The sequence below is a fragment of the Mustela putorius genome, unplaced genomic scaffold (assembly GCF_011764305.1).
Source record: "Mustela putorius furo isolate JIRA1106 unplaced genomic scaffold, ASM1176430v1.1 tig00000275_pilon_pilon_pilon, whole genome shotgun sequence".
Classification (NCBI taxonomy): Eukaryota; Metazoa; Chordata; class Mammalia; order Carnivora; family Mustelidae; genus Mustela; species Mustela putorius.
Window position 1 is genome coordinate 11,536,811 of NW_025421341.1, and position 144,179 is coordinate 11,680,989.

Consider the following 144,179-nt stretch of genomic DNA (forward strand, 5'->3'; position numbering starts at 1 on the left):
TTGTCCAGATTTTCATTTTTGGATTATATCCATTAATAGTATTTGGTTTCGGGGAGCCTGGGTGGCTCAGTTGGCTAAGAGTCTAACTCTTGATTTTGGTTCAGCTCATGATCTCAGGGTGGCGAGATGGAACCCCACTTCTGGCTCTGTGCTGGGCATGGAGCCTGCCTAAGATTCTCTTCCTCTCCCTCTCCCTCTGCCTCTCTCCCCATGAACTCCTGTGCAGGCACCCTCTCTCTCTCTTTAAGAAAAAAAAAAATAGTATTTGCTTTCATTAATCTGTAACACTGCATCAAAATCATTACAATACTGAAACATACGGAGTCTTCCAAAACACACCAACTCTTCCAAAATGGAGCTATCTTAAAATAAAATGTGCTTTTCATGTTACCCAACTATTAGAAAAACCAAGTCCTAGGCAAGTAAATTGCTTATAGTTACATAGACTAACCCAATTCTACAGGGAAATAGCTCCAGGTGTATTGTCATATTTTTGTTGTTGTTGTTAACTATGGACTTTTTAGATTTCATCGGTTTACCACTAATGTCCTTTTTCCACTCCAGACACTCAGTCTTTCCTTCTCTTTATGACCTCAACCTTTTAAAAGAGTACTGGTCAGTCATTTTGTAAAGTATCTCCCAATTTGGGTTTCATTTGGGTTTTCTCATGATTAGATGATGTAATGTAGTTTTGGCAAGAAAATCTCAGACACAATGTGTCCTTTTCAGAGCATCCTATCGGGGCATGATATTGAGATGTGTTATGGCTAGTTGTATAATTTTCTTCCGCCACTGGAGTAAATCACCCTAGACCCATTTATTATTTTTCCATTTCTCGAGGTGAGAAGTCCAGGCAAAGGGTGGCTGGGCTCTCTGCTCAGGGTCTCCCAAGGGTGAAATCAGGGTGTTGGCTGGGCTGCATTCAGATTTGGATCTTGTAGTCCTCTTGTTGGTTCACTTGGGCTGTTGGCAAAATTCAGTTTCTTGGTTATAGGGCAGAACTGTTTCCTGACTGTCTGGCAGCCAGGGATCACTCTCATCTCCTACAGGTTCCTCTCCAGTTCTAACTGATGGCACTTCCATCTGTAAGGGCAGGTAAACCTCCTAGATAGTCCCTCTCATACGTCGAGTCTCTGATTTCCAGGCCCAGGTGTAAAAGGCCCTTATGGGACATCGGGGTGGTCTAGTCAGGTAAGCATCTGCCTTCAGTTCAGGTTATGAACCCAGGGTCCTGGGATTGAGTCTCACACCAGGCTCCTTGCTCAGCAGAAGCCTGCGCAGGGAGCTTGCTTCTCCCTCTTCCTGCTGCTCCCCCTGTCTGTGCTCTCCCTCTCTCTGTCAAATAAATAAAATCTTAAAACAAAACAAAACAAAACAAAGGTAAGGAGGATGGAAGGAGTGAACAGGAATCTTAGAATTTTGCTTGCCACACTAGTGATTATTAATTTTGATTACTTGGTTAAGCTGGTGTCTTCAGGGTTTCTCCACTGCAGAGTTACTATATTTCCACTTAAATTGCGAAGTATCCTGGGAGACATACTTTGAACTATGCAAATAGTCTGCTTCTCCTCCAACTTTCCCATATTAATTTTTTTTTAAGTTTTATTTATTTGTTTGTTTATTTATTGACGAGAGTGAGCATGAGTGGTGGGGAGGGGTAGAGGGAGAGGAAGAAGCAGACTCCCCGCTGAGCAGGGAGCCAGACTGGGGCTCGATCCCAGGACCCTGAGATCTTGACCTGAGCTAAAGGCAGGCATTTTACCGACTGAACCACCCAGGCACCCCTTTCCCATATTGACTTTAACATTCTTCAGTGGAATCATCCATTCTCCTCCGTGTATGTATGTATTTATGTATTAATTTATTTCTTCGTGGCCTCATGAGAATACATATTTTATTTGAGGGGTTATAATCCATCATTATTTTGTTGTTCAACTTGTTCCAGCTTTAGCCATTGGTAGCCTTTTCAGATTAGTGTCTGTGCCCTTTTGACATGCCCCCCCAACCCTTGAGCACTTAACTTCTTCACTTTCTAATACCAAAAGAAGCTGTGGATTCATCTTATCTTTTTTCCTGCCCCAAACCCAAATAAATCGCTTTTCCAAGGATAACTCCAGTTGTAACCCAAGAGAAGTAGAGGTAAAGTTGCATTCATATTGACTTCAGATTAGGGCCTCCATAGGTTTGGTGCAGATTAATGAACGTATTAATCGAAATTTGCTTCCAAACAAAGTACTACAAATTTAGTGACTCAACACAGTTTATTATGTTACTACAGCTCTGCAGGTCAGAAGTCCGAAAGGGGTTTTACTGGCTGAAATTAAGCCATCAGCAGGGTTGCATTCGTCTGGAGGCTCCAGGGGATAAATTTCCCTTGTCTTTTCCAGCTTCTAGAAGCTACTACCTGTGTACCTTGACTTGGCTGATCCCTCCTACATCTTTAAAACCAGCGGGCGCAGTGTCTCCTAATCTCCTCTGACTCTGGTCCTCCCGCCTCGCTCTTATTAGGACACTGCTGATTACATTGTCCCCACCCAGATAATCCAGAATAATCTCCCCAACTCAAGATCCTTAACTTAATCCTATCTACAAAATCTGTTTTGCCATGTTGGGTAATGTGTTCAGGGAATTAAGACATGGACATATTTGAGGGCTACTATGTGGTCCACCACATGAATATATTTAGACTAATATATACGGATTCGTGGGACAACCAGTCCACATTAATCAGGCAAAAGGGGGGAAAAAAAGCATACAAACACACACACACATTTTTTTTTAAGAGAGGGAGAGAGAGAGAATCTCAATCAAGCTCCATACCCAGGGCGGAACCAACACCCCAGGTATCCAGCACGGGGCTTGATCTCACAACCCCGAGACCGTGACCTGAGCTGAAATCAAGAGTCAGATGCTTAACTGACTGAGCCACCCAGGAGCCCCAAGGGAAATATCTTTTATTTTTCTAAATTTTTTTTAAGATTTATTTACTGGACAGAGAGAGACCACAAGTAGGCAGAGAGGCCAGCGGGGCGGGGGTGAGGGGGTCGGAACAGGCTCCCTGTGGAGCAGAGAGCCTGATGCAGGACTCGATCCCAGGACCCTGAGATCATGACCTGAGCCAAAGGTAGAAGCTTTTTTTTTTTTTTTTTTAAAGATTTTATTTATTTACTTGACAGACAGAGATCACAAGTAGGCAGAGAAACAGGCAGAGGGAGAGGAGGAAGCAGGCTCCCTGCTGAGCAGAGAACCCGATGCGGGGCTCGATCCCAGGACCCTGGGATCATGACCCGAGCCGAAGGCAGAGGCTTTAACCCACTGAGCCACCCAGGTGCCCCCAAAGGTAGAAGCTTTAACCCACTGAGTCACCCAGGCGCCCTGGGAAATAGCTTTTTTTTTTTTTTGCCCATATGTTAATAATGATTTTATTTAACTTGTTATTAATGAGGGAACTTAGTAGGTTTTTTTAAATTTTTTTTTATTTTTTATAAACATATGATGTATTATTAGCCCCAGGGTACAGGTCTGTGAATCGCCAGGTTTACACACTTCACAGCACTCACCATAGCACATACCCTCGCCAATGTCCATAACCCCACCCCCTCTCCCTACCTCCCCTTCCCCTCCCCGCCCCAACCCTCAGTTTGTTTTGTGAGATTAAGAGTCTCTTATGGTTTGTCTCTTTTCCTATCCCAGGGAAATATCTTTTTAATACCAGATCCCTTTTTACTTTTTCTTCATAGCACAGTAAGTCACCTTTTTCTTATTTTATTTTAAGATTTTATTTATTTACTTGACAGAGAGAGACACAGTGAGAGGGAACACAAGCAGGGGGAACAGGAGAGGGAGAAGCAGGCCTCCCGCTGAGCAGAGAGCTGTATGCAGGGCTCGATCCCAGAACCCCTGGGATCGGAGCTAAAGGCAGATGCTTAATGACCCAGCCACCCAGGTGCCCCAGTAAGTCACCTTTTTAAAAATTGTAGTATGTTTGCAAATTTGTCTAACTCCTTCATAAAAATAAATGTCAGCAATCTTCCATTGGTAGGACATTGGTTTTGATTTGTCCTCCAGCAGGAGTGAAGAACTCCTGATCTATCTATCCTGTGGATCTATCTGTGTATCCGCCTCCTTCCTTTGTCACCAAGAGCGCAGAATTTTACAGGATCATACCCAGTTGTACAAGCAGTGATTATAATTTCCCGTGACACATTACTCTACGGACCAAAGAGCTCAGTTTATATAAACTGTAGGTACTTTGCTGGTTGGGAATTACTTTGCTGGAGCTAAATGAAAAAAATTAAATATTCTCTTCATACTCTCAGCTGTATCTGTGAATTTACTTTTTATTCATTTATTTATTGAGCAAATGTTTGAATACCTAACTGTGCAAGATACTGCAATAGATATTGGTGATGACTGTTACTGGGCTTGAAATAAATTAGGATTCAAAAGAGGGTTTTTGTTTTTGTTTGTTTTTTTTTTTTTTTTTTGGACATTGCTTTTAGTAGCTAAACCTCAGGGAGTACTTCGAGTATCTAATACTTATAAACTTATTTTCTCTCTGAAAGCATATTTCTTTTTTTTTCTTTTTTTTTTTTTTTAAGATTATTTATTTATTTATTTGACAGACAGAGATCACAAGTAGGCAGAGAGGCAGGCAGAGAGAGAGGGAAAGCAGGCTCCCCACTGCGCAGAGAGCCCGATGCAGGGCTGGATCACAGGGCTCGATCCCGGGGCTCCGGGATCATGACCCGAGCCGAAGGCAGAGGCTTTAACCCACTGAGCCACCCAGGTGCCCCCTGGAAGCATATTTCTAAAGCCAAGCTTTTCCCATTCTTAATATTTTCAACTGACTAGAAATAAAATTTTTGATGTACAATATGATGTGGAAAAAGCCATAATGCTTTCTATTGTAGTACTAAACTGTAGATTGGTTGCATACAAAATCACAGGTTTCTGGGTACACATTTTATTTTTTTTTTAAGATTTTATTTATTTATTTGTCATAGAGAGAGAAGCGAGAGCAAGCACAGGCAGACAGAGTGGCAGGCAGAGGCAGAGGGAGAAGGAGAAGCAGGCTCCCTGCCAAGCAAGGAGCCCGATGTGGGACTCGATCCCAGGACGCTGGGATCATGACCTGAGCCGAAGGCAGCTGCTTAACCAACTGAGCCACCCAGACGTCCCCACATTTTATTTTTAAGTCATCTCTACACCCAGTGTGGGGCTTAAACTCACAACTTCAGGATCAAGTTGGATGCTCTATGAACTGAGCCAGCCAGGCAGCCCAGGGTATACATTTTCTCTCTTTCTTTTTAAAGGTGGAAATAACAATAACTAACACTTACTGAGCACTTTATTCATGCTTAGTGCTTTACACATGCTATTAGTTAACTCTGTGAGGCAAGTGTTACTATTCTCCCCATTTCATTTTTTTTTTTTGATGTTGTTTTGTTTTTGTTTTTTAATAAACATATAATGTATTTTTATCCCCAGGGGTACAGGTCTGTGAATCACCAGGTTTACACACTTCACAGCACTCACCAAAGCACATACCCTCCCCAATGTCCATAACCCCGCCCCCTTCTCTCAACCCCCCTCCCCCCAGCAACCCTCAGTTTGTTTTGTGAGATTAAGAGTCACTTATGGTTTGTCTCCCTCCCAATCCCATCTTGTTTCATTGATTTTTCTCCTGCCCCCCTATCCCCTCATGATGCATCTCCACCTCCTCATATCAGGGAGATCATATGATAATTGTCTTTCTCTGATTGACTTATTTCGCTCAGCATAATACCCTCTAGTTCCATCCACGTCGTCGCAATTGGCATCATTTCTTTTGATGGTTGCATATTATCCCCATTTCAACTGGTAATAATTATAGAGATGACATAGCTGGTAGGTGGTAGAGTCAGGATTTAAATCTGGGGAATTGATTCCAGAACTTTCTCCCTTAACACACAAAGCAGCGTGTACATTGTCACATGGTGTTGCCACTCAGTAAATAGTGTTGGATATAATGATTGCCCCAATCCTTCTCATAGCTTGATCATTTTTCCCAAATTTGGAATATAGTTAAAAAATTATAATCTCGGGGCGCCTGGATGGCTCAGTGGGTTAAAGCCTTTGCCTTCAGCTCAGGTCATGTTCCCAGGGTCCTGGGATCAAGCCCTGCATTAGGCTCTCTGCTCAGCTGGGAGCCTACTTCCCTTCCTCTCTCTCTGCCTGCCTCTCTGCCTGTTTGTGATCTCTGTCTGTCAAACAAATAAATAAAATCTTTTAAAAAATTATTATCTCAATGGATTGTAATACGCACAGTGAACAGAACTTTTAGGAACAGCCTCAACGATGCAAAGACAGTAAATCAAAGTCCTGTTGGGTGCACATACATTAACTAGAACCTGGGATCTCACCAGCTTAAGTTCATCACTGAGTTCATTGTCTCTTTTATAGCATGACTCAGAAACAGTGTATCTCCCAGCACGGTTGCTCAGAGTCAAATAGAACTATATACTAGTATCTGGCGATTGCCCCTTGCCACTGGCGATTACTTTCCCGTAACTGAGGAGGACTGCTGTCGATTTAAGTATTTGTTATGATTTGAATGTTTGTGTCCCTTCAAAATTCATATGTTGACATCCTCACACCCAATGTGATGATTTTAGGAGGTAGGGCCTTTGGGAGGTGCTTTATAGGAGGATGGGGCTTTTCATGAATGGGATGAATGCTTCTATGACAGCAAGAGACAGCAGTGTGCAACCTAGAAAGGGCCTTCACCAGACCTGACCACGCTGGCACCCTGACCGTGGATTTCCAGGCTCTGGAGTTGTCAAAAACAAATTCATTTATTAGCTCCCCAGTCTGTGGTATTTTGTGATAGCAACCCAAATGGACTGAAACAACATTATTTTTCCAGTTCTTGGAAGAATCCTGAAAGGAAACTCTTCACTAAGTAAATTTCGGCTGTTGACAAATTCTTAAAAATATATACTATTCATACCTAATCAGAAAGAATGTTTTTGGGGCACCTGGATAGCTCATTCTTTAAGCCTGCCTTTGGCTTGGGTCGTGATCCCAGCGTCCTGGGATCGAGTCCCGCACTGGGCTCGCTGCTCAGTGAGAGGCCTGCTTCTCCTTCTCCCACTGCCCCTGCTTGTGTTCCCTCTCTTGCTGTGTCTCTCTCTGTCAAATTAATAAATAAAATATTTTAAATTAAAAAAAGGATGGGGCGCCTGGGTGGCTCAGTGGGTTAAAGCCTCTGCTTTCGGCTCGGGTCATGATCCCAGGGTCTTGGGATCGAGACCCGCGTCGGGCTCTCTACTTGGCGGGGAGCCTGCTTCCTCCTCTCTCTCTCTCTCTCTCTCTCTGCCTGCTTCTCTGCCTACTTGTGATCTCTGTCTGTCAAATAAATAAATATTTTTTTTTTAAAAAGAATGTTTTTCACGTTTATGTTATTTGTACATTTGACTGTGTACATGTGTCATTCACAGAAATGTGTAGTTATTCTATTCCAGGACACCCAAGAATAAAACATATGCATATATTTTTTAATATTTTATTTATTTGCCAGAGAGAGGGAGTTCCCACAAGCAGGGGAGCAGCAGGCAGAGGGAGAAGCAGTCTCCCCACTGAGCAGGGAGCCTGATGTGAGGCTTGATCCTGACTCTGGGATCATGACCTGAGCCAAAGGCAGGCACTTAATGACCAAGCCACCCAGGTGACCAAGACTCAAATATTTTCATGTTGAAATTTGTAGATATTTCTCAATCAAGTTTACAAAACATATAAATCTAGGGGCACCTGTCTGGCTGAGTCAGTAGAGCATGTGACTCTAGATCTCAGGGTCATGAGTTTGAGTCCCATTTGGGTGCAGAGATTACTTAAAAAACAACAACATCAAGGGCGAAAAAAAAATATATATATATGGAGAAAAATGGATTTAATTTATATCCACATTTGTGCAAGTCTGAAATACAGGTATATTCAACAAGAAGGAACATTATTCAAGATAATTGAAAGTTTTAGGTGTACCTGGGTGGCTCAGTGGGTTAAAGCCTCTGCCTTCTGCTCAGATCATGATCCCAGGGTCCTGGGATCGAGCCCCACATCGGGCTCTCTGCTCAGCAGGGAGCCTGCTTCCCCCTCTCTCTCTGCCTGCCTCTCTGCCTACTTGTGGTCTCTGTCTGTCAAATAAGTAAATAAAATCTTTAAAAAAAAAAAAGATAATTGAAAGTTTTAGAAGATGAAATTTATGAAATGTGACTTACATAGTCCGATAAAATGTACATAGTCTAAAATATAATTTGGAAGTTTTTGTCAGCAAATATATGACTACATGACTAATTTCTACTAAACTGCTAATCGCTTGGAAGTGATTCAGAAATACCAATGTCTACCAATAATTTTAAAGAAATAGAAGATAGTATCTGAAAGGACCAATAAATTATACAGCATTAGGGCTACTAATCAATAAGTGGATTATTTTCTACATTTCTGTATTTTCCAAATTAGTAGAGAGGCAGTTACTCAGCATATGACAAACTAGATAACTTCGGACTCTGCTCTGCATGACTTGCTTATTAGTTTACCCAAGATCAAATTTTAAGACCTTAAGCCATGTTATGAACATAGTTCTAAAGAAGACATAGATATTCATTATTTAGGGGAAAGACAAAGTGCAAAAAATTATCTTTCTCGGGGGGCGTCTGGGTGGCTCAGTCGGTTCAGCGTCTGCCTTCGGCTTGGGTCATGATCCCAGGATCCTGGGGTAGAGTCCTTTGGCTCCTATGCTGCAAGGAATCTGCTTCTCCCTCTGCCTCTGCACCTGTCCCTGCTCATGCTTGCTTTCTCTCTCTCTCTCTCTCTCTCTCTCTCAAATAAATAAATACAACCTTTAATTAAAAAAAAAAAAAAAGAATTAGCTAAATTCAAATCCCATCTCCACAATTTACTCGCTGTGTGATCCTAAAGAAATTACCCCACTGTGCTTTTGGTTTGCCCATCTGTAATGCGGAGCTAATAGCGGAATTTATTTCACTGGGCTGTGATACTTAGAACTGCGCCTAATCCATGATGTAGGCTCAGTATATTTTAGTTATCGTTATTGATAGGGGATTGGGATACATTTTGGCAGAGGTGCACAGTGGAACACTAGGTAACTATTTTAAACAGAGCACTCTGTGTACTCTACTTACCCAGAAAGCAATCTCTGCCAACTCAGTGTCTCCTTCCCTCGGGCACCCAAGACAAAATTTGGCTAAACTTAACTTGGCGAAACTTGGTGCATATATATTGAAGGAAAAAGAGCAAATTCTCTGAATTCTGGTAGAAAACGCATTTAGGGGTCTTGGGGAAGGAAGGTAAAAGGCTTTGGAGCATCTGGAGTGCGAGAGTGGAGGAGGATGGCCAACACTTCTGATGTATTAGCTTTGTGAGTGCGTTCAGGGAAGGAACGATGGCCCCAATGGGGAACAGATCTGGTATCTTTTTGGTTACTAACTGCATCCATGTGCTTTCCTGCATCACACAGACAATAATTTCTCAACCATTTATTGTGTGTAATCCTGCTGAGTCAGAGAGTGAGTCAATGCAGCTCTCTGGGAGAGAGGTACTCCCACAGGGACAGGAATGACCTCTTCTGGGCAAATGGGCCAATCTAGGAAAACCTTGCCCAGTGTCCTAATCATAGTATCTTGGAGCCCGGAAAAAATTACTTGTTATTCCCAAGGATGAGCAGTTGACTTGATCTACTCAACCCTGAGTATCAGACCTAATAACTTGAGTTAACATCAGAATGTTCAAATATATAGAGCATGGGGCACCGGGGTGGCTCAGTCTTCCACTCGGGTCATGAATCCAGCCAGGGTCCTGGGATGGAGCCCCACATCAGGCTCCCTGCTTGGTGGGGAACCTGCCTCTCCCTCTCCCTCTGCAGCTCCCCTGTTTATGTTCTCTTTCGCAAATAAATAAAATCTTAAAATATATAGAGAGGTAGAACAGGTTGGGTACTGCCCCGGGAATAAAATTGAATCGGCATAGCCCTTGCCTAGTAGCCTTAATCATAAAGCTACTAAGGATATTAGGAGGTGGCTGTTAAAAGCATACAAGCTCCTAATAATCTCTTTGGTGGTTCACCTAGCAGAAAGGTTTCCTACCGTCTTAGAGTGTTTTTCATTTTCCTTCTTAAAACTGCTTTTCTTGTACAGGTAATGAATTAAACCATAAAATATGAATGGAAGAACAAATTCCAATCAGAACGTTCACAGTGGAATAAGGTATGGATTCTCAAGACTCAAATATATTATTAAAAATGGTTAGGCAGGGGCGCCTGGGTGGCTCAGTGGGTTAAGCCACCGCCTTCGGCTCAGGTCATGATCTTAGGGTCCTGGGATCGAGTCCCGCATCGGGCTCTCTGCTCGGCGGGGAGCCTGCTTCCTCCTCTCTCTCTCTGCCTGCCTCTCTGCCTACTTGTGATCTCTCTCTTTGTCAAAGAAATAAATAAATAAATCTTTTTTTTAAAAAAAATGGTTAGGCATCTCTTTTTTGGCCATCAATTGATTGATACATGGCACCACACGTTCCTAAAACAATTCCCGATTATTGTCCTAATACCCCAGCTTTGAATGAGAATTGTCCTAGTTTTGCCGAAGGGCAATGCGCTGAGTCACAGCGAAGAAAAGGTCGAATCCATGGGAGGACAAGGATAAATTCGAACTGGTAGAAAATGTACCTCAGGAATGTGTGGAAATGCTGTGAGAGGGAAACACTAGGTAGAGCTCTAGAGAGAGACAGTGAAAGGAGTCAGGAGCACATCTCCTCTTCTGTGGAACAAAAGGTTTCGAGAGATGGACACACGCATTTGGCCAGGAAGGGGGGTAAACACGAGGAGGGCATAGGTCACAGAATGAGGACCCACACAGGAGTTACTGAGGAATAATCGCCATTTCCCAAGGGAATGCTGCTGCCCAGGGACACACTACCCTTCCCTCCTCATTCCCTCTGGGTTTGCAGGTACAAAACGAGCCCCATCCCATGACGGGGTGTGGCTGTTTCATTCCTGCTACTAAGCAAACAATACATTTCCACTTCATGCTTTATGGGAATTGTAGTTTGGGGTTTGGGGAGCTATATAGGAAGGAAGGCATATGTTATCCTATTATTTAACTTTATCGGGGCGCCTGGGTGGCTCAGTGGGTTAAAGCCTCTGTCTTCAGTTCGGGTCATGATCTCAGGGTCCTGGGTTCGAGCCCCGAATCGGGCTCTCTGCTCAGCGGGGAGCCTGCTTCCTCCTCTCTCTCTGCCTGCCTCTCTGCCTACTTGTGATCTCTGTCTGTCAAATAAATAAATAAAATCTTAAAAAAAAAAACAAAAACAAATCTTTATCTACATAATGTTGTACCTCAGACAAAGACCAGGTTGCTTCTAGTCTTTGATTTTTTTTTAAGGTTTTTATTTATTTATTTGACATAGTGAGAGAGAGAGAGAGAGAGAGCAGGGGCAGCAGCACGCAGAGGAAGAGGGAGAAGCAGACCCTCCACTGAGCAAGGAGCCCAACACAAGGAGCAATCCCAGGACCCTGGGATCACCACCCAAGCCACAGACAGACAGACGCTCAACCGACTGAACCATCCAAGCACCCCTACGTTGCTTCTAGTCCTAAAAAAGAAACATAAACAGGCCAAATAAATAAATAAATAAATAAAATTGCGGCCTTTATTCTCCTTGACAGGGGCAATTGAGATTAATGAAATTTAGTCACGCTTCATTGCTCCCTTTAGGCTTTCAACATTATCCCAGGACTTTCCAGCAGCAAAGTGGATGCTGCTGTTCTAGAGCAATGGGACAAGGTCACCCTACCCCTAGGAACATGAGGAAAATCCCAAAATCTTGGAAGAGTTTAAAGATCCCAGTTGGCTCAGTTCCTGTCCAAGTTTTCCCTTGTGAAAAAACAAACAAACCCAAAACCTTACTTTTTTTTTTTTTTAAGGTTTTATCTATTTATTTGTCAGAGAGCATGAGCACAAGCAGGGGGAGCAGCAGGCAGAGGGAGAAACAGGCTCCTGGCTGAGCAGGGAGCCTGATGTGAGGTTCAATCCCAGGACCCTGTGACCATGACCTGAGCTGACGGCAGACACTTAACTGACTGAGCCACCCAGGTGTGCCCCAAACCTTTCTTTTTTTAATTCAGAAAAAGAAAACATATTAATAATGTACAGTATATTGTTTGACAGGGAGGTTACTTATCCTGCTGAATAATATATTAAATTTTATAAAGCAGAAATGGAATGGAAGACCTTGGAGAACTAGTTTGGGTCCCACTATGGTACTCAAACTATGATACTACATATGTTCCTTGAGGAACACTACTTTGTTAGGACCTAGTAGTTACCCAATCTATAGCAATCCAAGCTGGACAATCTGTAAGCAACCTACCAGAGACTCATTCCTCCTGTAAACAGCTTTAATCCCACAAAGACATTTCATTTCCATATGCCAGGGTGCTTGAGTTATATTTAAAAGTTTAAAGAATTTGAGCCTGAAGGAAGGGCTTCAGCTCTATCCTATATATGATAAGGGACTTAGCAACTCTATTCTGGATACAAAAGCAGTGGAGCTGTGTATGCGACAATTAGAAAATAGCTGCCGATTAACTGGTATATTATAGAAACTTCAGCGGAGCTGCCTGAGTGGCTCAGTCAGTTAAGCCTCCAACTCTTGATTTCAGCTCAGGTCATGATATCAGAGTTGTGAGATCGAGCCCCAAGTTGGACTCCATCCTGGGTGTGGAGGCTGCTTGGGATTTTCTTTCTCCCTCTCCCTCTGCCCCGCTCTCTCTCAAAAACAAACAAAATATATAGAGATATATATTCTCTCTCCCTCCCCATCAACCCTGTGCTCTCTCATTCTTGCTCTCCTTCCCCCTCTCTAAAAAATAGTGTGTGGGGGCGCCTGGGTGGCTCAGTGGGTTAAGCCGCTGCCTTCGGCTCAGGTCATGATCTCAGAGTCCTGGGATCGAGTCCCGCATTGGGCTCTCTGCTCAGCAGAGAGCCTGCTTCCCTCTCTCTCTCTCTGCCTGCCTCTCCATCTACTTGTGATTTCTCTCTGTCAAATAAATAAATAAAATCTTTAAAAAAAAAATAGTGTGTGTGTATATATGTATATAATATATTTACATATAATATTATATTTACATATAATAATAATTTTAAAAATAAATCAATAAAAAAATTTTATAGTTGTTAATGGTCTCTCTTCTTTTCTCTCTGTGTCTCCTTCTTCGTCGCTGTGGTACAGATAAAGGGCCTGTGGCAGAAACTAATTGTCCCCCAGTATCTACGCTTGCAGTGGTTTTAATTCTCTGACACTCCTCCCATGGGATGTAGGTTTTCTCCCCTTGAATCTGGGTGGGCCCTGGCCAGACTGACTTGACCAGTAAAGGATAACACAAGTGAAGCTTTATAACTTCCAAGGTTAAGTATTAAAAACCTTCCTCGCCCTGAGCACTCTGCAAGCACCATTGTCCTGAGACTGTCCTGTGGAATAGGCCACAAGCAGATGCTCTGGAAGACAGTCCCCTCTGAGCCAGTCTTTCTATCATTCCAGCCCAGGAGCCAAACGGGAGAGCGAAGATGCTATCTGGGAACTGGGTCTTGCCACTGACAGCTGCTCCAGGCCGCAGCTGTCTGAGTCAGCCTCCAGGACCGCAGCCATCCAGCTGGGGTTCTGGCCTCCCAGAGATGACTCACTCCCGTCTCTGCTGTGTCCTTTCTGTATCTTGAATCATCTCCTGAGTGTAATAAGACGGTTGCTGTTTTACACCATTACGTTTGGGGTTAGTTTCTTACACAGCAAAAACAAAACTAGAGCACTTCTCTTAGAATCTCTGTTTCGGTTAGTTGGGTAGATGACTATGTGACTAGAAGGTCCATTTCCCAGCTTCCTCTCTTGCAGGTGAGTGTGGCTGTAATTCTTACCTATGATATTCGAGTGGAAGTGACGTCATTTCCGAGTCATGTCAATACAATGTTTAGAGCTTGTTCCCTCTTTCCTCTGGCTCACGAACGTCTTGCTGGCCGAGACGGTGATATTTGGAGCAGCTCTCTAGGATACATAGATGTTCTGGATGGTGATCACGGATTGGATTCCCCAGGTAGCGGACTCTGAGAAGAGTGTAATGTACATTTATTAATGAGTTCCCTGGAGGTCGACACTGTAAGGGAGGGAAAGAAAGCAGGAATGAGCAGAGGGAAAGCTAATCTGCGATTGCAGCCCCGACGACAATCTCAGCCAACCTCACAGAGAGCTTAGAGCTCAGACAGTCTTCCAGAGCTGTCGCCCAGTGGGTCTAGAAGGTCAGGTCTATGTATTCCCACATGGGTCAGGCATTGTATGCGGGCCATCCTACCACATGCTTTTGCTGTTATAGTTATCTATTATTACAGAACAAAATAACCCAAAACCTAGTGGCTAAAAGCAACAAACACTTAGCATCTCGGTCTCTGTGTGTCGGGAATCTAGAAGTGTACGGGTTTGAGTCATCTCAACGGAACTGGGGTCAAAGGAGTCAGCTCACTCATATGGTCGCTGGGAGGTAGTCCTCTTCCTTAGCACCTGGCCCTTTTCCGAGGCTGCTTATGTGTCCTCACAACATCCCAGGTGGTGATCCGAGAGGGAGAGAATCTGAGAACGTCCAAGATGGAAGCCAATCTTAAAAAACCCAGTAGGGACATCCCTAATGATTACAAGTGAACCAGTAAATCCAGCCCACACTCCAAGAGAGGGGATTACATAAGGGCAGGAGTACCAGCGGGCAACCATCACGCGGGCCATCTTAGAGGCTGCCTACCACGCGTAACATACACAGAATTTTGTATCCTGCTATATTTAGTTTTCATCAGCCTATATATTTTGGTTTGCCACATAGTCTTCATTTAAACAATGTGTTTAAAAATTATAAAAGCAAAATATTCTTGCTGTGAAAACTCAAATGTTCAAATGATAGAGGTATAAAATCCTGTTCTTTATCCTCACTTTAGCTGAACTACCCAGAGGTCACATTTTTTTTTTCTGCTGAACTTCTTTTTACCTATAGGTAAACATATATATAGGTACAGATACGTATTATTGCCGCTTAATGTTCTTAATGGGGGCGCCTGGGTGGCTTGGTTGGTTGGACATCTGCCTTTGGCTCAGGTCATGATCCCAGAGCCCCGGGATGGAGCCCTAGCAGGAGTTGGCTTCTTCCTCTCCCTCTCCTTCTGCCTGCTGCTTTCCCTGCTTGTGCTCTCTCACTCTAATAAATAAAATCTTTTTAAAAAATTAAAGTTCTTGGGTGCCTGGGTGGCTCAGTGGGTTAAGCCGCTGCCTTCGGCTCAGGTCATGATCCCGGGGTCCTGGGATCGAGTCCCGCATCGGGCTCTCTGCTCAGCAGGGAGCCTGCTTCCCTCTCTCTCTCTCTGCCTGCCTCTCTGTCTACGTGTAATCTCTGTCTGTCAAATAAACAAATAAAATCTTAAAAAAAAAAAAAATTAAAGTTCTTAATGTATCTTGCAGTTCTTTCCATAACAGCAAGTGGAGATCTAGCTCAGGCTTTCAACCATGTGTATATTTTATACCAAAAATATTTTATGTCCTCCATTGAGGGACATTTAATTTTTTTTCATTTTATTTGATGACCAATGTGAATGTGCATTCTACTTAAGTCTTTGCAAATTCCTGCTGGTAATCTTTGCGGTAAATTCCTGGAAGTGGAATTGTTTGGTCTAAGAAATGAGCATTTAAAATTTTGATGGGGGTGCCTGGGTGGCTCAGTGGGTTAGAGCCTCTGCCTTCGGCTCAGGTCATGATCCCAGGATCCTTGGATCGAGCCCCACATCGGGCTCTCTGCTCGGCAGGGAGCCTGCTTCCTCCTCTCTCTCTCTGCCTGCCTCTCTGCCTACTTGTGATCTCTGTCAAATGAATAAATAAAATTTTAATGGGGTGGCACCTGGCTGGCTCAGTCACTGCAGCATGGGACTCTTGATCTCAGGACCGAGTTCGAGCCCCATGTTGGGTGTAGAGATTATTTAAAAATAAAATCTTTAAAAATGTTTTTGGGACATGTGGGTGGCTCATTCGGTTGAGAGGCCAACTCTTGATTTCAGCTCAGGTCATGATCTTGGGCTCCTGAGATCAAGCCCAGCGTTGGGTTCTGTGCTCTGCAGGGAGTCTGCTTGAGGATTCCTTCTCTCCCTCTGCCTCTCCCCCTCGCACTCTGTCAAAAAAAACAAAAACAAAAACAAAAAACCTTAAAAAATAAATAAGAATAAAGTTTTGATGGATATCATACAGTGTATGAGTTTATCTGTTTCTCCAGATAATGACTAACCCTGGGTATTACCAAGCTTTAAAATTTTGTCAGGTTCAGTCATGGCCACCACTCTATTATGTATACCTGTATTCAAATGTTGACATTACTATAATTGACGTTTACAGGATCTTTTACTACACTGTTATCTTCTTGAGGACACAAACCGAAGTGCATTTCTCCTAGTATTATAGTTGGCACGCAGTACTCTGCAAATGTTTCATAAATCTCAAAGCTGAATTTAAGGCTTTGAGATGTCACTGAACCAGGAGTCAGAAGAGCTGGTTCAACCCAAAAAACCTGCCCCTAATTTTTCTCTAATTCTCTCTGGCTTCCATTTCCACAACTACAAAATGTACATGTAACACTAGATTTCTTGGGGCACCCGGCTACCTTAGTCAGTACAATGACTTTTTTTTTTTTTTTTAAACATTTTATTTATTTGAGAGAGAGAGAGACCGCGAAAAAGAGAACACAAGCAGAGCGAGTGGGAGAGGGAGCAGCAGGCTTCCTGCTTAGCAGGGAGCCTGTTGTGGGGCTCCATCCCAGGACCCTGGGACCATGACCCAAGCTGAAAGCAGATGCCCAACGAATGAGCCACCCATGCGCCCCGAGTATCTGGCTCTTGATCTCAGTTCAGGTCTTGATCTCAGGGTTATGAGTTCAAGCCTCATGTGGGGCTCCAACAGCACAGAGCCTACTTAACAAACAAAACAAAAAATACAAACAAACTAGGTTTCTTTCTACAGTCCTTTCAGACCTCAAATTATATGCTTCTAAGGACATTAATTTTTTAAATTATTTTTATTAACATATAATGTATTACTTGCCCCAGGGGTACAGGTCTGTGAATCGTCAGGCTTACACACTTCACAGCACTCACCGTATCACATACCCTCCCCAACGTCCATTACCCCACCCCCCTCTCCCTACCACCCCCCATGCCTGGCAACCCTGTTTGTTTTGTGAGATTAAGAGTCTCTTATGGTTTGTCTCCCTCCTGATCCCATATTGTTTCATTTTTTCCTTCCCTAGCCCCCAATCCTCCCACTCTGCCTCTCAAATTCCTCGTATTAGGGAGATCATATAATTGTCTTTGTCTTTCTCTGATTGACTTATTTCGCTCAGGATAATACCCTCTAGTTCCATCCACATTGTTGCAAATGGCAAGATTTCATTTCTTTTGATGGCTGCATAGTATTCCATTGTGTATATATACCACATCTTCTTTATCCATTCATCTGTTGATGGACATCTAGGCTCTTTCCATAGTTTGGCTATTGTGGACATTGCTGCTATAAACACTTGGTTGTACATGCCCTGTGAAGGACATTAATGTTTTTCATCTTTACATACCACATAAAAATTCAATACTGTAAACTAATCACTAGTCCTAAACCACACACTCACCATTTTTCAGTACCAACATATGCTTTCCAGTGTAGGTTATTTTCCAAATATTAAGATATCAAAGATTTTGAATGTCATAGGCAAATCAATCTTTAGAATTTTTCAGTAGTAAAATCTACAAACACTTCCAAGTAAAAGGTATTTGGTTTCAAGATCCTTATTCTCTTAGAATCTGGACCTGAGTTCTAGTCATAGTTTTCTCATTGTCTCTTGGGGCTAAATTAAACAAGCAAGCTAATTGAAGTACAATGCAATTACTAAGATATTTTAAAGTCTCCGTTATTAAAAAATTATTAGGGAGTTATCAGCTACCTTCTTCATTATTAAATGGTGGCCATATATACATACACAACTTTTTGTTCAAATAGATCTTTATCAGGTTATTTTCCTTAGAACCCAAGAGACTCAGTAAATCTTCCTACAACCAGTAAAAGTGCCATCAAAATAAGCACAGAATTCTGCTTAATAAATTTTCACAGCTTTGGTGGATGTACATATATATAGTAGCAGTGTTTTGTTGATTAGGTTGACCTTGAATAAGTTATTAACTCCTTGGAGCCTTAAGAAAGGAATGCATTTCATTTAGAAAATTAAAAGCTGGAGGTTTTATTAGGCATGACTTTCCCTCACAACCATAGTTTGAGTTTTTTTTACTTCATTCATTTAGAATGGGGACTTTTAATTTTAAGATCAAGAACTCCCTTGGGGGTACCTCCCTTGTTCAGTCAGTAGAGTGACTGCTGAGCTCTTCTGAGTTTGAGCCCCATGTTGGGTACAGAGCTTAGTTTAAAAAAACAGTAACAAAACTCCCATGGATGGTTCCCTGCAACCCCCTGAACGTTAGAAAAATTTTGAATACACATTTCCCTATAATGATGGTCTCGTTCCTGAGCACATAGAACACGTACTGTGTCAGGATGTAAGCTAAGAGTTTCACAGGTTTTCTGACCTAATCCTCGTAATAACAGTATGGGGTAGAGGTAAATACAATTATTCTATTTGAAGATTATTGAAGAAATAATCTTCACATTTTTCTTAGTAACCTTTCCAAAGTTCTGACCCGGCAAGAAGTGGTGTTTAAATAACTCAGCAACAAACAATAACAAATGACTGTATACTGGGTATTACTAAGAGGGCATCATACTTTTTATTAATGTATTTGTTATAATACAACTCATAATAAAATTGGGAAGCATTTTGTATAGAGCTTAGGTTTTAAAATCTTCTTGCACATCTACTCAATTTTCATAGCTGTCCGAGAGGTTTCTATTTGAGGCAACATGGGACAATCAAATATCTCTGATTAAACTCCCTTGCCTTTGTCTCTAACGCTGCGTGCAGCTTTAGGCAAATTACTTGGTATTTCTTAGGTCTCAATACCTATTGTTTGCAGGGTTTTTGTGAAAATTAGACATAATGTACTTAAAACTTTAGTGATACCTATTTAGGTCCGCGTTAAATGAGAGGGCATTTCCACATTGCCTTCTTCACCCAAAGGAACCTGGCCCTTGAGCTCTGTAACTTTCTCATTGTTTCATTACTTAGAATGAGAATTCTATCAGCCAGGTTATTCTCACCTTTATGTATTTTTCTTCTATTTGGGGGCTCTTCTTCAGAAAGCTTTTTTTCCCCCCTAGAAACCACCTTTAATGTTTATGTTCACAATAACCTTAATATTTAGTTTTATAGGATTAATAAGTGCTTCATTAGACTTTCATGTTTATTTTATGTAAAAACCAGCCAATTTTACTGAGCACTACTTAACCCAGACAAGGTATTCTTTATAGAACTATAAGTTCAACACACGTTGCTTAGATGGCAGCCCAAAGATTCTGAACCATCTTGGTCATATAATCACCTTTTCTCCATTTGAACACAATATTCCCTCACCAACAGGCCTATGAAGTCTACACACATTCACTGAAAATTACCATGTAGAATACAAAACTGGCAGCATATGGCCCCTTGAGGTCAGCTATGGTGCTAAGGGGTAAAGAAAGTAGAGGGGACAGAAAGTTTGTACTGAATTCAAAGAAAGAATTTGTACAATTTCAGGCAACTTAGAATTTTAAGTACTTTAAGCAAAATATACTTCATAATGTATCTCTAATGAAAAAATAAACAGTTTGGAGAAAATTTACAGGTGACAATCTGTACAATTTATCTTTTTGAAGATAAAGCATCAAAGACATACTACTATTTGAAAAATCTTATTGTATCAAGAATATCACATCCTATAATTGGGCTAAGTCTTTAGGGAAAGCAAGAATAAGAGTTATAGAACAAAAGGATTAGGATTCTGACCATAGCTTTTGAAAAACATTTAATATGGCTTTAAATTATCTCCTGATTAATTATAAGATTTTACCTCCATTTTGTTTTGACAACTGAAAATTATAAAAGCTGTTAGTTTTGTCTTCTATTACTGGAGTAATTTAGTGGACCTAAAAATTGCAGATGGTTAATATAATGAATATGGAATATCAACAAAGACCTACATTATATCCCTTAACTCCATCACTCCAGTGGTGCGGGTGTGATAATCTCTTATACAAAGAATTTCACATAAATCACCGTGACATATGAACAGATTCAAGAGAAAACATGAAGATGTACTATCCATTAACCTTCTCATTGCTAATTCTTAGAAATAACAACCCAAGATCTGTATTAATGGAGGGAATTATGTGTAGCAGGTAAGAACAATGAGCTTTGGAGTCAGAGAGAACCACACCAGAGTCCTTAACTATTTTTCTGTGACCTTGGGCAAGCTACCAAATATCCTCAGGCTTCAGTGTCTTCGTCTGTAAAATGAGATAGCGCTACCTCACAGAGTTGTAGCAAGGACACAACAAGATAATGCATGTACAACCAGAGTGCTCAGCACATAGAAAAAGCTGAATAATCATTACCTATCATTATTATGATTATTATTCGTTATAGCTGTCCAAGATACATATCTGATGTGTGATTATGTTACACATATTTTTTTCTATTTACCCAGCTTGACAGAATGCTCAAATCCCTCCTTGAGCACTAGAAGCCAGTGGGTTCTGATGGAAGCTCTTCTTCTTTCATCCATTTTTACAAACATAAATATCAATGAAAATAAACAAAAACTCTTATTTTAAGAATTTTCTTTTTATGTGTCACAAAGATTGCCAATACTTTTATGTGAAAGAGCATCTGTATACACTGTTTATTGAACAATTTAACGATGTTTACACACAATACATATATGTCTTGGAAACCTCAAAGTTCACTGATAACTGCAGCATCATTTTTCAAATAAGCAAGGTACAACCTTGAGTATTACACCATTCAGATTATTTTTTAAAGAGATAAACCTGTAGGAGATCACTCCAACATACTGTCCATTAATTATCTGTAAGAAAATGGGGCTCCTGCAGAAGTTTCAGCATATGGATGGTTCCTCTACCGCCTGGGCACCCTCCGTGACAGCTTTGACACATTTGGCCATTGTCTGTGAGGCTCTGCTAATTGAGTCTGAAAGATATTAAGAAAATGTGCATTATTTAAAAAATATTTTATTTATTTATTTGACAGTGAGAGATCACAAGTAGGCAGAGAGGCGGGCAGAGAGAGAGGAAGGGAAGCAGGCTACCGGCTGAGCAGAAAGCCCGATGTAGGGCTTGATCCCAGGACCCTGAGATCATGACCTGAACCGAAGGTAACGGCTTAACCCACTGAGCCACCCAGGTGCCCCGAAAATGTGCATTTTGATAGCACAATTTTTATTTTTATTTATTTATTTATTTATTTATTTATTTATTTAAAGATTTTATTTATTTATTTGACAGACAGAAATCACAATTAGGCAGAGAGGCAGGCAGAGAGAGAGAGAGGAAGGGAAGCAGGCTCCCTGCTGAGCAGAGAGCCTGATGCGGGGCTTGATCCCAGGACCCTGAGATCATGACCTGAGCCGAAGGCAGAGGCTTTAACCCACTGAGCCACCCAGGTGCCCCGATAGCACAATTTTTAAATAAGCACACAGTATAACTTTCTTGTTACACGTATTCAGGAACAACAAAAGACTGTAAAATTCTATGTCAACGGTATCTAATGTGAGAACAACACATCTAGAAAATATGCTTCTATGCTAAATGGTTTTAGTAAGTACTCCTAGGAATGATTAAATAATTATATACAGCTCTACAATATGCCAGTATATAACCATTACAATTATTATAGAGAAGTACTAAAGATAGGACAAATATGCACACTGATACAGTTACATAATATATTCTCATATAATTCCTAATTATAAAATAGTATGTGTACTATAATCCACTGAATCTAAGGGTGCCTGGGTGGCCCAGTCGGCTCAGGTCATGATCCCCAGGTCCTAGAATCTAGCCCCATGTTGGGCTCCCTGCTCAGTAGGGAGTCTGCTTCTCCCTCTGCTTCTGCCCTTTCTCCCCACTCCTATATGTGCGTGAATGTACTCTCTAACTCTCAAATAAAATCTTTAAAAAAATAACAACAAAAAAATAAAATCCACTGAATTCAGTGAATTTTATGGTGTGTAAATGGTATTCCTTTTTTTTAAAAAATAGAGAGAGAGAGAGATCACAAGTAGACAGAGAGGCAGACAGAGAGAAAAGGGGAAGCAGGCTCCCTGCTGAGGTCTTGATCCCAGGACCCTGAGATCATGACCTGAGCCGAAGGCAGAGGCTTTAACCCACTGAGCCACCCCAGGCGACCCTGTAAATGGTATTTCAATGAAGCTGTCAACCCCTCCCCCCCCAATAAATAAATAATCATATTTTTTTAAAAAATATACACGTTATATTCCTATATGACAAAATGTTAAGAAAATAAAAGAAGTTATTTCTGGATAAGGGGATCATAGTAACTATTTTTTCCTCGTTGGGCTTAGGTATGTATTCTACAACAAACAAGTTTTATAACATAACTAAAAAAAACCCCCAAATAATCTTAGATTAATAAGCTTAAAAAATTTTTAAATATACCATCTGCTTTCAGATAGAATTTTAAAATCATCTGTCAACCAGCTCAGAACACAGATGTTATATATCAACTGTTATATCACATTATAGCAAATGCAAGATCTTCAGTAAACAAGTTTCAGTAAGTCCACATTCCTTAAAAGCATCCCTAACAATGTCCATCAGAAGCACTCTTTAACATACTTCACATTTAAGTGTTTTGATGTTTCTACTGTAATTCTCAGAAAAACCTTCACAGCTGTCACTTAAAAAAAATTCTCCCTAAATTGCTATATGATGACTTTATACACAACAGTAAATTTTATACTAAAAATCTGATGACATTTCAGAAAGAAAAGAAATTCAGAGTCAAATCAGAAAATATAAATTGCAAAATAAAATCTTTAAAAAAAAAAAAGAAAAGAAAATATAAATTACATTACTTCTGATGTTTCAAAGTCTTCAAAAATTAAATAGAAAATATCAAATATTCTCATAAGCAGGTTGGAATCATAATGCTAAATTAGGTGATCTTATTCTCTCCCTCCCTTATATCTGGCGTCAACGCTAACACACGCATACCTGTCATGTAGAAGTCTTTTATTGTTAGCTGAGGTGGAACAAGCGGATCAGCAAGAAGTTGCTGGTTCACTAGCTGCAAAAAAAGGATTATGAGGTCAATAATGTAACTGAAAACTAACATCAGAGAATATGCTAGTATGAAAACTGAACACAGGCAAATTTTTACCTTGGAGAGCTCATTTGCTTGTTGGAAATAATTGGCTCCTTCGACATCATCATATCGGACAAGATTAGGAGAGACTTCTTCCAGTCTGTTCCTTACTTGATCCAGAGTATCATATGGAAGAGTCATACCTGCAATCTATAAATATGAGGTCCTCAGAATCGACATAAAGCTTTAGTACTTGAAAAAATTCAAATCATACGTTAAGTGCTACTACCCTGAAATAATGTGCTACTGTAAGTTCTATTGGTACCCATCTGCATGTACATTAAGTGATTAAGTGGAAAACACAACTGTCAAAAATTCTAATTCATAAGGAACTGTCAGTACATTAGTAATTTCTCTTCAGAAATTAGATTTAGTATGAAATAAATGAATAAAGAGATAATGCTATGCTGGGACGCCTGGGTGGCTCAGTTGGTTGGACGACTGCCTTCGGCTCAGGTCATGATCCTGGAGTCCCGGGATCGAGTCCCGCATCGGACTCCCAGCTCCATGCGGAGTCTGCTTCTCTCTCTGACCTTCTCCTCACTCATGCTCTCTCTCACTGTCTCTCTCTCAAGTAAATAAATAAAATATTTAAAAAAAAAAAAAAAAAGAGATAATGCTATGCTAAATCTGAATGTTTTTGCTAACCCAATATTGATCATATACAAAGTTTACAGAAAACTATATATTATTTTAAATCTCGTGCTTTTTTTTAATAATAAAAGAGTTAAAATAAGTGTTTTTAGGAAAAATACAAGCCAAAAATAAAACCACCAATATCTAACACCTATTTTCTGAATACATTTGTCTTAAAGAGGTTACTCAAATTACCTCTGCACATTAGAGGTATGTGCATCTTCCCTGACTCTGAAAATCATTTCAACAAGCTAACAAGGCAAACATCCCATTAGCAGCATCACTTAGAACAAATACCTCAGAGAGGGCTCTTAGAATTTTCCAGTCTTCTCTTGCCAAGCCAGGAGGTGTCACTGCTACTTTAGTCTGCTGGGCTCGGCCCTCAGTATTGACATAAGTAGCTGACTTCTCTGTGTAAGCAGCGCCTGGGAGAATAACATCAGCTATTGGAGCGCCGACGTCACCATGATGTCCTGAGAAAAGATGGAAAATGGCAAACTATATTTTAGCGAAAAAGTGATTAGGTTTCATACATGAACATCGGATATCCTTTTTATTTTTTTTTAAAGATTTTATTTATTTATTTGACAGAGAGAAATCACAAGTAGATGGAGAGGCAGGCAGAGAGAGAGGGAAGCAGGTTCCCTGCTGAGCAGAGAGCCCGATGCGGGACTCGATCCCAGGACTCTGAGATCATGACCTGAGCCGAAGGCAGCGGCTTAACCCACTGAGCCACCCAGGCGCCCCCGGATATCCTTTTTAAATCCCATTAAGAATACAAAAGTGTTGGGGTGGCTCAGGCGTCAAGTGTCTTCCTTTGGCTCAGGTCATGATCCCGGGGTCTTGGGATGGAGCCCTGCGTCAGGCTCCCTGCTCTGCAGAGCGGGGAGCCTGCTTCTCCCTCTCCCACTCCCCTTGCCCGTGTTCCCTCCCTCTCTGTCAAAAAAAAAAAAAAAGACTTACAAAAGTGTTTACAAAATTGTAACATATAGAACATAAAAAAAAATTTTGTAATAAAAAGCCCACCGTACCCACAATTTTACTCCCTTCCCAAAGAAAATTACTGATAAGCATTTGCTATCTTCACAGAATTTTTTTTTTTTTAAGAGAGAGAGACACAGTGGGAGAAGGAACACAAGCAGGTGAAGTGGGAAAGGGAGTAGCAAAGGGAGTAGCAGGCTCCCCGCTGAGCAGGGAGCCGGATGCAGGGCTTGGGCTCCATCCCAGGACCCTGGGATCATGACCTAAGCTGAAGGCAGAATCTTAATGACTGAGCCACCCAGATGCCCCCCAGATTATCTTTTGTAAATACAGAAATATGTATAATATCATACAAACATGTATCATGGGCAACTAGGTATATTATTTCTCTTGCTGATTACAAAGTGGAAATGCTCAGATGTATGTTAGAGAAATTCAGTAAAAGAGACTGAAATGGTGGAGGAACAAAAAATGTGGAACAGGAATGACAGTGGTAATCCCGAAAAAAACATAAATAGGATATTATAGAAAACAGTATAATGAAAGGCAGAGATAGTATAATGAAAATTTTAATAGTTTAACAAAACTGTTAGAAGGAAAAGAAAACCTTGAGTTGGATGAAAGAAAGAGCATATATGAAGTCTAATCTCATTTGTATACATTTTCATATATAACAGAAAAATATATGAAGCATACATTTCCAAAACCATCATCAATGATTATTTCTGGAGAGGACTAGGAACCGGATGCAAATTATGCATTTTGCTTTAACTTTATCACACAAAAAGGTACAAAATATTATATAATGCTCTTTATGTGCCACAGCAATAAAAAGCCTATTACAAATTTATGGTGTTTGTATAAAATGAAGTGGAGAGTTATGTAATACTTTTCTCTGTAAAATATCCAGGAATATTCTGGACTCCATTTATTCTAAGGAAATTTGATTATATTTACAATGAGTGAGAGTTCAAGAAAAGGAGTCAAACACAAAACACCCGGAGAAGTACTATCAAATATATTTTTCTTCTTTTTTTCTTTAAAAGATTTTTTATTTATTTGTTTTTTTTTTTTTTTTTTTTTTTTTTTTTTTTTAAAGATTTTTATTTATTTATTTGACAGAGAGAAATCACAAGTAGCAGAGAGGCAGGCAGAGAGAGAGAGAGAGGGAAGCAGGCTCTCCGCTGAGCAGAGAGCCCGATGCGGGACTCGATCCCAGGACTCTGAGATCACGACCTGAGCCGAAGGCAGCGGCTTAACCCACTGAGCCACCCAGGCGCCCAAGATTTTTTATTTATTTGACAGACAGAGATCACAAGTAGGCAGAGAGGCAGGCAGGGAGAGAGGGAGAAGCAGGCTCCCTGCTAAGCAGAGAGCCTGACGCAAGGCTCGATCCCAGGACCCTGGGATCAGGACCTGACCCAAAGGCAGAAACTTTAACCCACTGAGCCACCCAGGTACCCTGCATTCATTATTTTATTTTATTTTATTTATTTATTTATTTTTAAAAGATTTTATTTATTTATTTGACAGAGAGAAATCACAAGTAGATGAAGAGGCAGGCAGAGAGAGAGAGAGGGAAGCAGGCTCCCTGCTGAGCAGAGAGCCCGATGCGGGACTCGATCCCAGGACTCTGAGATCATGACCCAAGCCGAAGGCAGCGGCTTAACCCACTGAGCCACCCAGGCGCCCTGCATTCATTATTTTAAAACTTTCTACCATTTATGTAAAAGTGCTTTCCTCTGATTATATAATAATGCCAAATAGTCTTTGAAAAGTTGAATGTGTGTGTGTGTGTGTGTGTGTGTGTGTGTGTGTGTGTGTATAGCTCCTGAATGGAAAATATTCATTTGACTAAATGTATTGCCATACAGTTTCTAATCTACACAATGTAGGATTCTTTGCTGTGTGTGTGTGTGTGTGTGTGTGTGTGTGTGTATGTGTGTGTGTAACTCCTGATCTACACAATGTAGGATTCTTTGCTGTGTGTGTGTGTGTGTGTGTGTGTGTAACTCCTGAATGGAAAATATTCATTTGACTAAATGTATTGCCATACAGTTTCTAATCTACACAATGTAGGATTCTTTTCTGTTTCTAGTGTCACAGATGCTACTTACCTTGATAAATAATGAAACAATCCTTTGGCAAATCCTGTCGAGTGATACAACCTCCATCTGCTCCCAGGAGAAACAGCACTTTGGGAGGGTTCTTGCGAATTGCTTCCACCCCAGGTTTATAGCCAAGGTCCAAAGCAGCTACTTGGCTTGCAATCCTGTAAAACAATTACGGATTTTTAGCACACCTGCAGTGTTATTGTTATAAAAAAATTAAATGTGACCCTTGAAATGACACTTAATCCCTTTTCTATTCAGTGCTGACAAAGACCTTACCTCATCTTCTTAACCCATTTTAAAATAGATGTCAAAACCAAAATAGCAGTATTTGAGTTTTAAGGGTGGGAAACAAAGAAAGAAGATGTGCAGAACACGGTCTTCATGAAATATTTACTTATTTGTTATTTATTATTTGGGGGGGAGGAGCAAAGGGACAGGGTGAGAGAGAATCCTAAGCAGGCTGCATGCCCAGCATAGAGCCTGACGCAGGGCTCAATCTCATGACCATGACATTATGACCTGAGCCAAAATCAAGAGTCAGATGCTTAACCAACTAAGCCACTCAGACACTTCACTTCATAAGATAATGGTTAATGGAGTAATTCTGGAAACTTTATGCCAATTGAAATTGTCCTAAATTGATTCTTACAGCAAGATATAAAATACAAGGCAAAAACAGTTATTAGAGCAAAGTCATATGATTTTGAAAACCAAAAGGGAGAAATTAAAACGCTGGTCATAAAACTGTAATTTGAAGAAAAGAGTAAAATTAGTACATACGTGTTCTATGAGCATATATTACTCTTCTAAGTAGAAAATAATCCTTTAAAATGAGGTCTGGAGGCATCTAGTGCCTTAGTCAGTTAAGCGTCTCCCTTTGACTCAGGTCATGATCCTGGTGTTCTGGAATTGAGCCCTGCATCAGGCTCCCTGCTCAGTGGGGGTCTGCTTCTCACTCTGCCCTTCAGCCCACTCATGCTCGCTATCTCTCTCTCTCTCTCTCTATCTCAAATAAATAAGTAAAATCTTAAGAAAAATAAAAATAAGGGGTGCCTGGGTGGCTCAGTGGGTTAAAGCCTCTGCCTTCGGCTCAGGTCATGATCTCAGGGTCCCGGGATCAAGCCCCGCATCAGGCTCTCTGCTCAGCAGGGAGCCTGCTTCCCTTCCTCTCTCTCTCTGCCTGCCTCTCTGCCTACATGTGATTTCGGTCTGTCAAATAAATAAATAAAATCTTAAAAAAAAATTTAAAAAGGAGTCTGGAATAACTATACTCTTAACTGGGAGCCTGGTGCAGTTTGCTATTGCTAACTTTCTAGAAATAGCCATTCTGAGGACCTACTGTATATAAAGCAAGTTGGTGTTTTACCTATTTGTTTTTTTTTTTTTTTTAAAGATTTTATTTATTTATTTGACAGAGAGAAATCACAAGCAGGCAGAGAGGCAGGCAGAGAGAGAGAGAGGAGGAAGCAGGCTCCCTGCTGAGCAGAGAGCCCGATGCGGGACTCGATCCCAGGACCCTGAGATCATGACCTGAGCCGAAGGCAGCGGCTTAACCACTGAGCCACCCAGGCGCCCGGTGTTTTACCTATTTGTTAGGAGAAAAGAGCAGGTCAAACCAACTCCTACTAGATGCTGTTACTCTGTCAAACTCTGGATAACATCAAAAGCATAAAATGCTTTTTTTAAAAAAGTAACAACATAGATTTATATAAAGAAAACTGCAAAACAACTTTGAAAGAAATTAAAGAACTTACTAAATGGAAAGACATCCCAAGTTCACGGATGAGAGGACTTAATACTGTTACGATGGCAATACTCCCCAACTGAGCTTACAAATTCAGTATGATCCCATCAAAAATCACAGATGAATAGTTTACAGAAATGGACAAGCTGATCCTAGAATTCATATGGAATGCGAAGAACCCAGAATAGCCAAACCTATCATTTAACAGTGAACAAAACTGGAGGACTCATACTTCCCAATTTCAAAACAAATCCCTCTGCCCCAGTGGTTTTTTTCCCTTAATTTCCCTCAGTTTAAGTCTTGACATGTCTCTCTCAAAGATCTGTGCAGAGACTCACATTAACTTATAAAACAGTCCACCTCATCCTAGAAAACAAATTGAGTATGCTTAAGTCTGCCTTTACAATAAAAGGTATGTCCTGGGGCATCTGGATGGCTCAGTTCATTGAGTGTTGACTCTTGGTTTCATCTCAGGTCATGATCTCAGGTTTGTGGGATCGAGCCCCAGGTCAGGCTATGCTCTCAGCGCGGAGTCTGCTTATCGCTCTCCCTCTGCTTCTCCCCCTGCTCACACACCCTCTCTCTCTCTCTCAAGTAAATGAATAAATAAAATCTTTAAAAAAAGGGGCACCTGGGTGGCTCAGTGGGTTAAAGCCTCTGCCTTCAGCTCAGGTGATGGTCCCAGTATTCTGGGATCGAGCCCCCAAGCGGGTTCTCTGCTCACTGGGAAGCCTGCTTCCCACCCCCCAGCCAGCCTCTCTGCCTACTTGTGATCTCTGTCAAATAAATAAATAAAACCTTTAAAAAAAAAAAAGTCCTAATAAACTAACATGAACTTTCATAAAAAAGAAATCTTGTAAGAATGAAATGGCAAACAAGGCTAATAAACTAAAAATTGTAACAATGTCATGCTCTCCAGAAAGAAAACTCACAAAATGATGGAACATAGTTTAAGAAATTTTCACTAAACCCAGAAAAAAAAGATATGAGAAAAATTATGAGAGAAGAGCCAAAAGTCTGAAGGCCTATCAACGCATAACAAAACAAGTTTCTGCATGAGAGCAAAGAACTAAGTAAAAGTAAAGCAATAACCTTTTCTGAGCTTAAAAGAAAAAAAAAAAAATCAAAACATTTCAATTTGATAATGGAGAGTATCTATGATATTCCCAGGTAAAAGTAATGACATCTGAGTGTCACCTACTTAAAATCTGACAGAATTTTAAATTTTAACACCAAAAATAAGAACCCAAAGGGTGAGCAGGCTGACATTGACACATATACAAAGTCAGGTCATCCTCAGTGACAGAACTGAGAATACATTAGATCCTCTCTAAAATAGCGAATGAAAATGGGGCACTTGGGTAGCTTAGTCGTCAAGTGTCTGCCTTCAGCTCAGGTCACAGATGCGAAAGTGAACTAAAAATACATAAAAATTGTGGCTAGAAAGAATCCAGAGGCGATCAATGCAAATAAACTCTACCTAAAAACTATAAAGTTTTAAAAAATGTTTTACATAACGATCTATAAGGCCAAGTTAAACCAATCAAAGAGAAACCTAACACCAAAACTGAAATTAATGTTTAAGAATTTATTCAAGGGCACCTGGGTGGCTCAGTGGTTAAGTGTCTGCCTTTGACTCAGGTCATGACCCCAGGGTTCTGGGACCAAGTCCTGCATTAGGCTTCCTGCTCAGTGGGGAGTTTGCCTCTTCCTCTGCCCCTGCCCCCACTTGTGCTCTTTCTCTCTCAAATAAATAAAATCTTAAAAAAAAAAAAAAATGTATTCGGGGTACCTGGGTGGCTCAATTGTTAAGCGTCCGCCTTTGGCTCAGGACGGAGCCCCCATCAGGCTCCCTGCTCAGCAGGAGGCCTGCTTCTCCCTCTCCCACTCCGGTTTGTGTTCCCTCTCTCACTGTCTCTGTCAAATAAATAAATAAAATCTTTAAAAAAAAGGTATTCAAATACTTGTAAATTTAAAAAATTTGCCTATCACATTTAAAAGTACTTAGCCTCAATCCTTAAATCTGAAAAATAATACTTTTTAAAAAAGATTTTATTTATTTGAGAGAGAGAGGTGGGGAAAGAGGCAGAGGGAGAGGGAGAAACAGACTTTCTACTGAGCAGGGAGCCTAATGAGGGGCTTGATCCCAGGACCCTGGGATCATAACCTGAGCTGAAAGCAGACGCTTAAATGACTGTGCTACCCAGGCACCTCCATAAAAATAATTCTAAAGGTAGAAAGGATTACGGGAAATGGAAAAACTTATTTACTAAGGTAAAACTGTTACAACATTTCTTTTTTTCTTTTTTTTTAAAGATTTTACTTGTTATGGGGTTATGAGCATTGGGGAGGGTATATGCTATGGTGAGTGCTGTGAAGTGTGCAAGCCTGATGATTCACAGATCTGTACCTCTGGGGCTAATAATACATTCTGTTAATAAAAAATAGAAAATTAAAAAAAAAACTTTTTTAAGATTTTATTTGTTAGAGAGATAGAGAAAGAGAAACAAGCAGGGAGCAGCAGGCAGAGGGAGAAACGGGCTCCCCACGAAGCAGGGAGTCCAATGGAGGCCTCAGTCCCAGGACCCGAGGATCATGACCTAAGCCGAAGGCAGATGCTTAACAGACTGAGCCACCCAAGCATCCCTGTTCCATTTCTAAAACAAGTTGGAAATATGCACGGAGAGCCTCAGAAAATGTTTATTCTGTTTATCTTAAGAGCTCTACTTTTAAAAAGCCACTGTAAGAAAATAATCTAAAGTTCATTAAGTATTTGTGTATCATTGCATTACTTATACTTTATAGACTAGTATCAATTTACATGTTAACAAGAATGAAATGACTAAAAAGCTGTACATATTCATGATACTAAATTGCCATTGAAGTTTATATTTATATGAAATTTCTAATTACAAGAAGAAATTTTATCTGGTAATGAAAATTGATAAAAACAGGATAGAAAACTGTTTACATAGTATGATTTCAACTATATAAGAGTATTTACAGAGGAAAAAAAGAACCAGAAGGAAGTAGCAACAGTAATTATCTGTAATTTGTAGAAGAATTTCCATTTCCATATTTTCTTCTCTTTCCAACTTCCTAAAATGAATGTGTGTGTATATATATACATATATACATATATGTATATATATATTTTTTAAAGAGAAGTATACACAGGGGTTGGTGGGAAGGGCAGAAGGAGGGGGAGAAAGAGCTCAAGCAGGCTCCACACCCAGCATGTAGCACAAGTGGGGTTCAATCTCATGACCCCTAAGATCACTGACCTGAGCCAAAATCAAGAGTCAGACAATTGGGCGCCTGGGTGGCTCAGTGGGTTAAGCCGCTGCCTTCGGCTCAGGTCATGATCTCAGGGTCCTGGGATCGAGGCCCGCATCGGGCTCTCTGCTCAGCGGGGAGCCTGCTTCCCTCTCTCTCTCTCTGCCTGCCTCTCCATCTACTTGTGATTTCTCTCTGTCAAATAAATAAATAAAATCTTTAAAAAAAAAAAAAAAAAAAAAAAAAAAAAAGAGTCAGACAATTAACCAAGTGAGCCACCCAGATGCTCCAATTTTATTATTAATATGGTCAGAAAAAAACTTTCCTTACATTGAATTCTCATGTTAGCTTATATTTTTATCATTCAGTCAGAGGCCTTCTTGCAATTTTTGAACCAAGTGTACCTTAATACAATACAATACAATATAGATTTTCAAGATTTTCTCAGCACTATCCCAAGTATTTTATTTTATTTTTTTAAAGATTTTATTTATTTATTTGAGAGAGAGGGAGAGAACATGAGCAGGGGGAAAGGCAGAGGAAGGAACAGATTCCCTGTCGAGCAGGGAGCCGGACACAGGCTCTATCCCAGAACCCCGGGATCATGACCAACTGAGCCACCCAGGCACCCCTCAAATATTTTAAATATTATCATCTTCGGTTCTTCTCACACAGAAAATAAAGGTATTTCTCACATCTACTACTGAGACATTGCTAAATACTAAGATGTTTGTATATCTAAATGTGACAGTATAACAGTAACACATGTACACGAAATTACTTGAATCTTACAGTATATAGAACAATTACTCAACATACCTATGAAGGATATTCATAACTTTCCAATCACCAGAAACACCACTACTTGTCCGAATCTTTTGAGCAATGTTGGAAACAGCTGCAAGCATTGCTGCGCCATCATTTCTCTGGAGTGCAGAACTGCCTAAAACCACCATTGGTTTTTTAGCTTCATGTAACACCTATTTAAAAATAGAACTTCAATTAAAAATTTTTAAAAATTTGCATCTATAATATGTTGTCCCAAGTTTTAGTTTTAATGCAGAATATCTTTGATTTTTAAAAGTCAACATTTAGACATATATACAACCAGATTTAACTTAAAAAAACACCTCGCCAATGCTACTATGAAATGGCTAAATGAGTTATCAGATCAAATAGATTTTCTAAAAGTAAGTACTGGGAATGAAAGCCTTTCCCAAATATCCTTTGGTCAGAATGATTATGGGTATGTTCCAGAGAAACTGGGCAATGTCCCTACAGAGATTGAGTTGGTACTTTCTAACAGAAAAAGCCACATTCGACTATCATGTCTATAGTCTTCTACCTACTCACCATGCTGTAGACAAGGAGGAACAGGTAGAGAAAGCAATTAGCACTAGCATTGTAACAGAGAATACCTAAAACTTTTAGGGCTCTGCTTTAAATCATAATAACTTCTGAATGCCAAAACCGGAGGGGAGTGCATCCCAAAATCAGAGGAAACTACATTATTTAGTGGAGATTGGAAAAATTAAAAGTAAAGAGGAATTCTTTACCTCGATAAAGAATTTTTTACTTCAATATTCTTCGATAATAACTGGCCCAAATCAAAGAATCCACCTGAGAGTTATGCCTACACACTACAGAGGAGAGTAAACGTCCCTACACACTACAGAGGAGAGTAAACGTCCTCCTAGGGAATTTCCCAAGAAAATGTGAAGAGTTCAGAAAAATGGTTTTCTTTCTTTCTTTATAAAACATTTTATTTATTTATTTGACACAGAGAGAGAGAGAGAGAGAGAGAGAGCGAGCGCACAAGCAGGGGGAAAGGCAGAGGGAGAGGGAGAAGCAGGCGCTCAACTAAGCAGAGAGCCCCACGCAGGGCTCAATCCCAGGACTCTGGGATCATGACCGGGGCCAAAGGCAGATGCTTAACCAACATGGCCACCTAGGCGCCCCTTGTTAGGAGTTCTTAATGAAGAGACCACCACTTACTAACTGAAAATACATTTAGGGGTGCCTGGGTGGCTCAGTGGGTTAAAGCGCCTGCCTTGGACTCAGGTCATGATACCAGAGTCCTGGGATCGAACCCCATATCGGGCTCTCTGCCCAGCAGGGAGCCTACTTCCACCTCTCCTCTCTCTGCCTGCCTCTCTGCCTACTTGTGATCTCTGCCTGTCAAATAAATAAATAAAATCTTAATAAAAAAAGAAAATACATTTAAATCTAGTATAGAAAAAAACTCCCAAAAAACACCAATCATTTTCTAGGGCATGGAGATGGGAAGAATTAGAAAAGAATACTTTTCATTAAGTTTTTTTTTTTTTCTATTTTTAATCACTGCAATGAAAATGTTTTCCTCTTCAAGACAAAGGAACTGAGCTTAGCTATTTTGTACCACATGATTACACCTAAGGCCACACCACCTTGGAACCATAAGGAGGAGCTCACTCAAACACACGGGAGCAAAGACACTGAAGGAGTAAAGCAGTAAGGAATATCCTTCCTAGATGACATCCTTGGACATTTATCAAACCACCTACCCTCCAAAACTGTTATGTGAAGAATAGAAACCTCTTACATTTTTGAAATAATCAGCATTCCACCACATAGGCACAAAATACTAAAATAAAAAGAATCTTGAATTTTCACAGTGAAAGGTGTACCATGTCCCATAAAAAAGTGACAGAACCCACCACCATTAAGACATATTCTGAAGTTATTAAATTTCAAAGATAAAGAAGCTAGTAAAAAGGTTCAAAAAAGTATCTAGATAGTAAAAAAAAAAAAAATCAGGCCAGGGTTGGGAGAAAATATGACTGACATTAGGCTTCTCCACAGTAACAAAAAAGCAGTGTCTATAAAGTTCAGAGAGGAAAAAAGTGTGACTCTATAACTTTGTATCTGCCAAGGCTCTCTTCAGGAATAAAACGGACATTTTCAAGCAAGAAAGAAATTAAGGAACAGTGTACTTATAAGCTCCTTTGGAAAAGTAAAATAAAAACCTATAAATACCAGACAGCAACGAAGTAAATGTAAATAAAGTACTCGGTAATGAAACTGTCATTAAAAGGACTGGTGAAATTTGAAGAATAACTCTTTTTTTTTTTTTTTTTTTTAAAGATTTTATTTATTTATTTGACAGACAGAGATGACAAGTAGGCAGAGAGGCAGGCAGAGAGAGAGAGAAAGGGAAGCAGGCTCCCTGTGGAGCAGAGAGCCCGATGCGGGGCTCGATCCCAGGACGCTGAGATCATGACCTGAGCCAAAGGCAGCGGCTTAACCCACTGAGCCACCCAGGCGCCCCAAGAATAACTCTTGTAGTAAGAAAGATTTCCTTTAACTTCAGATTCCTTCAGTTTCACTTCAGCTTGGAGGGTCTTGAACTCACGACCCTGAAATCATGACCTGAGCTAAGATTAAGAGTCGGACACTTAAGGGATTGAGCCACCCAGGCACCCCTTATATCAATTTCTTTTCCGATAATTTCAAGTAAAATTAAATTCTGGTACATAAAAATAGCACATATAATAAGATCTCATTTTTGTCTGCCTATCTATTCATCCATCTTGCTCTATATATGAAGAGAGAAATGATTATGGTGTTTCATCAATATTTGTTTGGGGGCACCTGGATGGTTCAGTTGGTTAAGCCTCTGCCTTCCGCTCAGGTCATGATCCCAGGACCTGGGATTAAGCCCCTGCACTGAGGTCCGTGCTCTGCAGGGAGTCTGCTTCTCCCTCTGTCTATATGCCCCTCCCCCTGCTTGTGCGCATACTCCGTCAAATAAATAAAATCTTTAATAAAGTAAAAAATAAATTCTTGTTTGGGTTGGTGGAACCTGGGGTAATGTTCTACGTTTTTCCATTTTTCTTTTATTTATGTATTTGAGAGAGAGCGAGATTAAGAGAATGAGTGGGAGGATGAGCCCAGGGAGAAGCAGAGTCCCCGATGAGCAGGGAGCCCGACACAGGACTCGATCCCCGGACCCTGAAATCATGACCTGAGCTGAAGGCAGATGGTCAACCAACTGAGTCACCCAGGCGCCGGCCCCCCATTTTTCTTCTCTAAAGTGGTGTAATTTTTAACAGTAATCATATATTATTATGACAAAAACAGTAACTCTTAAAAATTAAGTAATACTTAGGGGTGCCTGGGTGGCTCAGTGGGTTAAGCCTCTGCCTTCAGCTCAGGTCATGATCTCAGGGTTCTGGGATCAAGTCCTACATCAGGCTCTCTGCTTGGCAGGGAGCCTGCTTCCTCCTCCTCCTCTCTCTCTCTGCCTACTTGTGATCTTTCTCTGTCAAATAAATAAATGAAATTAAAAAAAAAATTAAAAAAATAATAATACTTAAAAATCAACAAAAGTGGATACATATCACTTGAGAGCACCTGGCTGAATGGATGGCTACCGAAAGCAATGTCTTGAAGAACTTTGGGAGAATCTCCCAGATGGTCATATCTATAAGTGAGATCCACTGCGCTGCCAATAAGGGCCACTTTTAAGTCATTGTGAAGCCAGCTGAAATAAAAACAACAAAGATTTTAGAGTTAAATTACTAAATTAGCATAGCCACCAGTCTTAACAATGTAGCCTAGAGGCTACATCTATTTATGTTACAAATATTAAAGCACAAAGCAGTCACAGAACATTTGGCCTTCACATACATAATTTATTGTGTACCTTTCAAAATAACACTGTTGTAAAAATGCACACCAAGGTAAGTCAGTGAATTAATTTGCTGTGTAAGAATGCCAACCCTAAGCAAGCTGCAAAAACTTTAATTTTAGAATAAATGATGCGTAATTTTTATCTTACCATATTTACATAGCAGAGTCAATTATCTCCTAATTATCCATTAAGGTGATTTAAATATAGTTAATGAAAATAAACTACATCATTCAAATTTATTCTCTTTTCCAGGGAAGTAAGGATCCAGCTCTTCTAAAACTAGATACAAACATGGTGACTATATATTCTATTTGAGACAGTGCAGGTTTTCATCTGCCTCCTGTGGCATTAACAATTCCCCCTCTCACTCTCAACAGTGTCATAGTATAGATAATAAATTATACCAGCCTGTTCATATGTGTCTAAGATATGAAAAGATGTAGCTATTCTACATCTGCCCCTACTCTTCAAAGAAATGTTAAAAAAGAAAACTGAGGAGAAATGACACTAACTGCAGTATATGACTTGAGACTGAATCCTGAGCAGGAAAAAAAGTTATAGACAAAATTATGGAAAAACTGGTGCATCTTGAGTTACTTCAAAATAAGAGGACGAAGTATTAAGATCAGCAGCGGGGGAGGGAGGGAATGGACCTGCTAGACACTGCACTCCAATTATCTTTTGGAGTCTCATTCCCACTAACACTATTAGGAATTAGCTATTTTTTAGACTTAAATTATTATATAAAATTTTTAAAACCCTGAATATTACTACTAACCTCTTTCGAATTCTAGCATTAAACAGTGGTGCCTCAAAACGTGGATTTGTACCAACCAGAAGGACAAGATCTGCCTCTTCCACACCAGCAATTGTAGTATTAAGAAGATAGTTGGAACGCAAATCTGTGCTAGAAATACAAAATTAAAAATGCAGGTTTACTTCAAAACTAATACATAATGAAAATCCAGGCAATATTTTCATGTCATCAAGCCCATGGTATTCCCAGACAAAACAATTCCTATGAAGTATTTCCAAATTACATCTAAGTTTCAGATATATTTTTTTGTAAGATTTATTTATGTGAGAGAGGGAGAGAGAAACCATGTGCATGTGAGCAGGGGGAGGGGCAAGGGAGAGTGAGACAAGTACATTCCCTGCTAAGTGGGGAAGCCTACTCATGGCTCCATCCCAGGACCCTGAGATCATGACCTGAGCCGAAATCAAGAGCTGGATGCTTAACCAACTGAGCGACCCAGGCACCATTCAGATACTTATTGATAACTGGGATTCTCCAATAGTTCCTGGGTTGACTTTGGTCTCTGTGTGAAAAGAAACTGATGGGTAGGGGCGCCTGGGTGGCTCAGTGGGTTAAGCCGCTGCCTTCGGCTCAGGTCATGATCTCGGGGTCCTGGGATCGAGTCCCGCATCGGGCTCTCTGCTCAGCGGGGAGCCTGCTTCCTTCTCTCTCTCTCTGCCTGCCTCTCCGGCTACTTGTGATTTCTCTCTGTCAAATAAATAAATAAAATCTTTAAGAAAAAAAAAAAAAAGAAACTGATGGGTATGATGGAAAATCCAAGCTGTCAGTCATCACTTACTGATGCCACAGACGTACTTATTAATTTAAATTTTTAAAAATTAAAAAAAAAAAGATTTTATTTATTTGACAGAGATCACATGTAGGCAAAGAGGCAGGCAGAGAGAGAGGGAGGAGGAAGCAGGCTCCCTGCTGAGCGGACAGCCCGATGTGGGGCTCGATCCCAGGGCCCTGGGATCATGACCTGAGCCGGAAGGCAGAGGCTTTAACCCACTGAGCCACCCAGGCGCCCCCTATTTACTTATTTATTTAAGTAAACTCTATCACCAATGTGGGATCGAATTTATGACCCCAAGATTAAGAGTCACCCACTCTACCAATTGAGCCGGCCAGGAGCACCAGATTTAATGGTTTATACACAACTTTATAACCACAACAAAGCAGGCCTCGATGCTGGCTTCGTAGTTCTCACCCAGCTCCTGCAGTGGGGAAGACCTCTTCCGTGCACAGGGTGTCAGAGTCCACCCTATTAAGCAAATCTTTGAGAGCTACCAGGGCTTCAGCATCCACCAAGCCACCTGCAATTGCTGCCACATCATTGCCTTGAAAACTCTGCAACTGGAAATGCATAAAAAGGGTATCACCAAAAACATCTATTCAGCAAAGACCACTATTCAGAAAACAAAACAACAGTCATTTTAAAGTATTAAAAAAGCAACAAACTTTAGACTAGAAAGGCTTACACTAACTATTAATCTAGAAGTGACAAACAAAGGTGTCTGTGAGGCCCAATAATAATACCAGGCTTGGCGGGTATAATAATACCGCCAGCGTGGAGGGAAGGTATTTGTTTTAAACTAGAAACAAAGGGGGCTCATGATGAGGTTTGGAGGATGAAGACTGAATTACAGCTAAATTTGACTTCTTCCAAAGTATCTACTACTCCCTCAAGCCCTTTGTGTACATTTCTCTGACTAGAAAGCCACTCCCCCATCTTTGCTCTGGCAAGTCTGCATTCATTCTTAGACTTTGCCTAAATGACCTTATATATTATATAGGAAGGCATCCCTGATATGCTAGCCTGGTTGGGCACCCCTCCCATGTGCTCTCTCGTATACCATTTCCTGCACAACTACCTGAGCACATGACACCTGACTGACTACAGGTCTTTCCCTACTACAAGACTGTGGGAAGTAGGGACCATGAGTTAGCGGTCTCGACATCCCTACCTCCAGCGTGACTATCTAGCATACGGTTCTTAATATATGTTTGTTAAATGAAAGGCAATCATGACAAGAAAAAATGAAGAGACACACATTCCCCACTTTGCTACAAAGATGTTCCTTGAAAATCACAAATACTATTTATTCTAAACTTCAATTTTTTACCATTCCAGCTACACGAGAGAGTGCATCCTCCCAGGAGGTATAGGTTAAAAGCCCCTTTTCATTTCTGACCATCGGCTCCGTAAGTCTTTGACGTTTTAGCCCATCATAGGCAAATCTAAATAACAGAAATTACACCATTTGTGGAATCCTGCTGAAGAGGCAACTAGTTTTCAAGTTTAAAAATCTAAAAAAAATGCTATTTAAACACTGTACCAGTTATAGTGTCAAAGAGACTGATGAACACTTGGATACAAATAATTATCCCGGTTTTTGGAAGATGAATAAATATTTTATGAACATCATCCAAAACTAAAACATCATCTAAAGAGTTTGAGTTCTTGTAAGCTGTTTTCAGCTAACTGAAATTACAACACAAAAAAATCTGATAGCTGAAGAAGCAAAGTCATTTTTATTTATAAAACCTGAATACTTTTAGATATTTTATCAAAATTATGATGTACAAGCTCTAACTTACATGAGCTTTTCTCTAATGAACAAATTAGAATAGATTAAGTACCTTAATCCACTTCAAAATTGCAGGATGGGTATTTGTCAGTTAATATGAAAGCCAGCGATATACCTAGACTACTGTTAATTTTCTCCAATTCTCCATATTAACAGTCTAGATTTTTCAATAGTCTATATTTATTAACTAATTTGCAAGTATAAAAACTATTTTAAAATTAAAATTACCATAAAATATACTTCAACTCAAGTGCAAATGTTAAGGAAAACAATGCCGCATATACCTGGTTTTATCAGAGATCCACTCTTCATTGATGTCCTCGTGCATCCTTGGCAAAATCCTCATCACCTCTCCTGTCCTTGTGCTTACCACAATATTACTTCCAACTGCATCCATGACATCAATGGATTCCGTCTTTCTGAGAAAATAAGCAGATGTATTTACTATGCTGATTTTCTGCTATCTGATATATCCAAAACAAAAAATTTTACAATGACTTGCCTTTCTGAATTTCTAAAAATAATGGCACCCAGAGAAATTGCAATAAAATAAAAATATCCTCATATCTGTCTACTTCACACAAATTCCTACTGTAAAAATAAAGCTTTAGGGACACCTAGGCGTCTGACTGTTGATTTCGACTCAGGTCATGACCTCAAGGTAGCGAGATCAAGCCCTGTGTGGCGTGCAAAGTCTGCCCTCCCTATGCTCCTCCCCGCAACTGCACATGCATGAGATTGCAAGCTCTCTCCATAAATAAAATCTTAAAACATAAATAAAGCTTTAGAGACTGTTAACTAATATAAAAGCCAATGGTAAGGGTTCTAAGTGGCCAAATCTGGGAAATATGATTATCAAAATAAATAGCAAGAAGGTAAGATTTCTGGTTATGGCTGATTAAAAAAGACTGACAAATCCTCCCCTCAAAAAAGCAAAAATAAAGTTGGACAAAATTAGCAAAGATAACCACTTTGGAAATCTAACAAAAAGGGACACACCATCACAAGAAGCTTTTATGCAGGGAAAAACTACTGAACTTCAAGTAAAAAGGCTGGAAATCAGTGGTGATGTGAATTGGGGCCTGTTCTCATCCCCTTCCCCACCACCTTGAACAGGTTCTGCAAGGCTGAGGTAAGCTGTGGAGATGGAAGCTTCTCTGCCTGCATTATGGGAGTCTCAGAAGAAAAACAGAAAAATCTCTACTTACGTCATCTCAGCTATGCACTGTGCCTTATCACCCAAATCCTTTTTATACATATATATATGGTTTAAAACCTAGAACTGTAAAAAACTCCCATATATTCTGGTGGAAGTTTAAAAATGGGAGGGCAATTTAATGATATGTTTCTAGAACCTTAAAAATACACCTGGGGTGCCTGGGTGGCTCAGTGGGTTAAAGCCTCTGAGCCTCAGCTCAGGTCATGGTCCCAGGGTCCTGGGATGGAGCCCCACATCGGGCTCTCTGCTCAGCAGGGAGCCCGATTCCTCCTCTTTCTCTGCCTGCCTCTCTGCCTACTTGTTATCTCTCTCTCTGTGTCAAATAAATAAATAAAATCTTAAAAAATAATAATAATAAAAAAATAAAAACCCTCAAACTTATTGCAACTACCTACTCCATTTCCCGGTTTAGTAAGAAGATTCAGATATACAAGAAAAAAATTCATTTGTAACAATTTTTTAAAAATATTTTATTATTAATTCACTTGAGAGACAGAGAGAGAGAGAGAGAGAAAGAAAGTGTATAAGCTGGGGGGAGAGGGAGAGAATCTGAAGTGGACTCTTGTGCTGAGCACAGAGCTATATGTGGGGCTTGATTTCATGACTCAGATCATGACCTGAGCCAAAACCAAGAGTTAGATACTTAAGTGACTGAGCTACCTCAGGCATCCCAATAACAATTTATATCACAGGTTTACAACTATACAGAAACAAACTAAATGCCTGATAATAGGAACTAACAAAATAAAGTATGATATATCCACATGGTTGAAAACTTAATATACAATGAGAGGAGATTATAAATCTTAAAAAATCAAGACAATTTTACTCTTTGGAAATACAAGTGACTAAAATAATTATATGGTTAAGTACTTTGGAATTAATTTCCAAGAAAATTGTAATTAATTTGCACAGGTTCATCCTATCCTTTAATCTATCTTACTTTCCAGTAAGAGGATTTAACTTAAAGCAAATACCTAAAAACTTAGCAGACCAAAACAATTAGAATACAGCAAGAACACGAATCTTCAATTTTTTTCAACAGCAGTCAACTAAAGGACAGAAAACAAACTGTCAAAAAACACAACAATGTATACCTTGTTTCCCAAGGGCGGGCAGTAAAAGCATAGGGCTTAGAGGTCAGGGCACCTACAGGGCAGATATCAATAATATTTCCAGAGAGCTCAGACATGAACATCTTTTCAACATATGTGCCAACTTGCATATCATTTCCTCTGCCTGTTGTTCCCAAATCATCTACTCCTGCAATTTCACTTGCAAACCTGCAAGATAAAAATGTACTGTCAAATGGTCAAATCCAGCAAAATTATCTCCTTTCCTAACTACGCTCACAAAGAAATAATTATTTTCAAAACACTAAAAAGACATGAATATATTTTCAATGGTGAACATAGTCCTTGAATAAAGAGTTCAATAAATGTTCGCTTGTAAGTTAATTGCAATGTAACACACATACAGAAAATGACACAAATCATGTGTAGCTCAATAAGTTATCACAGAGTTAATGCTTATAGATTTTGATTTGTAAATTCAGCAGAAGCTGATATTCACTAAAAGTGAAAAATTTCATTTTATTGGTTTGTGCAGACAACGATAAAAACATCCCTTTCCTATAACCAAAAAAAGTTGCCCTTTCTTCCAGTGTTGTTATTCCACCAAATTTGTGAGTATTAGGTAAGTATGTGAATGATATTCCAGAAGAGAGGAGGAAAAAATTACCTGATGCAGCGAGTACACTGTATACATCTAGTCATGATGGTCTTTACTAATGGCCCAATGTTCTTGTCCTCCACAGCCCGTTTCCCTTCTAAAAATCGGCTCCTATCACTTCCGAACATCATGGACTGGTCCTTAAGTAGATTAGGAAAATTAGTTTAATGCTGCTAGTAAAATTAAAACTTGAAGCAGCCAAAAACGATTTATGAAGTTAGACTACATACCTGCAGATCACATTCACCTCCCTGGTCACAAATAGGACAGTCCAGTGGGTGATTTGCTAGCAAGAACTCCATCACACCTTCTCTGTATGGATAATTTTAATATATAAAACGATATAAATTTTTGGCACTCAAAATGGTTTGGAAATAGGCTATCTAGATAACCTCCAGAGATGTATCCTTTCACAGAGCATTAATTTTACACTTATTATCAGAAATGCCAATGCAACCATCATTCTAGTATTAGACACATGATCTAAAAAAATGTTTATAGAAATCTATGAATAAAATATCATTATAGAATCTAGAAAATTGTAACTTTTAACAATACAAAATTACCAAAAATTGCTAAATGATCTTCAGAAAACATTCACATTCAAAACAAAAACAAACACACAAATAAATGCACAGCAAAAAACAAGTAACAGTGCCTGTACAGTATAGTAATATGTTACTGAAATAATCTCAGTTCAGTAAGCCCCAGATTCACTATTCATCACAAGTTACTGAAAAAGAGCTTTTAGTGCTAATTCCATTCTAGGCTCAAAACCATAAACACCTGACTTCACCTCCTCAATGTGTACTTACTTCCACTGCTCCCCTGAGCTGAACATGCCAACTTTTTCAGAGCTTGCTACTGAGTTCCTCATCTAGGAGTGGTCTAAATACTGAAATGAGCAATTTTCTGCTCTAAGAAAAGTTACTATGCTAAGTAGCACTAAAGTACCTGGCTTTCTTTGATTTCTCTGAGTTTGTCAGGATATTCCAACCTTTCATTACTGGCATGGCACAAGCAGCTACAACCTGCAATTTCAATGGAAAAATCTTTCAGTTCTCGTATTTATAAGCAACCCAACATATGAAAAGATCAAGTCATCCATCTAAAGAGAAACAAAGTACAGTATTTTTTAAGACATAATTTTCCAGTTTTCATATTCACAATATGATAACCTGACTCTTTCTCTTAGAAAAAAATAAGATATCATACTTCTAAATTCTATTCTCATAGTTAAAGCAACTTTAGACTCTGAAACAGAACATCAAATAACTGTCTTGATTAGCATGCACTACTGAATTAAAACTATATGAGGAAAAATGAATTAAACTGAAAGTGAACCTCTTCATTACAATCCTCCTCTAGTGAAAATGGAACAGCAGAAGAGCTTTCAACATGATGCTTGGCAATTCCGCATCCTAGCTGTGTGTCTTATCACGTGGAAATACTGTTAGGTGTAAGAAGTCACCTTTAATTTCCAAATCTATTACATTTATATAGTGCTTGCATTTATAAAGCACTTTCATCAATGCTTTTCCAGTTTTGAAATGAACAGACTTAACTGCACACAAAAAAATAAATTTCTAGAAACAATTAAACAGGGCTAGGTTTCTCCACTACAGTAATGATTCTAAATAAAGTTTGCTGCAAGATTTAAAGTTTTCTACCTTCTACAGCATGGTGTGGAATTTTAGGTATCAAGTACCTTAGGAGCTTTCTCAATTTCAACCAGGCACATCCTGCAGTTTCCAGCAACAGACAATCTTTCATGATAACAGAACCGAGGGATCTGCATGCCAACCTTCTCACAAGCCTAGAAGACAAAGTAAACATTTTTTTGTATTAGGACAACCTAACCTCATCCCTTTCTTGCCTAAAACACAGAAGAAGAAAAAAGTCATCCCCACCTACCTTATTACACCTATCTATAAATATCTATACCTTCCTTCATTCTTACTCCAATCCTGAACAGATTTCCCTCCTTCTTTGTTCTTGATTACTACCCCTATCTACTCTTGAGCTGCTTAAGAATCCTCAGCATACCTATACCTTATGTGGAAGAAACGAAATGAACCAACGTCTCAGACTGTGCTGAAGGTTTGACTCCCCCTTTCCATTCTGAACTGCTGACTACAAAGACACTCCTTCAAACTCTGTCCCAGTGGTTTCATACTGGGATTTCTTCTTTGCTTGGGTCTCCCCCTTTGGATTAGACTTCAACTCACACTGTCTAGTTGGCTATGATCTGCTTCTATATTGGCTCCATATTCCCTCCCTAGGACTCATACTCCCACTGTCATTGACACTCTCCTCAGTTCCCATTTACCTACTAAGGGGGATTAGCCCAGCTCTCCTAGTTATCACTCTTTCCTCTTAAGGCCTACAAACCTATTCAAATTTCCCCTGGAGTTAGTTCTTCCATCTTCAGCCCTTACCTTAAAGCAGTTTCCTCAAATGCCAATGTTTCAACTACTTAGCAAAAATGCACTGAGTCTTCCTGTGTGCTAGATACAGAGGGTATAGGAAGTAACAAGCAAGATCTGGTCCCAACCTTTATATGAGCCCACATTCCAGATGATGATTCTATCTAAACCCTCACGTGTAGCCCTGGAGTCCACCACTCCTCTAAGCTTTAGACTTAAATAGGCATGCACATGTGTATGCTCTATAGATAGCTAAAATTCAACCTATTTCTGTCTCCTATGATACATCCCCAAATAAGCTAACAAAGCCAGAAACTACAAAAATTTCCCTGCTCTTCACTGTTCCCAAAGGCCTGTATCTTACTCTCCCTGAATCTATCCTCTTACTTTCATTCCCATTGCTACTATCTATTTTAGGCCTTTCATTTTCTGCTCTACTAATGCAACATACTTCTTCCTTTGTCTCTCACACTAGTCCTGTTATTCTCCAAACCAGCATCCTCTATAGTCACTGTCACACTGCTTAACTGCCATGCAAACCGCTGACAGGTCAAACTCTAAGCTCTGCAGCATGACACATATCTTCTTTCATGACTGGACCTCTCTATCAGAGTAATATGAGATCCTGTTATCTTCTACATATACCTTCTGTCCCAACAATACCAACCATTTGAAGCTTTTGTCCAAATATAAACACTTACTTAGCCTTTAAAATCTCCTCAGGGATCATCTGAGATACCCCTAACATCTCTTTCTATCACCTCCTGTACCTGGCAAAAATACTCTCCACCGCATGTCTGTGCTTGGCAGATAGACTAGAAATGACTGCTAACATGAATAAAGAGCATTTCAGCTTTCGATAACTCGCAGATGGAATGAAGCATCACTTCTCCATGACCAACTCTGTTAGTTCTGAAGGAATCTGGAAAAATTACATATTCCAGGCATAAATTCAAGAACAGACTACCTTTCATTTACCTGCTTTATAGGACACATTCTTGGAAATATTACTAAAAATTGATAAGTTACATGAAGTGAAAAGCATCAAGCAGGTTCACAACAAAGATTACCTTTTTCCCAAACTTACCCATATTAATTTATAATTTATATTTGGTAACTTCAAATTTCTAGTAGGTATTTACTTGGAAAACAGAAGTCAAACAATTTACTATACTAAGAAAGTCAGAAACAGATAAATGATAGCTCACTTTGAAATGCCAAGATTTTAAATCCAATTTATTTTCATATAATTTTACTATCTATAGTTCTTTTATGAGCATTTATCAAGGAATCTTAAAATTTTTAGAAGTAGATAAATGGTATAAAGGGAGCAAATTGACAGTCCTTAAAAACCAGAACATATGCAAAAATAAAGAATTAGAACATATACCTACTTGGAGGACGGTAGTTCCTGGTTCCACCATAACAGACTGACCATCAACAAATACTTCAATTAAGTTGCTTGCTGCTGTGGCAGTTGTTCGAACTGACCATGAAAAATATTGAGATGAGAAATAAATTAACAGTTAAATTTATTATAGCAAAGGATAGTGGATTAACTCTAACCTACAAGCCTAAATATTTTCCTCATTTTATACTATTCCCCTCTACTTCTCTAGATGCAAACCTATGAAATAAAGAATTAGACAAAAGCTTTTCCAATCCTGAATACCAGCTAGAATATGGCTATCCACTTTTAGTGGTAGTTTAACTTGAAACTTAATACCACTAAAAATATGTTCATGGAAATACCATTTTTCAAAAGCAGCATAACTGATTTTTCCATTCTGGCACTGATAGGCAGTTCCTACTACTTTCTATTTCATGACACCTTCTATAAACTATTTAGTTGTATTTTAAAAATTACTCTAGGGGTGCCTGGGTGGCTTAGTCAGTTAAGTGGCCTACTCTTGGATTTTAGCTCAGGTCATGATCTCAGGATTGTGAGATCGACCCCTGTGTCAGGCTTCCTGCTCAGTGGGGAGTCTACTTCAAATTCTTTCCCTTTGCCCCTCACCCTGCTTGTGTGCTCTTTCTCTCTAAAATATATAAATAAATCTTAAAATCATTTTATTCGACTAGGATCATTTATTTCTATTTTTCTTAAATTACAGTTTAGGGTCTTTCAAGAAACATTCCATAAACCAATGAATTTACAGAGATAAAAGGCTAGTACCCACAAGTGCAAAAAAAAAAAAAATACTCACCACATCCTTTGGAAGACTTATTAGAAAGGCCTACTAAGGCCCTTCTTAGAGGTATCCTTAACATATTGCTAAGAATAAAACAAAGAAGAGTTATATTATCATAGGAAAAAATAAAACCCTAATCACAAACTTTTTGGTAATAGTTCATAGGTTTTAAACACTTCACAAACATTATTACATTGAACATTCATGAGCCCTGATTTTTCCCCTCAAATTCTAGAGATGAGAATACCCAGTCTCAGGAGATAACTGAGTACAATCAATTGCCCAAGTACAATCCCAAAGAGCTAAGAAGGAGTGGCTAGTGTAAAAATCTATGTAAAGGGCAGTTCTGTGTTGTTTCTAACTATCAACAGATGACCAAATATAAAACACTATGGAGTAAAATAAACTCAAAGAACAACAGTGAACTTAGCATTAATACTCTGTAAAATGACGTCTACCTTCCTGCCTTCGTTTCCTGCCAATACTCACTCTAACTTTCTATGTGCTATGCAGTGATCTCCTAAATGCTCCTGAGATTCTGAGCTGGCTCACAAGTTCAAGCCTTTTAAGCATCTGGAGTGCCATTTTCTGTGCTTAGTACATTTATCTTGCGGATTTGCAATTATATGTCTGTTCTACCCTCACCGAATTATGAACTGCTTAAATTTTTCCATCTTTAGGGCCTATTTCCAAGGCTGGTACATAGTCAGCTCTAAAACAGTGGTTTTCGACCAGGGACAGTTTTGCTTCCCATGGAACACGTGTCAACATTTGGACACTGCTGTCACAACTGGGGGAAAGCTACTGGCCTCTACTCGGTAGAGGCCAGGGTTCTGTTAAACATCCTACAATGCACAGGACAGTCTCCTATAATAAACATTTGCTAAATTACTAAAAGAAATGGCAGTGAATTACATAAATAACACCAATTAAAGATATACACAAGCAAAGAGAAAAGCTATCTGAACTTTTAGAGTTTTTATCCATTCACTTGGTCATAAGATCTAAGCACTGAGCTTTTTGTCTATTCACTCGATCAAATGGACTAAGCATCTGAATTATAATTTTTCACTTAGAAAGTCTAAAAAAAGGAAATTATGGGATCAGAATGTCTCAACATAATGACTTTCAAAGGCAGAAAGTGGAAGACAGTCCATACACCTAAGATTTAAGTATGAAGTTTCAGTTACCTATTACAGAAGAGGTATAACAGAAAATGTCATTAAATCAGACTTTAGTTAATTCATAACTTTCATTAATTCAGAACTTGTGATTCTAAATTTGCAGACATGAAGTCTATTAACCACAAGTGAGTGATTTTTGGTAAATTGAGTTTCTGCTTCTCTATCTATTGATAAGGAAGAAAAGAATACTTCCTAGGCTATGCATTAGTAGTAGTAGTTCAATACATGTCAATTAAATCTAAATTCAGTTCAGACAGTACTAGCAGTTTCAAAATCCTCTCCCCCCCCCAAAATAAAATAAAATAAAATAAAAACCCTCTTCCTTTGTACTACCCCTGTACCATCAGCACACACTGTGTATACAGCTTTAGTATTCCACCTACTAAATTACAAGTTGGTCGTCAATTTTAGTACCTACTGAACTGTAAGCTCCTTGAAGAAAAATGGTGTAATTTGGTCATTTCCCTTTTCTGAAGACCTAGCCCTTGAAAAAAATAACCACCAAACAATCTTATCGCCAAGTTCCAAAATGAGTAGCATCTGTCTTACTAAATTCTATTGATGATATAAAGATAAATCTGAATTTGCTGAATCAGTGCAATGACAGACTGAAAATCAACAATCAATATTTCATACAACAATGTAAACAATTTCTATTATTTTGTCTCCAATACAATCTAAAAGTATTGTCCACTTTAGCTAGGAAATCAACCAGAACTAGGCTGTCTCTTGAAAATCCAGCATCAAAGGGAAGAGTCCATAGCTCCAACAGAAGACAGCTATACAAAATTTCAATTCGTACTTTACACATATTTATCTATCACAAAGGAATGGAAATAGTCATCTTTAAATGGGAAAATGTTAATGACCAAACAGTTCTAAAACCAGAAGGGACACTTTTTAGTGTGAGAACCGTACTATTCCACATTCCCCACCGTACATCCTGCATCCATGCACTTCTCTCCCTCCAAGGTATACCACTCTACTGTATGCTACCATCATCTATCCTGGACTATTACGATAGCCCACCTACAGGTCTCCCAGCTTCCACACTGTCCCCACAGCTTCTCCCCTCTCCCCACAGGCTGTGGCCTCAGACCGAAATGCTTTTCCTTCAGATCTTTCTGACTTCTTGCCCTTGAAATTTGGGATTAACAGACATTCCTCAGGGAGGCTTTCCTTGCTCAGCCTATCTTAAAATTTCCTAACTACTCCCCAGTCATATCACCCATTTCATTCTTCTTCGTGGCCTCATTTCTCGTTTATAATAGAAGTTCAAACTTCCACTTCCCTGGAATTAAAAAGGGCAGGTGCTCTGACAGCCCTGTAACACCCTGCTTAACGATGCACATGCAATTCGGTGGAAAAAAGAACACTCTCCAAGGAAACAACTTGGGTGTTTATTCATCAGGAACAGTTCAAGCTACATTTGCAATGTCCTCAAATCGTTCTGGAGCAGAGCCGTGTCCCACCTACGGATCCCATCTAATGGATCCCCATTAGATCCCAACATAGCTAAACAACGTAGCTAGGTCATTAGCAGTGCGACCTTGGGCAAACTTCTTAAACATCAATTTCTTCAGTTTCCCCACCAGGGAAAAGAATAAAAAATCCTGCCCAATGCACTCAATGGAAAAAACAAAACAACAACAGAGAGGTGTGGATGGTTGCTAAGGCAATAGGGGCCAAACAGTGTACTGTACCAAGGACATCCTAACTTGGGGGGAAATGCTCAGTCTTTAGGCCTAAGTCACTTGACATACGTCCTCTCCCAGGGAACAAAACGGCCTCCGCTCCACAAAGGGGAATGTCCTGCATTTCCCCTGCAGAATGAAGGTCACCCACAAGCCTGCCACCGGTCCAGCGCTCCCAGGGCCTCCAGGTTCTCCACTTGGTTTCCGCTCCAAGAAACCGGAGACCACGGCCAACAGCCCTCACCTGCCGGCCCTAGGGGCTTCCGGGAGAGGCGGGGTGGGACGTGATGTCCAGTCAAGGACAAGAGTAGAATAAGTCACCTGGGCTAAAGTCTCGTCAAGAAATCAACTCCTATGGCAAGAGGAATGTCAGTCTTCTCACGCTATTCACTGCCTCACCTTCTCCTCGGAGCCGCCGAAGCCGCTCCACAGAATTGTCTGTACCGCAACAGCCCCCTCAAAGGCCAGATTGCTTACTCAATATGGCGGCCTCGGCTCAGCTCGCCCGCCGGGCCTGGAGAACGGCAAGCCAGGAGGGACTAGAAACCCCGGATTCGACAATTTCCGTTCAGCAAGAGTTCGGCAATTTCCGTCGCCCGCACAGGGGGCGGGGCGGAGGGCGAGCCGCCTAGAGCGAGCGGGGGCGGAGGGCGGGGAGACAGTTTGGAACCGCAGTTCCGCCGGAAGTAGCTATGCGCCTGAGGCCGAGCGTCTTCGGTCATCTCCGGCGCTTCGAGGGGCGGTTCCTGTAGTGTTCCGGAGCCGCGGAGGTACTAACTTAAGAAATATCCCTTTTATTAGTTTATTTGCAAACACAAAGAGGCCCGCAGACAATCGGTGGGCCGTTCAGTTCAGAGCCCCCGAATTTTTCGTGGAGGAATGAGGCTCTTAACGTACTTTGACCTTTAACCTTCGACCCGGTGCGGCAGCGGGAAACGCCTCCGTCTCTATATAAGGCTTTTTCCGGCCTTTTGCGGCCCTTTTTTTTTCTTCCTCATAGCGCTGGTCCGCGGCTCCCTCCTCTTCTCTTTTCTTTCGTTGCCGCCCGGTTCCTAGGACCAGCCGACGCCATGGGTTTTGGAGACCTGAAAAGCCCCGCCGGCCTCCAGGTGCTCAACGACTACCTCGCGGACAAGAGCTACATCGAGGGGTGAGGACGGGCCCGGGATGGGGTCGGGCCACGTGGCGCGGCCTCTGCCGCCGCTGGGGGCAAGGCGGCCGGGCTGCGAGCGGCGAGGAGTTAAACGTGCTTGCCTTCCCCGGACGTGATGCCCCCAGGTTATCCCGCGAGCGCTCGGGGTGTGGAAGCAAGCCTGTAGGTCTTCGTGAGATGCTGCAAACTTTGAGGTCCACGAAGTGGCGGGGATCCCCAGGGTGGGGCGGAACACCAAATGCATGGTCCCTGATCTTGAGCTTATTTTTAAAAAAGTAAGTACAGCAGCTTAGGCTTCCCAGTACCAAATGGGCCATTTCGCAGTAACTAGTTGGACAGAGGTGCCGTTCGTCATTTATTTGCTGGTGGTGGTGGATGTCCTCTTAAAGGCGTGTGCCATTTCGGTCTCCTCGGCAGGTATGTGCCGTCACAAGCAGACGTGGCAGTATTCGAAGCAGTCTCCGGCCCCCCGCCTGCCGACTTGTATCATGCCCTCCGTTGGTATAATCACATCAAGTCTTACGAGAAGGAAAAGGCCAGGTAAAATCACCTTTGTCTTTATCTGGAGAAGAGAACGTTTTCTCCGCTTAAGCGCAGGGTTTTCACATGACAGCATTGGACCCAGGCTACGTTAGTTTTGTTTGGGATATTGTGAGCTTAATTATCCTTGGGACTTGAGAAGGCCGAGAGACTGAAGACCTCCCATTTTTTCACAGAACAGGTAGCACATGGACAGCAGCAGTTCAACTTTTCCCCACAGTGCCCTGACAGTGTGCCTGGACCCTGACCTGGGGGGCCCACCTCTGGGGTGAGAGGGTGGCTCTTCCACTCAGTCCTTGGCCATTCTTCTGAAACTGCCAGCAAGGGTGGAAGTTTGGGGAAGTGGACTCCCGTTCACTAAGAATGGAGCTGAGCATACTTAATGAAATCTCAAAAAGAAATATTCATACAGAAAGAGTAAATCATAGTGAGTATCCAATGTAACGTCTCACGTGCTCCTCATGCTTGTTGGGTGAGGAGTTAAACGTGAAAAATATTTGCCTGGGAGTATTTAAGGGTAAATTCTTAGTACAAAAGGGATCTGTTGGTAAAGAGTGATGGAAACACATTCTCATGTGCTGTTCAAAAAAGAGCATACTGACCTAGCGGTGGTTGAACTTAAATTTTTTTTTTCAAGCCTTCCAGGAGTGAAGAAAGCTTTGGGCAAGTATGGCCCTGCCAATGTGGAAGACACCACAGGAAGTGGAGCTACAGATAGTAAAGATGATGATGACATTGATCTCTTTGGATCTGATGATGAGGAGGTATGGCTCAAATTAATATGTGTATCAGTGAGCTTAATCATAGGCTCTGTGGTGAAATTGCCTGGATTTGAATTCTGGTTTCACCACTTTATTACCTGACTTTTTAAGTTCTCACTGGTTACATGATGAATAAAATCAAATCACCATCTTTCGGCTGAGCCCCTGATGGATTTGCTTTTTTCTGATGAAGCTGGTCTTTGTTGTGATGGTTCCACTAGCTATAAGCTGAGGCACAACCAACTTTGTGAAATGTACTTAATTTTTTTTTTTTATAGGAAAGCGAGGAAGCAAAGAGGCTAAGAGAGGAACGCCTTGCACAGTATGAGTCAAAGAAAGCCAAAAGTAGGTCATTTTATAATTTGTGCTGCTTTAACTTTATTTCAGAATAATGTGAGTGATCTTTTTTGAAGTTTGATTTCTAAAGTAATTGCCTCTGCATTTGTTGACGAGGTCCGTATTTAAAAACCTGTATAGGTGGTTCTTCCTAAAACTTCCACAGCTACTGGTCTGCAGCTGTTCTTCCGGTAGCAGTTGTGGCATTCCTCTGTGGGACAGAAACTGTTATACAATTAAAACACCTCTTTCTTAGCACAACAGAAAGTGGGCATGTGAGTAACAAACACAAGATGTATTCTGTAGTTCTGTTTGGCTGAGAAAATGATCCATTAGGAAACAGATTAAGATTTTACAGGTGTTAGTTTAGCAGTGTCTGGATAATGCTGGCTGTTCCTTTCCTTAGAACCTGCACTTGTTGCCAAGTCTTCCATACTACTAGATGTGAAACCCTGGGATGATGAGACGGATATGGCAAAACTAGAGGAGTGTGTCCGGAGCATTCAGGCAGATGGCTTGGTCTGGGGCTCTTGTGAGTTCAATTTTTGCTTTTTGAAAGTGGCATCTGAAAGTTGCCACTTAACAATGTTTGTCAATCAGTAGGACTGTGCTAACTAAGACTTTTCTTGTTCTTTTCAGCTAAACTAGTTCCAGTGGGATATGGAATTAAAAAACTTCAAATACAGTGTGTAGTGGAAGATGATAAAGTTGGAACAGATATGCTGGAGGAGCGGATCACTGCGTTTGAGGACTATGTGCAGTCCATGGACGTGGCTGCTTTTAATAAGATCTAAAAACTACATCGTAGATCATTGCCCTTAAATAAAAGCTTAAAAGACAACTGTTGGCTCTAGACTCTTACATAGGGTGGTTTCCATTTTGAGGGAAGAAATTCAGTGGACAGTACAATCCATAAAAATAAATTTGGGTGTCAGCATTGTTAGATATTTATCCCAACAAAGGAAAATATTTATCACAAATAACTATGAATACAGGTAGGTGTTGAGTAGATTTTATAAACAGATTCATGGAAATAGACTCAGTATAGTTTCTGTACCCAATGCACAAGGATACATACCACTTGTACCACAGCATTTCAAGTTTCGTATTTGCTTTTTTTTTTTTAAGATTTTTCTCGGCAGAGACACAGCAAGAGAGGAAACACAAACCGGGGGCAGTGGGAGAGGAAGAAGCAGGCTTCCAGCTGAGCAGGGAGCCCGATGTGGGGCTCCATCCCAGGACCCTGGGATCATGACCTGAGCCAAAGGCAGACACTTAAGCAGCTGAGCCACTCAGCACCCCCCCCCCATATTTGCTTTGTTTTCAAAAGAAATCAGATAAGCTCCGCTTCCGGAAATTTTGGATTAAGAATTTTCAACTAGATTTTTAGCCCTGTAGATTTATAATGGTTCAGACCTTGGGCTTTTAGCAAGGAGTAACAAGGTAATACCTGGACTGGTTTTCTGCAATGGAAATGTTCAGAGTACCTTGATGAGAAATGGGTCAATACATGTAAAGTGCTTAAGATAACTGGACACAGTGAATGTCCTTTATTTACTGGACTAGTTCATGAAACACTGGAAAAAAAGGGAGTTGAGTGTTGAGATTGACCAATGGCTAATGAAGTAATTTGTTGTCACCTATGGTCTTCCAAGTTGGGGGTTACTCCAGGATGAAAAATCACATGAAAATCCCACTAGAGGGTCCTATGGGTGGCTCAGTGGTTAAGCGTCTGCCTTTGGTCCCCTTTGGGATCCTGGGGTCCTGGGATCTAGCCCTGCATCCATCTCCCATTACCCCTGCTTGTGTTCCCTCTCCTGCTGTCTCAAAATATTTTTATTTATTTATTTTTTTAATTTTTTTTTTTTTTAAAGATTTTATTTATTTGTCAGAGAGAGAGCGAGAGCGAGCACAGGCAGACAGAGTGGAAGGCAGAGTCAGACGGAGAAGCAGGCTCCCTGTGGAGCAAGGAGCCCGATGTGGGACTCGATCCCAGGACGCTGGGATCATGACCTGAGCCGAAGGCAGCTGCTTAACCAACTGAGCCACCCAGGCGTCCCTCAAAATATTTTTAAAAAAATTTTTTCTTAGGGTTGTCTGGGTGGCTCAGTGGGTTAAGCCGCTGCCTTCAGCTCAGGTCGAGTCCTGCATCAGGCTCTCTGCTCAGCGTGGAGCCTGCTTCCCTCTTTCTCTGCCTGCCTCTGTCTACTTGTGATCTCTCTCTGTCAAATAAAATCTTAAAAAAAAATTTTTTTTCTTAAAAAAACATCCATCTTGAAAGCAATCTATGAAATGGGGTGTGCAATCTTACTAAAGGACACCTAACCCAGAGGAGGGAAGTTAGGTCACAGAAAGGATTCCCCAAATTTGATAAAACCATTGGGGCTTCTGGGTGGCTCAGTTGGGCCTCTGCCTTCAGCTCAGGACTTAATGGTTTGGGAGGAGGCCCTGGGATGGAGCCCCTGCATCAGGCTCGCTGCTCAATGGGGAGTGTGCATCTCTTGGTGGCCCTCACACTGCTTGTGGGCTTCTCGCAAATAAAACCTGGGAAAAAGAAAAAAAAAATCACAAGTAAGGGGGAGGGGCAGAGGGGAAAGTAGACTTCCTACTAAGCTGGGAGCCCCACTTGGGGTTCAGTCCCAGAACCCTGAGATGACCTGAGCAGAAGGCAGATGCTAACCAACTGAGCCACCCAGGTGCCCTGATGGAGAGAGCTTGGTTTGTGTTTTGGGGAATGCGATTTTTGAGTAGCACTGTGTCATGGAAAGGTTATAAGGTAGTTGGTTCCCAGGCTATGGTTCATAAACCTGGCTAGGGTGTGGAGGTGGGGACTGAGTGGGACATTTTACTTGGATTTGGATATCAGAACCTATTGGTGAAGAGACTTCAATAATGGGTTTGCTGCAGGTAAGTAGGCAAAGCCAGCTTTTTGTTTTTTTGAGTAGGTCCACACCAAAGTGTGGAGCCCAACAAAAATCTTGAACTCAAGACCCTGAGATCAAGGCCTGAGCTGAAATCAAGAGTCAAATGCTTAACCAGCTTAGCCATCCAGGCGCTCCAGGAATTACTGACTTCTAAAAGTCTTATTTTGTGGTTTCTAATCTGTAGACCAAAGAGATCAAATGATTTGTTTGAAGTCAGAATTTTCCTAGCCAAACCAGACAGTACTATTTTTTTCCTCTCAATCTGACTTTGTTTATATGGGAGAGTACCTTAAATGTGGGAAATTGTTTAAATCTGAGATAAAACTTATTTAATTGGTGTATGTATGTACTTATAACTATGATCATCTTAATTAAGCAGTATTTCCAACGTAAGAAATTTTCCAGTTGTCAGCGTCATGAAAGCCGGCAGAGGGCAGCACTTCATTTTCTGTAGAACAGAGCAGCGGGGTTCTGGAAATGTTGCCATGGAAAGATCGAGATGTAGCAACTAGTGAATAGCAGCCCCAAATTACTCACAATGATCGACATGTTAAAGGGATTGAGCACCAGATAGCTGGAAATATTAACAAAAATGATAAAAACTGTTGATTAAAAATGTGGTTCAAAGTAAAAGGAGCTAAAAAATTTAGAATGGTCATTTCAAACCACAGCTGTCTTATAAATCTTAAAATGATAAATGAAGCACATGACTTTAAAAATCTTGATTCTACAGCCTCCTCTAGATATATTTAGTGGTGTATTTTCATTTTATATTTAAAAAATTGATAAAACAGTAACATTGTACAAAACGAGAGGTTATACAGTGAAGTCTCTGTGTCTTCCCCGCCCCTCTTCCCCCTTGCTCAGGCTTCCCGTTTAGCTCCATAAAAGCAACCATTATCAACAGGTTCTCAGCAATTTCCAGACCTAGTGTGAGCACATGCATGAAGTAATTGTAGCATACAATTCAAACTGTTCTGCACCTTTTACTTTGTCCTTAAAAATAGACTAGGATGTCTTGGAAATTATATCTTGAATATTCCATGGCAGTACTTATAAAGCTTTCTCGTATTCTAACAGTTACATAATCCATTGTCTCATATCTTATTTAACCAGTCTATTGGAGCTTTAGATTGCTTTCAGTTTTCAGCTGTTATAAACAATGCTCACATTTGCTTGTGAGCCTGTATCCCAAATAACCTGTTTTTGAACCGATGGGCTCAGAAGGCATGAGTAGATATGGAGAAAGAGAGATTTTTTGGTTTGCTTCTGACTTTGGAGTATTAACAAAAGATAAAAGAGGCCAGGTTTTTTCTTTTTCTTTTTCTTTTTTTTTTTTGGTATGCCCATAAATGATTACAGTAACTCAGACTGTACTTATTTTTCATTATTTAGCATCCCTCACACAAGGGTGAGAACAGTGTGGGAATTAAACATGATTCATTCAGTATCACCATATTAGAAGCTATAAAAATACAAAAGAAGAGTTAAGAAAATTACAATAGGGAGGTGGCTTGAACACACATAAAATTGTTAAAAATTAGTCATTTTGTGATTAAGCAAGTAATCCAAAAGTTCAGAAGGTTTGGGAAGGCTAGAATTGAAGAAAAATTTTTTGGAGAAGTTGGGACTTGAGCTGGGTGGACCTTGACTGGTAATTTGTTAAAAGAAAAAAAAGAAGAAAAGAAAGAAAGGAAAGAAAAGAAAAAAGTATTCCAAGAGGGGATAAAAGGCAGGAATAAGAATAGACAAAGCGATATTTACGAGGCGACTAGATCAATTGGGCTGGATTTTGCAGTGTCTGTTTGGGATTAGATGGGGTGGGGCCAGGTTGCACATCCAGGCTGGTTCCTTCAAGGGCAGTGTGTGTGTGTGTGTGTGTGTGTGTGTGTGTGCGCGCGCGCGCGCTGCAGGGTGGGGAGCCTTGTAGGTTTCTGAGCCAGAAAATGACACAGGCCGACAGCTCTGACCTGGAGGTGTTATGGATGAAAGCATGGGACTAAAAGGATTGTTACAGTCCGAACATGAACGGAAATGGCTAAATTATGGCACATATACTCAATGAAATACCTTATAAACAATATAATTAAAAAGTGACGGACTAGAACAACGTTAGAAAGTGCTGGAGTTTTTCCCTATTATAAAAAAATAAGCTAATGGGCAAAGACAAATACAATAGGAGTTGCATTCATGTTTTGGGATCTCTGTGTGGCCCCTCCCACTCCGCCCCCCGAACAAATCCAATTAGGCAGTTATCGTCCTTAGACTAAAAAAGTAAAAAAATACAAAAATACATGCCTCATACACATTGTCCATTTTTTAAAAAAGATTTTTTTTTAATTTATTTGTTTGTCAGAGAGTGAGCACAGGCAGGCAGAGGCAGAGGGAGAAGCAGGCTCCCTGCTGAGTAAGGATCCAGATGTGGGACTCGATCCTAGGACTCTGGGATCATGACTGAGCTGAAGGCAGCCGATTAGCTGACTGAGCCACCCAGGCATCCCTCGCTTTTGGACACCAACATAAGCTATGAGATAAGCAAAGCTGACACTGTTATCCCATTTGGGTAAGGAAACTGAACTCTGAAAGATGATTTGCCCAATTATTCACCTAGAGAGAGAGAAATGAAACCCGGGCCCTTGGCCAGGTAATGATGTTGCCAATAGAATGAAAGAAGTTCTTCATCCCCGCTTTTAGACAATTTAATCCTATTTTATCAGTGTAACCCTTGCTTCATACCCTCAATTAGGGAACGTGAGAAGATAAAGTCACATACGGGTAAATTTAAAATGGAATTAAAACTGATAAAAACATTTTCTCATTACACACACTGTATCGATGGTAACAGATGCATTTAAGAAATGACCCAAATGAACATCTGTTGTTTGGAATGCCATTGGCCTGCCTAGCTTTCAGTATATTAAAAATCAAAAGAAAATGTTCATGGACTTCTTAAATTCGTCCCCCGAGAGAACTGCCCATATGTAAGAATATTGAGGAACTACGGAGTACTATTCAAGCTGGGCACCAACTTGTGCATCTTCTACCCTCATTCTGTCCCAAGGAAATAGGACTGTTTTTCTTTTTTCTTTTCTTTTTTTTTTTTTTTTTTACGATTTATTTATTTATATATTTATTTGGCAGAGATCACAAGTAGGCAGAAAGGCAGGCAGAAAGAGGAGGAAGCAGGCTCCCTGCTGAGCAGACAGCCTGATGTGGGGCTCGAACCCAGGACCCTGAAATCATGACCTGGGCCAAAGGCAGAGGCTTTAACCCACTGAGCCACCCAGGCACCCCTGGGACTATATTTCTAAACAATTTTTTCTGATCATAGCCTGTTTTCCTTTCATACGTTTGCCCTTCCTGGGTCACCTACCTAAAAAGCCTCTTTTCTCACCTGCACTTGTGAAAATGGGGGCCATTCTTCAAGATGCACTTCAAATACATCTTCTGAGAAAGCTTTCACTCTGCTTCACAGCTCTAGGCACATAGTCTTTTATACATACTTATAAACTATCTTGTTTTAAGCTTTTCTGTGTAGCTCCCTTATTCTTCCTATGTTGATACAGGAGGAAAGGAGCTGACATTTAGTAAGCAATTAGTAGGTTGGAAGATGCCAAGAATTTCACTGATTAATACCAGCCAGGGTTGGTCAAGTTGTTTCTAGAGCCAAGTACCCCTCGAAATGCTTTTGCTGCCATCTCCTTTAATTTCCACAACAGCCCTGTGTAGCACGTACCACTATTGTTATCCCCATTTTGCAGACGGGGTCTAGAAATCTGAATTAATTTAGCCAAGGACACAGACCCAGGATGTGCGGGAGCCTTAGTTCAAATCCAGATCTCCTGCCTCTGGAGGCCTTGGGACTTGCCCCCTTCAAAGAGCTGTTTTCCATTCAAGAGGCAGGTTTGTCTCCTCGAGTCTGCTCCCCAGTCCCTGGGAGCCTGGGGTTCTTCACTTTTCTGCCCACTGGGCACTGAGTTCCCTCACTCCTTCCCTAATTGCTCCAGTGCTGTCTGCTCTACCAGCCTCGGTCCTCTTGGTCCTGTTATTTAGTCGTTCATCCCGCTCTTCTTCAGGAGACCCCTGGAAAGCCCCACTAACCAACTGTCGGGGGAGGAGCCTCGGAGTCCCCAGTCCTGGACCCAATGCTACTCTTGGGATCTTCCCTCAAACTGAGAATAAAACATTAACTCCCGTCCCTGCTGGGGAGTACTTGTACTGGCTGCAACTTTCCACTAACAGATTTCTGTGACATCCCCACTATCAGCTATTTTTTTTTTTTTAAAGATCTTTGTTTATTTAAGAGAGAGACAGCAAGAGAGGGAACACAAGCAGGGGGAGTGGGAGAGGGACAAGTGGGCCTCCCACTGAGCAGGACTCTGGGATCATAACTTGAGCCAGAGGCAGACTGAGCCATCCAGGCGCCCCCCTACTATCAGCTATTTTAAAAGCCACTAAAACTTGTCTTTAGCCCAGGGTCTAAGATCTCTCTGACATTTTATTTAAAAGTACGTTTCTAGGGAGGGGAGGGGTGCCTGGCAGTCGCATGTGATTTGAGTCTTGATCTTGAGGTTGTGAGTTTAAGCTTCAAGTTTGGGCGGAGACTGATTAAAAAAAAAAAAAAAAGTTTCTAAGGAAAGGACTCATAACCTTCCTTAGATTCTCAAATGAATCCAGAGTTTCTTTAAGATTTGTAGACCTTGGGTGGCTCAGTCAGTTAAGCGTCTGAATTCGGCTCAGGTCATAGCAGGGGCCTGGGATCGAGCCCCATGTTGGGCTCTCTGCTCAGCAAGGAGTTGCTTCTCCCTCTGCCTGCCTCTCCCCCTGCTTGTGCTCTCTCTCTGTCAAAGAAATAAATAAGATTATTTTTTTTAAAGACCTTTGTAGACCTTCCTTAAAACATTTTCTTTTTGTCTTAGAACACTGAAAAAATAAAATTAAATTAAAAAAAAAATTTTTGGAAGCTTCACTCCTCATATCAAACACTGAAACATATTGAATGTCCATATTAAGTATAAGCTTTTATATAACTAAGAAATATTTCATTTGACTCATTGACATAAAGACGTATTTTATAGACATGTGATTAAGTATTTATTAATTTTGACTTTTCAAGTTTCCCTTTTTGTATTCTAGACCCAACAATATTTTTTTTTTAAGATTTTTATTTATTTATTTGAGAGAGAGACAGTGAGAGAGAGCGTGAGTGAGGAGAAGGTCAGAGAGAGAAGCAGACTCCCTGTAGAGCTGGGAGCCTGATGCGGGACTCGATCTCGGAACCCCGGGATCTTGACCTGAGCCGAAGGCAGTCGTCCAACCAACTGAGCCACCCAGGCGTCCCCCAACAATATATTTTTAAGATCTCAAATATTTTCATAGGCCTTCGGTAATCTCTTGCTTCCTAGGTGGTAACACCACCTGCTCCATCATTTCCTTCTGCCCTTGGTTGCTTAATCCCCTGCCTGCGTCCTCAGCCTTCCTCTTTCCCCAAAGCCCTGAGAATCTGTCCATCTGCTCAAACTCAGGATGAGCCCAAGATACTCTTTTTGTCTTCCATCCTCCCGATCCTGGGAAATCAGGGCCTATCCCTCGAGGGTGACGGGGAACCCAGAGTGGAATTTCTTAAACCCTGGTCAAGGAGGGACAGACACACGCAATGAGCCCTTCTCTCTTGCCTTCCCTCCATACTGGGTGTGGCAGAAGCCATGAAATTCAGGGATGAGCAAAGTTTGGGACATGCCGAGCGATGCCACGCATTTTTGAGGAATAATTTCTAAAACCAGATCTGATTGTTGCTATGGACTACTAGTAAAGAACCTAGCCAGTAAGCGATCGAAGATTGGCATTTCCAGAAGCTGAGAGATGAAATTTAAAAAGGATACGGATTCAATAAATAACATGGCTCCCCTCCCAACTTTCAAAATAAAAGTAAGACATTACAGAAAATTAAATGCTTTTTAAAATTGAAGAGGTTACTGACTTAAAGGCATACTTTATTGTTCTTGTACTGGTGTCTACATGTGCACAGTTAGAGGAATGGAAGGTAGAAATATATCAATGTCATACTTGCTTTCTTTTTCTGAAAACATTCTGAGATTGGGCTTGCCTATCCACCATCTAGATGCCAGTGTTTTATGTTTACAGCCATCTGATACATACTTGCACCTACCCAGAATTTTCCAAGAATCTTGATATTTATAATGATTTCATGAGGGATTAGGTATAGGAACATATCCCCATTGGCAGGTGGGGTCTACGTGGCCTCCCCTTGACCCTGAGCTGGACGAGGACTACTTTGACCAAAGAGTACAGTGATGTGATACCGTGTCAGGGATGGGTGTAGGCTTTAAGAGGGCTAGAAATGCCCACTTTAGTCTCTTAGAGCCCTAACCTGCCATGTTAGAAGTCTGGCTACCCCGAGCTACCATACTGGAAGAGCCATGTGAAGACAACGAAGAGAAGGGACAGTAGGGCAGAGGAGACAAGCTGTTCCAAAACTCGGTCATTTGGGACATCCCAATCGAGCCCATGCTGCATACCTTGTGAGGCTGAGAGAGGTGAACCTCCCTTCTGTGCCTTGAGTTTCTGACTCAGAACTGTGAGATGTTAGGACAATAAATTGTCATTTTAAGTGACTAGATTTTGGGACACTTCACTAAGCATGAAGGGTTTACAACGTTTTAAACTACTGTAATCAACTATTAGTTTAATTTATAAATGTATGTACATAGATTTCATGAAATAAAGAAATTAAGTACATGTCGCACTTCAAAAATATGTCTCATAGGTTACCGGTGCAAAATAAAAATGAACTTAAGCACATATGTTAACATTTCTGAAATGAATTAATCATCTATTTAACATTAAGATCTAGGACTTCAGAGTCATGAAGATTAAAAAAATAATAGCTGATATTGCATCAACAGTGGTGACTAATCCACTGCAGTATAATTAGCAAGAATGACAGATAATTTAATTTGCAGGGGAAAAAAATGAAGATCTTTCCTACATTTCATACCCACACAAAAATGTAAAACCACCAAACCGCTTAACAAAAAGAGATGGTTATTACCATACCTGGGAACCAAATAATCTGAAAGCATGTGTCAGGCCCCCTGCAAAAGCCTTCTACAGATAACTCACTGAGCTGTTTCCAGCAGACACAAGTTCTTGGTCTCAGAGTTCCTGAGCTGTTCGCTCACTGTGCCGGAACAGCTGACCTCCCACAGCGTGTGCTTTAGGATCTCAGCAACTGAGGCCCGAAAGCGAGTTTGGAACTTCTTACTAATGAGGACATAAAGGATAGGGTTCAAGCAGCTGTTGAGGAATGCCAAGCCAGTGGAGAGGGGGATGCCGGCCTGAAGCACCTGGTGGAAATAGCTACTGTGGTGGATTGTGAGCTCCCAAATGTTAAACAGGTGATAAGGAGTCCAGCAAATCAAAAAGGCCAGGACCACAGCTAGGATAGTCCAGAAATGCTTACTGGAGACCAGGATGCTTCGCTTCTTCACCTTGAAGATGAGACACAAGTAGCAAATGCTCATTGCTAGCAAGGGGAAGAGGTACCCGACAATAAATTTCACCCAGGTCAAAACATGATGCCTCATCAAAGTAAGGTCAGGATCATGCTCATGGAAATTGTTATAGCAAAGAGTGTGGTTATTGAACTCCAGAGTGTCCCGAAAGTAGAGGGCAGGACCACCCATTAGAGAAGCCAAAAACCAAATGGAAACAACAACAATCAGGGAGTTCCTTAGGGTTCGGTGCCGATGGGATACGACAGGATGGATCAAGTGGATGTAACGGTCCACGCTGATCACCGTTAGGAAAAAAACACTAGCAAACATGTTCAGCTGGGCAATGAAGGAATTGGCTTTGCACAACCAGATGCCGAAGGGCCAGTGGAAATTCATGACCACATAGGAGATGTACAGAGGTAGGAAGAGAAGAAAAATGAAATCTGCGATAGCCAGGTTGAGGAACCAGAGAGTGGTGACTGTCTTCTTCCACTTGAATCCTGTGAACCAAATGACAGTGGCATTTCCTGGAATGCCCAGAATAAATGCTAAACAGTATAATACCAGTGAGACCCAATGAGCAACTCCCAGGTGGGCTTCCTCCTCCAAATCGGACTCTGAGGAGTAATATTCCTGGTTATAGGAGTAGTTCTCGAATTCTTCCAATAATGTTTCCTCTAGATCTTCCATGACCTTGTCAAGTGGAGAATGAGGATATCTATAGAAGCAAATTTAAAAAGAAAGAAAACAATTCTTAAAAGAGGAAATGCTCGGTGAACAAGGAACATTAGGATAGAAATATTTCATTTGATGAACTGAATGGAAATAGTATAATTGTTGGTAAGGTCTGTGATTATATTCTAGATATTCAAATCTTGGGGGTACTTCAGTTTTGCTTTGGTTACTCTCAAAGCTGTGAGAACTCATTTTTGCAAAGTATTCAGTAAGTGCTAAATTAAAATGATTGACTCTACAGGTGCAATTCCTCTATCCATAAGGCTTGTAGGCCTGACTAGAGAGAATCTAACATTCAGGGCCACCTGGATGGCTCAATGGGTTAAAGCCTCTGCCTTCGGCTCAGGTCATGATCTCAGGGTCCTGAATCGAGCCCCGAATTGGGCTCTCTGCTCAGCAGGGAGCCTGCTTCCTCCTCTCTCTCTGCCTGCCTCTCTGCCTACTTGTGATCTCTGTCTGCCAAACAAATAAATAAAATCTTAAAAAAAAAAAGGAATCTAACATTCAGAAGGCATAGATTAGGTTCTGACTCTGCATTATTATTTTATGGAAGATACAGAATACTTGTATTCTGAATGAATACTTATGTGGTGATGACTTCAAAGCCCTTAGTTATACCCTGACTTTCTTTTTCTTTTCTTTTCTTTTTTTTTTAAAGATTTTATGTATTTATTTGACAGACAGAGATCCCAAGTAGGCAGAGAAGCAGGCAGAGAGAGAGAGAGAGGAGGAAGCAGGCTCCCTGCTGAGCAGAAAGCCCGATGCGAGGTTGGATCCTAGGATGCTGGGATCATGACCAGAGCCAAAGGCAGAGGCTTTAACCCACTGAGCCACCCAGGCACCCTATACCCTGACTTTCTAAGCCAGACAAGAGTCCCAAATGCTTCTTCAATCCACACCTCCAGATGTTACAGGCAAGCACTGGAGGTTCTGACACACTGTTTTGCACCCACAGATGTTTTGATTCTATGTGTATGAAGGCAAACATGTTAGTAAAAATTCTATTAGTGTGGAAGACTTTTCAACTGAAAGGTATCCCTTGGAGTAAAATCGACTCTGACCATTTAATTTCTGTATCAATTTCCTATAGAGTGCGGCTAAATTTTATTTAAATATATATCTCAAATAAATAAATAAATAAATATCTCATTGAAATTCCTTTGTTTTGGATTAATTATGTTCCACATTTACAACAAAAGTATGATTTATCAATCAGTTTTGTTTCTTTTTGCCCCTACCAAAATTTATCTATTATAATTTCACCCAAAGTTAAGTTTTCTTTTGTGATCTTTTTTCTCCTTCCTATCAGGACCAGATTTTCTGGGTTAAGAAGAGGTAAAAGTCATTTTTACAATTTAAAAAAAAGTTTACTGGGTACGTTTGTATTTTTTTAGTTTTAAAAAATTTTTTATTTTTTAATTAACATATAATGTATCATTAGCCCCAGGGGTACAGGTCTGTGAATCTCCAGGTTTACACACTTCACAGCAACGTCCCCAATGTCCATAACCCCACCATCCTCTCCCTGCCTGCCCCCCTCCCGCTGGGTACAATTTTAATTACATCAATTTTATTTCGTATTGTTTCTGTTTGTTAGTATTCAAAATCTAGAAGAAAGAAGATTAATAGTTATATTCATTTCATGGAGCTGTAATAATTAATGGGGCAAACATACAAGATATGGGATTATAAGGAAGCCTGGGTGGCTCAGTCCGTTAAGCTTCTGCCTTCAGCTCAGATCATGATCCCAGGGTCCTGGGATTGAACCCGAGTGCATGGAACTCCCTGCTCCCATGCTCTCTCTTGCTTTCTCTCTCTCTCTCTCAAATAAATAAGTAAAATCTTTTTTAAAAAACGAGATTATAGTAGGGGTAAAATTAAAAGGTCAAAACATGTAGTGTTGCTCAGAGACATCTCACATTCAATTCTACTAACACTGAATTCATCATCCTACCTCAAAGTGTTTGAGGAACCTGGCAGGGCATAATTAAAAAATAAAAGCAATTCATTAGCCTCTTCCCAAATCCAGGCCCAGCCACATTCTCTTTGTTTTTCAATATTCAGCTTAAATGCCACCTTTTCCTGGAAACATTTTCTGACATTATCTTTGCCTGGATAATTATACTAATAATCACTATTATTATCTTTTAAAAAGTCAATGTTATTGGGAATTATCTAGGTGCCAGGCACCTATATAATTTGATTTGATCAATTATCTGATTTGATCCTCATGAGAATCTTATAAAGAAGGTAAGTAGTACTATTATTCCCACTTACAAGAAAGGATACTGAAGTTTGAGGAAACTTCGTGACTTGCGCAGGATCACACAACCTTTAACTGGAGAGTCAGGATATGAACTCAAATCTACTGGACCCAGAGCTCGGACTCTTAGTTACTATGATTTTGGATGACACTGTATTCTTATTGTACTCGATGCACTAAATTGTCATTGTTTTATCTTTGATTTCTGCCCTACCAAATTCTTTCTTTTGATGTGGGGCTCGATCCCAGGACCCTGAGACCATGAGCTGAGCCGAAGGCAAAGGCTTAACCCACTGAGCCACCCATGCGCCCCTGCCCTACCAAATTCTTTTTTTTTTTTTTAATTTTATTTATTTATTTGACAGAGAGAAATCACAAGTAGATGGAGAGGCAGGCAGAGAGAGAGAGGGAAGCAGGCTCCCTGCCGAGCAGAGAGCCCGATGCGGGACTCGATCCCAGGACTCTGAGATCATGACCTGAGCCGAAGGCAGCGGCTTAACCCACTGAGCCACCCAGGCGCCCCTGCCCTACCAAATTCTTAACTCCTTGAGAACGATGCCTGTCATCTCTGATCCCCATGGTGCCTAGTACAGTCTTAACATATCACAGACGCTTAACATGGGCCGATTAAATGATCGGTTCAGCTACAAATCCTGTTCAGAACCAAACGTAAGAGGAGAGTTGGTGAGTTCACCCTTACTTAAGTCACCGTCATTGCTAGAATCTCTCTGACCTTGACTCACAATTCTATCCCCAGGATCTTGGCTTTTTTTCTTGACACGGAGTCTTTTCCTTCGTGTATCCTACTCCACCAACCAAGAATTGGCTCCCTTCTTGCTGCCCTTTGCGTGCAGGTCTGGGACCTTACCCTGTCCACTGCTTCTGGTGGCTGACCATCCTCAACATCAAGTTTTTGTCTAGGCCAGTGTCTAACTCCATGTCTCTGTTTTCTGCCTGTAACCTGGGACACCCATCCCTCCTCATGCCTATGACCTTTTTTTTTTTTTTAAGATTTTATTTATTTATTTATTTATTTTTAGATTTTATTTATTTATTTGACAGACAGAGATCACAAGCAGGCAGAGAGGCAGGCAGAGAGAGAGGAGGAAGCAGGCTCCCTGCTGAGCAGAGAGCCCGATGTGGGGCTCGATCCCAGGACTCTGAGATCATGACCTGAGTCGAAGGCAGCGGCTTAACCCACTGAGCCACCCAGGCGCCCCTGCCTATGACCTTTTAAGCTATTAGGAATTCTGAAGCCAAATGGCCTAGGTGGCAGTTTAAATCACCTTACAAAATCCTAAGCAGTAAGTAGAAGGACCCTCATTCTCCAAGCACAGAATGCCAAAGGAAGACCCCGAATTACAGTAGAACCATTAACCTGCCCCAAAGTCAGAAACCTCCCCCTTCTAATGCCATTACTGACCCTGCTGGACCAGAATGATCACAGGGCCTGCTGAAGGACACCAGCCACCAGTCTTTTCTCTTCTTTTGGTAGGGGGGGAAGGTACCGCAAGGATGAGTGATCTAGTTCATCCATTTCAGAATCCCTTCAAACAGAAAACCCTGTATCAGAGAGGTCCCCAATCTTTCAGAGAGCAGATGCGGTGATTAGACACAAGATCCAGTTAGCTCAAGCTTGGAGAAAGATCTTCAAGAATTGCTGAATGCTGCCCAGCTGAAACCTTCACAGGAAATATAATCTAGGAATTCCCCTGTGACTTAGAGCAGATGTTTTTGTGTGGTGACAGTGGTGAGGGATATGGGTAGGACGGAGAAAAGAGAGAAGTAAGGCAGAATTCAGCAACTGTCCCCCCAAGTCCTTGGACAAGTACAGTTAACCTTTAAGGACATAGTCTCATTTAATTATCACAGCTTGTGTCTACGGCCATACCACCCTGAACGCGCCCGATCTCGTCTAATTATCACAGCTTGTTTATATGCTGCTTTCTAGTTTATAGGCACCTCCGGATCTAATTGAGTTTCCAGATCTCACACCTACCCACCTACCTAGAGGCTAACTATATTAGTCTCATAGGGCTGACGTGACAAAGCGCTCTAAACTTGAAATTTCTTAGTAACAGGAATTGACTGGCTCACAGTCTGGAGGCTAGAAGTCTGAAGTCAGGTGGGAAGTCAGAGGGAAGTCTTTGTGGGAGACTCTGTCCCGTGCTAGCTTCTGGTGATTTGCCAGCAAACTTTGGCCTTTCTTGGCTTGTACACATGTGATCCTCATACCCGCCTTCACTGCCTCATGGTGCTCTGCCTGCGTGTCCGTCTCTGCGCCCAAATGTCACCCTTCCATAAGGACTTGTGTCCTACTGGATTCCTGGTGGATTTCAACTCACCCTAATGACCCTGTTTTAACTTGATCACCTCTGTAAAAACCGTAATTCCAAATAACATCACACTGTGAGAGGCCGAAGGCTTAGATGTCAACGTACCCTTTTGGAGGGGCTCAATCCCACCCGCAGCACGAACCCGGAGCTGGCAGCCACCTCTGAATCGTAATCACTCATTCATTTAGCACATGTTCCGTAAGTGCCTGCATTTCTCAGGCGCCATTCTAGTTAATTGTGCTTCTTCACTAAATGAGACAATTATTTCTTCCCTTTTAGATTTTAGAGTCTAGCAGGAGATAGTAAAAAATAAACATAATAGAAAAGCAAATTACAGAGCGTGTTAAAGTGTGTTAAAAGCTGGTAAGTGCTGCAGAAAAACGGGGCGGGGGGAGGGAGGAACGGAATAAAAGGGACAGGAGAGCAGGTTCTAATTTTCAGTAAGGTGGTCAGAGAAGGGCTCACTGGGGGGCCAGCAACCACAGTCAGAGCGACGTAAGGGAGTTAGTCATGTGGATATTGAGGGCAGGAGGGCTCTAGGCAGAGGGAACAGCCGGTGCCTTAGGGCAAAGTGTGTCTAAGTATTCCAGAAATAGTGAGGATACCAGTATGTATCGAATAGGATGAGCACTGTGAACAAGGGGAAGAGTAGAAGAAAAGCAGCAGCAAGGGTGTGTGAGAGGTCAGATATGGAGACATTTGTAGGCCATTGAGGGACTCTGGTTTTCACTCTAAGGGAAGCAGGATGCCCCTGAAGGAATTTGAGCAGAGGAGAAAAGTAATCTGTTTCTATTATCGTACAATCCCTCCTTCTGTTATGTTGAGAAGAGACTGCTGTGGGTAGTGGTGACGGCAGAGGTGGGGCACCCAAGTGTAGAAGCAGCAAGACTGATTCCAAGATTACTGGAATAATCCCAGGCGGAGATGGGGGTGGCTGGGACCAGGTTGGTAGCAGAAATGATGAGAAAGGCCTGAATTGGGGGCTCCTGGGTGGCTCTGTCCATTGAGCATCTGACTCTTGATCAGGCCGTGATCGCAGAGTCATGGGACTGAGCCCCTGGCCAGGCTCTGTGCCCAGTGGGGAATCTGCCTGAGAGTCTTTCCCTCAGCCCTTCCCCCCACTCACGCACATGCTCTCTCTCTACCTGTCTATCTCAAGTAAATAAGTCTTAAAAAAAAGAAAAAAAGGGACAGACTGAACTCTAATTTATACGTCGAAGACAGAATCAATAGGTTTCTTAGTGGATCCGACGTGAACGAGAAGAGTTAAAAATGACTCCCGGGCCTTGGGGTCTTCTGTAACAGAGTCTAAGGCCCTCTGATACCCCTTGTTCTGTCTTGTCATTGGCTCGAGCCATGAGCTATCTCGCACTGTGTGAATGAGGAAAACATTTGTTTCATAAGATAGAAGCAGCTTGGGCCCTCCTTAGCCCTCGTCGAGCACAGCTGCCCTACCTCTCTGGACTTCCTCCTTCTGTATTACTTAGTGAGAACATATTTGCCCTGCTATTCTTTGGGGCTTTTGTTAAAGCAGCAAGACCCGTACCCTAACTCACTTAGCTTCCCTGGGCCTTGCCTTTAAGCAGTGTGGCGGAGCCCTGGCCGTGTCCACGTCCTGCGAGAAGAGGCCATGAGAAACCCTTGAGGAAGGAGCTCTTCCTACCAGTGGCCACGGCTTCAGGAAGCTTACTGGGAGAGAGAGTGGGGAGCTTCCCCTGGGGACAACAGAAAGAGAAAGAAGCCGACCTCGTAAGGGAGATCTCTGTACCCCAGCAAGAGTCATTTAAAGAATACCCTTTTCCACCATGGAGGCCAACTATGAGGAGGGTTTTGCAGTGACCATGGTAAGCTGATAAGACTCCTACTTTATAAGGAAATGGGAAGCAGACCTTGAGTTGGGCTGATATTAGACCTATACTCTTTTGGCAGAGGCTAAACATCCTCTGCCCTCTGTTTCACATTTAAGTGTCCTGGGGGCAGATAACCATAAGAGGTTCAGTAGTTCAGGCTGAGGAGACAACGGGATTCAAGGGAACAGAGGACCATGAGGGCCGCCCCCAGTGGACAGCAGCTCCTCCGTCCTAGCCAACTGTTTCCATGCGGGAAGTGAGGACTTAGTGTTGCCAGAGTCTTTGAAGAATGGCTGGATATCTATATTATTAATGTGAAAAGCTTCCAGTTTCTAAACGACTATTTCAGAACAAAACAGCTGCAGACCACATTCAGCCCGTCCACAGACTTGTGACCCCTGGGGTGAGCCAACTCTTGAAAAGTTTGAGCCTTTAACAGTGAAGGAGGAGGCTGTGCATTAGAATGGAAATAGGGGCGCCCGGGTGGCTCACTGGGTTAAGCCTTTGCCTTCAGCTCAGGTCATGATCTCAGGGTCCTGGGGTCGAGCCCCACATCAGACTCACTGCCTGCCTCTCTGCCTGCTTGTCATCTCTGTCAAATAAATAAATAAAATCTTAAAAAAAATAAAATAGAAATAGAAACTCTGAATTGGCCTCTGCAGATGACTTGCCCCTTGGTCCCTGGGAGGCGACTGTGATTCAAGGCTACTCGAGGCCTCTCCAGGGACCCTCACTTTAACTTTCTACCAATTAATACAGCAGATGAGCTATAAGTTAGGACAAAGGAAAGGGAGAAGGACAAGCAGACTTGCGCTGAGCGCGGAGTCTGACACAGGACTTGGTCTCACGACCCACAAGATCATATGACCTAAGCAAAAATCCCAAAGTAGGACGCTCAACTTACTGAGCCACCCAGGTGCCCCTAGAGATGACTTTTTAACTTTTTTTTAGAGACGAATTATTAAACTTATGAAAACTGATATTCTGCTGTATCATCAATTGTGTTGTGTTAAACTTATCTGTTCATCTGTGGTGGGATAGGAGAAAAAGGGCAAAAAGGAGATAGAGAAAGAAAACATGAGAACGTGTGTCCTCAGTTTAATCATGTGGACACAGTACACACACATACGTGCTTATATACACATACACATATGGCTCGGAGAAGGGAGAGAAGGATAGAAAGCAGACGTCGTGGTGAAACTAGAGAAACATCTGGGCAAGAGAAGTGAGCCTCGCTGGGCAGACGCCCGAAATGAAGATGAATGACAAGCGAATTAAGTCCTTGAGCCCAGGCCTAAAGGAAACCCTGTCATTTATTAAACAGGCAGAGTCAATCCGCGTTGGCCGGCAGTGACTTTCCATCGGGACCTCATGGAGCTTTCGTGATGTGGAAGTGCTTTGCGGAGCGCAACCGCCACGCCGGGATGAGACTTTCAGACTTGACGGAAAAGAGGAAAGAGCTACTGTATTTGTCTTAGACCATATGTGCTGCTGAAAGGCAAATCAATTATTCTGACTGAGATGAAGACTAACAGAGCTATACGTGACCGTAACCGCTTTTGAGGGGCCCCTTAAGTAAGCACTGGGCTGTGCCCCGTGTGAGAACACACCAAGCTCCTCCAGGCCAGGTTAGAGACGCGTGAAAAGCCCCCGGTGTGGAGCAAAGGTCAGAGCACTGTCCCTGAAAGGTATGGTTTGTTTCCAAAGAATGTGAAGAGGTTTGTTTACCACAGGGATTTAGATTTCGGGGGGACACTCACGTTATCACATTCCTGGGTTATGGCTACTCGAGTGGCAAATGTCTAGTCCGGTGCACAGAACTGTTTTTAAAAGTAAATAAATTGGTTTCTGAGCCATCCAGATTTAATAGATCGTAAAGCCTAAACCCGTCTCTGAATAAACAGATTTCACTGCGAGAGTCCTGGTGGAAAGTGTGATGATAAATTGTCTGCAAAACCCAGATGACTTTGGGGAAGGACATCTGGTAGAAATGTGTATCATTAAGCTTTTAAAGGTGGCTTTCAACTTTTAAACTTTTAAATGTGGCTCGGTTATAGAGGGAAACATTTTGTTTGTCTACCTTGACAAAACACAAAGATTCCTTCTGGCAGAACATTTGGTGAATGCAGAAGGGTTTCATTTAGTTCCATAGTGAGGAGTTCGATGGATTTTTATGGACAATTGCAGAAGTCTTAAGAAAATGTAGTCTCCACTCTACTTGGAACAGAGAGAAGGATTTGATGTTGCTGATCTTTGTCTATGAGGATTGCCTGTGTAGAGCTCCCCCATAAACCGTGGTTAAAAAATTCAAGAGCTGAATGTGCCTCTTGAGAGATCCTTGTGGAAACTTGAGGGAACATGTATTTAGCTTCAGAATGAATGACAGAAATGAGGAGAAAGAATTGATAGACATGATGGAGAAAATCTGGTGAAAACCACAGATCCGTGACCCAGCAAACTTGAATTTCCAAGGGCTGTCTTCTTAGGGAAGAGAGAAGAGAGTTGTTTTTTGTTTTGTTTTGTTTTTTTTAAAGAATGTGTGTGTGTGTGGTGGGGGGTGTTTGGAGGCATTGCTCAGTATTTTCCACTAGCTATCAAATATAAACTCTACACCACACCCCAGACTGTTCTCAAGATCTTTGACACCAGCAGAATATTTTGCTGCCCTCTGGATGAACAGCCTCTCCTTGGAAGCTATTACAGTACAGCAATGCTTATAAAGATACTCTGTTGATTCGGTCAAGGGAAGCAAAGGAGGTTTAAAGAACGAAAGTTTGGATTGTTTCAATGTTCCAGCAGGTGCTTCCTGCTGGTTGGGTGGGGATGCAACCATGACTGTCACATTGCTTCTCCTGGCATCACTTATCCATTAATAGAAAAGCATCTTGCCTATCTACAGTTCCTATGTCATTTATTACTTAATTTCAGACATTAAGATAAATAACAACAGTCCTTGACATACTAGAAAGATGGAAGTATTTTGGTTTGGCTCAAAAAAAGGCAACAAAAAAAAGGGGAGCGCCGGGTAATGAAGCCCTTGAATGTCATGTTCAAGTATTTGGATTTTATTCCATTGCCAGTTGGGAGCAAATAAAAATGTTTGTAGCAGGGAGGGACACCATTGAACCTTTGTTTTTGTAAAGATCATCTGGCAGTGATTTAGGGAAATGTTGTCATGACTGAAGCCAAAGATGGAAGGGCCTTAGGCATGAGAGTTAGAATAAAGAGTGAGAATAAAGATGAGGGAGATATCTTTGATGGATATCATCTAGGAAATTAATAGACGCTTTCAGGAAGCTTAGCTAAACTGAGTATAACCTTCACAATAACTTTTTTATTGAATTGGCATTAAAATCAACCTCAGGAAAGCTAACTAATTTTAGGCATACACATGTTTTATTCACTTTTAAAGGCGATGGGGTTGGGAGAAAGTTCTTCCCAACTGAATCAAGTGGTAATAAAATGATACCTATTTTTCACTCTGTTGGGGTCCAGGTCTTTTCATTAAAAGGCACCTGCAGGGGGCGCCTGGGTGGCTCAGTGGGTTAAGCCTCTGCCTTCGGCTCAGGTCATGATCCCAGGGTCCTGGAATCGAGCCCCGTATCGGGCTCTCCGCTCAGCAGAGAGCCTGCTTCCTCTCTCTCCCCACCTGCCTCTCTGCCTACTTGTAATTTCTATCTGTCAAATAAAATAAATAAAATCTTTAAAAAAAAAAAAAAGGCACCTGCAGGCTGATTGGGAGTCTAAACCCCGGGTTTCATTTGAACAGTTGAACAGGACCCAGCACATATTTGCAAAGTCAACACCTACTTACGTTTCAGTTGTTCCAATGCTTCACTCAGAAGTTACGGTCCAGGTTTGTACAATCTGTATGGCTCTGTGGACTGCCGGGAGAGAACAGTGAATGATTAACCTCGGGTCAGGGAGCAACCTTCAGGCTTAATTTGTTTGCGAGACTTTAAGCTAATGAACACACAGGTGTAATTGAAATATACAGCAATAAAGTGGTCCATGGCTCTGGAATCACTGCCTGTTATCAGATCCCAGTCGTACCTCTTCCTGGCTGTGGATTCTTGGACAAATCGCCTCCTACCTCAAATCCTCAACTTCCTCGCTTGTAAAGTAAGTGTAGTAATAGCACTAACTCGTAGGATTGCTGTAGTCATCACATAAGGAGAACCTCAAAAAGTGGTTGATTCAGGACCTTGCCCATAAAGCATACTCATGATTTGATTATTGATTATTACCAGTTCAGGACTAAATGCGGCACACGATAGCGGGGGAGGTAGAATAGAAGAGGACTTGTTTGTGTTACTTCATGAACAGTGTGAGAAGAGGGGCACCTGAGTGCCTCAGTTGGTTAAGTGTTCGACTCTTGATTTTGGCTCAAGTCATGATTTCAGGGGGCCTGCTTAAGATTCTCTCCCTCCCTCTCTCCCTCTGCCTTAAAATAAAATAAAATAAAATAAAAATTTGTTTTGGGGGTGCCTGGCTGGCTCAATCAGGAGAGCAAGCCACTCTTGGTCTTGGGGTCATGAGCTCAAGTCCACATTGGGAGTAGAGACTACCTAAATAAATAACTTTTTAAAAAAATTAAAAAAAAAAGATTTTATTTATTTATTTGACAGAGATCACAAGTAAGCAGAGAGGCAGGCAGAGAAAAGGGGGGAAGCAGGCTCCCTGACAAGAGAGAGAGCCCGATGCGGGGCTCGATCCCAGGAACCCAGGATCATGACCTGAGCCGAAGGCAGAGGACCCAACCCACTGAGCCACCCAGGCACCCCCTAAATAAGTAACTTTTAAAAGTATAAATAAATACTTGCTTTGCTTTGGGAGGCCTAGGGGCTCACTTGGTCAAGTGTCTGCCTTCAGCTCAGGTCATGGTCTTAGGATCCTGGGATTGAGCCCCACATCCGAGCCCCACAGCCAGCTCCCTGCTCAACAGGGAGCCTGCGTCTACTTCTCTTCTACCTGCTTGTGCACACACACACTCTCACTCTCTCAAATAAATAACTAAATTCTTTCTTTAAAAAACTTGCTTTGTGGGCTTCATATTTTTAAAAAGATTAAATCTGTATGGGGTTCACACATTGTTAGATGCTGCCTTCTGACAGTGTTTGAGTTGGGGGGGGTCCCTGTGTCTAGCCGTCAGATACCATTATTATCCCCATATCTGGCCAAGAATGGTAAAAATGGAATACTCTAGAGCATTTTAGTCTTCTTACTTCTCTCTTTTAAATAAGCTATTTATTTACTTTTGAATAAGGATATGGTCTAGGCCTTTTTACTTTTTTCTTTCTTTTTAAATGTAAGCTTTATGCCCAACATGAGGTTCGGACTCATGGCACCAAGATAAGATTTTCGATCAAGACGCACATATTCTACCAACTGACCCAGCCAGGAACCACAACATAGTCTAGGTCTTTATTTCACTTCTTTCCATATTTTACCGAGTCTGGGAGAATCACCACCGTCAATAACGTATGTTTCAAAGCCTTGGTCATAGCGAAGAGAAATCCCCAAATCAGCATTTCCTTGAAAAGAGATTTTTCAAGGAATTTTTTAGCAGAAGGGATGTGGGTACTGAATTTGAAAACCTTGATGGCACAGGACTTGTGTAACTTTATTTTTGTAGGGCATGACCGCACAACTGCTGGAGATCCGAATTTTTCCAATTTACTTTCTGAATATTTTCATTCATACAAATGGTCAACACTAAAGCTTTAATCGTTTTTAACGTCTCTGACAGTGTTATGTCTCCTGAAGAACGGATTCTGGAAGCAGGAGTCACAACAGGGCACTTCACCGATTACATGACTCCTCAGAAGTAGACACCACTCATGGTTTAAATTCTGAAAAGCCAGGGGCGCACAGTATAATGCCGTGCAGGCTACCATAGCGTACCTGTTTTCTATTTCATCATTACCTGGACTGAAGATGTCTTGTTTCTCAATCACATTTTGTCCATGACATTTACAGAAGTGTAAGGGGGAATAGCCGATTTAGGGTGAAAACTGCATAGGCAGCCATTTGAGTCTTATTTTAATTTATACTAAGACATTTCCTTTGTTAAGGAAAGAGAAGGCCTGGGTGCCTGGGTGCCTCAGTTGGTTAAGGGTCAGATTCTTGGTTTCGGCTCAGCTCATGATCTCATGTGTCCTGAGATCGAGCCTTGCATCAGGCTCTGCTCTCAGTGGGGAGTCTGCTTGAGTCTCTCCCTTTGTCCCTGCCCTGCTCACATGTTCTCATGCTCTCTCTCCTAAATAAATAAATCTTAAGAAAATAAAAAAGAAGAAGAAGAAGAAGAGAGAGAGAGAGAGGCTATTCTCCTAAAGGGGAAGGAACAGAAGTCAAGGGACTTGCAGAATAGACTGAATTTGTAGCCACTTCACAAAACAATACTGTGTATCCCTCTGAGAGGTAGTAAGTGAACTTGGTCAAGGAGGTGGAAGGGAAACTTGTTTTGGTTGCAAGAGTAATGTTTTTTCAACACAGCAGCAAAAATGTGCGGGGTGGAGGGAAGGGCGACAATTCTAGAACTTCCTCCCATTCATGGAAGATTATTCCTGACAATGTGTTTGCCTTTCTCCCGCCCTCGGAGGACATGGGAGGGGGTGTGGTCACAGAAATGTAGTCACAGAAGATAAAACAAAGCCTAAGTCGAAGATCTTGCCAATCGATCACTATCAAACAGTTGAGTGCCAGAACCATTCTTTTGATGGTTTCGAGCTTTTCATCATGAACATTTAAGATTATTTTATGGTAATGGAAACAAAGCTGGCAGCCTCACCGCTACCTTGTCATGGTCAGTCTGCGTCAGGAGTAGTTTGTTGAGGTCGTCCAAACAGATTTGGAGAAGACCACTGGGAAGCAAAAGCAGTGTAAGGGAGGGACTCAGGGGACTGAAATGACTTGACGTTATGTCTTTGTTGACATGTTTGAAGCAAACCAGCAAGAAAAAAACACTGAAGGAGTCTGATATCTGTCTTCAGATACTCAAAGATGAGGAAAAAGTGAGACACTTATTCTCTGTGTTTCTCATGTTGGAGCTATGGCAAAAAAAAAAAAAAAAAAAAAAAATGTTGGCATTGCAGCCAGGAAAATTTTGGCTTAGTAGAAACAAGAATTTATAGCTGTTCAAAACGGAGAATGTTAAAAACCAGCAGCCAACAAATTGAGCAAACAGATGCATAACATTGGGTGGGCACTGAGGGGGGTTCGGGCACAGGCTGGCTGCCAGATGGGGAGGCCCCAGAAGGCATGGAAGCACGCGAGAAGGGGGTCTTAAACTTCATCTTCTAAGAGCAAGAATCTATGACAACTTTTTTTCAGATTACTTTTGAGCCCTTATTTTCTATGTACTTGATTAGGAAACTGAAGATGAGGAACATTGCAAAACTTGGAAAAAACCATTTGGCTGGCAACCTGGCATGGTCCGAATTCTTATCCAAATATGTGAATGTGCATGCTCTTAACCTTTAGGCACCCAAGGCACAAGAAACCTTTCTCAAGCAGGAGAGAGTTTTGTTTTTTTGTTTTTTTTAGATTTTATTTATTTATTTGACAGGCAGAGATCACAAGAAGGCAGAGAGAGAGGAGGAAGCAGGCTCCCCGCTGAGCAGAGAGCCCGATGTGGGGCTCAATCCGAGGACTCTGGGATCAGGACCTGAGGCGAAGGCAGAGGCTTTAACCCACTGAGCCACCCAGGTGTCCCTGCAGGAGAAATTCTGAGAATGATACCTACTTAGAGAACAATTCGACCTTCCTGTACTAGAGCTATCCCTGTGGTTAAATGAAAAAACAAAAGGAAACAAAACATGAAGCCCTCTTCCCTACACATGAGCACTCCTAGCTAGGACGAAGCTGAGAATGACAGAAGAGAGCTGCTTGGGCTCTTTGTTGGACTTCCTCACCACCCACCACCTGCCCCCCGTACCCCTTGGCCCAGAGGACGCCCCTGTGAGCACAGATTGTAACTCTGAGCTCCGGTCACAGAGGTGTATTAATCCTGCTTCATAGGCCCCTGTTTGCCCAGAACCTATTCTATTCCTGGCGCTGGTTCTGACTCTGCTGTTAAAGTCTCTGCAAAATGTGGAAAAAGTGAAGAACCAAACTGTCTGACCAGGACCCTAGACCACCTCCCATGTAGCTTCCCGGCAGCTGGGTTTGCGAGGACATTCAGACAAATGCGTATTCTTACTGCTCCGGAGCAGCGGTCTGCCGTGGTGAACTGGACCATACGTGAACCTGGAGGACAGAATTTGCCAAAGGCTTCTCCTTTCCTCCTGGATTCACTGGGATTTCTTCTTGGCTTCCTAAGAGCAAGGGTACTTTCAAATGGTATACACATATCCAGGTCCTAGCTTACCACTTCGGGCATAGGACATGGATGAGAGAGAAGAAAACAGAAAAGGGGAAGAAAATTTTTTTTTTTTTAAGATTTATTTATTACTTGAGAGAGAGAGACAGAGAGAGCACAAGCCAGGAGAGAGGCAGAGGCAGGCGAGAGAGAATCAGACACCGTGCTGAGCTGGAAACCTGACGTGGGGCTCCATCCCAGGACCTGGAGATCATGACCTAAGCCCAAAGCAGATGCTTAACCATCTGAGCCACCAAGGCACCCGGGGAAGAAAACTTTTAACCCAGTTTCTACTTCTGATCAAAGCCCTCCAACCAAACCTCCCCTCGAGGCTCCATTTTGTCCAGAGCCTTTGAAGGGAACCAGGTTCATTATGGACACAGTGTTCCCTAGAGATTAGCATGATCCACTGTCACATCTCGAGTTTCTCCCACGCTCTTGTCTCTTTCTTTTTTCTCTTTTAAAAGATTTTATTTGTGTTGCCTGGGTGGCTCAGTCAGTTAAGCGGTTTGCTTTCTGCTCAGCTGATGATCCCAGGGTCCTGGGATAGAGCCCTGCATAAGGTTTCCTGCTCAGCAGGAAGTCTGCTTCTCCCTCTGCCTGCTGCTCCTCCTGCTTGTGCGTTCACGCACACTCTCTCTGACAAATAAATAAATAAAATCTTAAAAAAAAAAAACAAAACGTGAGGGGCGCCTGGGTGACTCAGTGTGTTAAAGCTGCCTTCGGCTCAGGTCATGATCCCAGGGTTCTGGGATCGAGCCTCGCATGGGGCTCTCTGCTCAGCGGGGAGCCTGCTTCCCCTTCTCTCTCTGCCTGCCTCTCTGCCTGCTTGTGATCTCTGTCTGTCAAATAAATAAATAAAATCTTAATAAAATAAAAAATAAAACAAACCTGAGCCATTTTGCCTCAATACTTTGTGATACTTTGTGATCTATCTCTGAACATCTGGGCATCTCACTCTATATATTCAATGATCCCACTACAACTTACAATTATAATAATAATTTACTATTATCCCAGACTTGGGAATTATTTCTTTATTGTTTGTCCCCTTAGCTCCCCCAAGAGTCAGATTGCATGAAGGCCCAAGATCAGGGTAAGGCAAGTGAGGCAGGGTCATATAAGAGCAGGGCCGTATCCTGACTTTGCTTAAAATTTTGGTGTTTTTGTTTTGTTTTGTTTTGTTTTGTTTTTGTCCAGCAGATGTTTTACATTCATTTTGATTAATGAGATTTGGGGTACTTGTGACAATTTTGTGTCAATTGCCTCATCCTAGTGTTGGCCCTGCGATAACACTTGACCCCATCTAAGTCCGCAGGTAACCGAGCAGCTGGGTGTGTTGAACAAGTTTCAGAACTAATTACAAGTGGTTCTAAGTCTTAGTTCTGCATGTCACTCCTGCACGTCTTTGGATGAGTCCCCTTCCTATTGGGACCGCACGGGTCTCCTCTAAAAAACACAGGGGACATTTAATTTTAAACTTTTACGAGAAGCACCAAGATGGCTGGACAACGTATTCTAGCTCTTTAACTATTCTCCCTGCCTCCAAACAGCACCAAATCTGGTGCTTTGCAGGGAGTGGGTATTCAAAAAATATCTTCTAGTCAATGCTTTTTGCACATTGAAACAAAATTAGAGACCAAGGTCCAAAATGAAAAGCCTGCACAAATTAGAAACATTCTGCGAATAAAACAGAAACCTCCCCCAACAAGAACACTGTCCCTTCCTCATTCTTCCCAGAAAAAAAAAAAAAAAAAAGAAAGAATTTAAAATCATTGCTCTCTGATTTATTTAATTATGGCCAATTCTTTTTTTTTTTCCGGGAAATATTCTATTCAAATATTTCAGGTTTTGAGTGAAGCAGACTTGTGTAATCACCCAGCCCTCAGGGATTTCTTTCCATCTAAAGATACTAGTACCACCCTAATGAGTCAGATTTCATAAAATGTAACATCTGTGAGAAAAGGTTATAAACATGCGATGGTGCCCAAAACAGCTGTGGAACTTCCGAAGAAATAGAATCTCCACTTCCTAACTAGTTCTTCATATTTTAAGTTTGCATAACTAGAAGGTAAGGAGAGAGCGTATTCATAGGCTCCCCTCTTCTTTCCTTGACTAAGAAAAAAATAAATGAAGAAAGAAAGGAAGGAAGGAATGGGGAAAGAAAGGAATATCGTCAGATCCTGGTTCAGTGGTAAAACATCGGACTGTATTTTAAGAGCTTTCTTTTATTCTTAGTTCATTTTACAATAGGCATCTTTTCCATTTACCTACTGTCTATAGTGGTAGCAATGAGAGAGAAGAGCCACTTCTGAGACCTCTTAACTATATTATTTTGTAAATTGGTTCTGGACACACTAACCATACAATAAAATAATCTGCATTTATTTAATATCTTTCTTTCATCTTTGATACCATTCACCTTGTCCCAGAGGCAGAGGTCTGGTACTTGATGGAAAGGAAAGAGATCTTGTGGAGGTCGTTAAATACAGTGGTGCGGGAGAAAGAATGGATGTTTGCAAATCCCGCACTGCTTCTATCGCTTTAGTACTTGGAGAACTCAAAAAGCCAAGGGCTTCACCAGGTGCTCAAATCAGAAAATATCTCGGCATCTACACAAGTCCTATAATATATCTTCAGATAAACATAATATAAGCGGTTTGCTTCCTCGCAAGGAAGTTGGAAGGAACTCAGCAACAAACCACTTGATAGAAGAAAAACAATTGTTAATTTTACTTTTAGCAAAGGTTCCTGAATCTTTTCTGTTCATCACACATTTCCACTAATGAGGGAAAGTTAGACAAACTGTTTTAAGCCTAAAGTCCAATTATAGAAAGTTTTTAAAAGCAGAAAAAGCATGTGCGTGGGTGGCTCAGTTGGTTAAGCCTTTGGCTAAAGCCGTGGTCCCAGGGTCCTGGGATCAAGTCCCACATCAGGCTCCCTGCTCAGCGGGGGGTCTGCTTCTCCCTCTGCCCCTGCTTGTGCTTTCTCCTTCTTTCTCTCTAATAAGTAAATAAAATATTTAAAAAATATAAAAATAAACAAATAAAAGCCAAAAAATGGCAATTCTAAAATCATCTTTAAAACCACAATACAGGGGGCCTGGGTGGTTCAGTCTTTAAGCGTCTGCCTTTAGTTCAAGTTCCAGGGTCCTGGGATCGAGCCCTGCATCAGGCTCGGCAGAAGAGCCTGCTTCTCCCCCATCATCTGATCTTCCCCCTGCTTGTGTGCTCTCCTCTTTCTCAAATAAATAAAGAAAATCTTAAAAAAAAAAAACAACCCACCATACAGAGTCATATTAATAGTAACCATAGAGAGCTTGAGTTGAAGACACTTTAGTTTTGCTTGCATTCAAGATAATCAAGTTTTGAAAAAAGATACTCAGAATGGCCTTCCTATTACTTCTTAAAAAAAAAAAATCTAATTTCACCATAATGACCTGGAGAATAGGACTTCACGGGAGTGTCCAGAATGTTCGTTAGAAATTACCTGTCTTCTCTCACTTCAGAATTCACTTGTTAAGCAACATCTGCATTGAACTTTATGCCAGTTACAGTATAAAACAAATCATCTCCTGACAGGTTCTCCTGGTTGGTAATGTGCTTAGGCAGCAATTACAGGCCTTGAATTTTTTTCCTAAGATGGATTTGGTAAGCCTACATCAAAGAGATACAGAAGATGGGCTAATGGCTTACTCAGTGCCTTTTTATCATCCAAGAGAAGGGAACTGATGTGGTCTGCCTGGGCAGGGTCTCAGCCCACCACCTCCACTCACATTTCCATGATGTGCACCATTCACCAAAGGCACTGTGACTAGTGTCCTGTGGCAATCTGTTCTGAGGTTTAGATGTGCTAAAATTTCTGCTCCAAAGTAAGACTTCTCCTTGACCGTGAGCTCTATGTGAGTCCACAAAGGGATGTGACTGCTTTAAAAAAAGGAAAGAAAAAAAAAAGGTGAATTTGTCCTTGAGCTGTTCTAATAGAATGAAGGGAGTGTTTGTCCAACTGTGCTTGAAGCAGTCAGGTTGTACCTGGGAGTGTTATACTCTTTTCTGAGAATTACAGTTTTGGAGGAACAGTGATAAACTAGAGCATATCCAGAAGAGACACAACAGGACAGAGAGAAGGCTTGAAATGACATCATGTGAGGAATGCAGAATGAATTGGTGGAAGCTATTTATTCCAGAAAAGAAAGGACAGGATAACCTTTTTTTAGAATTTATTTTTTTTGGTAATTTTTGTACCCAACATGGTGTTCGAACTTATGACCCTGAAATCAAGAGTCACATGCTCTTCTGACTGAGCCAGGTGCCTTAGAGGAGGGTAACTCTTTTTTAAATGGCTCATGGTCTGGTATGCAGATGAGGGAGCTCTTACCTGACCAGAGAGCAAAACGAAGGAAAGAAAGACACATTTTATTTCCAAAAAAGGCAGCATTTTCTAAAGATGAGAGTTGTTTAAAATCGGGGTTTATTTGTTTAAAAAATATTTATCAAAAAATATTTTAGAAAATATTTATTAAGCATCTACAGTATGTTCTAAGCCCCAAACAGTAGTGAGTAGCGGTGAACAGAACCCACGCAGCTTTCCTCCTGGTGCAAAGCTATGTCAGATGATGGCCCACTTCTCACGAATGGAGGTGTTGAATAAGGCAACCGAGAACTGAGGGTTTTTGTAGGAGGAAATCAGGAATTAAGTGTGACCGGGCTTGATGTTGTCTAAAGTTCTGCTAACTCTGAAACTCTACTTTTTTTTTTTTTTTTTTTTTTTGTTAAGACTTTTTTGTGGGCACCTGGGTGGCTCAGTCCTTAAGTGTCTGCCTTCAGCTCAGGTCATGATCCCAGGGTCCTGGGGTCAAGCCCTGCATTGGGCTCTCTGCTCGGCGGGAAGCTGGCTTCTCCCTCCCCCACTCTCCCTGCTTGTGTTCCTTCTCTCGCTGTCTCTCTTTCTCTGTCAAATTAAATAAATAAAATCTTAAAAAAAAAAAGTCTTTTGTTTATTTATTTGACACACAGAGAGAGACATAGCGAGAGAGGGAACACAAGCGTTGGCGGGGGTGGGGGGTGTCCTGGCGGTGGGGGCGGTGGGAGAGGGAGAAATAGGTTTCCTGGTGAGCAGAGAGCCCAATGCAGGGCTCGATCCCAGGACCCTGGAATCATGACCTGAGTCAAAGGTAGATGCTTAACAACTGAGCCACCCAGGAGCCCCTGAAATTAATGTTATACCTGTTACAGTTGGTTGGCTCTCCTGGCCCCTGGTCAGGATGTACAGTCTGATTCTGTGGCTTAGCCATAATGTCCTGCCAAGCCATGCCTATACGCAGTGCCTGCTTCACTAAGGGGTCTTGGAAGGATAAATGTATGCCATATAATGTATCGTGAAGGGAAACAATTTTCTTATGTCTCATTTTCACTCCCAAAGACGTAGCAGCCATTTGTCCTCATTTTCATCTTTTTCAACTTGCCCTTAGTCAGGGGAAGGGGAGTTCTCTCTTTACAAACCGACTTCTATTCTTTAATCTCTTTGAAAGAGGGTAAAGTTAGTATGGCCAAAGATTATGGAATTATTGAGGCGCCTGGATGATTTAGCTGGTTAAGTGCCAGACTTTTGATTTCGGCTCAGGTCATGCATAGTCTCAGGGTCGTGTTATCGAGCCCTGCATCGGACTCTGTGCTCAGGGGGAGTCTGCTTGCGATTCTTCTCTCCTTCTCCTTCTGCCCCTCCCCCTGCTTGCACACGAGTGCGCGCTCTCTCTCTCTCTCTCTTTCAGACAAATAAATCTTTAAAGATCATAGAATTATAGTCTGTTAAAGTGAAATGGGCTGTCAGAGACAACTTAATCTAGTCCCTTCATTTTATACATAAGAAAAACAGAGAGTTAGGAGAACACATAAAGACCTGAATATGGAGTGCTGAGGGCAGGAAAGAAGAAAGAAAAATCCCTGAATACCTAAGACGGAAGCACTAACAATTACTAGCATTTTAGGCAAAATATCGACTTTGGGCCCAGAGAGTTTTATAAAGAATCATGCGGAATTTCTAGAAATTACCAAGTTGATATTGGAATTTATTTTACTGGATGCATAAAATAGGAGCTTAGACCCAGTCAAAGGGAGAATGTAAACTAGAAGATCTATCTGAAGAGGATACTTAAAATGTAGCACAGCGAGACAATGAGATGGAACATAGGAAAGAAAGCCTAAAAAATAAAGGACAGAGTAAAGCGGTCTCACATATTATCAAATCAACATGGCAGAAGGGAATAAAGCCTTGTGCTAACTAGGTGGTTAAAAGTAGGACCCCAGTCAAAGTCTAGTTGATACGTGGGTGTTTTGAGCATCTAAAAATAGGATTATAAAATAATGAATGCCCATAATATCCCTTTTTTAAACAATTTTTTCTATTTACTTGCCAGAGAGAGAGAGAGCACAAGCAGGGTCAGTGGCAGGCAGAGGGAGAAGCAAGATCCCCACTGAACAGGACCCTGGGATCATGACCTGAGCCGAAGTCAGGTGCCCCCAGGTGCCCCCAAAATATTCCTGGTCAGCACAGAGGGAGATTGATTTGGGGATCATTCAATCTGGTGATTCTGAAGAGGACAGGGACACCTTTGCTCTGCCCTGACATGGGTTGTGTTTGAAAACAGGATGCCTTTGGCCTTGACCAAATATGGAACAACTCCCTAAGAGAATAAAATCGGAAGACAAAAACTCATTCTAGAAAGAAGTCAGTACCAGGCTTCTAAGACCTTTTGTAAAATTATGGAATGTCTGGAAATTTCTCATACTGATCGTGTTTCTGGTATCTACTATTCTCCCCTGGTGATTAGCAAGAAAAGATTTAAGGTAATAATAGATGTTTGTGGAGCGAAGAATATGGCAGCTGGGCAAGAGAAATGGGTAGAGCCAGCCACTGAGGGAGAGGGAGGTGTCTGAGTTCCTGGGGCTCTCACGGAGAAGGAGAGAACACAGGAGGTGCTTGGAGCCTCGCTCTGGGGTTGAAGAGCAGAGAGAGACAAGTGGGATTCTCCAGCAAGGCGGTCAGTGGAATCTACGTTACTCCTGCGCCAGCCTATCTATCTATCATCTATCTATCTATCTATCTATCTATCTATCTATAAATGACAGTGGATGCGGATCCCTCCTAATAGCCCAAAAGCTGGGGGGGGGAGTTATGTTTCTGGCAATATGGTACTCTAGATACTCTAGATATTCTTTAAACACCTTTCACTACAAAACCTTGAAAACCACTGGATTAAACATAACAAAATCATCTTTTTAAGTGTATGGCTGAGGTGGCAAGAAAGTAAGGAAAATTCTTAGAGGCTTGAACGGAAATCGGGGGGGATCAGGAATGCAGAGAGACATCAAAGCCAAGGCTTATGCAACCTTTCCTTTGTTGTTACCACCACGCAAAGCTCAGAAGGTATAATGTAGGACCCGAAAATTTCCTTAAACGCCTGGAACCCATAAGTCTCCCAGTTTCTGGTGAGGGGCGCTCGTGCATGCTGGGAGCACACTTTTCACTCTGCCTTAGCCGTCATTTTCTGCTCGCAGAAACTTCAAGGTCATCCACGGTGAAAGATTAAGGCCTTTTCCTGCATCTCTTGGCAATGCACAGGACCCTGGGCACCAGCACAGCCCTATACTTGATTCTTGGTATATGTCAGAGCTTTTCAAAGCCTCTCTGTATGTCATATTCCTCAGTCTTCCTTTTAAAACTTTTGCTTAGGGGCGCCTGAGTGGCTTAGTCACATAAGTGTCTGACTCTTGGCTCAGGTCACGATCTCCGGGTCTTGAAACAACCTGGCATTCAGCTCCCTGCTTAGTAGGGAGTCAGCTTCCTCTTTCTCCCTCTCCCTCTGCCCACTCCCCCATGTGCATAACTGCACACACGTAAGATCTGTCTCTCTCAAATAGGTAAATAAATCTTTAAAAAAATTTTTATAAGTGAAGCTTTTGCTTAGTCTAATGCTTTCCCTCAACTGGTAGCCACCTCCTCAGGCAGCTGCAAAACTAGTAACTGCTGTTACTATTTTCGATAAATGCTTAAGGGGGGGGACGACTTTTCACAGTAGGTGAGCTGACTTAGGTCAAATACAGATGTTTTGCAAGTGAGGCTTTGCAGGAAGCCACCAGGCAGGTCACAATAATTTTCGGGGAATGAAGCTTTTAAGGAGCTCCAAAGCTATTTTCTGTTCCTTCCGGTTGCTCCCAGGCTGCTGGTCTTCTCGGGGAATGCAGGTTGTCAGCTTTCTAGAAGACTGCACCGCGGGGGAAGACTAGAGCAAGTTACAAATGTTACACAGCTCCCTTCTTCTACTGAGATGAAGCCGTTTTAAATTTTGTTGTTTTTGTTTTTGATGAACACTCCCAGATTGTTGCAAGCCTTTGGATAAATATCAGAGTTCTGGAGAAGTGGATTCAGACCATTTTGCCAGCTTCTTGTTGCTTTGTGGAGGAGACCGTTTTCTGAGGTCCTTACTCTGCTAGTTTTACTCCTGGCACCTGGATGGAGAGTTTGAATAGGCATATTTTGCACATATGGGAGCCACGTGGCTCAAGCAGCATGGTGTTCTTTAAAAAATTAGGCGTAGGGGTGCCTAGCTGAAGCGTCCAACTCTTGGTTTCAACTCAGGTCATGGTCTCAGGGTTGTGAGATCGAGCCCTGGGTGAGGCTCTGTGCTCAGCTTGAGATTCTCTCTCTCCCTCTATCACTCTTGCTTGCCCTGACTCTCTCTTGCTCTAAAATAAATAAATCTTTTTAAAAATTAAAAACAAATTAAAAATTAGGCTTATTAAGTCTAAGAATAGCAATATAGCCCACATACTAATTAAACTCCTATGGAAACACGTATATTTTCCCAACACCTTCTTCTCCTTCCTAAACATGTTAATGGTAGAGACTATAAAAGTGAATGAGTGAATGAATCAATGAGTGAATCGATCAGTCAGTCAGATTTGTGACTCATCAAAGGGTCTAGTACGGGACTTAAACACAATGAATATTCAAGGGATGGTGCGGAATCAAAACATATTGGCTCCCACCGATTCGCTATTTATTATATTTTATCCTCACATAACACTAAGTTTTTAGCTTTATATTTATCTCATATAAAGTTATAAATTTTATGTTGATGATTTCCCAGTTCCCTTAATGTTTATGGGATATATCTTGGTTTGGGTGAAAAATGAGTACTAGAATAAAGTTTTAACAATAAATTCTTTCCATAAAAGAAAGGAAAAAAGGAGAGAGGAAGGATGGGGGAAAGGAGAGGGGGAGAGAGGAAAAGCCTCCTGGCCCTTGTCAAGGTGGTGGCCACTGACAAATTTTGAAAGTATTTGACTAATACCTAGCAGAGATAATTATTTTCCATCAAAAAACTTATAACTAGCTCAATTGAAGGACATTAGTTAAAGGAGCCTGTCTGGAAATAATCTGAAAAGATCTTTGTGTCTCATGTCTTCCTTAATTTGTTATAATGAATGAGTCATAATATTTTAAGAGGATTAGAGCTGCTTATAATGAGTGCTACATTTAAAGGACTAAAGAAGCTTTAGTAACAATATAATATAATATGATTATGGTACAACATAATATGATGGGACAAGATAATATGATTCTTTCATTTCCTGTTTTCACTAGCAAATTACAAAAAAAAAAAAAAAACCCACAAAGCAGCTTTTTGTTTTGTTCTTTGCTGGAGAAGAAAATGTGAAAGTTAAGTAGTATCTGGCTATGCATACACACTCACACACACATAAATACTGAGTTAACTCAATTTTATAAATGTGTAATAAAATTGGTGTCATAAATCACTTTATCTCTTTACTTCTCTATGACTCTCCTTTATTAATAATGAATATAAAAGCAGGCCTTCAATGACTATGCTAGCAAAGACAGTCCACGTCTTTGAAAATTGTTTTATCTGTATTAATACTTAAAATCATCGCATTAAAAGCAAATCATGTTTTCCCCTCAGTTCTTGTGACATTAAGTCACAAGACTCAAATTTGAAAAACACTGAAAAAATAGGAAGGTTCTTCAAGACATCAAACCTCTCCCGTTTAGCCTTTGTCAAGGGAGCGCAAACAGAAGGGTAGTTCCAGATTAAAAGAGACAAGAGGGGGCCTGCCTGGCTGTGGGTGCGGCATCTGAGTCTTGATCTAGGGTCATGAGTTCAAGACCCACATTACCTGTAGAGCTTGCTTTCTTTCTTTTTCTTTTTTAAAGCTTTTATGTACTTATATGAGAGACAGAGAGCACAAGGGAGAGCATGAGCCATGGGGAGGGGCAGAGGGAGGAGCAGGCTCCCCGCGGAGCAGGGAGCCCACAGGGCTTGATCCCAGGACCCTGAGATCATGAACTGAGCTGAAGGCAGATGATTACCCCACTGAGCCACCCTAGATGCCCCTAGAGCTTGCTTTAAAAAAAAAGAAAAAGAAAAAAAAGAAAAGAAAAATGTAATCTGTGACGATTGGTTAGATATTGATTTTTTGTATTTATCTTTTTTTTTTTTTTTAAACTGAGGTAGAGTTACTGCATAGTCTAGATCCCAAACTTGTTGCCCTAGCTCGAGGGAGAACCATCAAGAGACAGTGTCTAATTAGCAGCCCTTCAGGGGCTCCTGCTACTACATAGAGCTCCCTTCCTGGGGACTTGCCTTCGAGAGTGGTTCACCTCCAGTGAGGACTGGAATAGAAGCAGAAAGGCCTGGCCATGGTGCCCAGTGGGGGACGATTCTGATGGGTCCATTTTAGCTTCGCGGGTCTACCTCTGGCTAGAGTTGCCGGTCCTCCCTTGCAGCTCAATTTCTTCCCCTGCCCAGTTGTCTTTCCACCTTCCTTACAAAGGTATTGATCCTAAGGGTACAACCTAATATCTGATTATTAAACTCTGTCTCTGAGTTTTCTTCTAGAAGAACTCAACCTGTGACTCAAGATGGATACCAGACAACCTCTAAATGAGGAACTTTTATTTTTTTTAAAGATTTATTTACTTATTTATTTGACAGAGATCACAAATAGGCAGGGAGGCAGGCAGAGAGGCAGGCAGAGAGAGAGGGGGAAGCAGGCTCCCTGCTGAGCAGAGAGCCCAATGCAGGGGCTCGATCCCAGGACCCTGAGATCATGACCCGAGCAGAAGGCAGAGGCTTTAACCCACTGAGCCACCCAGGTACCCCCCAACCCCCAACCCCGCTTTATTTTGAAGTTCTGTTTTCTTTGAAAATGCTAATGTCATCAAAGACAAAGAAAGGCTATGGAAATGTTCCAGATTAAAACAGACTAAAGACACACTGCAACTAAATGTACTATATGATGTTGGACTGCATCATATACTAGAGAAAAATAAAAGGCCAAAAAGAACATTATTGAAGCAATTGACAGAATTAGAACAAGGATTAGAGATTGATTAAATATTGTCTCAACATGTCCCGTGATTATTAGGTATACAGCAATTATGTAGAAGAATGTCCTTGCTTTTAGGAAATCGTAAAATATATAGGGAGAAATGGGCATGGAGTATGCAACTTCCTCTCAAATGATTCAGAAAAATGACATATGTACATACACAGGCAGAATATAAATACAAAGCAACAAAAATGTAACAATTGGTGAATAGAGGTAAAAAGGGATTTGAAAGGGTTCTTCGAATTTTTCTTGTAACTCTTTTGCAAGCTTGAGATTATCTTCAAATAATAAATTGAAAATATATAAATATTCCAGGTCAACCAGCTATGCTAAAATGTTAATAATGGTTGAGATCACAAGGATGCAATTGTTCTCTGCACTATTCTTTCAACTTTTTTGAATGCTTGGAATTTTTCATAAAAAAGGTTGGAAAAAAACACAGGCCAGGATATTTGCTATGTTTTGACTCTTTAAGACTTGCAAGACTACCTTTTGGAACACTGGACCCTGATTTCAGGTAGGGGCCGTTACTTTATGATTAACCGAGAGCATATATTAGCATACCAATTAGCCTCTGAAAGCTTCCCCCTTTCTCAAGCAGAGCTCTTTTTTTTTTTTTTACGATTTTATTTATTTATTTGACAGAGATCAGAGGTAGGCAGAGAGGCAGGCAGAGAGAGAGGAAGGGAAGCAGGCTCCCTGCTGAGCAGAGAGCCTGACACAGGGCTCGATCCCAGGACCCTGGGACCATGACCTGAGCCGAAGGCAGAGGCTTTAACCCACTGAGCCATCCAGGTGCCCCAACAGAGCTCTTTAAATCGTTAATTATTTACCTCCTCTCTCTATGAAACCCCATTAGATATACAGTGTAAGCTCTGAGTACCCAAATTTGATCTTTTAGTCTCTGCTATATCCTTAGCTGCTAGAACAATTCTGAGAACATGGAATATGCTTAATAAATACCTGTTGAAAGAACAAGTGAGGAAGATCTTACTTAAATAAATATAGACTTCTGTGTAAGTCAATAATTTCACCTACGAAACATCAACTTCTGTCATTATCGTCAAAATTAAATTTGGCTTTACTTTTTTGGCTTACTTTCTCTTTCTTACTGCAAGTTGGGAGCATCAGAATTCTGGAATTATCAGCAACCAAGTAGTTTATCTGGACAAACCTGAGCCAGGAAATAGCTTGAGGTAGTGCTGCTGGGCTCCTGGAGGGAGCAGCAGAGCCTTGAGGAAGCAAGCCTGCCAGGGCATGGAGTGTACAGTGACCTTGAGGAAGGAGGGGTAGCTGTGGCTCCTGGGGACCCACAAGGGGAGAACTCACCACGCTGGACAGAGCGAACTCGAATCCCAGAGAACCGATGTGCCACCACATGTGGAAGCATGAAGGCAGCCAGCGAAAGGAAGCCATGCATCCGAGAAAGTAGCTTATTTATTAGCTAAGAATCGACACTCACTCAGTAAGACCAGAAACTAATAAAGCTGCTGGAACTGGATCGGCCAGAAGTCAGAAGGCAGAAATCAGGACTGGAGCAGGAACCGAGAGAAACCTAAACAGATGTGGAAATAGCAGGAGCCTGCCCATCGGTTTTGTCTCATTTGGATGTCTGCCCACATGGAGCTGGCTGGAAGTGTTAACCACAAAACAACAGCCTCCCCATGACCACATCCCCCCTGGCAAACCACTGGCACTTGCTGGTGGTGCGGTGGCTAATGGGGGCTCGGTCCCAGCTGGCAAAGGTCACCCTGGGACACACGACACTGCTGTTTCTGGGCATCCTCTCGATTCTACTTGACTCTACGGTACAGACTATTTCTACTCCCAACTCAGAGTTAGAACCCACTGAGCAAAGTATAACCAAGAGCCTTCAGTGTTGCATCCTTTATCCCCCTGTCCAGTCCCCACCTTCTCATTTTCAAATCTAGAAAGTTGCTTGCTCCCTCCCTAGGCAACTTTTATTTAAAATAATTTGTTGAGGGGCGCCTGGGTGGCTCAGTCCATTAAACGTCTGCCTTCGGCTCAGGTCATGATCTCAGGGTCCTGGAATCGAGCCCCGCATCAGGCTCCCTAGTCAGTGGGGAGTCCGCTTCTCCCCTTCCTTCTGCTGCTCCCCCCCAAATAAATAAGTAAAATCTTCTAAAAAATAAAATAAATAATTGGTTTAAAATTTTAATTAGTTATTTTACACTGAATAATAAAGAATTATCCGTTTAGGGGCGCCTGAATGGCTCAGTCAGTTGAGCCTCTGACTTCAGCTCAGGGCACGATCCTGGAGTCTTGGAATCAAGCCCCGTGTGGGGCCCCCTGTTTTGTGGAGAGCCTGCTTTTCCCTCCGCCTGCTGCTTCCCCTGCTTGTGCTCTCTCATTCTTGCTCTATCTCAAATAAATGAATAAATAAATTTTAAAAAAAAATTATCTGTTTAACTGAAAGACCCAGTAAATATCTAAAGTGTTTTCCAGGTGACATCTTACCATACTGTTTACAAAAACACACTCTTGACACATTGAAGTGGAACATTAGAATTAAAATCTAATTAGAATTTAAATTAGTGAAAAAAAATCAGTACAGTGGGCTTAATACAGAAGTATAATGCAAGACATGCTTTATGATATGTAGGTGTCCTGAAAAATATGATTGAGCGGTTGTTGTGGGTTTTTTAAAGATCTTTTTAAAACATATTTTAAGTAATCTCTCCACCCAACAAGGGGCTTAAACTCAGAACCCCAAGATCAAGAGTTGCATGTTCTTATGACCAAGCCAGCCAGGCCCCCCACACTTGGGTTTTATTTCAGATATTTTACCCATTTACAGTGACAGTACTACATAATGTTTCTTTGATCTATTTCATTAGAAAATACTCAGCCTATTGGCCTGTAAGAGGATTTTCCTAAAGATGTCATCAGTGTGACCAAGAGCTGAGTTGTTGTGGGAGGAGTTATTACTCCAAAAACAGACAAAGTTAGTATACCTGCAAAACAGAGGTAGTAAAACAACAAAACGGTTTAACTTCTATGGATTAATGTAGAATTTTGCAGTAAGAAAATTCTGGAAAAAAACTATTTTACTTTCATTAATAAATTTATGAGTTTGGTTTAGTGTATATATATATTCTTTTTTTTTTTTTTTTTACATTGAATTACATTTGAAGAGGGATATAATGTCTTAAGTATTTACGGTCTGTCAGGAAAACTTGTGAAGATACTGAAAGGGGAAGACAGATTCCGAGGATCTTACCTAGTGTGTGTTTTTGGGTTCTCTGCCTGTTACTGTCTGAATATTTCACAATGGTGCACATTGTCGACAACTTATAATAATGCAAATGATCCTTGTCCACAGAAATATGAATGAATTGTGTCCAGTGGAATGCAATTGATTATTGCCCTGTGAATTACTAACCAGTTTCACCAATTTTGCAACTGTTTGTAAATTCATTTCAACATTCCTGATGGCCTATATATGTGTGTGTGATACTTTGATTCTCTTTTTAACCCTCGGTAACATCTTACTGATTCTATCATTCATTACTGAGTTAAATTAAGACCTTTGAGACATGTCAATATTATATTTGTATGCAAGTCATGATTTATCTGTTTGAAAAATTATCTTTTAACAGATCTTTAGTCCAAAAGTTTTTTTTTTTTTTTTTAAGATTTTATTTATTTATTTCACAGACAGAGATCACAAGTAGGCAGAGAGGCAGGCAGAGAGAGGAGGAAGCGGGCTCCCTGCTGAGCAGACAGCCTGATGCGGAGGCCTGTGGTCCTGGGATCGTGACCTGAGTCGAAGGCAGAGGCTTTAACCCACTGAGCCACCCAAGCGCCCCCCAAAAGTGTTGGTCTTACCTTGAGAGGACAATGAAGACGGGGAGAAGGATGAGGGTGTGATAAGATTTTTAAGAAAGGTATATGAAGTTTCTTTCTGGTCCTCTCAATTTCCAAAACCTAAATTCACTCCTAGAGTAATGACGGTGCCTGGGGAAGCGGTCCCTCAGAGAAAAGGAGGGCTAAAAGGAATTCCAGACAGCCAGGGAAGGGCTTCAGGAGAGAAAATCTCTAATGGCACCCCACGTTTGGTACTGAGGATGCAAATTCCTTCTTGAGGGATCCCAGACTCTCTTCCCGGAACCCCTACCTGTCCTCTTTAAGGACTGTGTGTTAGAAGCCCTGGTCCGTAATAGGACTGTTGGAATCGAGAGACCAATAAGCAAGATTAATAGAATTGCTTTGATGAGATATCACCTCACACCAGTCAGAATGGCTAAAATCAACAAGTCAGGAAATGACAGATGCTGGCGAGGATGCGGAGAAAGGGGAACCTTCCTACACTGTTGGTGGGAATGCAAGCTGGTGCAGCCACTCTGGAAAACAGCATGGAGGTTCCTCAAAATGTTGAAAATAGAACTGCCCTATGACCCAGCAATTGCACTACTGGGTATTTACCCTAAAGATACAAACGTAGTGGTCCAAAGGGGCACGTGCACCCGAATGTTTATAGCAGCAATGTCCACAATAGCCAAACTATGGAAAGAACCTAGATGTCCATCAACAGATGAATGGATCAAGAAGATGTGGTATATATACACAATGGAATACTATGCAGCCATCAAAAGAAATGAAATCTTGCCATTTGCGACAACATGGATGGAACTAGAGGGTATCATGCTTAGCGAAATAAGTCCATCAGAGAAATACAACTAACATATGATCTCCCTGATATGAGGAAGTGGTGATGCAACATGGGGGCTTAAGTGGGTAGGAGAAGAATCAATGAAACAAGATGGGATCAGGAGGGAGACAAACCATAAGTGACTCTTAATCTCACAAAACAAACTGAGGGTTGCTGGGGGGAGGGGGGTTGGGAGAAGGGGGGTGGGGTTATGGACATTGGGGAGGGTATGTGCTTTGGTGAGTGCTGTGAAGTGTGTAAACCTGGCGATTCACAGACCTGTACCCCTGGGGATAAAAATACATGTTTATAAAAAAAAATTTTTTTAAAAATTAATTAATTAAAAAAAGAAAAAAAGAATTGCTTTGCGCAGCCAAAACCTTAACACACTATTCAAATAGGTTCAAATATGTACGCCTTTCCTTTTATCTCTCTTTTTACTTTTTCTTTTTCCTTTTTTTTTTTTTCCAGTCAGACTGAGGCTACTTTAATCACTGCTGCAGCTACTCAAACAGAGGAAGGGGCCAAGCCCATGCTTTAGCCACCCCCAAACTCCAGATAATTGGTTAGATGTGGCGTTTTGCCTGATGGACACTGCGGTTCCAGAACACAGAATGTCTTTCTTGGCCCAAGAACATGTCTCTGGCTCTCCAGTGTGAGATGAAGCGGAGTCATAGAGGCCCCCCAAACCCTCCAGTTATGTTTCACTGTCACTGCCCTTGCTCCCTACTCTCTCTTGAGATATCTAAATACATGTGGGATGTTTATGTTGAGTTGAATTTTATTTTAGTTTTGTTAATTTTTTAAAGGTTTCATTTATTTATTTTCGGCTCAAGCACATGAGAGAGAACCGGGGGAGAGAGGCAGAGGGAGAAATAGACTCCCAGCTGGGCAGGGAGCTGGATGCGGGGCTTGGCCTGGGGACCCTGGGATCACAACGTGAGCCAAAGGCAGGTGCTTAACCAACTGAGCCACCCAGGTGTCCTGAGTTGAATTTTAGTTCTCTGTTTCCTTTTCAGTCTTCTATGTTTGTCTTCTCTCTGCCACCTTTGTCTCTTCTGCTGTTCAATTGCCCTCTTTCCCACCAGCCCATCCTTACCAAGTGCTTGGATGAAACTCACAAACAATCACAAGCATTTCCGGGTGGTATTTTATGGTAACAAAGGACTAGAGCCCGGGAGTCAGGCAGACCCTGGTTTCAAATCGCAGTTCCATTTATTACCTACCCGTGTGGCCTTGCCAAGTTAGTCAGAAGCTCCAAGCCTCAGTTTCTCCATCTGTAAAAGAGCGACAATAATAATATCTACTTGATATTATGAAATGAGGCAGTCAAATGACACTGAGCATCACGAACACAGTCATCGGCTACTATTGTAATTTTTTTTCCTGCCTCCAGACTCTCGTTTCTCATTTTCCCTCTATTTCTAGTGTACTTCTATTTCCCATGATCTTATTTGTAGGTACCATTTCACACTTTTTTCCAGTCTACCATAAATAAGGCACAGGACATGCTACCCCACAGGATGGCACCTTGGTATATTGAATAGTTTAAGTGGAGGGAGTTTGAGAAACAGCAGGTTCAAGAAGGACTCTCTGACCTTCCTGGTCTCCTTGAAGCAGTCCTAAGAGTCTCACATGAGAGGTGCCCTCCACATACCCCGAGGAAAGCATCCTAACCTCCGAGGAAGGAGGTAATGGCTTGAACAAACAAGCCTTACTGTTTCCCACACTCTACTACTCTCTGTTCATAAACTTGTGTCCTAGCACATTTTCCACGAGTCCCCATTTTTGGTCAAACATAGTGTAAAAACATTCAGACTTAACTGTTTCCTTGGGTCATTTCCTTTTGAAGGCTCCTATGTCATGTAAAATTTACATGAAAAAATCTGTACGCTTTTCTCTTGGTACTCTGTCTTTTATTACAAGGGCCCCCACTGAGAATTTAGAGGAAGAAAAGGAAAATATATTTTTTTCCCCTCCCCTGTAATGGCAAATCAAAGACAACGATCATACGTATCACATCATTTTCTTATTACAATTGACTTCCTTTTCTTCCTCTGTGATCTGGAGAGAAAGCCCATCAGTAAACCATTGTTGGGTTGTTTTAAGAATTCTACAAGATACTTTCCATAAAGCACTCTCACAAACACGGTGACCGTTCCTCAGACTGCCAGACTTTCTGTAAGAAGGGTGGCAAACACCGACCCTATAAAGTGACACATTCCAAGAGGGGCAAGGAGTCTCTATGCCCAGGGAAAGTGGCATTACAGCAGGAAACAGAGTGGCTATGGTGGGTGGACAGATCTTCTGGGAAAAAGCTAAAACTATAAAGAACATTGTGCTGAGGCTTGAATGTGTTGATTCTAGCTGCGGATCGAAGAAAACGCTAGCAATTAAGAGAAGAGAGCGTTTTGATAAGAGAAAGGGCTAAATGATCTAGTTCTAAGTGTCCAATTTTGTTTTATTATGAAGACAATATAATCTTGAGGTTATGTTTCACTTACAAAACTGATACAAGATACATACGTAAATGTCTCTCACGACGCCTGGCTTATAGGAAGAGCTCAACAATTGTGAGCTTTTCTTATTATCTTACTTTAATTAATCTTTTTATTAGGGTGTATTATGAAATAATTCACATAACATGGCTTTGTTGAAACGTAGTGTATTTGTAGGCTTCCAGCTCATGTAATGATCGCTGGTTGTAAGCAGGGAGCTCATTTGATATTTGTGAGTAGTTTAGCTAACATTTTGGATTTATGCTTCATTCTAAGAAAACATGGGCTGAAACATACCACTGTGAGCAAAAAAATAATGGTTTCCTGCTGTTACTGTAAAGCTACATTGTGTTCATTCCTTCCTTTCCAAAGTAGGACATTCTGATCCTGTGATAATGTTCTACTGAAGGAATTTATTTATTTTGCACCAAATGATTCGTGTAGATGAGTTCATTTCTTGTGATAAAAACGAGTACAACATAGCTGGGCTTCTTGCTGTGATCTCACTGACTTGCTATAATCCAACTGGCTAGAAAACAGAGTAATTGCCTGGCTCAGCTAGAAGAAAACCAGCTTTTCCAAAGAAATTCTTTTGGGGGATTCTCTCAAGTTTGATGAACAAGTTATTTATCGTTTGCTTGAGAGAAGTGTAAATGAAAGAAATGGTCTTTCTTTAGGAAATTACGAAAGAACACTCAGCAGATTTGAGATTCCACTGGACCTGGCACACAATAGATCTAATTTTTAAAAATCGAGCTTTTGTTTATTTGAGGCTGAAATAAATGAATGTGAATACTCTTTTTTAAAAAAAATGCTGTTTAAGTAATCTCTTTACCTGACATGGGGCTCGAACTTGTGACCCTGAGATCAAGAGTCACATACTCTTCTGACTGAGCCAGCCAGACAGTCAGGATGTGAATATTTTTGGAAATATGTTGTTCGTTTGTTTGGGGTGGAGGGGAGAGGGAGAGGGAGAGGGAGAAGGAATCTGAAGCAAACTCTGCACTGAGTGCAGAGCCCGATGCGGGGCTCAATCCCACAGTCTGGAGATCATGACCTGAGCAGAAACCAAGAGTCCGGTGCTCAACTAACTGAGCCACCCACGTGCCCCTGTTAATATTTTAATAAAAAGTTAAAATGGACAGATACTCTCTACAATCATCCCCCGCCCCATGTTCTGGGAACCACAATACCTTTCGAAGGAAATCTTTTATATAGTGGTTGGCATGTTATAATCCTTCCGATGAGAGAAGCCATTTTAAGCGAGTGCTGATGTTCCCCCTTTTTTATTCAGTCTCTCAAAAAGAACAAAGCAAACCGTGGGAAAATGGCATGTCTGTGCATCAAATATCATTCCAGAGCAAGGCGTCTTTCCGAGATAAGGTAAGAAGAACCTAGTCATTTTATTGTCTTCTAAATTTCCCCCATCTTCTTGGTTAGTAGATGTAAAGGACTGTATAGCAGAACACATTTTGTGTGTGTGTTGGTAATGAGAAAATCACTCCAGAGGTGAAGGCCTTTATTTTGAATAGGGTTGATGAAATGAAAGCCTACGTGGGACAGAATGTCAATCAAACAAAAAGGTCATGTTTAACGTTAGTTATCTGATCCGCTAAGAGTAAATAATTTATATCAGCTTAGTGTTTTTCATGATGTAGCCAGATATTTGATTTGACTAAGCTTTTATTTCCTTATAACACAACAATAAAACAAATAATTATATATATCTTATTTAGTTTTTTATATATATATTTTATTTAGTTATATATACATATACATATATGTGTATATATATATATATATATCTTATTTAGTTTTAGAATTTGGGAGAAAATCTCCAGCTCTCCTTAAGGGTAAGCGGTATTTTCAGATGTTACAGAGAGCGTGTGCATAAGAAGGGGGGCAGAGGAAAAGGGAAAGAGAGAATCCTGAGCAGACTCCCAGCTGAGCACGGAGTCTGATGTGGGGCTCGATCTCACAACTCTAAGACCACAACCTGAGCCAAAATCAAGTCGGACGCTTAACGGACTGAGCCCCCAGATGTTACTTTCCTCAATGAACTCTTCTCACCAGCCTGCCACCTCAGTCTCAGTCAGGGTCACTGCTCTCTACGCTTTACTTATAACCTTTAGTTTTATATTTGAATACTTATTTGATAAATATCTCTCCTCCAGCACGCTGTAGTTTTTGCTTGCCTTTATACCTTCAGAGCCTAGCACAGGGCCCGGCAAATAGTAGAGCTGAATAATATTTATTACTGGCCAGAAGACAACTTAGTGACTTTCAATGGCATCTCAACAATAACTAACTAATAACTAACTAATAAATAACTAATTTTTATCTGAAAAGGCAAAGGTGAGTTTGAGGTGAGAATTTAAGTTCTTGATTATCATCAAATTCATTAGTTCCTGTGTTCAGTTTTTCTTTTTTATTAAAGATGGTAAAAGAAGGTTGAGTACTTAGGAAAACAAGCCTTACTACTGATGTGTTAAATCCGTTCAACCAGTTAACTAGACAAGGCCTTTTGGTGGACAATGGGTCTTTCTTCCAGGGGAAGTGATGAAATTTTCCTCTAAAATCTTACCAAGAGCAACCTAGTTCACTATTAACCATATGGTTGTCTAATCATGTATTACTCATAATTAAAACCAGTTCACTTAACCACATGCAAAAGGAAGCAAGTCGCAGGCACACCTAATTATATAATAGCATTTAACACATTATGGCAATACCTAACATTTCCCACATACTTGTTAAGTATAACACAATACTAAGCCATTTTACATGCATTTTCACGTTTAATTCTCACAACAACACTGTGACGTACTACTGTTATTTCCATGAGGCAAAGCGAGGTTGGGTATTTAGCAATAGTGCTGAATCTCAGACAAGACCTCTGGGTCTGACTTCAGAGACTTCCTTCTTAACCCTTGCACACAACCTCTGTAGTAATGATCTGTGGATGTGTTTATCTCCCCTACTAAACTCGGAAAGCCTCAAGGACAAGGACCGTGCTTTACTCATCCTATGTGTCAAGCACAGAGCAGAGTGCAAAAATCATAACAGATGCTTGATAAAAGTTTAGTGAACGAAGGAGAAAGTGCTTTTTCAGTCACCAAAACTATAGTATGTTTACAATGGTTTTCATGTTAAATATAGTTGACTATATCGTGTATATTAAAAAAATACAGAAATCAAACAAATATTTATATAATAAAACGATTATATGTGTATACAAATATTGTACTGTTCTTATTAAATTAGTAAACAATATTTTCTGAAAAAAAATTTAAAAAACAAGATTTTCTGTTAAAGCATAAGAAACTGCCATTTTTTTAGGTCAAAAATGGTCAAGTAGGGGCGCCTGGGTGGCTCAGTGGGTTAAAAGCCTCTGCCTTAGGCTCAGGTCATGATCCCAGCATCCTGGGATCGAACCCCGAATCAGGCTCTCTGCTCAGCAGGGAGTCTGCTTCCTCCCCTCTCTCTCTCTCTGCCTGCCTCTCTAACTACTTGTAATCTCTGTCTATCAAATAAATAAATAAAATCTTTTAAAAAAAATGGTCAAGTAAAATAATATAGGATTTTATAGAGTATAATATAATTTAAAAAACTATGTCAACTCTATATAATGAAGCAGAATACTCCATTGCCATATTTTTTTCCTACTCAAATGAAGTTTGTCCTTATAAACCTTCAAAAAGAAACTTTTATGAAAAATTAAGGAAGACATCTCTGTAATCACCTTGTTCTAACTCCAGTGATACAACTTTATATACAAATTGTTTTGCACGCCCTTGAAGACCATGTAGTCCTAACGAAAATTCAACCCCAAACATATTTATTAGACTTGACTTGACATTTTTTCTAAGCTGCCAGTTTGCATACTTCCTTTCAAAAATCCTTCTCCATGAAGTCTTCCCTTTTTTAGTAGCAACTCGGCCTTTATCCCAAGCCCTGATACACCCCCTAGTGTTCCTTAAACACTTTTGTAATGATTACATTACATGTGTTTGTAATGATCACTTTTTGTTGAATAATGAGGTCTTTTGCATGCAATTATGTAAAACATTGGAAATGGCAGAGTAAACCCAACTGATTCAGTTATACTAGATGACTGACTGGTTGACCATAGACAGTTCTTTAATAATTTTTTTTTGCATAAAAGGAAATGCAAAATTAGGGCTTCAGAGAGTAACCTTGGGAGCCATTTTAAGCACAATCGAAATCTGTTTGCTTCCTCATGATTCCTGAGGGAACACTATGACCTCTCCTCACTGAATTCTTTATGTGTGAAACTTTATGAAATGAATTACTTTCTTGGTTTCACCTCACTTGGAACTTTGTAATCATGAGTGTGCCTTTCGACAGTAATACCAACAAGGCCTCTGTGTTTGGTGTTCTAAAATGGCCGCCTAAACACTGATGGGCCTGAATCCTTTTCCTACGCTCTTCCACCTTCAGTTTTAAAAAGTACACTCAAGGGGCTCCTGGCTGGCTCAGCTGGTAGAGCGAGCGACTCTTGACCTTAGGAGTGTGAGTTTGAGCCCCATGTTGGCTGTAGAGAGGACTTAAAAAAAATAAAATCTTAAAATAAATAAAAGGTAAAAAAAAAAAAAAAAAAAGTACACTCAAAAACAAAATTTCCACTTGGGAATCTCCTGGTCCCAGTTGGGATAGCCTGACTTTGAGCCCAGCTATTTTACCAGAATGGTTGAATTCCGAAATATTTCACACACCTGGGCCACACTGGTAATACAGGTTTCCAGGACTTAAGGGAGAACCTTCAATGCAGAATTGAGTTAGATGCGGATTCCCAAGGACAGTAGTCAGCAGTGTTGCTGAAGATAGTGAAAAACATCAAGTGTTACCTAAATATATTCCCACTGTAACCTGGAAACTTCCTGAGTGGACAGTGGACACAAACGGGATGGTTTTAAGCTTTAATTCAGGATTCACTGGGGTGGCTCCATTGACTGATGTGGAACCTACTGTGTTTGCCCACTAAATACATCACGCGCGAGGAGAGTTCACCAAAGAGTATTTCCGGGGCCTCCCGGAGGTGAATTACACTTGTTAATTCCAAGTTTGCACTTCCAGGGCACCGAAACTCCCTCGGGTGTGGGGCCAGAGCCCAGGGCCCCTTGCCCTGCCAAAGCTGGGTGGAGCTTTGCCATGAAGTGATGGTAGTGGGACAGGAATTCTCTTTCATGGGTATTTTTTTCTTAGAGGGGATTCCAAATAGGGCTGCTGTGTCCTGACATTTTAGTGGAAACAGCTCTTTGTTTTTCACTTGCTGCTGCCCTCATACCCCACCTCCTCTTGAGAGTCAAAGGTCTGTGCTCTCCCTCCTAGAAAGTTCTTCTGCAAGCTCCTCAGGCTGGGGAGGACTTCTGGTGGGTATACCCATCAGTTCCTCCATCAAGGCCAAATCTAGTCATCTCAAGTCGGCTCATGATGGGACACGATACCCACCTCTCTCACTATCTCACTTGCTCTGTGAACTGTTACCTTGCATGTTCCTGTTCATGTCCCTTTCTCCCTTTCATGAACTCCACCTTCTGGAGGCACTCCATACCTCTCAACCTTTTTTTTTTTTTAAAGATTTTATATGAGAGAGCGAGTGAGCGAGCATGAAATCACAAGCAGCGGGGAGGGGCAAAGTGAGAGGGAAAAGCAGACTCCCACTGAACCAGGAGCCCCATGTGGGGCTCGAGCCCAGGGACCTGAGATCATGACCTGAGCCCAAGGCAGGGGCTTAGCAACTGAGCCAGCCAGGTGCCCCACTTCTAAACCTTTTTAGTTTAGGGCTGGCTCAGTCAACAGAGCAAGTGACTCTTGATCTCAGGGCCCTGAGTTTGAGCCCCAGTAAACATAGAAAATCCTAAAAAAATAAACAAAGTTTTTTTAGTTTAATAATTTCATTCTGTCCCCCAAGCTGCACAACTTTAAGCTTACCGAGGGCAGGGAATATTCCTTTAAAATTCTTGTGTCTTCTACCACCAGACCTGAGGGTTCTGTCGGGATCTGTTTGACTGAATAAGACATGTACAGGGAACTTTTCTTAGTTAATGATAAACAAGTACCCTTCTCTCCCCCACGAAATGAAAAATAGTAGACTTCCAAATAAACAACCAAAATTTCCAGCCTCCATCTTCTTTTTTTAAGATTTTAATTTTTTTAAAAGTAATCTCTACAATGTGGGACTCAAACTTACAACCCTGAAATCAAGATCTTGGGATCATGAGATGGAGCCCTGCCACATGCTCATGCTCAGGACTCAGTGAGGAGTCTGCTTGTACCCCCCACCCACTGCCCTTCTGCCCCATCCCCCTTATGTGTGCACTCTCTGTCTCAAATAAATAAATAAATAAATAAATAAATAAATAAAAATATTTTTTAAAGATTAAAAAAAGAAGTTGCATATTCTCCCAGCTGAGTCAGCCAGGCGCCTGCCCCCACCCCCGCCATCTTCCACATGGAGGTGACATGGAGTAAGATACAACAAAAGAATATTTAGACCGGTTGTTAAGTGCTAACACATTTTATTTATTTGATTTGGTGAATTCCTTTATCACAAACCAAATCTTTATTTGTGTGGGTCCTGCCAAGAGCTGTGTATGTAATATTGCATACTCTCGAGTTCGCATGGGCTAGTTGATTGTTGTTTTAACAATGAACAAGGGCCAGTGAGGCCAAGATCAGAAGGTTGGCTCTCCCCGGGGTCAGTTCCCTGCGTGCAGAGAAACCCTCCCACAGTCAAAGCCAAACCCTATTTAACATGTGCCTCCACCCTCTAATTAATCATCTGACCAATATATTAGTTTGGTTGAAGGGATAACTGCATAATTTCTAATAAAACGTTTGTGCCTAAATCATGTATACTTTGTTCCAACTGACACTATCGTCTTTAACAATGAAGAGTGTTTTCCATTGTATTTGAGTATCAATGGAATAATCAAGACATACTATAATAATTGAAGAATATGAAAAAACACTCTGAATGAAAGAGTTGTCTCAACTAAATTTTTTTGGTACCTACTATTTGTGCTAGATACCCATTATATATGTCACATTGAGAAACGACTTAACCAGAGATTTAAGAAGAGAAGCAGGCGGGGTACCTGGGTGGCTTAGTTGGTTAAACATCAGACTCTTGATCTCAGCTCAGGTCTCAATCTCACAGTCACAAGAGTTCAAGTCCCACATTGGGCATGGAGCTTACTTTAAAAAAAAAAAAAAAAAAAGGAGGTGGGAGGAGGTGGATTGTGGTGCAGGAAGAAAGCCTAGCTCCTCAGATTTATTTTGGAGAAAGGGAAACTAAGGTCCAGAGAGTTTTTTCTGCCTCAAGCAATGAAAAAAAGCTAAAATCGGAGTTGGTATTACAATCCTGCAGTGACAGGCAAAATCAAACTAGTAATCGTAAAGATACTATGCAATCATAGATTTGAACATTGTCCAGTTTAAGAGAATGCTGTTAGTAATCTTCAATTAACTAGTTATGTTTTTTCTAGCTATTAAGATTTATACTATCAGTTTTTATTGTACTCTTGGCTTTCACTACTTTCATTAGAAGTTTTATGAGGCAGAAACATTTACTAAAGTTAATATCATCAAAGAAACCAGGTGAATTAGAACTGAAGAGCCCCCATGAGATCAAAAGATTTAACTTTTGTGGTTTTTGTGAAACTTAAGGACTGAAGAAAAAAATAGGAATTTTCAATATGGTAGAGATTTTAAATGATAAAATTAATAGACTATTAGAGAAAGTTTAGGAAAAAAAGAAGAGATGTATCACATAAAGGGTCCAGCACACACCACTGTGGCACAAAAATTATTTTGAGAAGTCCCAAATAACTCAATTGTCATAAAGCCCTTCCTAGAAAGCAATCAGGGAAGGCTAACTCCTAACCAGAGATAAGAAGTCTTCACACCACACCTAAAGAGACAACAGTCACATCTATTCTTTTAAGGGCCCATTTATCTTCTAAAAAGTCATTTGTTTTCCCTTAAGTCTCCTTTCTTCCCCTCCTTTATCAAGATGGTATGTAAACCCCAAATTCTAACCACCTCTTTGAGTCACATTTTTCTCTGAACTCCCCTATGAATGTTAAGACAAATATGTGATTAAATATTTGGTCTTTTTTCTTACTAATGTGTCTCTAATGAGCTTAATTTGCAGAGCTTCAGAACTGAACCTAAGAGGATAGAGGAAAAGTTTTCTCTCTCAACATACCATCAGCTCAGCAACATAAAGTCACAAAACAACTGTTTCAATTGTCATATTTTCTTCAGTTTTTTTTCTACTGTGTTTACATTTTTTTTTTAAGATTTTTAATTTATTTTTTTGTTTGACAAACAGAGATCACAAGTAGGCAGAGAGAGAGGAAGGGAAACAGGCCCCCCGCTGAGCGGAGGGCCCGATGTGGGGCTCAATCCCAGGAACCTGGGATCATGACCTGAGCCGAAGCAGAGGCTTTAACCCACTGAGCCACCCAGGCGCCCCTCAACTGTGTTTACTTTTCACTAGTAATAATTATTGTTAATATTATAAGCACCCATTCATGATATAACATAATCCTCCAAATTATGATTTCCTGATGCCTGCAAAATATTTCAATGGGATGCTAAGTTAAGGTTCCTTAACTGGCCTCTTACCATTGGATATATGCTAAATTATAAATAATTTAGAAAAAAAATTTTTAAGCATAAAGCTTTTCTCCTTTTGAAATTACTTCCATGGGTTATCTCCGACTGCTGCGGCCTTCGAAAAGGGAACGTTGACTTAAATATCCATTTCTGACAGATGACAATTAGCAGTAAAGTAACAGAAAATATGTTATAAATTAAATGCCTAACGTCTCCATAGAATCATAAAGACCATGAAAAAGACATAGACGGCATTTAGCATTTAGTGTTCGAAAGACGTACAAACATGAGGAGAATTTATTCAGTTACAGGAATTACTTTAACTAGATAGACACCCAGAGAAAGATCCCTTGGCATCTTTGTTTTTTTTTTTTTTTCTTCCCCCTACAAAACAAACCAAAAAATAGTGGTGGATTCTTTGAGCAACAAGTCTGTGGAAGCTTGGACTAAAAAGAGTTTCAGTGAAAACGGCCAATGTGAAAGAATAATTAATTGCTGGTGAAAGTTATCAACTTTTCATTTGGTTTTCATTAGCTTTCACTTGGAGGTAAGGATCAGCTATTAGACAGAAAGCAATTGGTGCTCAGTTATCTGCCTCCCAAAAGAACAATCAAGTTCAAGGAACCTTTTCTCCCGGCGATTTCCCTGCATTTAGCCATTTGTCCTTCATTAGGGGAGCCCAGGTACCAATTATTCTCACAGGCAATTGATTATGAGATTTCAAAAATGCAGCAGCAACAAAGACCTGTTTGCTTTGACAAACCACAAGCCATTCATCTTTAAAAGAGGGGAAAAAACCAACCAAACCACATTACAGCTCCCTTTAGAACTTTGCCCCTACCTTGTCATCTAAGGAGGGCAAAATCAATTTTCATTTGAGAGCACCATTTCCTCCTACTAGTTTTCTCTAAGTGGCCTTTCCACAAATGATGTTTGATTATTTCTGAGTCACAACTACTTAAAATCCACATTTATGAGCTGTAATTTCCTAGGTAAAAGCCGAGGGAATTACTGAAAGTTCTTCGTGCCCCCCCACCCCTCCCCCCTGCAACATCCTCGTGTTCTCTCTTTCCGCGTTGGAGGTTTTAATCGGCAGCTGTAGCAAGCCCGGTTGCGACCTTCCCTAAACACTCTGACAGGACCAAAAATAGGAATCTGCACACAGAAGCTTTTCCGAAACTATCAGGAGTCCTTTCCCTCGTTTGCTAGCTGGTAGTTTGTCAAAATACTGTTTTGTAAATAAATCATCTGCAGAAAATCCTCATCAGGTCAGCTGCAAATGTGTGGAGAAAAACAAACAAGAAAAGCACTTACCAGTTAATTTACTTTGAGGAGAGAAGCTATTCTGATGCCTGGGTGTGACCTCCCGGCTCCAGAATGAAATGGAGGGTGGTTTTCAGAACCGCTCCGTTGGACACTCTTTCCCAGCCTCCTCATTTGGCTTTTATCTGGCTTTTGAAATGACACCGTAGAAGGCAAGGGATGTTCGGTTTCATTTGAATGTGGTTCTTCCCCTCCTCCACCATCCTCCATAAAAATTCATCATGTATTCCAGGGGAAAAGTAAGCAATGAACATACTGCACAAATTAATTCTTTTGCTCAGCGTGTTTGTGTGTATAACCGAGGTTTGTTTTTTGAATGGAAACCATTGCTATTGGCTGCGGTGCCGCAGTCTGAAAAGTGATGGGGGGGGCACCAATCCGTCCTTTGTTTGGTGGGCTTTTTGCTTATGAAAAGTCAAGTTAAATGTCTTTCCAACGAGGGAATGAAAAGAACCTTAGAATGTCAAAGGACAGCTCTTCAATGGCACAGCAAATTCTGTAGTGCTCATTAGGAGAAAGATTTCACTCACTGGGTTTCGGGGTGTTTCTGAGAGTGAAGAATTGTAATCACACGTTAATTATGTCTTTTAGTTTTCATTTCTTTGCCTAGGTAGGTTGAGAGAGAACTCTCTGGGATCCGAGGCAATTAAAGGATTGATTTTTTTTTCTTTTTTTAATCCCTCATCTCCTCCTGGGGTTCTGGCAGATGTGAGCACATCTGTGTATCTGAAACAGGGCTCAGAATTCAGAAATTCACAGGATGAGAAACATGGAGGCTGAAGGTAAGCAAGCCTTGATGTGGTTAGCTTCTCGCTGCAGAGCTAACTTGATTTTTGTACGCTCGAACATCAGCTCTATCATGTGATATTGGAAATTGAACATTATTAGGTCATAAAACATGGTTAGGCCGGCTAATTGAACATCGTTAGGTGAGCTGGCAGAGAAACACACAATTTCGTATTTGACTGCAGGGTAAGTCGAATATGCCAGCCCAAAATACACCTCTTCGGCATAACGATTATTTTGAGCTGATTATTTTTAAGAAACGGCGGACACGGAACAAGCTCCGAAAACAGAATGCAAGTTGCCCTTTTGTGAGGGAAATCTATATTTATAAGGGAAATTAACATTAGAAAGGGGGCCTGTTACCAGAAAGAGAGCTATTACCAGAGATGACTTTTTCACCTGAGAGACTGATCTGCTCGGCAAGGCAGATTTGTTTACCAAACATTGTCTCTTCTCACCTTCCCGAGAACTGGTTTCCGGTAAATGGCCTTCTCCTGCTTCCAGCCCCAGGCCCCTAGCCCGTTCCTTAGGTCTGGATGGTACGTAAGCCTCCATCTTCCGGGCTTTTCAGTCTCCTATTCTACTGGGGCTCCCTTATGTATGTAATTAAAATAGGTTTTTTTTTTCCTCCTCCTGTTCATCTTTTGTTGTTGTTGTTTAACAGGAGGGGGTCTTAGCCAAGAACAGTGAAAGGTAGAGGGAAAATTATTTTTCCTCCCCTACATAACCAAATCTAGAAAATCTAAATCATTGCGTGGGGGCGGAGTGGGCTGGGGGCGGGGAGCATAGAAGAGGAGCTCTGGGGGGGGTCGTGTGCCCACACCTTTTCAAAATACAATATCCCTCAGCCCATAAGGACGTACACTCTTCTGCATTCACCTCCATTCCCTGATTCCACAGAAAATAAACCACAATTAACAATCTTTTCATAGTTCTTCTCAGTATTATCTGAGCACAGAGATGGTCCTTGAACAGAGACGGTAGTAGGGCGCTCTGTGGGAGACTCCTGTCTGGTCACCAGTTCCTACTCCTCTGTAGCAGCTGTATTGGGATTTGTTAATAATCACATGTAATCGTCTGTAATCACACCAGAGAACGATTTCATCCACAAAAGGCATTTTGAGGAGAATTTCAGGAAGTTTGGGTCACTTACCTAGCTCTGACTTATTTTTCGGTGGTAGGGGGGGTCGCACTGAGTAGCAAGGGAGAGAGAGAGAACGAGAGAGAGGAAGGACAGCCAGCATTTCCTGCGTACCGAGTGTAGGGTACGCACGGAAACCGAGGGAAGGGGAGCATTTTTTTAAGAGATTTTATTGTGGGGGCACCTGGGTGGCTCAGTCAGGTAGATATCTGCCGCCCACTGGGGTCACGAGCCTTGCATGGGGAACCCTGCTGGGTGGGGAGCCCGCTTCTCCCTCCCCCACTGCTGCTCCCCCTTCTTGTGCTCACTCGCTGTCTCTCTCCCATGCTCTCTGTCTCACTCAAATCAATAAATAAAATCTTAAAAAAAAAACAACAAAAGATTTTATTTAAAATAATCTCTACCCATCGTGGGGCTCCAGCTCACAACCGAGATCAGGAGTTGCACACTGCACTGACTGAGCCAGCCAGGTGTCCCAGTGTAACCATTTTTATTTTAAGGTTTTGGTTAGCACCCCAAATAACAGAATTGAAACATATCCTTACTTATCTTTGACACTGGTCCCCCAAACTCAGGAACAATAGATCAAAATCTCTCAGCTAATGAACCCTATAGCTTGCTGTGCATTTGAAGGCCTCCCCTTGAACACTGTAAGGTATGCCTTACAGTTGATCCATCATTCAAAATTAGTTGCAGCTGCAAAGCTCAGAGGTAGTAGAGATAACTTACTTGGCATCCAGGGCGTACAATAGTGCAGTGGACATCAGCCAAGACACTTAGTTCACTGGAGACAGGTCAAGAGAACCTCTCCTGTAAGTTGCATAGTTGTTCAGTCCTGGGCATTCTGACTCCAAACAGAGACTTGACCCGGGGTGGGGTGGTGGGGGGCATTTGGCTGGTTCTGTCAATAGAGCATGTGACTCTTGATGTCAGGGTCGTGAGTTCAAGCCCACGTTGGGCGTGGAGCCTACTGAATAAAAAAAAAAAAAGAGAGAGAGAGAGACATAAGCATTAGACTATCTGTCTCTTTATGAGAAGAGATGTTTTCAGAATTGAGTGAATGGGAGGAAGGGGCAGGAATACCTTCAGCCAGATTCTAGGATTTCAGGATAGTTCCACCAGTCTCTAAATCATTGAAATTCTCTGAGGCCTGTTGGGGTCAGGATTTCAAGGGGTCCTATGTGTAAACAGGTTTGTAGGGCGAACTGAGCCCAGAGGAGAAGGTATCCAGTGCTTCTATCCTATTGTTTTGGGTAACAGTATGTCTCTCTCTAAAAGTAGCTTTTCGGGTGCCTGGGTGGGGTGTCTGGCTCCCTGCTTAGAGGGGAATCTGCTTCTCCCCTGGCCCCTCCTTCCCACTCATGTACGTGCTCTCTCTCTCTCTCTATCAAATAAATAAAATCTTAAAAAATAAAATAAAAGGAGCTTTTCTTCACGGATGCTTGGATTCCCTGTTAGAGAGTTATTCTTTGGAAGAGACTATATTTTAAAGGAAAAGATTTGGAGCTCCTGGTGGCTCAGGTTATGTTGCTCTGAGCCCCGAGTTGGGCTCCCTGTGTGGAGGACAGTCTGCGTCTCCCTCTCCCAGTGCCCCTCCCCACTCGCAGCTCGTGCTCGCTCTCACTCACTCTCAAATAAATAAATAAAATCTTTTTAAAATTTTAAAAAAATAAAAAAAAATGCTTTGTATTAATCGAGTGAAGCTCTAATAGTTAGAATGGATCCAACAGTTTTAAGATAGTCATCCCCTGTTCCCACCCCAACCCCACCAGAAAAAAAAAAAAATGGGATCAGCAGTTTGGCCTCCCCTCTTTTTATATGATTAAGACCATTATTCTTCTTTCTCGTTTCTTGTGAAAATAGCCTATTTGCTTCAAACACTTGAATACTCCTGATGGTAGAACTTTTAGAAATAGATATTTTGGAAAATACAGTCCAGTCACATGGATTTTTGTTAATGATCATCCTTTCTAATCTTTTTATTGTCACTTGTTTAGTTAAAAGAAAAAGAAAAAGAAGAATGCAGCCTCCAACGCTGGAAAAGAGATAAGGTACAAGCAGACATTTTCTTATTCAAGAAGCCGGTGTGTGAACAATGGGAAAACTTCACTTCTTTTCATTTTTTCCCCCCGGCTCTTGTCATACCGGGAGAAGAGGCTCGCTTTGTGTGAAGGCCCTTCCGAGGCCCGTCTCTTCAGGGTCAGAGATTAAACTTTGGGGCCTTTATTGGGTTGAACAGTGCGGCTGGAACCATGCAAAGCTTTTCCTAGACACTGAAACGGACTCCGGGGCGCAGACCAGGCTCTGGGAGGTCGCATGAGGGGCCGGCTAACCAGCCCGGACAGGGCGGCTTGCCCGCCACTTAATGCAGAACTTCTGAAAGGCCGTTGAGGACAAAGCCCATCTCCAAATTCTTGCTTTTAATTCTGTATGGCCCCTGCAAGGAATGGAGACTTGAGGATGCTCAGGAAGTCTGTTAGAGGATTTAGCTATACATCTTTTTAATTAAAATACACAAAGCTCTAATTACCTGCGGAAATGTGGGGACCAGCTTCTATTGTTATCTCTAATTTGAACGAACCTTCTCTTTTAATATGGCAAATGCCACATCAAATGAGAGCTCATCAGAAGGATTTAGACCGGTTTTCTTAACTACAAATCTCAGAGGCTTGGAGCCTGAAAGCTTTTGGAGGGCAGAGCAAACACCTCTCCAAAGGTTCCTGTGCCCGCAGCCGCAGGGAGGAAGGGGGCCTAGCAGGGCTCTGTTCTCTCCATCATCCTCACGGTTAATAATTTCTGGGGCAGAACTGCTTGCAGCAGTTGGAATAAGTATTTCCTCTTTTTGTAACCAAGGGAAGTAAATAACCTTTTAACTTACTGCCCTGGAAAAAGAAATGTGGTTTGCCAGTGGTTAAATAAATCTGCTGTATATCACTTAGTCAACAGGCATCTGGGTGACACCATCCTTGGTCCTCATTCAAGAGCAAGGACTGCTCTGGGAATTCAAGCCCCGCCCTGCTATCTACTCTAATGACGCTACTTTGCTCGTTAAACTGCTGATTATGGGTATGATGTAAGTGCATCTGTATTTTTCTAAAATGTCACATTTTGGGAAAGGAAAAGGATCAGAGAATAAAGCATATTTTCTCGACTTCTGTAACTGGTTCAATCACTATTTGCATTTTTCATTAGGAAATTGGTAGCCTAGGGGCGTACTGCAGCTGGAGACGTGTTTTGTTTGCGCTGCACAGTGTTTCCTAGAGTTTGAATTAATTTCCATCATTTAAAAATCAGGAGATCTCACACAGCCATCCTGATTATCATCTCATGAAAAAAAAAAAAAAAAAAAAAAGGCCCGAACTGGTAACAATGAGCCTGCGTCCCGGAAGGATGCAGTTGCAGGTCCGCCCGCGTCCAGAACCGCCCGCGCTGCGCACTTGGGGCCGAGCAGTGCTGCCGGTTCCATCCTTTTCCTCTGCACTCCTGACTCTTAGACAATAGCCCATCTGACCCTCCAGGAATTTGCTCTTTCAACCCTTGTGTTCCTTTCTAATTATTTTCCTGCTGAATTTCTTCAGTTTAGGAAAATGGAGTACACACAGAGAGAAGTCGTCAGGCAGTCATGTTTATTACAGGAGGAACGTGAGTGTGTGTGTGTGTAATAAAAACATGAATCCTCTGCATTTCCCTAGTAAAACCTGAATGCATTGCAAAATATAATGAAATGAACGAAACCAACTTGAGCTAGCTTAGCTGTGCAACGGCGGTATGCGGAAGGGGGTACACTGGGGCGCCGTCTGCCCAGGTGCGGGCAATAAAGGAGAGCCCGGTCTATAAGAAATTTAAAAACAATAATAAAATCAATTAAAGTTCTGGTTTTTTGTATGATCACCATGTGCCAGCAATTCTAAACAAGGTCAGTGATGAAATACTCCTCCCCTCAAAAAATCTTTTGTGGGCTTGAGGTCTTAAGCAGTTGCTTTGAAAACTAGGAGTTTTAATTTTGTATATACATTAAGTGTAGTGGGTTTTTTTGTGTTTTTTTTTTTTCGTGTTTTTTGACACAGATCACAAGTAGGCAGGGAGGAGAGGGGGAAGCAGGCTCCCGGCTGAACACAGAGCCCGATGCAGGGCTAGAACCAAGGACCCTGAGATTATGACCTGAGCTGAAGGCAGAGGCTTTAACCCACTGAGGCACCCAGGTGCCCTAATTTTGTGTTTATATATTTATATATATTTTTTATTTCACAAGGTGTTTCACATGAAACTTATTCTTACTTATTCTTATTTTAATTTTTGTTCCTTGTTTTTTAATAGAAAATATAGTTTACATGGAAGTTAATATAAAAAATTCCCTCTTGGAGACACACACCCTTCCACGTGTACCCTCTGCTGCTTTCTTTGGAGATTACGTTGGTAATGTTTCCAAATCATTGGTGGTTCATGTTCCCCCCTATAATATTACAAATGCTTGTATTTCAACTATGGATTTGAAACACACAGTGAAAACACATGGTAAAAATGAAGAAATGGAACTTAAATCATTTCGGTTTCTTCATCTCACTGTACCACTCGAAGTTTGTCCTTCTATTTAAAATGTGAAACAGGGCTCAGTGGCTCAGTGGGTTAAGCGACTGCCTTCAGCTCAGGTCTTGATCCCAGAGTCCTGGGATCGAGTCTCCCATCAGGCTCCCTGCTCCTTGGAGAGTCTGCTTCTCCCTCTGACTTTCTCCCCTCTCATGCTCTCTCTCACTGTCTGTCTCTCAAATAAATAAATAAAATCTTTAAAAAATTTTTTTTTATTTATGTATTTGACAGACAGAGATCACAAGTAGGCTGAGAAGCAGGCAGAGAGAGAGGAGGAAGCAGGCTCCCGGCTGAGCAGAGAGCCTGATGCGGGCTCGATCCCAGAACCCTGAGACCATGACCTGAGCTGAGGGCAGAGGCTTTAACCCACTGAGCCACCCACGTGCCCCAATAAATAATATCTTTTTTTAAAAAATGTGAAACAGTAAGATAAAAGGAGAGCTGCAAGGTGTGCTATTTTTTATTTGGCAAATGTAAATTTTAGTCCACAAACTTTTTTTTACTGAACTTGGATAGTATTTTTAAAATAGAAAATCATTTTTTTTTTAGAAAATCATTTTAAGAAAGATTTTATTTACTTATTTGAGAGAGAAAGGGAACACATGGGGTGGGGTGCAGAGGGAGAAGCATACTCCCTGCTAAACAAGGAACCTGATACAGGGCTTGATCCCAAGACCCCAAGATCATGACCTGGGCTGTAGGAAGATGTTGTTTTTTTGGTTGTTGTTTTTGTTTTTAATTTTATTTATTTATTTGACAGAGATCACAAGTAGGTGGGGGGGGGGTTTGGGGGGCAGGAAGCAGGCTCCCTGCTGAGCAGAGAGCCTGATGTGGCGCTCGATCTCAGGACATGACCTGAGCCGAAGGCAGAGGCTTTAACCCGCTGAGCCACCCAGGCACCCTGTAGGAAGATGTTTAACTGACTGAACCACCCAGGCACCCTTTGAAAATCATTTTTTTAAAGACTTCATTTTTTTGACAGAGAGAGAGAGATCACAAATAGGCAGGGAGGCAGGCAGAGAGGGGGAGGGAAGCAGGCTCCCCGCTGAGCAGAGAGTCCGATGTGGGGCTCGATCCCTGGACCCTGAGACCATGACCTGAGCCGAAGGCAGAAGCTTAACCTACTGAGCCACCCAGGCGCCTCTTGAAAATCATTTTTTTTAAATTGTTTTAAGGAAAAAAAAATTGTTTTAAGGGATGTCTGCCTGGCATGGAGCATGTGACCCTTGACAGTGGGGCTGTGAGTTTGGGCCCCACATTGACTATAGCATTACTTAAAAAATAAAATCCTCAAAGCATAAATAAAATGTTAGAAAAATTGTTTGAAAACAATTTTTGAGAGACTGATTCAAAAAGTAAAAGCATTACGACATTAATTGTACCTTCTGTAGACAGATATGTTTCATTAAAATTCAATCATTAACTGCTGCTGTAGGAGAGGAAAAGTGTGTTTTTCTCCTATCCTTTTAAGTGGGGCCCTTGTAACAAAACACAGATTATCAAGAGAAAAGCATACAAATTTATTTAATATAAATTTTACATGACCATGGAGGTCTTCATAAGGAAATGAAGACCTGAAGAGTGTTTTATGCCAGGGTTGGTGAAGAATGAAAAGTTGTGAAAAAATACGGTAGGACAAAGAAGGTTCTGAACTAAGTGTATAAACTGGCGGACCAGCCAGGCCTGTTTGTTCAGATTCTTCCCGGCATCGTGTTGTGGATGGACGGACACTCCTTTCCTCAGGTGGATAGGGAGGCCACCGCGCACACGAGGGTTTTAGGACGGCTTTAGGAGAAGGTCAGAAGGCTGTTCCTGCACACGTTCTTTCTCAAAACCCTTCAAGATTAAAATAGTCACAGGTCAAGGTGCCATATTGAGGGGTAGCCTGTCCTGAGCCTGGTCACTGGATAATTATGTGCATAAAATATTATTATGTCAGCCTGCAACCAGGGGGTGTATGGCCCAGTTGTTAGACAGATACAAAAAGAAGCGAGAGTGCCCTAGTGACTCAGCTGCTTAAGTGTCTGACTCTTGATTTCAAGTCATGATCTCTGGGTTCTGGGATCAAGCCCTGCATTGGGCGCCACACTCAGTGTGGAGTCTGCTTGGGTTTCTCTCTGTGCTCTCTCTATCTCTCTCTAAAATAAGTAAATAAAATCTTAAAAAAAAAAAAAGGAAGCAGTTAGGCTTGGGAACGTATATACCATTTTATTTATTTATTTATTTATTTATTTTTAAAAAAGATTTTATTTATTTATTTGACAGACAGAGATCTACAAGTAGGCAGAGAGGCAGGGAGAGAGAGAGGAGGAAGCAGACTCCCCGCTGAGCAGAGAGCCTGATGCGGGGCTCGATCCCAGAACCCTGAGATCATGACCTGAGCCGAAGGCAGAGGCTCTAACCCACTGAGCCACCCAGGCTCCCCCGTATATACCATTTTAACAAAGGTTGTTACATTACAGAGAAGCAATGGACAAAAGAAAAGGGGGAGGTGGGCTTCTTCTTCTTTTTTTTTTTTTTTAATATTTTATTCATTTATTTGACAGAGAGAAACACAGTGAGAGACAGAACACAAGCAGGGGGAGTGGGAGAGGGAGCCTGACACAGAGCTGAATCCCAGGATCCTGGGATCATGACCAGAGCAGAAGACAGATGCTTAACAACTGAATCACCCTAGAAGGTGGGCTTCTAGGGGTGCTAAATCTGGGGAAGTCGACAAGGAAATATATGATAGATAAGGGTTGTTTCATAAGTGCTATGGTCTGAATGTCTGTGTCCCCACCAAAATTCATGTGATAAATCCTAACCCCCAAAAGTGATAATATTAGGAGAGGGGGGCCTTTGAGAGGCCTTCTGCTTCCTGAATGGGATTCATGTTCTTATCAAAGACCAACAGAGAGCTCCCTGCCCCTGCTACTGCATGAGGACATAGGGAGAAAGTGCACTTGTGGTCAGAACGGAACCGTGTTGGCACCTGCTTTGGATATCCCAGCCTCTAGAACTGTGAGAAATCCATTTCCATTGTTTAAACACTCCCCAGGTTGTGGTATTGTCTTACACAAGCCTGAATGGACTAAGGCAGTAAGGTTTGTGATGCAGACTCAAGTTAGTGCCATCACACATGATAAGAAGTCTTCTCCTCTTCCTGATACAGAGGGGAGACCGCTTTTCAAGTGAGAAGTCACTTATGACCTCCTTTGGGGACGAAGGAGGAAGAGCAGAGAATTCCCTCTGGGTCTGCTCGTTATTTATTTATCTCTCTGTCTTTTCCTTCCTTCCTTCCTTCCTTCCTTTCTTCATTTCTTAGATTTTATTCATTTATTTAAGAGAGAGAGAGAGAGAGCCCATGAACAGTGGGAGGGGCGGAGGAGAGGGAGAAACAGACTCCCTGCTGAGCAGAGAGCCCAGTGTGGGGCTGGATCCCAGACTCTGGGATCATGACCTGAGCCAATGGCAGATGCTTAACCGACTGAGCCATCCAGGTACCCCATGGGTCTGCTGTTTCCTTATTGCTTTCAGGTTAAAATAATCCTTATGCCAAAGTGGCATATTTGGGGAGGGGGGGTGCATAAGTTTCACTAACCTCATGGACTCAGCAAGATGTATTGAGAATCACTGGGCTTATTCTGTTGTTGGAGCTCTTTGCACTGATTTTTCAACACTTTTTCTCTCTTTTTTTTAAAATTTGTGGTTAAAAAAACACGTAACACAAAATTGACAAGATTAACCGGTTTTAAGATTTTTTTTTTTTTTTTTTTTATTTGACAGAGAGAGATCACAAGTAGGCAGAGAGGCAGGCAGAGAGAGAGAGAGGAGGAAGCAGGCTCCCTGCTGAGCAGAGAGCCCGACGCGGGACTCGATCTCAGGACCCTGAGATCATGACCTGAGCCGAAGGCAGAGGCTTAACCCACTGAGCCACCCAGGCGCCCCAGATTAACCGGTTTTATATACGCAATTCAATAGTTTAGGATTCACACTGTCATGACATAGTTCTCCAAAAATTTTCCCCTTTTTCTTTCCTTCGAAGTGTAGTTGACACATAGTGTTACGTTAGTTCCAGGTGTACAACACAGTGATTCAGCAAGTCTAGGCGTATGCTCTGCTCCGCTCAAGTGTCACTCCCGTCTGTCACCGTGCCACACTGTGACAGCGTCACTATGTTCCCTAGGCTGTGACTTTTATCCCTGTGACTTCTTCATCCCGTGACCGGAAGCCTCTACTTCCCGCTCCCCTTCATCCTCTTTGCCCATCTTCTCCCCTCCCCTTCTCTGGCAACCACCAGTTTGTTCTTCGTATTTATGAGTCTGTTTCTGCTTTTTTGTTGTTTGTTCATTTGTGGTATTTTCTAGGTTCACATGTAAATGAAATCAGATGGTATTTGTCTTTCTCTGTCTGACTTATTTCACTTAGCGTAATATCCTCAGGTCCATCCATGTTGTCACAAATGATAAGATTTCGTTCTTTTTCTATGGCTGAGTAATATTCATATATCTATATCTATATCTATATCACGTCTCTTTTATCCATTCATCTATCGATGGACATTTAAGTTCTCCCTTATCTTGGCTACTGTAAATAATATGGCACTAAGCATAGGGGTACATATATCTTTTCAAATTTGTCTTTTCATTTGCTTTGGTTAAATACTCCATGGTGGAAAAGAACTTTTAAATCTTCCAAATATGCAACTCTATAACCCATTACAGAACTGAATTTTTAAAAGACATTTCAAAAAGGGGCACCTGGCTGACATGTTACTCTTGACTTTGGGGTCATGAATTCAAGCCCCACGTAGGGCGTAGAAATTGCTTTAAAAAGGTTGTTTTTTTTTTTTTTAAAGGCATTTCAGGGGGCGCCTGGGTGGCTCATTGGGTTAAAGCCTCTGCCTTCAGCTCAGGTCATGATCTCAGGGTCCTGGGATCGAGCCCCACATCGGGCTCTCTGCTCCGCGGGGAGCCTGCCTCCGCCTCTCTCTCTGCCAGCCTCTCTGCCTTCTTGTGATCTCAAATAAATAAATAAAATCTTAAAAAAAAAAAAAAAGAAATAAAAGGCATTTCAGTGGACAGGTTAGGCAGAGAAGGGCCCTCGGGGTAAGTAACCAGCATGAAGAGAGGCAGGGTGAGAGGCAACCTCAGCCGCAGTGTGCATGGAGAGAAGGAGGTCGGCGGGTCCTGGCTGGGGCAGCCCGATGTGCTGGGAGAGTAGGAGGTCCAGGTGGAGTTCCTAGAGAGGCCAGAAAGGGGCTCAGGCCATTATTTTTACCATAGTCTTTGAAGATGCTTGGTATCCTTGGACTGAAACTAACCGTGGAATGAGTTATCAGCTGCTTTGTTTAAGCTTTATTGCTCTGTAGTCAAGGTCATGTCGCAATACCTTCCACCCACCCATTTGAAGTAACTGCCAAACTATTAACTTTTTTTTTCTTCTTCAGTTAAAGAAGCAGAACACTGGGGCGCCTGGATGGCTCAGTCAGTTGAGCATCCGACTCTAGATAACGGTTCAGGTCATAAACTCAGGGTCGCAGAATTGAGTCCCCTGGCTGGCAGCTGGCTGGTGGGCTCGGCACTCAGCAGGGAGTCTGCTTCTTTCCTTCTCCCTCTCCATGGGCTCCTCCCCCTCACATGCATGCCAGTGCTTTCTCTTTCAAATAAATAAATAAATGTTAAATAAAAAGTAGAATAATTTGCTTACCATAGAATTTTCAGAAAATAGCAAAGAACGTAAAATGATAATTAAAATCATCCCAATATTCACCATTTATGGAACCAAACCCATGATGTTTTAGCATATTTTTAAACGTTAATTAGTTTGTTAATTAATGAATTAATTGATTTTTGTAAGTAATCTCTACCCCCAGGGTAGGGCTTGAATTCACCACCCTGAGACCAAGACCTGAGCTGAGAGGAAGAGTTAGACGCTTAACTGACTGAGCCACCCAAGGGACCCCCAAAACATATTTTTAATGACAGATGTCCTTTAAGGCATTTTAAGAAGTGGCAATTTTATTGTCATCCTAAAACACAAAAGTTGTGATGCTGTCTTCAAAGCAATTCCTGGTATCTTAAAAGAAATAATGCCTATCAAGCTGGATCCCAAAGCACATTTATGAAATACTGAAGTGAAATATAAAATCCTGGCATAGGGGGAAAAAAAACCCCACAAAACCCTAACACAGGCTGCAATTTAAGCAAATGGAAACAGAATCTGGTACTTTCTCTGTCAACAAATAACTCAGAAAGCTTTTCCATAAAATTAAATAATGATGTGATGTGTTATCCACTACATTTGTAGCAGCATAATTACAATAATGAGACACATTTAATATAATGAGGCTCCGTATTTTAGAAATGCTAAGTCACGCCAAGCATGCTATTTGGTGTTGCCTAGTTATTAAACCATTTAATATTTCCATTTAAATTTTATGAGGTCTAGGAAGCAAAGTGAGAAGAGATTTTGTTGAATTATAAGCATATTAGATGGAAAAATGAAAGCTTCTCCTGCATTCTCCAGAGTCAGTTAGCAACAGAGTTGTAAGTTTACAGCTTCAGTGAGAGTCCAGGAACGCTCGCCAACGAATACAAATTTATGGCATTTTAAAGAGCATACTTAATATTTTATTTTCTTTCCTGTCATTTCAGTTATCAAAGTGTTGCAGTAAATGTCACCCTTGGAACCTCACCTGGAAAACTGCCCTCAAGTCATTATGGTACCAGGACACATAAGGATGGTTAATGCAAAGAGCAGGGCACACGTAGCCAAAACAGAATATGGCAAATGTGTTGACGAAATGATTCACTGGGAGAAAAAGCAGAGTCAGACTGATGAAGTAACATTGCCCTTTGAGATAAACGGTCCTGGGAAAGGTTTTCTAGGAGAGGGCTCTGCTCTCTAGAACAGACTCCTGGTTCTGTGATTGGTCACTTGGTTCAGGGCAAGAAGGGAAACCACCAGGTACTGACGGGGAAGACTGGGCTCTAGCACCCGGATCCTAGCTCTGGCTGCTCTCCCATGGACAGGCTGAATGGCTTTAAACAAGTTTCTGAAATTCTCTAAGCCCTGGTTTTCTTGTGTGGAGAATGATAATATCATTACCTACATCCTTGTAGGCAATGATCACAACATCACTGTTGCGAGGTTTGCATAAGAGAATATACGTACGGCACATAACATAAAGAATGAGGTCGCCATACACGCTTGTTATGATTACCTGCCCCGAATCGCCCAAGGTACTTTCCAGTTATATTATCTGTTGATGAGGTGCTAGTACCACCTATTTAGTTTGCAGCAGTGATCACAGTTGCCTACTCAAAATGCATGCCTGCCTCCTTTCTCATCACCAGCACCGCTATTTTATTCAGGACAGCAGCCTATCCAGATAAAACACTACGCTTCCCAGCTTCCACTGAAGCCGAGAATGGCCACAAGGATTTATGTGGAGAACTCTGGCTGGAGCTTCAAGGAAAACTGGCTCTGGTTTGGAGGTATACCTTGGAAGGCCAACAAGATGACCGAAGGTTCAGCAGCTTTGGAACAAGAGATGCGGGGCAGAGGCTACGGGTCTAAAATCCTGGAGATCTCAGCCTTGAAATTCTTGAGGCACGAAAATGAAGCCAGCAACATTCTACCTCCAGAATTACGGCTTTGTGAGAGATATTAGCCTTTTAATCAGTTTGGGTCACGATCACTTTGAGTTTGTTGTTACAGGTCACCAGAACGGATTGTGACTCACATAAACCGCACCGTATCAGACTCCCTGAGAAATGATGACACCCTCATCATTCAAGGTATTATTATAACAAAGTCTCATTGTATAAGGTAATGCTGGTAGGTTTGTTTGTGAAACAAAGAGAAAATCTAACTGACTGAGGATCTACCTCCCAGTGCTGCTGTAAGAATGGAAGGAAATGGAAAAAAGCACATAAATTGAGTCGTCGAATACAGTCCCTGACATGTAGTGATTATTTGGCTAAAAGGGGTCACCGGTATGGGGCTATTGCTAAAGTAGACAAAAACCTTGCTTTGTCCCTGGAATAGAAACCAAGCATGATCATTTTTTTTAGCTCATCAGTTGACATTCTATATTATTATTATTTTCCTAAACTCCTTGTTTATACAAATTCATTATTCAGGAGGATTTCAGCTCAAAAGTGATTAAAAAGGCAAAGCATAAAGGAAAAGTCAGGGAACTTTCCTCATGAGAACTAGAAGCACAAAAGAAATAACCTCACTTACCAGGCAACAACATATAATCTCCTGATGTTTCTGGAATATGAGAGGAGTCATATAATTGTACCCTATCTCTAAGTTCCAAACTGATGATGTCAGGTGGGATATATATTTGGAAAAGTACAGTTGTGCCCAGTCCTAATGGCTTGGCTCATAATTTCCTGATTCTCTACTTCGATTTGCTGGTGTTACAACTACAATATCACAACACAGAATCGGGATGAACTCAGGGGCTCTGGGTGAAGTTTTTGAGTTGTGGAAATACATACATGGACCTTCGCCCCAACAGTCAATGTGACTAAATGGGTGACTTTGAAACCTTCAGGTGGGTGTCACTGTCAAGAGCCCTGAGTGAGGTTACAATTCAGATGCTGAGGCACATTTTTGTCTCAGTCCAGTTTGTGTTAGCATCAATTTCCTTTTGGTTAGGTTGTCAAAGAGCAGTAAAATGTCAGAGACAGCTCCCAGACAATGTATATTTATCTCATCTTAAGTTTAGTCTTATAGAACTCTGGAGAGGGGTTCTCCGAAAATTCTTGGCCGGGTCCTAAGACATCTCCTCATGAAGCCCCAGTGTCCAAGAGGATGCACAAAACACTGCTTTCCCAGCATTTATCCAGATTATGACCTAACTTAAGTGGAAGGAAGCATTTTTGATGGCAGTCATTCCTAGAAACATTATACATACATAGTGTAGGATTGGTAACCACTTTCTAAAATTATAAACCATTTTAGGACGTTTTGCAAGCCAACTCAATGCTACATTGTATGTAAGACACACCTAAATTAAAGAGATGATGCTATTTCTGCACAGTGGAGCCTTCTGTGGGTGAAAAAGGGTTAAAGAGTATCTCTATATACTGACAGTGAGTGTTCAGCAAGATAGATTTGAGTACGAGAAGGTGGGTCTGGAACTGCATTAGAGTGTGTTATCTTGTGAATAAGACAGGGTGTGCATGTATGTATGTAGATGTGTATGTATTGACAGAGACTCTTTGCTTGACTGAACTTGATTCAAGCTCCACTGAACCTTCTCCTCAATACGGATTCTTCTTTGTAGAAGTCAGTTTTAGCAAGAGTCCTGCTAAAATCAACTCAGGAGAATTTTCCACCATGATAAATAGCTAGTACATATGTGAAATTAACAAACTCTTCTCCAACCATTCAAGAAACCCGAGCAGTTTCCAAGCCTTAGGACTATGCCCCTGAGTCCCATTTCAAGGCGCTAGACCCTTGGCTGGGATTATTCACCCTCCTCAGGGAAGAGAACTTCATTAGGATGACCCTTAGAGAAGTCATAAAAGAGATCTGCAAGACCCAAGTAACAGCTTCCTATCTATTCAGAAAGAATTGGATAGGAAAGGACTTTGGAAATACCAAGATGTCTGCTTGGTTGCTTCTAAGTCTACCTCTCAATTTCTTGTGTATGGAATTACCCAAACTGACTCATCATAGAAAGAACCAATTAAAAAAGTTGAAAATAGAGCTACCCAATGACCCAGCAATCGTGCTACTGGGTATTTACCCTAAAGATACAAATGTAGTGATCCTAAAGGGCATTTGCACCAAGCATTTATAGCAGCAATGTCCACAATAGCCAAACTATGGAAAGAACCTAGATGTCCATCAACAGATGAATGGATAAAGAAGATGAATAGAGAATGCATAATGAAATACTATGCAACCATCAAAACCCCCGAAATCCTGCCATTTGCAACGATGTGGGTGGAACTGGAGTTATTATGCTAAGCAAAATAAATCAATCAGAGAAAAACAATTATCATATGCTCTCTCTGATAGGAGGAATTTGAGAGGCAGGGTGGAGAGTAGGGAGGGAAAAAATGAAACAAGATGGGACCACAGAGGGAGACAACCCATAAGAGGCTCTTAATCTCAGGAAACAAACTGAGGGTTGTTGGGCGCGGGAGGGGAGAAGGGATAGGGTGGCTGGGTGACACTGGTGACATTGGTGAGGGTATGTGCTATAGTGAGTGCTGTGAGTTGCGTAAGACTGATGATTCACAGACCTGTAACCCTGAAGCAAATAATACATTATATGTTAATAAATAAATAAGTAAATAAATGAATAAATAAATAAAATCCTATTAAAAAGAAAAAAAGAAAGGCCAAATTAGAGGATATATTAGACAAATAGTGGTTTGGACCCTTCTCACAGAGGTCGGGGGACTCACACTAAGCTGATTTAGCACGGTTCTTGCCAATACCAGATTTTATAAGGAAGTACACAGATGGGTCTAGGAGAAGTTTTAGGAGTCAGATTCAAGTTTGATCAAAGAATCTTTGTCAGTAACTCTATTTGTTTTTTATAATGAATTGAATGGAATCAAATGAGAAGAATATTAGGGAAGGAAAAACTATCTTCTTTGGGTCTCTAGCAGGGTTCAAGAATTAAACTGACATAATCCTGAAAGACTAACAAGAGAAAAATATAGAATTTCATTAAGTTTTTGCATTTACATGGGAGCCTACGCAAGAGAATGATGACTGGATGTGACCATAGCAGGAATTTTCATACCTTTTAGATAACATAACTAGAAATTTGTGAAAAACTGGCAAGACAAAAGGTTTGGGCTAAGGGTGGGATATGGTGAAGAATTAAGTAGGAAGGTAATAGTTAGTTTACAAGATTTGTCTGTATAGATCTCTGGCCCCAAATTCCCTGTGTCTGGTAGGAATGTCTTCCCTTCTCCCAGCACAGGGAGGGCATCTCTTACATGAGAGAGGGACCTCCTGTTCTGAAGAAGACAAAGGAGGGTCAGAGGGTTTTTCTTGCACTGGCTCCTTCTTAAATGCCTTCAACTCAAATTATTCAATATGTCCACATGGCCTATTTTGGGGTGACATATTCTGGTTTCCTTCAAGAACAATCCTTAAAAACTGAAAACTATTGGAGTGTCTGGCAACCTCAGTAGGCAGAGAATACGAATCTTGATCTTGGGGTTGTGAGTTCACATTGGGCATAGAGCTTACTAAAAAAAAAATGAAAACAAACTAACACTAATAAACCTAATTATATATCAAGTTTGTAGCATATCCCTATAGAGAAGAGCAGTACAGTACTTTAAGAGACTTAAAAAAAAAAGATTATCTTTTATTTATTTGACAGATGGAGATCACAAGTAGGCAGACAGGCAGGCAGAGAGAGAGGGAGAAGTAGGCTCCCTGCTGAGCAGAGAGCCCGAGGGGGGGCTCGATCCCAGGACCCTGAGATCATGCCCTGGGCCAAAGGCAGAGGCTTATCCCACTGAGCCACCCAGGCACCCCGAGACTTTAAAATATAATATTTTGCCTTCACAAAGGCAATATGTGGGAATATAATTTATGGGGAATATAATTTAAGAACTGCAAAGAAATGTTTTTTAAATTTTTTTTAAAAGATTTTATTTATTTATTTGACAGAGAGAAATCACAAGTAGATGGAGAGGCAGGCAGAGAGAGAGAGAGGGAAGCAGGCTCCCTGCTGAGCAGAGAGCCCGATGCGGGACTCGATCCAAGGACCCCGAGATCATGACCCGAGCCGAAGGCAGCGGCTTAACCCACTGAGCCACCCAGGCGCCCTATTTTTAAAAATTTTTTACTTCTAAAGATTTTATTTACGTATTTGTCAGAGAGAGAAAGAGAGCAAGAGAGCACAAAAGCAGGGGGAGCGGCAGCCAGAAGGAGAAGCAGGCTCCCCGCTAAGCAAGGAGCCTGACATGGGGCTCGATCCCAGGACCCTAGGATCATGACCTGAGCTGAAGGCAGACGCTTAACCGACTGAGCCACCCAGGCACCCCCAAACCTTTCCTGTTTCAAGCCACTGACATTTTGGTGTTGCTTGTTATTGTAGCAGAACTCACCCCATCTGACTTAGGAATACTTTTCCTTCCTTCTCCTCTCTCTCTCTCGCTCTCTCGCTCTCTCGCTCTCTCTCTCTCTCCCCCTCCTTTCCTTCCCTTCCTTCCCTCCTTCCTTCCAAGTAAATTCTACATCCAAGGTGGGACTCGAACTCACAAGCCATGTGCTGTACAGATTGAGCCAACCAGGTGGCCCATGGTATACTTTTTAATATAATAAAATATAAAAGATGCTGCATGGTTTCTGATAGCAGCTTTTGTCAGTGAGACCTTGGTGACAACACCTTCCCAACATGACTGGAGGAGGAGTTCCTGACATCTACTTTGCGTCCTCTGTCCCTGTGTCCCCTAGTTGTCTGTGTCTCCCATGCTGGGACCAGTGGCAGGTAATTGTTGACTTGTGTTTATTGATGCCAGGAACAGCCATATTTGTTCCTTGAGTACTGCACCACTGTTTTACATTTTCGGAGAAGGTTTTTACATATCTTTTCACCAGAATGAAAGCCATCGTCGGAGGAGGCACTCCAAATTTTAGGAAGTCTCTAGAGGACTTGGTAAGAATTCAAAGAACATGATTAACGAAAGGCAAGTTTGGAAAATCTGACCCAGTCCAGGCCTGGAAACTCTGAGAACCAAGCAGGACAGAATATTAGGAACTCCTTCCCCATCTTCAGGCAGGATCTGGAATTTGTGACCTGCCTTAATCTTGCTGACGTCATTCAGGCACTGCGGTGGTAACTTAGCAACTCGGCCCCTTTTCCCTCCGTGGAGCCCACTGTGCAGGAATGTGATTAAGTCGCCTATGGCACAAAATCCCGGCTAATGCTTCAGAGGACCAGGCTTTGTCTTAGAAATATTTTCCAGTGGCAGGAAAAACAGCTCTTTCTGGCTCGCTGCAGGGTCTGTCTCTGAGCACTGACAGTGCTGATTGCCTGGTTTGTCTAGGCCTCCGCCAGTGCCCTTGGCTGGGAGGCTGAGCCGGGTTTCTCCACAGGCAAGTTTGCAGACAGATAGGGGGGATCCCTCCTCAAAAGCCGAAAGTGGGTTCATCCAGGATTCGGACTGGGACTGTGGTCTGATCTGAGGGGGCTGACCTGTGCCAGGAGGCCGGTCATTTTGCATTAAGAGCCTCATGAAAAAGAAATTCCTGGATTCGGTTCAAAGACAGGGAGAGGGCAAGTGTTGGGGGACAGGGGCTTCTGAGGACAGCATGGGGTGGGGGGGTAGCTGCCCCTCAAATTGTCCTCTGCCCTACGGCTGCTCCCTGGGCTGCACACCCGAGTCCTGGGAGGGGAAGGAGCTGCAACAGGACATCAAGTTCCAATGCAAAGAGTGGTCCCATTTCTAACCCCTGCAAGATGCACGAAGGCTCTGGAGAAATCACCTCGAAGTCTCTTCTGAGGGCACCTGCTCCTTTGATGTCCTGTGGGCTGTTCCCACGGCCACCTCTGACTCATGCTTCCGTGGCACTCCGTACCCACCCTCCACTCTGGTATCCAGTCACCAAGCAGGACCTGCTCGCTCCCTGAAGGCCCTAAATGCTTGGGTGCTTAAAAGGCTTTCTCAGGCCCAGGACGGTGGGGTGGGGGCGGTTAATGCGCCAGGGTCCACCCCCAACTGATGAAGGGCATCAACAGGTAGACAAATGCTTCTGCTTCCCAGTGCCGCTGTGGGACAACTCGGCCCAGGGGTCCCCAGCAGGACTGCGACAAACTTGCCCACGCCGGTCATGCCCTCATTAGCATATCTTTCCCTGGCTCTTCTGCTGCCTAGCAACACCTCCCAAACAAACTGCCGGCACCTACGCTGCTCCCCAGGGGCTGCTTTTTGGGAAAATGTAAACCAAGACACCCACTCTCTGTATTTTCCTGCCTTGCCTCCAATTTAAATTCTCTAACCTCTCTTCATTCTGCGAGCCTTTCTTCTTGGAGCTGATGCCGCATTCATACCTCCGCTAAAGCAAGGCTCCGCCTACTTGATAACACGCCGCTTAGCAACCTCGAGATGCCCGTGGCTTTGAAATTTCAGTCCTGCTCTTCCTCTCTCCCCCACCCGCGTCTGCATGTAGAAAGAGGCAGCGAAGACATTCCTTTGTCTCTTGATAGGAACTGTGCACGTACAGGGCCCCTGGGAAGGCAGAAGTCACGGCTTTAAGCTTGCTTTTAACTATTTTGACTCCCACCCAAAAGGATATTTTATTCCTCATTGGATGCTGTTGGCGCAGGCAGTGGACGCAGTGACTCACAGATGAGAGCAGGAAGGACATCAGGCCTTGGCAACATTGCAGGGGCTTCAGAGGCCCTGGCCCCCAATTTAAGTGCCGCTCATGGAGGGTTTCTTGGAGAATATGCTGGAGGCACCCACCAGAGAGGGGCAGCACCCTTTGGGAGGAATTTGAGGGAGGGTTGGGATTCCCACAGCATTGGCAGGAATGGAAGCAGGGTTATCCTTCTAGAAGATGTCTGTTTTGGCTGGTGTGGTCTGGAGAAGGATGCATTGTAGTGAGACGGCTGTGCTTGCTCCCCACGTACTCGACATTGCTTCGCTCCGCAATGTGACTCTTGATCTTGGGGTCATAAGCTCAAGCCCCACATTAGGGAAAAGAGATTACTCTGAAAAAAATAATAAATATAAATCAAATAAGAAAGGATTTGTAGGGCACCTGGGTGGCTCAGTTGGTTAAGCAACTGCCTTCAGCTCAGGTCATGATCCTGGAGTCCCAGGATCGAGTCCCGCATTGGGCTTCCTGTTCGGCAGGGAGTCTGCTTCTCCTTCTGACCCTCTCCCGCCTCATGCTCTCTCTCTCCCTCTCATTCTCTCTCTCTCTCAAATAAATAAAATCTTTAAAAAAAGAAAAAAAGAAAAAGAATTTGTAATTTGATCAGCTTCTCATTGGGGGAATCTGACCACGCCCCCGCCAAAGACTAAAAACTATTGGTGTGTTTTTTTTTAAAGATTTTATTTATTTATTTGACAGAGAGAGATCACAAGTAGGCAGAGAGGCAGGCAGAGAGAGAGAGAGAGGGAAGCAGGCTCCCTCCTGATCACAGAGCCTGATCTGGGGCTTGAACCCAGGACCCTGGGATCATGACCTGAGCCAACGGCAGAGGCTTAACCCACTGAGCCCCCCAGGCGCTCCACTATTGGTGTGTTTTAAGAAGAGAAGTACCGTCCGTCATACACAGCTACGTACAGACAACCTCTGTCTCCTTAAGATTCTTGTATGCATTTGTATAAATGAATAAAATCTTTAAAAAAAACAAAAAACAAAACAAAAAAAAACCTCAGAAACGTAGAAAAAACTAAAGCAGAGCGCTTACCTCATGATCTGATTTGAGGAATTTAAGTCATACCCAGGGTTTTAACTGCAAGGGGGTTTGGAAAAAGTGGGATTTTATTACCTTTAATCTTTTTATCATCTGATATAGGAGGACACACTAGAAAGAGATTAGAATGTCTACTGGGTACTAATCTGCCGTATGCACTCTAGTATGGTTTGTCAAGGTATTAATATTTTTTACCTTTTTATTATTTTAAATTATAAAAATACATGAAAATATTCACTTTGCAGAAGAGAAAACAACATAGAAATCTGTAGAGTAAAAAGTGAGTGTTCACCTCAGTTCCCACCATATTTCCCAGGGGAAATTACTGACATCACTTTACCTGCTGTCTGCTTGGGAAAAAACCCTAAGTATGGTAACCCCAGTCTGTAACTTTGCTTGGAAATCTTTCCATGTCAGAACATAAAGATCTAAGGGTTGGGAAACGTTTTGTGAAGGGCCAGATAATAATAATTTCAGGACTTATGGGCCACCTGTAGTCTCTGTCCCTTCTTTTTTGTTGTTGTTATTTTTTTTTAAATAAAAAAAATTTTTTTTACAATTGTTATGAAATATGAAAAGCCTTCTTGGCTTAGAAGCCACATAAAACAGGCCACATAACAAATTTGGCCTGTGGGTCATAGTTTGCTGACCCCTGAGCAAACCTCATTCTTTTTAATGGATGGATAGTGCCTTGTGGTATGAATATATCACAGTTCTGGGTGGGGGAGGTCAATTTTCTTATTGAAGTCATTTAGAGACTTGATAGTTGGGTTTTTTTTTTTTTTAAGGTTTTTGTATTAGGGTGCCTGGGTGACTCGGTTGAGTCGTGGGATCAAGTCCCTCATGGGGTCTGCACGCAGCATGGAGTCTGCTTGCCCTTCTCCCTACGCTCCTTCTCCAGTGCACTGTCTCTCACAAATACATAAATAAGCAAAATCTTAAAAAAAAAATTTTTTTTTTTTAATTTGAGAGAGAGCAAGTGGGGGGAAAGGCAGAGGGAGAAGGAGAGAGACTCAAGCAGACTCCCCGTTGAGCCCGGAGTCTGATGCAGGGCTCAATCTCACGACCCTGAGATCAGGACCTGAGCTGAAACCATGAATCAGATGCTTAACTGACTGCACTGCCCTGGTGCCCCTATTGTTTTTTGTTGTTATTTTTGTTTTTTAATGAACTGTTTTAGGAAAAAACACCAGCATAAATTTCTCAGTGCATGTACTTGTAACTGGATCTCAGAAGTGGAATTTCTGGGGCTCCTGGGTGGCTCGGTGGGATAAACGTCCGCCCTTAGCTCAGGTCATGATCCCGGGATGGAGCCCTGGGATGGAGCCCCGCATCAGGCTCCTGGTCAGCAGGGAGCCTGCTTCTCCCTTTCCCTCTGCCTGCCTGCCTGCCTGCTACTCCCTCTGCCTGTGCTCTCTTTCTCTCATTATGCTTCTCTCCTGTCAAATAAATAAATAAAAATCTTAAAAAAACAAAAAAGTGGAATTTCTTGTTCAAAAGGTATATTCCACATAAAGTTTCACATACACCCTCAAATTCCCCTTCAGGAAGGCTTTTCTAATTTAGATTGACACCAACATTATATGAGAAGGCTTGTTTTCTATCACTTTTCCCAGTCCTCAGTATTATTCCTTTAAATTTTCATTAATTTAATAGGAAAGAAATCACAAAGAGGAATATTCTTTTTCTCTGTAGTACATTGAATTCTTTTATATTTTTATTTTTTATTTATTTTAAAAATTTTATTTATTTATGTGAGAGAGAGAGCACACAAGCAGGGGGAGGAACAGAGGCAGAGGAAGGAGCAAAGGCAGAGGGAGAAGCCGGCTCCCCCATGAGCAGGGAGCCCGACGTGAGGGGCCCATCCCAGGACCCTGGGATCAAGACCCGAGCCGAAGTCAGTTGCTTAACCGACTGAGCCACCCAGGCACCCCTTGAATTTTTTTTGTAAATTTTTGATTGACATTAGGGGCGCTTGGGTGGCTCAGTCGGTTATGCATCTGCCTTCAGCTCAGATCATGATCGCAGGGTCCTGGCTTCCTGCTCAGTGAGGAGTCTGCTTCTCCCTCTGCCTCTGCCTGCCTCTGCCTCGGCCCCTGCTTGTGCTCTCTCGCGCTCTCTCTGTCTCTGTCTCTGTCAAATAAATGCATAAAATCTTAAAAAAAGAGAGAGACAGCTTTATTGAGGTGTGACTGATATACAAAAAAACTACCAATATTTAATATATTTGATGAGTTTGGACATATGAACACACCTATGCACTGTAATAAAGGTAGCTAACATACCTCTAACTTTCCTTATGCCCCCTGCCTTTTTTTGGAATCCAAACATTTGACATGACATTTACCCCATGTTTACATGCACGATGCAGTGTTGTTAACTATAGGCACCATGTCGTACAACAGATCTTAGAACTTACTCACCTCACGAAACTCGAACTTTTTCTATTGAACAACAACCCCTATCCCCGCCTATGCCCTGGCAACTACCATTCTACCCTTTGCTTCTATAAATTTAAAGATTTTAAGTACCTTATGTAAGTGGAATCATGTAATATTTGTCCTTCTGTAAGAGAATTATTTCACGTGGCATAATGTTCTCCAGGTCTATCTATGTAGTTACATATTAGGAGATTTCCGGTTGTTGGTTTTTTTTAATGCTGAAAAAATATTTCTTGGTAAGTATATACCACATTTCTTTATCTACTCATCCGTCAATGAACATTTAGGTTGTTTCCATATCTATTGTGAGTAATGTTTCTATGAACACGGGGGTGCACGTATCTCTTCAAGGTCTTGATTTCAACTCTTGGATATGTACCCAGAAGTGGGATTACTGGATCGTATGGTAGTGCTATTTTTAATTTTTTGAGGAACATCCACGCTGTTTTCCATAGTGGCTGCACCATTTGACGGTGTTCAAGGGTTCTAATTTCTCCAAATCCTTGCCAACACTTGCTGTCTTTTGTTATTTTAATAACAGCCATCCTGACAGATGTGAGGTGACATTTCGTTGTGGCTCTGATTTGTGGTGGCTGAGCATCTTTTCATACACTTGTTGGCCGTTTGCAGCTTCCTTTCGAGAAACGTCTACTCAAGTCCTTTGCCCCTATTTAAATCAGGTTATTTGTTTCTTTTGTTATTGAGCTGCGGGAGTTCCTTATATATTTTGGAAATTAACGTTTTCTCAGATAGGTGGTTTGCAAATATTTTGTGCCATTCCATAGGCTGCCTTTTCATTCTGTTGATTGTTTCTTTTGCTGTGCTGAAGCTTTTGAGTTTGATGTTAGTCCCATTTCTTTCTTTTTGCTTTTGTTGCTTCAGCTTTTGTTATCATGTCCCAAGGGTTTTAGTGTCATACCCAAGACCAATGTCAAGGAGCTTTTCCCCTATGTTCTCTTCTAGAGGTATTATGGTTTCAAGTCTTACATTTAAGCCTTTCATCCATTTTGAGGTAAGTTTTGTGAAGATAGGGGTGCAATTTCATTCTTTTATGTGAATATCCAGTGTTCCTGACACCATTTATTAAAAAGATGATCTTTTCCCCATTCAGTTCTGGACTCCATTGTCAAATATAAATTGACTATTTATGCTTGGACTGATTCCAGTGCTCTTGAATTTATTCAGTTGGTCTGTGTATTGGCTTTTATGGCAGTACCGTATGATTACCAGAGCTTTGTGGTGTAGTTTGAAATCAGGAAGTGTGATGCCTCCAGCTTTCTTTGTTCTCAAGATTGCCTCAGCTATCCAAGGTCTTTTGTTCTGTATGAATTTTAGGATTACTTATCTTGTGAAAAACAACATTAGAATTTTGATCAAGATTTCATTGAATCTTTAGATGATTTTGGGGGCATTTTAGATGATTTGGGGGTGACTCTTAATGTTGGGATCATGAGTTCAAGCCCCATGTTGGATGTAGAGATTACTTAAAAATAAAATCTTGGGATGCTGAGTGGTTCAGTTGTTGTCTGCCTTTGGCTCAGGTCATGATCCCAGGTTCTGGGATTGAGCCCGGCATTGAGCTCCTTGCTCAAAGAGGAGCCTGCTTCTCCCTCTGCCTCTGCCTCTGCCTGCAGCTCTCACTGCTTGTGCTCCTTCTCTCTCTCTCTCTGTCAAAAAGAGAAAGGGAAGGGCAGAGGGAGAGGGAGAGAGAGAAACCCAAGTGGACTCCACACTGATCCTGGAGCCTGACTTGGGCCATGATCCCAGGACATTGATATCATGACCTGAGGGGGAACCAAGAGTCGGATGCTTAATTGACAGAACCACCCAGGTGCACCTAAACTAAAATAACGTCTTAAAAAATAAATTAAAGTTACAGATGATTTGGGGTAGTTTGGACATTTTATTTTAAGATTTTATTTATTTATTTGACAGATCACAAGTAGGCAGAGAGAGAGAGAGAGGAAGCAGACTCCCCACTGAGCAGAGAGCCTGACAAGGGGCTCGATCCCAGGACCCTGAGACCATTACCTGAGGCAAAGGCAGAGGCTTAACCCACTGAGCCACCCAGGCACCCAGTATGGACATTTTAATATTATTTCTTTCTATCTATGACCTTGGGATGTTTTCCATTGATTTGCATTCTATGCTCAATTTCTTTTATCAATATTTAATTGCTTTCGTTGTACAGATCTTTCACTTCCTTGGTTAAATTTATTCATAAATATTGTATTCTTTTTTAAAAAAGAATTTAATAATAATAAAATATTCTATTTGAATCTATTGTAAATGAGACTGTTTATTTTTCTTTAGATATTTCATTGTTAATGCAAAAAAATTTCGTATATTGATTTTGTATCATGCAACTTTACTTGAATACATTGATTAGTTCTCATAGTTTTTTCAGCAGAGTCTTAGGAGTTTTCTACGTATACGACCATGTCATCTGGAAACAGAGACAATCTCACTACTTCCTTTCTGACTTGGATACCATTGATTTATCTATCTATCTATTTGTCTATCTTTCATCTATTTATTTTTACCTCATTATTGTGATTAGGACTTCTAGTACTATGCTGAATAGGATGGTGGGAGTGGGCACCCTTATCTTGTTCCTTATTTTTGAGGAAATCTTTCATTGTTGAATATGATATTAGCTTGGGAGCTTATCATATGTGGCCTTTGATATGTTGAAGTATGTTCATTCTATACCCAATTTTTAAGAGCTTTTATCATGAAAAGGTGTTGAATTTTTGTGAAATTTTTTTCCTCTATTGAGAGGATAATATTATTTTCGTGCTTCATTTTATTACTGTGATACCTCATGTTAACTGATTTGCATACATTGAAACATCCTTGTATCCCAAAGATAAATCCCACTTGATTCTAGTGTATGATCTCTTTAATGTGCAGTTAAGTTTGGTTAAGTAGAATTTTGTTGAGAATTTTTACATCTATATTCATCAGGGATATTAGCCTCCAGTTTTCTTTTCTCAGAGTGAGAACTGGCTTTGGTATTGTGGGAATGGTGGCCTCATTAAATGAGTTTGGGAGTGTTTCCTCTTTAAATTTTTGGAGGAGGGGCACCTGGGTGGCTCAGTTGTTAAGTGTGTGCCTTCAACTCAGGTCGTGATTCCAGGGTCCTGGGATCGAGCCCCACATCGCGTTCCCTCCTCAGAGAGCCTACTTCTCTCTCTCCCTCTGCTGCTGCTCCCCCTGCTGTTCTCTCTCTCTCTCTCTCTGTCAAATAAATACAATTAAAAAATAAATAAATAAATTTTTGGAGGAGTTTAAGATGGATTGGTATTATTTCTTCTTTAGATGTTTGATAGACTTCACCAGTGAAACCATTTGGTTTGCGCTTGTCTTGGTCGGCAGGGTGGGCATGATTGCTTCAATCACCTGAGGTGTTCTTCTTTTCTTTTTCTTTTCTTTTCTTTTTAAGATTTTATTTATTTATTCCTGAGAGATAGAGACAGAGAGAGAGGGAGAGTGAGAAACAAGCTCCCCACTAAGCAGGGAGCCCAATGCGGGACTCAGTCCCAGAACCCTGGGATCATAACCTGAGCCAAAGACAAAGGCTTAGTGATTGAGCCACTCAGGCGTCCCTGATTTAGGTGGTATTTAGAGGAAACTTTGGACTTAGACATTTGAGCTGACATTTGGTAAAGATGCGGATCTTTGGGGCCCAGAAGCAGAATGTTATGGACTGAATGCTTGTGGCCTCCCCAATTTGTAGGTTGAAACCTAACTCCCAATGAGCTGGTACTTGGTGGTGGGACTTTTAGGAAGCGATTAGATCATGAGGACTAAACCCTTATTAATGGGGGTTAGTGCCCTTAAAAGGCTGCCCCAGAGAACTCCTGTGCCCCACCTCTGACATGTGAGAACAACAGAGAAAACATGACCATCCAAGATCCAAGAAGTGGGCTCTCATCAGAGACATAATTGGCCAGCACCTTGATCTGGACTCCGCCGCTTCCACGACCGTGAGAAATACATGTCTGCTTTCACAAGCCCCCCAGTCTATGGCCTTCTGTGACAGCAGCCTGACTGGACTGAGACAGGAGTTGCAATGTTTCCCAGTCCAAGGGGCCACTTCCATTCTCCCCTGGGATGCTACAATGTGCTGGACTGGTCAGAGCCTCAAGACTGGCAGACAGAAGCTGGTCTTTGGGGAGCCCCCTTGAGAAACTTGAGAGCTGGGCAAAACTGGAAGCTATGCAGTTTCTTTCTGATCATACGGCATCATACTGAGGGCCAAGTCTCGGTCCTGAATCTCCTCACCAGCTTTGAGGAGTGTGGCCTTATTTTCTCCTGGGGTGGGAGCCTTCCCACTAGTTTCCGATTTCTCACAAAGGGCATTGTTGATGAGCCAGTGTCTTTTGTGGGGAAGGAGGTTCCATGGCTCCTAACTCCTCCATATTGCTGAGGTGACTTCCTCATTTAATTTCTTAATTATGTTGCGAATTTGACAAGTTCTTGATCCTCTTTGAGTCTTATTTCTTTTTATAAACGTATAAACGGGAGGTTGCGAATATTAAGTGAGGTAATGCATGTATTTCCTGCGGGTGTTACTGGCTCCCATTCCCAATGGGGCAGATGCCCAGCTCGACTTCATGGAACAGCCAGGGGTGTGGACATTTGGTTAACAACCAAACTGATTAATTAAAACTTGGCTTAGAACACAACAAAGCAAAACAAAACAAAAATCTTGGCTTTAGCCATGGTCTCCTTCTCCTACTTTGGGCTGTCTTTTCTGAAAACCACCACTTTGGCTCAGAACTGCTGACCTTTCTCCAGCAACGACTTCCTCCTCTGTCTCCATACTCTAGGCATAGGCTTTCCTCCAGGCACACCTGCTGTCCTGCACCAGGATGGGAGCCTTGCCCTAAGCCGCAAACAGGCACTTTCCCAGGAGCCGAGAGGTCTGGTCTGTGTGAGGCTGCGGATGGAGAGAATGCTGCCTCGGCCTGTTAGGGGGATGGTAGGAAAGCACAGCTCCTTATGTGCCAGATCTTCAGGCACATATCAAAACCCCGTCTCCATTGTCCTTCCGGCTTCCTTGGGCTCCTGCCTTTGTGAAGGAGTGAAGTCTGTATGTATAATTCGACAAACCTCATCATCTCTGCTCCCTTCCTTATTAGGATCACTTTTCTCCCAGAAGTCTCTTCACTGCCTTCTCTATCCATTTTCTGGAAAGAAGTGACCCATGGCTTTCTAGATGCGCACAGGCATGTATGCAGGAGAACAGAAAGGCACTGATGGGGTGACTCACATGGTGGGTTCTGCTGAATAAGTAAGGCATCCAGCCTTCAATATTGGTAAAAAAACAAAAACAAAAACAAAAACAAAAAACACTAGTCCTGAGCTTGACTCAAATCATCTTTTGCTGAGGCACTTGGAGGAGGGCTGCTTTGAAGTCATTTATACCTGAATTTGGACTCCAACTCTACTGATTTCTTGATTCCATACTCATGGATTTCTGATCTAGTTCTTAGGATTTCTTCTCTTTTGCTTACCTTGGATTTAATTGGCTTTTCTTTTTCTAGTTTCCTAAAGTGGAAACTTAGATCACTGATTTTAGATCTTTCTCTTTTTTTAACTAATGCATTCAACTGTATACATTTCTCTCTAAACTCTGCTCTTACTGTATCTCCCAAATTCTGGTATGTTGTGTTTTCATTTTATTCCGTTCAAAATATTTTGAAATTTCCCTTGAGATTTCTTCTCTGACCCATGTGTTTGTTAGAAGTGTGGGCTTTTTGTTTTCATTTTTACTTTTAGAAACAGTTGATTTGGGGCGCCTGGGTGGCTCAGGGGGTTAAAGCCTCTGCCCTCAGCTCAGGTCATGATTTCAGGGTCCTGGCATTGAGCCCCACATCGGGCTCTCTGCTCTGTGGGGAGCCTGCTTCCTCCTCTCTCTCTCTCTCTCTCTCTCTCTCTGCCTGCCTCTCTGCCTACTTGTGATCTCTGTCTGTCAAATAAATAAATAAAATCTTAAAAAAAAAAAAGAAAAAAGAAGCAGTTGATTTTTCTGTCAACCTTAGTTCCATCCCCCATTCAGGAGCCTGTGCAAGAACAGCGAAGTCGCCTCCATGGCTCTTCCTGCCCAGTCAGTGGTCCGAGCAGGGGGAGCTGCGGACCAGTCCCCAGTGGGTGGCTGAGGGCTCCAGTCTTCCTGAGGGAAAAGTTGAAGGGGCACAGAGCGCACCTCAGATCCATCTGTGACCTTAGGTTCAACAGCAGCAAGTTCAGAACCTAGAGCAATCTATTCACCCAGAAATTTCTCCTTGGTCACAGCCTTTCTACCAGGGGCCTGCTTCTCCTTTCCAATCTCTTCAGGATCTCTGTAGGCATAGAGATCAGGCATGACCTCCCATGGGTGTTCATGGGAGGTGATTAGAATTTCCTGGGTCAGCATGCACCCACGAACTCTGGTTCGTAAAAGGGGGCAGCCCGACTAGCTCAGAGGAGAGTCTGTTACACAGAGTGGTGGTAGGCAGGTGGACATAAGATACCTCTCTGTGTTGGGGCACCTAGCTCAGTCAGTTGAGCTCTGACTCTTGGTTTCGCCTCAGGTCATGATCTCAGGGTGATGAGATCGCACCTCCAGCTCCACGCTCAGCTGGGGATCTGCTTCAGGATTCTCTCTCTCCCTCTCCTCCAACTCACCTTCTTTCTCTAAAATAAATAATTAAGCCTTAAAAAAAGGAAAAAGACACCACCATGAGAGGCTGGTGATCAGCCCTGGAATCAGTAAGCACCGTAAATTATGGCTTCCAGAAGGCTGCCTAGATCTGGTCAGTGACGTTCCAGGAATGAAGCTTCCAGCAATAGGAATGGGTCCGGTCAACAGCAACTCGGGCACAACCCACTGGCCAAGATTCCTGGATGATATGACTCAGATATCAGGTGGGTCTTCAATGGCACAAGCTGCCCACAGAAACTTTTCTCAGTGTCTTTTCAGACTTAGGATGAAGATGCTGTTGCTTTTCCTTTTATAGATGTACTGTTCCGTTTGGAAGTCATGGTTGGTGCTACCTACGTGGGTTTGTGCTGCAAGGAATCTGAGGACATCCTCTCCCTCATTTGCAGGACATGGAGGTCTCCACACACCATTAATGTTTCCCTCTACGTTATAATGGAAACCCAGAACAATGCTGTATGGATCCCTTACACTGGGTAGCACAGAAAGGCTAGAAATGTATTCTTTTGATCCCCCCACACTTCCTATTTTTCCATTTATCTTTGTAACTGATTTCCAGTTTAGTTCCATTGTGGTCTGAGGGCAGACACTATATAATTTCTATTTCTTTAAGTGTAGTAAGGTATGTTTTACAGCTCAGAATGTGGTCTATTTTGGTCACTGCTTCATTTTATGTTATTTTATTTATTTGTCAGAGAGAGTGAGAGAGAGAGAGAAAGCGAGAGCACACAAGCAGGGGGAAAAGCAGGCAGAGGGAAAGGTAGACGCAGACTCCCCACTGAGCAGGAAGCCCCATGTAGGACTGGATCCCTGGACCCTGGGATCGGGACCTGAGCCTAAGGCAGACACTTAACTGACTGAGCCACTCAGGTGTCCCTCTTGGTCAATGTTTCATGTGAGCTAGAGGAGAATGTGTATGCTGCTGTTGTTGGATGAAGTTGTCTATAGATGTGGATTATATCCTGCTGATTGATGATGTTGTTGAGTTCAGCTACATCCCTACTGATTTTCTGCCTGCTGAATCTGTCCATTTCTGATGGAGGGATGTTGAAGCCTCCAACTATGATAGTGGATTCATTGATTTTTCTTTGCTGTTCTATTAGTTTTTGCCTCACATAGTTTGATATTCTGGTGTCAAGTGCATACTCGCTAAGGGTTGTTATGTCTTTTTGGAGAATTTACCCCAGCACCCTTCTCTATCCATGATTAATTTTCTTGCTTTGAAGTCCATTCTATCTGAAATAAATGTAGCTACCCTTGTTTTCTTTTGGTTAGGATTACCTGGTATATTTCCTCCATTCATTTACTTAAAAAAAAAGTCTTTATTTTTTAAGTGATCTCTATTTCCAACGTAGGGCTCAGACTCACGACCCTGAGATCAAGAGTCACATGCTCTACTGGGCTGGCCAGGTGCCCCATTTGAAAAATTTTAATTAGTGGTTAATTAATTATAGCTTTTTCTTATGTAAAGTTTATTGACTGGACCAGTCATTGCATAGAACCAAGTATTGTTTCTGGGATGCTATCTTAAATACTGATCAGATGTAAGTAAGAAAGTACACCAGCTCCTGAATGCACAATAGAAATGGGTTGACCAAGGTGGGAAGAGAATGGAGGAGAATTTAAATCATCAAACATTTTAGAATAAGAATGACCAACAATCACATGAATTTTTCATTCATGTAAGTGATTATCTAACTCCCTCAGACCGTCTTTTTATTTACTCAGTAAATAAGTATTTCAGATCTGTTACGTCCGGAACCACATTTCTATTCTCATAGACACCTCCAAAGACAGACAGTCTATAGCTTTCCTTGCAAACTCAAGTAAATTTCAGTAGCTAGCTTGATTTTTCTTCACTCATTTGATTTTTTTTTTAAGTTTTTAATGATTGCCCTAGAGTTTGCAATAAACATTTGCAATAAATTCAAGTCCACTTTCCAAACACTCCCTACAACTCCCGGGATAGTTTAAGTATCTTATATAAACAGAAGAGTCCTAATTCTTCCTTCTTGTCCTTTGTATCGCTTCTGTCATTCATTTCACTTACACATGAATAAATAAGCATATATATACATATATGTACTGAAAATATATACATAAGCATACATAGCTTAATACATTGTTGATATTAATATTGGGAACTGTTACCTGTAACTTCAATCATGAATAAGAAAAATAAAAGTTTTTATGCTACCTTCACTACTCCTTTGATGTTTTTCCTCTCTTTACGTTTATCTCTGAATGCTAGCTATATGTATATTTTTCTGTCTCTAATGAAAACATTTTTTAAAAATATTTTACTTTTAAGTGATCCGTACATCCAGCTGGGGCTCCAATGCACAACCCTGAGATCAAGAGTCGCATCCTCTAGAGAAAGAGCCTGCCAGGCCTTCCTCTAAAGAAGACTTTTGACAATTTTTGCAGTCAGGCCTACTAGCAACAAGCTCCATTTCTGAGTGTCTTTATTTCTTCATAAATAAACCCTCTATGTGCCGCTGGGCTGGAGTACCAATCCTGACCAAGGCAGGCACCATTTCCTGAAGAGTCTGTTCACCAGCAGAGCAATTCTCCCAGACACTTGAAGGAATGGTGGGGAGGGCATTCCTCACCTCTTGGGGAAGGCTGGTATTTGACTCAGAAAAAGTTGGAGAAAGTGGAAAGTGGTTTTTTAAGTGCCCCTGTAGAGTAGAGAAAAGATTGAGCACTCCTACGCACGGAGTCTCAGACTCTTGACAACTAAGCCTCTTTGCACCACGTGTGACCATGTTCCCGGCACCTTACGCAGGTGCGCAGATGCACGCGCAGGACTGCGGGGGCGGGGGGGGGGCGGGGAGCACGGGAGCGGGGGTGGGGTACCTAAGCGGCTCTATGCGGAGTAGCTCACGCAGTCAACTTTTGGAGCTCCTCCATTTTAGGCTGGGAAATCATGGCATTACTCTGTAAAAATCAACACAACACCCTAGCCACGAAGTGACAAGGATGCCAATGACAGGCGGGACCTTTTAGGCTGTGGCCCCTGCTTGTGGGTCCCGCTGAAGGGCCCAAGCGGTCCAGGATTGATGTATCGTGTCTATCTGGTGTGAACTACTCGGCTCGAGGCGCCAATTGTTCTAAACACGTGCTCTGGACTCACTTTGACAAAGTAAGGCACACAAACCCCAACATGATTGCAATTGAAGGAAGACGTTTTCTGTTAGCCTCGTGGTCCCCTAGAAGCAGGAGACGCTGGCAATCCACGCAAAGTGACCAGAGAAACATCCGGTGGGCAGAGAGACACAGGACAGAGCTCTTGGTGGGACCTTTGCAGAAGTGTTTCTTGGGAAGGAATGGCTGAAGCAGGTGAGCCAGGGGTACCAACATAATTTATCCATTTCTTTTAGGTATCTAATTTGTGGACATATAATTGTTTTAGTAGTGTTTTATAATCCTCTATTTCACTCATACCGGTTACACTGACTCCTGTTTCCACTTCTGATTTTGAGTCCCGCCTCTTTTTTTCTCTTAGTTTAGCTGAAGTTTTGCTCATTTTGTCTCTCTTCAAACCATCAGCTCTAAGTTTGTTGATTTTTTCCCCTTTTGTTTTTCTAGTCTCTATTTCATTGACCTGATCAAATCTGTATTGTTTCCTTCCTCTGTGAACTTCGGGTTTGGTGAGTTCCTCTCTGTATTGTTCCTTGGATTACAATTAGGCTGCTTATATGAGATCTTTCTTTTTTCCCAACGTAGGCATTTAGTGTTAGAAATGCTCCTCTTAGGACTGCTTTTGCTGTATCTCATAGGCTTTGTTGTGTTGCATTTTTATTTTCATTTGTCTCAAGATACTTTGTGATTTCCCTTTTGATTTCCTTTTTGACCAGAGTTCCTCTGTTCCAGAGTTGGGGCTTATTTTCCACATGTTTGTGAATTTTCCAATTTTTCTCCCGCTAGTAATTTTTTTGGCAATACCCGACGAAAACAACAAATGCACTAGCCATTAAGCGGCGAGCGTGCCAACAACCAGTGGTGCCCCTTAGGCTGTGGCTGCAGCTGTTGGGTCCAGTTGGTGAATCCAAGCAGTCCAAGGGCTTATCGTCTCCTTCTGGGGAAACCACCTGCTGACTGTACCAATTGTTCTAATAATGTACTCTGGACTTGTTTTGAGCAGAAACGGTATGGGACACACATATGAACATGTCTGTCGCGAAGGAAGAATATTTTTATTATAATCGTGGGCTGGCAGCCTTGCGGACCATGAAGGGCAATGAGGGAAGTAGCCTGCGAGCTCAGCAAGCAGAGAGAGAGAGAGAAGGGAATGTCTGGTGGGAAACTTACTGGAGGTTTTTTTGGGAGGGAAGGAGTGAAGCAAGATAGACAAGAAATAAGAACTTATGACTGGAGAGCATGAAAAGTTTGGGTACACTCTGGGCTAAGCATGGCTCTTCTGCCATGTAAAATCTCTTCCCACAGAGTCTGAAGATCTCTTAGGAAATCCGGAATCTCAGGACTCACACTGTGGTGGCAACTTGCTTCTTCTTCATGGCACTGATCTATAGCTTAGAGTCTGTGATACAGTCTTCAGAGTCAGTTATCCCATTGTCGTATGTCCTTTGATTTTCTTCTTAAAAAATTATTTTTCATTGTGTAAAAAATACATAGCTTTAAATGTACCATCTTAAGTATTTTTAGGCATTTGGTTAATCAGTGTTAGGTATATTTACATTGTTATTCAACGGCTGACTAAAATTTTTCATTTTGTAGTCCTATAACCAACTAATATCCCCTTCCTTCTCCTTTTCTTTTTTTAAAAATAGATTTTATTAATTTGTCAGAGAAGGAGAGAGAGAGCACACAAGCAGGCAAGAGGCGGAGAGAGAAGCAGGCTCCCCGCTGAGCAAGGAGCCTGATGCGGGACTCAATCCCAGGACCCTGGGATCATGATCTGAGCCAAAGGCAGCGGCTTAACGGACTGAGCCACCCAGGCGCCCCTCCTTCTCCTTTTCTTTCCAAAATGATCACTACTTTGATATTTCATAGTGGTGAGATAATATAAGATTTGTTATTTTCGTTACTGGCTTATTTCCGGTAGCACAATCTT

The 144,179-nt window shown here is 41.6% G+C and overlaps 3 protein-coding genes and 2 non-coding genes across 13 annotated transcripts; 3 read left to right on the forward strand and 2 right to left on the reverse strand.

Moving 5' to 3' along the window:
* Positions 1 to 20,866: 20,866 nt before the first annotated feature.
* Positions 20,867 to 51,258, reverse strand: NDUFS1 (NADH:ubiquinone oxidoreductase core subunit S1). 5 transcript variants are annotated; one of them, XM_045078641.1, is made up of 20 exons: positions 51,105 to 51,244; positions 49,426 to 49,495; positions 47,843 to 47,910; positions 47,030 to 47,121; positions 44,918 to 45,025; positions 44,164 to 44,240; positions 43,440 to 43,521; positions 43,219 to 43,349; positions 42,576 to 42,761; positions 40,544 to 40,678; positions 39,795 to 39,909; positions 38,879 to 39,024; positions 37,651 to 37,779; positions 36,593 to 36,722; positions 33,020 to 33,180; positions 27,184 to 27,338; positions 24,383 to 24,558; positions 23,465 to 23,599; positions 23,299 to 23,371; positions 20,867 to 21,253 (listed from the first exon to the last, which is right to left on the reverse strand). In XM_045078641.1, exons 2-20 carry the CDS (start codon positions 49,470 to 49,472, stop codon positions 21,162 to 21,164), a joined length of 2,238 nt encoding a protein of 745 aa, XP_044934576.1. In that variant the 5' UTR covers positions 49,473 to 49,495; positions 51,105 to 51,244; the 3' UTR covers positions 20,867 to 21,161. The 5 variants fall into 5 exon arrangements, with proteins under 5 accessions (XP_044934576.1, XP_044934577.1, XP_012917769.1 ...); XM_045078642.1 differs by having other exon boundaries at positions 49,430 to 49,495; positions 51,105 to 51,243; XM_013062315.2 differs by lacking the exon at positions 49,426 to 49,495 and having other exon boundaries at positions 51,105 to 51,258.
* Positions 51,259 to 51,635: 377 nt separating this feature from the next.
* Positions 51,636 to 54,336, forward strand: EEF1B2 (eukaryotic translation elongation factor 1 beta 2). Its single transcript, XM_004764229.3, has 6 exons — positions 51,636 to 51,855; positions 52,276 to 52,398; positions 53,036 to 53,162; positions 53,438 to 53,504; positions 53,902 to 54,027; positions 54,135 to 54,336. Exons 1-6 carry the CDS (start codon positions 51,776 to 51,778, stop codon positions 54,287 to 54,289), a joined length of 678 nt encoding a protein of 225 aa, XP_004764286.1. The 5' UTR covers positions 51,636 to 51,775; the 3' UTR covers positions 54,290 to 54,336.
* LOC123391722 lies at positions 53,277 to 53,355 on the forward strand. The gene has a single exon (XR_006606416.1). It is a non-coding gene; the product is annotated as a small nucleolar RNA SNORD51 (small nucleolar RNA).
* On the forward strand, positions 53,654 to 53,787 carry LOC123391723. Its single transcript, XR_006606417.1, has one exon. It is a non-coding gene; the product is annotated as a small nucleolar RNA SNORA41 (small nucleolar RNA).
* An 8,055-nt stretch (positions 54,337 to 62,391) lies between the features above and the next one.
* On the reverse strand, positions 62,392 to 108,294 carry CMKLR2 (chemerin chemokine-like receptor 2). 5 transcript variants are annotated; one of them, XM_004764230.3, is made up of 5 exons: positions 108,021 to 108,294; positions 104,016 to 104,092; positions 96,789 to 96,839; positions 74,935 to 75,004; positions 62,392 to 64,654 (listed from the first exon to the last, which is right to left on the reverse strand). In XM_004764230.3, the coding sequence occupies exon 5, from the start codon at positions 64,624 to 64,626 to the stop codon at positions 63,559 to 63,561; it is 1,068 nt and encodes a 355-aa protein (XP_004764287.2). In that variant the 5' UTR covers positions 64,627 to 64,654; positions 74,935 to 75,004; positions 96,789 to 96,839; positions 104,016 to 104,092; positions 108,021 to 108,294; the 3' UTR covers positions 62,392 to 63,558. The 5 variants fall into 5 exon arrangements, with proteins under 5 accessions (XP_004764287.2, XP_012917789.2, XP_004764288.2 ...); XM_013062335.2 differs by lacking the exon at positions 108,021 to 108,294 and adding an exon at positions 105,182 to 105,224; XM_004764231.3 differs by lacking the exon at positions 104,016 to 104,092.
* Positions 108,295 to 144,179: the final 35,885 nt, after the last annotated feature.

Excerpts from the sequence above, each read along its gene's own strand:
- NDUFS1 (XM_045078641.1), bottom strand. The coding sequence starts at position 49,472 with ATGACCAAATTACACCATTTTTCTTCAAGGAGCTTACAGTTCAGTAG. Across the intron at positions 43,350-43,439 it reads GAGGTGAATGTGATCTGCAG|GACCAGTCCATGATGTTCGG; the intron begins GTATGTAGTCTA and ends AATCTACTTAAG. Across the intron at positions 36,723-37,650 it reads AATGCTAGAATTCGAAAGAG|CTGGCTTCACAATGACTTAA; the intron begins GTTAGTAGTAAT and ends TTTTTATTTCAG.
- EEF1B2 (XM_004764229.3), top strand. The coding sequence starts at position 51,776 with ATGGGTTTTGGAGACCTGAAAAGCCCCGCCGGCCTCCAGGTGCTCAAC. Across the intron at positions 52,399-53,035 it reads TACGAGAAGGAAAAGGCCAG|CCTTCCAGGAGTGAAGAAAG; the intron begins GTAAAATCACCT and ends TTTTTTTTCAAG. Across the intron at positions 53,163-53,437 it reads TTGGATCTGATGATGAGGAG|GAAAGCGAGGAAGCAAAGAG; the intron begins GTATGGCTCAAA and ends TTTTTTTTATAG.
- CMKLR2 (XM_004764231.3), bottom strand. The coding sequence starts at position 64,626 with ATGGAAGATCTAGAGGAAACATTATTGGAAGAATTCGAGAACTACTCC.